We start from the raw sequence: 121997 nt of genomic DNA, 5'->3' as shown, positions 1-121997 counted from the left end.
AGCTATGTGGCAGTATCTCTCCACATGAGTATTTTGTTTTCTTAAAGGCCAATATCTTCATACAGGGGGTCAAAGGTATTTTATATTTGTTGTTGTTTTTTTACGTCCCTGTGGACGATGTCACAGGACAAGAATGAGACGAGGATATGTTCAAGTCCCTTATTGTGGTTTTCTTTTTATTTGAGGTCCTTTCAAGTCACTGGGTGTTATTAACATGTGACAGGCATGTTTACATATGAGGGCTATGGGGATTGATCAACCTCTTTTCACTCAATATATCATGCATAATAGTCTGACGACTGGAATATTTAGTGACTGTTTAAGAAGCAGGGTCTGCACCCTCAATACACATCTCTACCTTTGTTTTCTCTTGTAAATGTTTTTTTCTGCATCATTTTGTACATACAGTATGTTGAGTGTTCATGGTATGTTTGCATAGGGCAGTTGTGTATTTTCTGTCTAGCTAGCAAGTGGAATTCAGTAGTGGGGAGTGTAACAGGGTTATTCTTTTTTTGTTTTGTATTAACCCATCCACCACCACTCCTCCTTGGAGGACACATATCTTTTTTTTTTTTTTTTTTACAGCTTTTTACATATACATTTTAAATATACATTTTGCATACAGATTTTACATATATGGTACTTTTATATACAGCAATCACATAACAATAATACATTACTGAACATAAGATCCTTAATCCCGCCACTCTCAGCCCATCCCACCTATCACCATAGACCACCCTCGTGGTTTCCGTTTTTCAATTGTGCTGTGATGTTTTACATTCATTTTGAACCTTTCTAATCATATAGTATCCACAGATGAAAACCTTTCCTATAAGTATTATTATATTATTTATTGACTGTCACACCCTGATCTATTTCAACTGTCTTGTGATTGTCTCCACCCCCTCCAGGTGTTGCTTATTTTCCCTGGTGTATATATCCTTGTGTTTCCTGTCTCTCTGTGCCAGTTTGTCTTGTAAGTTTTTCAAGTCAACCAGCGTTTTTCCCGTACTCCTGCTTCTATTCTCTTTTGCTAGTCCTCCCAGTTTTTGACCCTTGCCTATTTTCTGGACTCCGTACCCGCCTGCCTGACCATTCTGCCTACCCTGACCTCGAGCCTGCCTGCCACTCTGTATCTCCTGGACTCTGAACTGGTTTTGACCTTTTTCCTGTCCACGACCATTTTCTTGCCTACTCCTTTTGGATTGTTTAATAAATATCAAGCCTCAAACCGTCTGCATCTGGGTCTTTCCTTGTGCCCTTATATTGACTAACTATTGCTTTCCAAATCACCCAACAGTGCTATTTGTAAGGTTCATTTTAAGTAAATGTTGTGATTTTTTTTCTCCCATTCCTGAACCTGTGACCAGACACAAGCTGCATAGGGGCAATACCAGAATAAATGATCTAAGCTGTGTTTGAATACTCATACTAACCGCACTAACTGTACTATTTGTGACATGAATTGAGTGTATAGTATGCTTATTGGTCATAGTATGGATATAGTTAGTATGCCTAAAGTTCCCAGATGTCGTACTAAATTCGGCAAAATATGAAGTATACACGCAGAGGACACTATTTCCATACTTTAGGGCCCATAATGCAATTATTCAGGAAATGGGTGTGGCTTCACATTGTTTTCAGATTTGAAGAAAATGGCGGAAAATATGCAGCCGAAGAACTTCGAGAGCGGATACAAATTCATCGCTTTAACTAATTATGACAAATGTTTAGCAATGTAATAAAGTAATTACTTTTCAAATAAGTTACTTTACACGTTATGTTGGCTGACAATTTGTTAGCTACGCTGTCCTTACAAACCACATAGCATATCATTACAGCAGTATGAACCGGTATGTTAGCTAGCTACCTAATGTTAGTTGGCTACTTATACATCAAACTTGCCAGTATATTAACTATAGGCTAAGTACCCAACGTTTATTGACTTGATTATTCCTGTCATGCTTAGCTAAATGGTATAGTCGTTGTGCGTTCTCAATGGACATTCGGGTGCTTTCGTAAATTCGCTCTGGCTATCTACTCCGATTTCAGAGCACTCTCGTCTGAGTGTACCAGAGCGCAGAATAATGAATTTACCCCGTTGAATATGGCCGGTGTAAGTAAACGGCGGCAAAAAAGTGTAATTAAATTGTTGCCAGCAGCACAGTTACAGTCAACAACTATCTGGATAACATAACTGCCTAACCAGCTCTGCTAGGGCGAGTAAAATTTTCAGAGTGGTCTCATATGTGTCTAGTAGCTAGCAAGCTAGCCAACGTTAGCTTGGGTGCTTGACTGCCGTTGTAAGGTCAGAACTCTCAAATCAATCCTACTCTTTGGCCCAAGCATCCAGTGTGCACTCGCTCTGAATTTACGAGCACACTCTGGCACTCCAGATTGAATTTAAGAACAACTAGTAATTTGTTATGCTAACTAGCTAGCAAATTGGTTGCATAGCAACATCAACTTCCCATAGACAGGTGAAGAGCTAGTACGCTCAACTGAAAGGATACTGTTTGTTTACAGTATACTAAAATTAACTGATAGTATATATTATGTAGTATATACAGTATGTTAGTATGAAATTCGAACACAGCTTTAGTGATTCTGTCTCTTCATAGTTAAATCTACAGAGCTGATTATCTACAGGTATCAGATATGAAGGTAAGACCCAGATGCAGACCACGTCGGATAACCAATAGTTTAATAATCCCAAAGGGGCAGGCAAATAGACAGGTCAAGACAGGCAGGGGTAAATAGTCCAGAGAAGTGAGGGAAAGGTACAGGACGGCAGGCAGGCTCAGGCAGAGGTCGGTAATCCAGAGGTTGGGCAAAGGTACAGGATGGCAGGCAGGGTCAGGGGCAAGCGGAGTGGTCAGGCAGGTGGGCTCAGAGACAGGACAGGCAAAACCAGGAGGACAAGATAGAGACTGGGGAAGAGCAGGCGCTGAGACAAAATGCTGGTAGGCTTGAACAAACAAGACGAACTGGCACACAGACAGAAAACACACTTATAAATACACAGGGGATAATGGGGAAGATGGGCGACACCTGGAGGGGGGTGGAGACAATCACAAAGACAGTTGAAACAGATCAGGGTGTGACAACAGGGTTATTATTGGTGATTCCCCTAGCCACTCTATTGTAAGCCAATGGGTTTATTGGTTTTCATTTTTAGCTTGCCTTCAACCAATCAACATGGAATCTTACTGGAGTAGCTTGATTACGAGGGGCGGTGTGTGAGTTAGAATCGTCCCAGTCAACAAGCGCCAAACCAGCGATAAGTTAACTGCTGCAAAGCACTGTACATCAAAAGCGCAGATCGGAATGTACAAGTTATATCAATTTGTTTATAAACATTTCTGGAATATTGTACATGAGATGTGGTGTTTTGTTTGTGAATATTTGTGGTACATTTGTTGAATATAATTTCAGCAAATGCTAGCTGGTTATTCACGGTGTCTGGGGGTGTTTTATGTATTTTGTACAGCGCGGGTGCAGAAAGTAGAATGATCTATGGAGGCTGCATTGCATGACGTACTATCCATGCTGTTTTTCTATCAGATAATAAATCTGTGCCTGGTGCTACATGCTGGAGTCCTTGTCGGTGATTGATTGTTTACAGTGCAAGAAGAGCACTGTTACACTTGAATATAGATAATATCCCCATAATCTAAAATAGACATAAACACGGCCTGGCCAATTTCCTTCCTGTTAACAAAAGTCAGACGTGCTTTGTTTCTGTAAAATAACTTCAACTTCTTCCCCAGCTCAGTGACATGTTTATTAAATGACAGTTTGTCATCAAGTCAGATACCAAGATATGTGTAGGAAGGAAGGAACTCAATTTCTGTACCATTAGTAATAACTAGTTATTACAAATTCATTTAAATCTGGCTTATGGAACCGAGAAAAAAAACATTGCATTTTGCTGTGTTTGCATTTAGCACAAACTTTAGATCCAATAGTGACTTCTGTATAGTAGGATATTTTTCATCCTGTTATCCCAATAGAAAATATCATAACACTATCACTACATAATAAGAGAGGGAAGGTAAGGCAAAGCTACAATCAATGGTTGGCTAGTCAATATGTCATCCAAATCAAGATGCAAGGTTTGTCCAATAACAAGTGTAAATTGTTTGATTTACAGCCTGAAGCTATACATAGCCTACGTGTTGTCATTGCTAAAACAACAATTCATACCATCATAAGACAGTAAAAATACATCATCCTTTTTTCAGAATATGAGTATTGAATATACAGTATGTTCAACTTGGATAAAAATGGAAATTCAGAATTTGATATTTCTGTTCAGTATTTCTTGTTTATTGAATTTATATCACTCCAAATGTGTAGCCTACATTCAACCATACTTTCTAGTTACATGCATATTATTGTTATTGCACCAATAAAACAATGAATTGCCTTCCAAAGTGGTCGTGAATATACATTTCTTTTGAGAGATGCAGTGAGGAAGAGGCCTGGCTATAAACACATAGATGCGTTATCACAACTCAATAACATTTAAAAAAAACAATTTTTTACAGAACTGTAACCAGAACAATTATTGACATATTTTTTTTTTTTTACTGTGTTGACAATAAACCACCCGGTGGGGAAAATATATATTTAAGAGTAACTGCATAAGAAGTAATATATTTGTGCTACCAATTGCACCCTATTCCCTTCATATTGCACTACTTTGGCTCTGGTCAAAAGTAGTGCACTCTAAAGGAAATGTGGTGTCATTTTGGACGTGTACAGGCATTTTCCTGCTCAGGAAGTGTGCTACAATTACTCTATTCTTGGAATATTTGTAAATCACTTTGCCAGACGAGGGCGATAGATACCAAGAAATTACGGGCCCATTTAACCTTGCAACAGTTTTGGCAGATTTTACCTTCTGATATAAGGAAGTCTCCCTGTTGTGTAAGATCATGTAACTAATGTCTCATATCAAAGATTTTATGTGTATTACACATTTTAAAAACTGCACTTCGAATCTGCTGGAGATTAAGTCCATATATGACAGGGTTTAAGACAGGTGGTATAACAAGGAATTGTACACCCATTGCGTTACGCATATTTAGTGTAATATTAACATCACTATTCCACCCTTGCAAAATGTCAAACAGGGTCACTGTGATGAAAATAACCATTGTTATTAAATGTGGCACACATGTCTGTGTGAACTTAATCCTTCCCTCAGCTGACTTTACACAAATCCTTACAATCTGACAGTAAGAAAAGGCAATGAAAAGTATCTGTAAAACATGAAGCACTATTATACAATAGCTCCAAATATGATTGATGGTAATGGGTAAACATGAATGCTTCAATATAGACGGATTGTCACAGAATATTTTATCAATGCGAGATCCACACAAAGGAATCCTGACGGTTAAAATAACTGTTATGAGTGCTATAAATAAAGGATAACACCAAGACAATAAGAGTAACTTTCTAACAGTTAAAGATGTCACAATGGTATGGTATAGTAATGGTCTGGATATTGCCACATACCTGTCGTAAGACATCACTGTTAGAGTAGAAACTTCACACATAATAGATGTGTATATTACATAGGCCTGAGTCAAACATCCACCATAAGATATCACCTGAACATCTGACTGAAGGTCCAGTAAGAACTTGGGGTAGAAACCAGTGGTTCCGTACAATCCATTGACGCATAGACTACACAGAAAGATATACATGGGCTCGTGGAGGCCTTTCACCTGAATAATTGTTATGATCAGAGTCAGATTCCCAGTGATGATGAGAAGGTATGTGATAAGAGACAAGATAAAATAGACTGATTTGTTGTTAAATGTCTCTTGTAAGCCACATAGATAAAAGAACTCAACTTGCGTTGAGTTCTCCATAGCTTTTGTTAATTTTCTTTCTTTGGTCAATACAGCAATTGTTAGTCCTTACAAGGCTTGAGTGTGTATTGGTGTGAATGAATGCATGTGAATTGTTGGATTCTGTGTAGGCTCAGACTAAAGAATAATTTTAAAATACATTCACATCCTCCCTCAAACTCTTACTCTTAAAAATTAAAGATCCCGATTATATCTGGAAATTAGACATCTGCGTGAAAGAAAGAAATTAGCTTTGGTCCATGAAATGTCTTCTTGCTTGACAGAGGGATACTGCTCCAATAACTTGTCCTGTTAGCCTCTAAATAGATCTTAGTGTATGCTCACATGGGATTGTAGTTTGTGTCAACATGTAACCACTCCATAGAGATGGATCTGTAATGAGTTTATAACAAGCAACTAATTTGGTTAAATTTACTCAGTCTATTTATGTATTAACCAATCCAAACGTCTGCCAGCAGAATATGATTTTTCACCCAAATACTGGAAACTGTAGAAAACCAGAACAGTCCAAGAACAGAACCATTTTTATTTGGTGAATTATAAAGACCGGGTACCTAAAATGAAATAAAACATTCTCAGTGTCAATACATTATAAACTTGATGCAATGTTTTAAATCATCTCTGGGATACAGAGAAATGATGTGTTACTGGTGTAGAGAGGAGTAGGCAGTCACAGGTTTAGAACTACAGAATTAATTTTAGCACCGTAGATCAAAGCGGCACGAAACCCAAAAGCTGTTGTGCTCAAAATATATCTTCATAAACAAAAAGGCACAGGGCGAACCCAAAGTGCAAAATAAAAAGTACTCAGGAAATAGTAGGAGAGCTTCCTCTCAGGAAAACAAGTACCATTTACAATGACCGACAAAGACAAATGGCAGAGGGAGTATATACAGTTGAAGTCGGAAGATTACATACACCTTAGGCAACTACATTTAAACTCAGTTTTTCACTATTCATGACATTTAATCCTAGTAAGAATTCCCTGTTTTTGGTGAGTTAGGATCACCACTTTATTTTAAGAATGTGAAATGTCAGAATAACAGTAGGGTCAGAAGTTTACATACACTCAATTAGTATTTGATAGCATTGCCTTTAAATTGTTTAACTTGGGTCAAACGTTTCAGGTAGCCTTCCACAAGCCTCCCACAATAAGTTGGGTGAATTTTGTTCTATTCCTCCTGACAGAGCTGGTGTAACTGAGTCAGGTTTGTAGGCCTTCTTGCTTGCACACGCTTTTTCAGTTCTGCCCACAGGGCTTTGTGATGGCCACTCCAATACCTTGACTTTGTTGTTCTTAAGCCATTTTGCCACAACTTTGGAAGTATGCTTGGGGTCATTGTCCATTTGGAAGACCCATTTGTGACCAAGCTTTAACTTCCTGACTGATGTTTTGAGATGTTGTTTCAATATATCCCCATCATTTACCTCCCTCATGATGCCATCTATTTTGGGAAGTGCACCAGTCCCTCCTGCAGCAAAGCACCCCCACAACATGATGCTGCTACCCCCGTGCTTCACGGTTGGGATGGTGTTCTTCGGCTTGCAAGGCTCCCCCTTTTTCCTCCAAACATAACGATGGTCATTATGGCCAAACAGTTCTATTTCTGTTTCATCAGACCAGAGGACATTTCTCCAAAAAGTATGATCTTTGTGTCCATGTGCAGTTGCAAACCGTAGTCTGGCTTTTTTATGGTGGTTTTGGAGCAGTGGCTTCTTCCTTGCTGAGCGGCCTTTCAGGTTATGTCGATATAGGACTCGTTTGACTGTGGATATAGATACTTTTGTACCTGTTTCCTCCAGCATCTTCACAAGGTTCTTTGCTGTTGTTCTGGGATTATTTGCACTTTTCGCACCAAAGTACGTTCCTCTCTAGGAGACTGAACGCGTCTCCTTCCTGAGCGGTATGACGGCTGCGTGGTCCCAGGGTGTTTATACTTGCGTACTATTGTTTGTACAGATGAACATGGTACCTTCAGGAATTTGGAAATTGCTCCAAAGGATGAACCAGACTTGTGGAGGTCTACAATTTCTTTTTACGAGGTCTTGGCTGATTTCATTTTATTTTCCTATGATGTCAAGCAAAGAGGCACTGAGTTTGAAGGTAGGCCTTGAAATACATCCACAGGTATACCTCCAATTGACTCAAATGGTGTCAATTAGCCTATCAGAAGCTTCTAAAGCCATGACATAATTTTCTGGAATATTCCAAGCTGTTTGAAGGCACAGTGAACTTAGTGTATGTAAACTTCTGACGCACTGGAATTGTGATACAGTGAAATAATCTGTAAACAATTGTTTGGAAAAATTACTTGTGTCATGCACAAAGTAGATGTCCTAACCGACTTGCCAAAACTATAGTTTGTTAACAAGAAATTTGTGGATTGGGTGACAAATTAGTTTTAATAACTCCAACCTAAGTGTATGTAAACTACCAACTTCAACTGGGTTCACAGGATGACAGAAAATACACAAGATCAGTTGGATAATAAAGAAGTCTGGAGTTAATCAGACATATGTTTCATGAGGTGAAGATTATTGCAGATGATTTTGAGCATTAGCGTTACATCTGTAAAGAATGTTGTCAATAGTTTCCTTGTTTTAGATGTCAGTACCAAATTCAGTGTGGTTAATCTTAAGGACATCCATGATAGCGACAACAAGTTTCAAGTTGATAAGCGACTATTTACAGTGGTTTAAATGGACACGTAAAATCTGATATTTGATTTGTCAATAACTCAGCCTATCCCTTAGTTTTTCTCAAACTAAGTATAGACATGGTGTCATTTGGTCCTGTATTTCTTTTGTTTTTAAGCATATTAGCATAGCCGCGGGAAGTAGGGGTACTGAGGGTGCTGCAGCGCCCCCTGAAAAGCAAAAATATATATATACAGTACCAGTCAAAGTACCAGTACCAGTACCAGTCAAACCTACTCATTCAAGGGTTTTTCTTTATTTTTACAATTTTCTACATTGTAGAATAATAGTGAAGACATCAAAACTATGGAATAACACATTTGGAATTATGTAGTAACCAAATCAAAATATATTTTATATTCTTCAAAGTAGTCACCCTTTTTCTTGATTACAGCTTTGCACACTCTTCCCATTCTCTCAACCAGCTTAATGAGGAATGCTTTTCCAACAGTCTTGAAGGAGTTCCTACATACAGTATGCTGAGCACTTGTTGGCTGCTTTTCCTCCACTCTGTGGTCTAACTCATCCCAAACCATCTCAATTAGGTTGAGGTCAGGTGATTGTGGAGGCCAGGTCATCTGATAGAGCACTCCATCACTCTACTTCTTTGTCAAATAGCCCTTACACAGCCTGGAGGTGTGTTGGGTAATTGTCCTGTTGAAAAACAAATTATAGTCCCAAAAAGTGCAAACCAGATGAGATGGCATACCGCTGCAGAATGCTGCGGCAGCCATGCTGGTTAAATGTGCTTTGAATTCTAAATAAATCACAGACCGTGTCACCAGCAAAGCACCCCCAACACCATCACACCTCCTCCCCCATGCTTCACAGTGGGAACCACATTTGGAGATTAAACGTTCACCTACTCTGCGTTTCACAGAGACACGGTGGTTGGAACCAAAAAGTTAATATTTGGACTCGTCAGACCAAAGGACAGATTTCCACCAGTCTAATGTCCATTGCTCGTGTTTCTTGGCCCAAGCAAGTCAAATCAAATGTTATTTGTCACATGTGCCTGAATACAACAGGTGTAGACCTTACAGTGAAATACTTATTACAAGCCCTTAACCAGCAATGCTTTAAGAAGTTTTAAGAAAAGAGTGTTGAGTAAAAAATTGTAAAAAACTGAAAATAAAAGTTAAAAATAATTAAACAGCAACAGTAAAATAACAATAGCGAGGCTATATACAGGGGGTACTGGTACAGAGTCAATGTGCGGGGCACCGGTTAGTCGAGGTAATTAAGTAATATGTACATGTAGGTAGATTTAAAGTGACAATGCACAGATAATAGAGAGTAGCAGCAGCGTAAAAGAGGGGTCTGGGTAGCCCTTTGATTAGCTTTTCAGGAGTCTTATGGCTTAGGGGTAAAAGCTGTGAAGAAGCCTTTTGGACCTGGACTTGGCACTCCGGTACCGCTTGCCGTGCGGTAGCAGAAAGAACAGTCTATGACTAGGGTGGCTGGAGTCTTTGACAATTCTTAGGGCCTTCCTCTGACACCGCCTGGTATAGAGGTCCTGGATGGCAGGAAGCTTGGCCCAAGTGATGTACTGGGCCGTACACACTACCTTTTGTAGTGCCTTGCGGTCGGAGGCCAGGCAGTGATGTAACCTGTCAAGATGCTCTCGATGGTGCAGCTGTAGAACCTTTTGAGGATCTGAGGACACATGCCAAATCTTTTCAGTCTCCTGAGGGGGAATAAGTTTTCTCATGCCCTCATCACGACTGTCTTGGTGTGCTTGGACCATCTTGCTTTGTTGGTGATGTGGACACCTAGGAACTTGAAGCTCTCAAACTACTCCACTACAGCCCCGTCGAGGAGAATGGGGGCATGCTCGGTCTTCCTTTTCTTGTAGTCCACAATCATCTCCTTTGTCTTGATCACATTGAGAGAGAGGTTGTTGTCCTGGCACCACACGGCCAGGACTCTGACCTCCTCCCTATAGGCTGTCTCGTCGTTGTCGGTGATCAGGCCTACTACCGTTGTGTCATCGGCAAACTTGATGATGGTGTTGGAGTCGTGCCTGTTGGAGTCGTGCAGTCATGAGTGAACAGGGAGTACAGGAGGGGACCCCGTGTTGAGGATCAGAGTGGCGGATGTGTTGTTACCTACCCTTACCACCTGGGGGCGGACCGTCAGGAAGTCCAGGATCCAGTTGCAGTGGGAGGTGATTAGTCCCAGGGTCCTTAGCTTAGTGATGAGCTTTGAGGGCACTATGGTGTTAAACGCTGAGCTGTAGTCAATGAATATCATTCTCACATAGGTGCTCCTTTTGTCCAGATGTGAAAGGGCAGTGTGGAGTGCTATAGAGATTACATCATCTGTGTATCTGTTAGGGCTGTATGCAAATTGGAGTGGGTCTAGGGTTTCTAGGATAATGGTGTTGATGTGAGCCATGACCAGTCTTTCAAAGCATTTCATGGCTATAGAAGTGCGTGCTACGGGTCGGTAGTCATTTAGGCAGGTCACCTTTGTGTTCTTGGGCACAGGAACCAGGTGTGTGTAATGATGATGAGACAAGTCCAAGTTTTTTTTATTTATCCGTTATTTTACCAGGTAAATTGACTGAGAACACATTCTCATTTACAGCAACAACCTGGGGAATAGTTACAGGGAAGAGGAGGGGTATGAATGAGCCAATCGTAAACTGGGGATTATTAGGTGACCGTGATGGTTTGAGGGCCAAATTGGGAATTTAGCCAGGACACCAGGGTTAACACCCCTACTCTTACGATAAGTGCCATGGGATCTTTAAATCACCTCAGAGAGTCAGGACACCCGTTTAACATCCCAGCACCTTACACAGGGCAGTGTCCCCAATCACTGCCCTGGGGCATTGGGATATGTTTTAGACCAGAGGAAAGAGTGCCTCCTACTGGCCCTCTAACACCACATCCAGCAGCATCTGGTCTCCCATCCAGGGACTGACCAGGACCAACCCTGCTTAGCTTCAGAAGCAAGCCAGCAGTGGTATGCAGGGTGTTATGCTGCTGGATTGGGTTGATGAGTGAAGGGCGTTTGCCAGCAGCTAGAAGGCCGGCAATGCCGAACGCATGAGCTGGACAGAAGGGGGAGTCAAAGCGAAGGCTGGTGTGAAATTATGCAAAAATGACATATTTGTACAGCAACTATAAGTAACAAAACACACAATTCAATATTACAAAAATAAATCCTGGGGGGACAAAATGGCGCCGTAAAGAGAATACTGTGTTTCAGCGAGCTCCCTTGGCATTTGTAAATGTCTCATTTTACATGAATCTTGTAGCTAGAAAAAGTGGTAGAATTTGCTAAATAAGGATCTTGACGGCTATTTCTCAAAAATGTCCGACAACATGCCCAGCAGAACTACTAAGAACTCGACCAAAACCACCATCCCTGTAGATGTGCAGGAGGAGCTAGCTAACGTTAGCGAAGCTAACACCACTGCGGATCCAGGCACAATGGGCCTGGTGATTCAAAGGATGACGGATAACATTACTATAGTGATCGATGTAAAGATAGGAACGGTCTTGGAAGCAATAGCAGGCCATTCAGCTGAACTACGGAGGGTTGTCAAGCGTGTGGATGAGGCGGAAGGAATAATTGCTACTGTGGAAACTTCAACTACATCAATGGACACTAAGACAAAGGCACTTGAGAAACAGGTGTGCGAAATGGCGGAGCACATTGATGACTTGGATAATCGAGGACGCAGATATAATATCCATGTTGTGGGAGTCCTGGAAAATTTTGAAGGGACACGTTCAGTAAAAAAATTTGAGGAATGGATCCCTGGCTACCTACAAATGGACACTAAGGCTGGTCGTGTGAAGCTGGACAGAGCCCAACGCTCTCAAGCACCGATACCCGGCCCCAACCAGCGCCCATGGCCAGTGGTTATAAAGTTCCACAACTTCACCGACAAGCAGCGCGTCATGGATGCGGCTAGAAGCATCGGTTCTGACGGTAGTCAAGGTCCAAGGGTCTCATTTTTCAATGATTATCCCACAGCGGTTGTATGAAGACACAAATCGTTTGATGAGGTGAAGGCTCGACTCAAGAGAATGAAGATGGGCTACGCACTGCTGTACCCAGCCACATTGAAGATTATGGTCAATGGATCGCCTAAAAAACTCTACACACCTGAAAAGGCTGCTGCGTTTATTGACTCTCTCGGGTAAATAACTTTAAGCTGCACCTCCGCAGCATTGGATAACTTTTTTATTTGAATCTGATCATGAAGCAGTGGTGTGAGTTCTCACGTGCTCCTGTTCAGTAATATGCGTACCTTTATTATTTTTCTTGCTAAAGTAACTGCCACTATAGCTCAGACTTAGATATGTGTGAATCTATATTGGTGCCCAGGCTTGGTTTTAGGTGGAAGAGCCTCAATCTTCTTCTATTCATTTTAATTTCCATATATATAAGGATGAGTCTACATTGGAGAGTTGGAATCCCCTGCACGTTAGCTAGTGGGAAAACGCCCTTTTGGATCTTTACATGTTTAATTTTCGGGTTTAGTATCGTTGGTTCAGGGTTCATATCGTTTGTTTATGCTCGGTGAGATTGTTGAGAGTTCAACACATGGGAAAAGGTACCACCCCATCTTTACAGTAGGATTCAGTCTGGATATTGGTTGGTCAAAGTGCAATGGCAGGTAACAGACTGCGTGTATGCACATGGAACATTAGAGGGAGCCATAACCCCATTAAAAGGAAGAAGGTACTGTCTTTTTTTTTTAAAGAAAATATTGATATTGCTCTGTTGCAAGAAACTCATTTGGATGATAAGGAGCATCTAAAGTTGCAACAAGGGGGGTTTGATCAAGTGTTTTTCTCAGCATTTACATCCAGAAGTAGAGCTGTAGCAATTCTTGTAAAAAAGAACCTACCACTTAACTAGAAAGTCGGGGCACCACGAAATAATGTTTATAGAGCTGTTATCTTCCGAATAAACTCTTAAAAACCTGGTAATCTTTTACATCAATAGCGGTCAATTCTTAATCATCACCTTATTCAGTCTCATCTGAAGTCGTAGAATCTTCACGAACCCTGGCTAACAAATTGAATCAGCAATACAAAATTTGGTTTAATTATTTATTTACTAAATACCTAAACAATCACGCAGAATTACACATACACAGGATGGGTCATACATTGATTACTAATTATGTCATAAAAGAAAACGTCACTAGTGGATTGAACAGATATGACGGCTGGTTACACAAAGAAAGGGGGTTGGGTTTTGAATGAAAGTGCGAGAAGACTGAGGAACAAAGGACATTGGTCTCTGATCGGACCTTGTAAAGCTATGCTATCGTAAATACAGAATCTTATGCATTCTAAATATTCGCCCATTTGGAAAAGGAAAATGCAAGGAATATTTACTCTGAGCCGTGGTTCAATAGGTTGGTCGTAGATGGAAGGCCGTGTTGTCCAACAGAGATCTTTCTGTCCTCTGAAGAATGTCTGGTAGAACGGGTGTGTTGTAGTAACGTCGTGTGTTTGGTAGAAGAGATACTTTGTCCGTCCCTTCCTAGCCCATGTTTACAGCTCCTGCTGCTCACTCAACGGCTAGGAGGTATCACTTCTTTAGTGAATAAGATTTCAAAGTTCATACCAAGTTGCCATACTTTATGCTCACGCTGAAGTTGGCTTAGTTCTGTAGTTTGATAATAGCCCTTTTAACGTATGGACCGTCGTCCTCACGTCCTCGGGAACACAAATCTTACATTTTGGTAAAGGGCTTATATAGTGGTGGAGAGAAGGGCGTGTTTCATAGTTTACAACCAATGTCTGTTCACATGGGCGGGGCCACTGAGTTGAGCCTAGTTCACTTATGAAAACCAATTCTCTCATTTAGAAGCTAAATTACATTTCATCTTTTCACAAATAGTTTCATATTTAAACATTTAAATTGCACAACTATTCCATGTGAATCTGATAACCAGAATGGGTAGACTTTCCACACAGTTTATGTCATCTTATCATCAGTAATAATGTCTCAGATGACAACTGATCTGATATCATATACTTTAAGTACCAATGCATATTTTCAACTGATTGGATTACCGAAATAGGGTTCTGGTCCCCACCCTTTTGATGTTTTCAGACTCTCTATGTTAACAAAGGGCTTTCCAAAAGTGACTCTGTATAGTAGAGAGAGAGAAAAGTGGAGGAAGGTATTAATGGGGGTCATAAACCTCACCAACAGGCCAACGTCATGACAGTACGCTTCTGTCTTCCACTTTCTGGAGGACTGAGTTTTGAAGTCAGTAGAATTAGAGTATGATAGCTAAGGAGATGGAGAAATCACAGGTGTCCGGACTACATCTTCAAACTAAGGGTAACCATGGCATCTGTGGTAGGGAAAAGCGTCTAACCATGATGTATACGGCGTGTAAGATAGTCTAGCTAGCAACATTTTCAGATATTACACGTTTCTAATTTTAACAGAAAGTGGTTCCATTTCAAGTGCATTGTTAGCTAGCTGGCTGACTAGCTAACATTACGTGAATTATCTTATTATTCGTATATCAGAGCCTTTTGCTTGGCTAGTTATAGCCTAATGTTAGCTAGCTAACATTGAACCTGGTTGTTTAGCTACCTGCAGATTCATGCAGGGTAGCAACGTCATGAGTTGGGATTATGGTTCATTGTTTACCTAGCTAGCTAGCAACATATCTTAACAAAAGACTCCACTATGCAAGTAACCATTTCAGGTGTGTTCGTAAATTCAATCTGACCATCTACTCCGATTTCAGAACACTCTCGTCTGAATGTGCCAGAGAGTAGAATAACTCAAGTCCAGGAACTCTAGTAATTTTTTTCATCCGACCTAGAATAGCTCGAAATCAAATGCAGAATGTATTATCTCCCAAGATAATTCTCTTCGGTTAGTCACAGCTGTGTATATCCCCCCTCAAGCCGATACCACGACAGCCCTCAAAGAACTTCACTGGACTTAGGTAGAAAACAACACCTTCACTGATCCTCAACACTGGGGCCCCACAATTGTGCATGCTCAGCCCCCTCCTGTACTCCCTGTTCACCCATGACTGCTTGGCCACACATGCCTTCATCTGAATCATCAAGTTTGGAGACGACACAACAGTGGTAGGCTTGATTACTAACAATGATGAGACAGCCTACAGGGACCTCTCACTCAACGTCAACAAAACAAAGAGGATGAAAGCTTCAAGTCCCTTGGCGTACACATCACTGACAAACTGATGTGTAGCCTCAGGAGGCTGAAGAAATTTGGCTTGGCACCCAAAAACCCTCACAAACTTTTACAGATGCAAAATTGAGAGCATCCTGTTTGGCTGTATCACTTCCGGGTACGGCAACTGCACCGCCCTCAACCGCAGGGCTCTCCAGAGTGTGGTGTGGTCTGCCCAACCCATCACCGGGGCAAACTATCTGCCCTCCAGGACACCCGATGTCACAGGAAGGCCAAAAAGATCATCAAGGACAACAACCACCAGTGTATCTTCGTCTATGCCGCTCTGACATTGCTCATCCATATATTTATATATTCTTAATTCCATTCCTTTACTTAGATTTGTGTGTATTGGGTATATATTGTGAAATTGTTAAATATTACTTGTTAGTGTACGTGACCAATACAATTTGATTTGATTTGAATTTATGAACGCTCAACACCCATTGAATGTGGCCGGTGTCAGTAAATGTCGGCAAAAAAGCGTAATTAAATTGTTGCCAGCAGCACAGTTAGTCACCAACGCTCTGGGTAACATGAAAACAGCCTATCCAGCTCTGCTAGGGTGAGTAAAATGGTCAGAGTGGGGTGTTCTCTCGTTTGTGTCTGGAAGTAGCTTACAAGCTAGTCAATGTTAGCCAGTTAGCTTGGGTGCTTGACTGCCGTTGTGAGGTCAGAACGCTAGGATCAACCCTAATCATCGGCCAGAGCGAAACGCTCTGAATTTACGAACGGACAATCAGACAACACAGTTGCAGTCACCAACGCTCTGGATAACATAAAAACAGCCTAACCAGCTCTGCTAGGGCGAGTAATGTTCAGTGAGCTGTTCTCTCATTTGTGTCTGGAAGTAGCCAGTTAGCTTGGGTGATTGACTGCTGTTGTTCGTACAGAACGCTCGAATCAACCCTTTAAGAGATGGGTCGGGCTTAAGCTTAAGAGGGTGTGAACGATGCTAAAAGGGTGTAGACAAAGAAGAGCTCTCCAACTGGTACCAAAACATTCAAAGACCATTTTCTCAAAAGTGAGGTTACAAGTTTATCAACTTTCAAAGCAGAATTACTTTCCCATTGTTCCTCAAATGCAGTGTATGATCTACCATGTTGTAGCTCTGTGTCTCTGCTTTTATCCAATGTAAAAAAACACAATTTCAAACTGAATCAAGGTGGTCGGTCACATTTATCCAGTATCTCCCCAAAAGGGATCCCCACAAATGCTCCAAAATGTTTTGTTTTTTTTGTATTATCCTGCGAGTGTTTATGCAACTTCCACTGCTTCAGAGTGATTGGAGCAACTACAGCAAACCTGGGACAAAATATCCCGGACGAGACCTCATTTTGTTACATTCTCCAAAAAACGAAATTCATTTACATTTACATTTACATTTAAGTCATTTAGCAGACGCTCTTATCCAGAGCGACTTACAAATTGGTGCATTCACCTTATGATATCCAGTGGAACAACCACTTTACAATAGTGCATCTAACTCTTTTAAGGGGGGGGGGGGGGGTTAGAAGGATTACTTTATCCTATCCTAGGTATTCCTTAAAGAGGTGGGGTTTCAGGTGTCTCCGGAAGGTGGTGATTGACTCCGCTGACCTGGCGTCGTGAGGGAGTTTGTTCCACCATTGGGGTGCCAGAGCAGCGAACAGTTTTGACTGGGCTGAGCGGGAACTGTACTTCCTCAGAGGTAGGGAGGCGAGCAGGCCAGAGGTGGATGAACGCAGTGCCCTTGTTTGGGTGTAGGGCCTGATCAGAGCCTGAAGGTACGGAGGTGCCGTTCCCCTCACAGCTCCGTAGGCAAGCACCATGGTCTTGTAACGGATGCGAGCTTCAACTGGAAGCCAGTGGAGAGAGCGGAGGAGCGGGGTGACGTGAGAGAACTTGGGAAAGTTGAACACCAGACGGGCTGCGGCGTTCTGGATGAGTTGTAGGGGTTTAATGCACAGGCAGGGAGCCCAGCCAACAGCGAGTTGCAGTAATCCAGACGGGAGATGACAAGTGCCTGGATTAGGACCTGCGCCGCTTCCTGCGTGAGGCAGGGTCGTACTCTGCGAATGTTGTAGAGCATGAACCTACAGGAACGGGTCACCGCCTTGATGTTAGTTGAGAACGACAGGGTGTTGTCCAGGATCACGCCAAGGTTCTTAGCACTCTGGGAGGAGGACAGCACTCAACATAAAAAAGGGACTAACAAATGAGTCACTGACAACCAAAATGAAACTAAGTGGGGTTTCGAAATAGGTTCTGAAAGGCATCCATGGGGGTGCCTACTGAGTCCTGGCCAATGAAACTTAAGTAGGGGCTAAATTAAGGTCGCCATTGGTGTTGGCTAATGGGGATCCTAATAAAATCTATCTAAACATACACCCACTATGGATGCCCACTAGATTTACCTGAGAAGACAAACTAAAAGAAAACCCACACCACCTTAGGTAAGAAAAGACACGAGAAAAGGCTTTGTTTAACCCCAGCTTAAAGGGATAGCTAAACATCGGTCTAGCTCTTCCAACATCTCTCACACCACTAGGAGCACTGGCTCTGCCAGCAGAGGTGAAACTAACGAGGCGACAGGTGCAACACATCCTGGCCAACAAGGACGACTCCAATCAGTGCACATCCACACCCAAAAAGAAACCAACCTTGAAATCAAAACCAAAGCCTGTAACAATTACCATGCTTACTTGCGTACCAATATCCAATAATTATTCGGGATACTAAAGTATTCTGTTTTTGAGTTGATGCATACAGACATATCCTGTTTATAATTACCCGAAACAAGATGTATCCCGGTTATGAGAAACCCAGATAAGATGCCTGGGATATATGGATCTAAGGTGTGATACTGTGGCATGTAAACATCTTATCCTGTTTACTGTTGTTTTTGCAGTCTGTGCAGGCTCAGTTAAGCATATCATGGGTGTTGTGTGATGTTTTCATCTGATTGTCAAATAAATCACTTCAAAAAGTAGGCTACCTGAGCAGTTCGATCCACCATAATAGTTGAGCCTACTATAATGTATTTACTATTTACTTCTGGCTACTTTCACCCATAATTTAGACATGTTTCTGGTTATAATTTCCGACGTTTGGTAGGTAGGCCATTTTTTCTGTCAACTACAGTTAAATACATGCAGCTTCTCTTCTTTACTAACTTTTTGCCCCAGAAGACTAAAGTAGTGCTCACCAGAATGTCTTACATCGATAGAATGAATGCATTAGTAATCTACATTGAACATAAATATATAACGTTTCTGGATATTGGCAGGAACTGGAATACGCTGTTGTACACGTCGATCCAGAGTATCCCAAACAGGTTCAATGTGTGACATGTTGGGTGAGTATGCAGGCCATGGACGAACTGGGACATTTTCAGCTTCCAGGAATTCTGTACAGATCCTTACAACATGGGGCTGTCCATTATCATGCTGAAACATGAGGTGATGGCACGGATGAATGGCAGGGCAATGGGCCTCAGGTCTTCATCATGGTAACTCTGTGCATTCAAATTGAGCTGATGTGAAATGGTCTGATGTGATTGGTCAAAAGACCAATTAGTCGAAGAAAATATCTGGGCTTCCTACTTGAACACAGCCATGTAGTCATCTTGTTACCCTGACCAATTAATGTGATTGGTCAAAAGACCAATTAGTCGAAGAAAAGATCTGGGCTTCCTGCTTGAACACAGCCATGTAGTCATCTTGTTACCCTGACCAAGTAATGTCCCACTGCAGTCAAAAAAGTCATTTTCCTGTATTTTATATATATTCCCACACTATGAGGTTGGAATAATACTGTTAAATTGTACAAATTATGATAAAGCACTTTTAGAATAAGAGCTGTTTGAAAGTGCTAGAGGCGTCATTACAGACACCCTGGTTCGAATCCAGGCTGTATCACAACCGGCTGTGATTGGGAGTCCCATAGAGGGGTGCACAATTGGCACAGCATCGTCCGGGTTTGGCCGGTGTAGGCCGTCATTGTAAATAAGAATTTGTTCTGAAGTGAAAATAGATGTTTATAGGCCTACTGTATATATCCTGTTCTTATATTTGACTTAAGAAGACATTTCCAGTTATGTGGATAATGGTTATCTTAGGCCTACTACTGATTCAAGTTAATTTCCACCTATTGTTGAAGCACTAACTTTAACATTGATCTTGTGTCTAATCCTCTGATTGATAAAAAGTAATGTTTGTCTTTGGGGAGAATTACTACAAACATCAAGCCACCATAAAACACTGCCTTCCTCTCTCATAGGCCTGAAAGTTCAGACATACAGTACATTTTTCCCATTGACATAACTGCACGATTGAGACAAAAAATGGCGAAGTTCCAAATTTATTTTTCAAGTTAGAATTCTATCCATACTCCCTTGATCAAAGCATCAGGCACATACACAATACTAAGCACTTCATATGTGACACAGTAAGGCCCAATCAATATAATGATCATAAACAAGCCTATCTAAGTTACAATTTAATTATGAACTTTTCCCAAAACAGTGGAATTAGCTTTCCTTTGTGCTCCTTACTGTTTGCACTAGAGACGTATGTACCACCTATGCTTCACTATTTTCTAATATGGCCACCAATTTTCAATCCTATTATATGGAGAGAGGCTGGCCAAAATAAGACAGGCTTGTAAAAACATACTAGGTCTGTACCCTAAAATAAGAATCGTCCTGATTGTTTCATTGTGCTATTGAATTAAGTGGCTATTTGCTTATAGTTGTAATCACTGACTGTACACATGGCAATGGACTTTCACTGTTGCTCAAAGACTATTAAACGTTTGCATCAGTTTGCATTGTATTTAACCTTTACATGTCTCTTGCCATATCATCTTCATATTCAGACCCAGTAACAGCACAAAGGCAGTAATTCAATCAATTTCAGACAAAGTAGAATCACACTGTGGTTCACTTAGAATGTTATGCTGTACCAGAGGTGTTCTCCATGTTTACACTGACACACCCCACAAACTTTTCCTCTCAGGGACATTATCATGGGATATTGGTGTGAAACAACACCTGTGCTTAAATTACAGTGTGAACATATCTTGAAGAATTAAGCAGAAACAGACTGGCCAGGCAGTTAGGGCAAATGCCAGATGGGCTGGACAATCTTTAGCTCAGTGGCCGGTCTAAAAAGTTTGTAAGCATAGAGATAAAGAACTCTTGTGGCCAAAAGCCACTAGAGTAGTAACTGGGTTGGACTTCCTATGGGTTAAGGAAGGATCACATCATTCCATAAAGGTCACCATGAGGGATCAGTCAATGAATCATACTTGTGGGCAAACTGCAGGTGGCAGTAAATCACCAACTTTATACCTGTTCAAACAACACTCTCCAGATGGCATTATGCAGCCTATCAGATTGTGTGCCAACTCATAGAAGTATTAGAAGAAGAAAATTGACAACTTCAAAATGGAGATGGCCTCAATGTCGCTGCCCGTACTCTCACAGACGCCGTATTGGGACAGATACACTGATGCGATGTCTATGTTTGTAACACTGACTGAGGTGTCTTTAGATTAAGTGTATTTAAGTGGGGAATTGGGCTGATCTTCCTCATTTTACATGAAGCTATTTAAAAAATGCATTGGAATTATTGTCAATTACATAAACAATAAATAATGCAATAATAGTTGTATTTATTTTAGGATGACTAAATGAATAAAATGTTTGATCAAGAAAATGCATACATCCCTTTTTTACAGGAAATGATTTGTTTATTTCACTTGCTAATTCACATTTCTTCAGAATATCTACTAGATCCGTCATGTCTAGAAGAATACTTTACTGCCCATTTGTGGAAACAGAACTTATTGCATCCTTACATCCTTTTCTCTTTCTCCAATCCCCCTGAAACACACATACATGCCCACTGACATGCTAAAGTAGAAGGACATCGGGTCAGCGACACAGCAGCATCCCTTATTTGACTTTCCTACAGTAAAATAGACTTAACAAAATGCATAATAATTCACAAAAATAAAATGCAATTCAAAGGAGAAACAAGCGATTAGGTTGATGATAAAAACATTCAGTTCTGGCGGCTCACATTCTGTCATAAGTTCTTGTGAGACTGGGATTCAAACCGGCAACGCTTGCCCTGCTGCTGTACCATCTAAAGTCATAATTGGTACCAGTTTACGTTCAGATTTTAGATGAGGAAAATCAAGAGAGTTAGGAAAGATTCTTGTTCTTATAATTTTTGTAATACATGTTCTGATCTCCTTGGTCCTAATACCATATATGATAGGGTGTACCAGTGGTGGGAAAAGAATGAACTGTACTGATATTAATACATTAACCTCCTTGCTGACTGTACTGTGCCTGTTGTAAACAACAGAAAAAAGGATTGCTGTAGAGAAGTTGATGAATGTGATCAAGTGGGGAGCACACGTATTAAAAGCCTTATTTCGTGACTCCTTTGAGACTTTCAAGCAAACAAGTAATATTTTGATGTATGAGAGCACAACTAACACAAAAGGTAAAACCACTAGACATGCTATCATACATATACCATACAGGTTACTCAGTGCACTTTCAACACAGGAGAGTTTAACAACTGCTAAGTTATCACAAAAAAGCTTATTGATGTTGTAGCTGCACACAGGGAGCCTAGAAGTGATAAATATTTGAAAAGCAAGCATAGTTATGGGAATAAAATATACCAATGCTACCAACATCTTCACTTTAGAAGGGGTCATAATGCTATGATATTGCAATGGCTTACAAATTGAGACATACCTGTCATATGCCATCACTGCTAGAATAACGTAAGCACACGATGCATATACACTGCTGAAAAAAACCTGCAATAAACAACCTTTGTGAGAGATCCCCTTTATGTCATTAACAAGATTGTCCATGATCTTCGGACAGACGGATAAACACCCAATCAGTCCATTCACCGCCAAGTTGAACAGAAATATGTACATGGGCTTGTGTAAGTGTGATTCTAAGTAGATGACAAGCATGAGACTGATGTTGGCAAATATTGTAATGAAGAAAAGCAAAAATGTTAAGAAAAAAGCTGCATAGTTGAGTGGGCCTGGAGGTCCGTACGCAGTGAAAAATACAGTGCTATGTAAGACAGTCTGGTTCATATTTCCTGAGTAAAAGACAATTATAATCAGAAGTTATCAGACATCATTTTACATATAATATAACATATAATATAATAAAATAAACGTTTCGAAAATGTGCAAATGTCAAAATAGTTACCATCAGGTTAGTACACTAGAGTTGGTGTGAGGGGTTGACAGAATGAATTTGATGAAGATGAGAACATTCTAAAATGAACAGTCTTCCAAGTAAGATGTTGGCTGGCATGATACATTTTAGACTTTTTTATACCTTCACCATATCATAATTGACATGAGTATTTTTAGTATTTTCCAAATTAAAGCAATGTCTTAGAGAGATGTCACCCAATGGCATTAATTAAGGATGTATTTGTATCACTTCATTTGAGCTCAGGGAGGTGTTTGTTTGACTGTATTCACATTATTTTGGTTCACTTAAATGGGCAATCTTGCTAATACATTTTCAAACTTTTAAAAGAATGATATACACCCATTGATTCTTGAAAAATATAACTTTTGAATGCCTCATGGGCTTAGTCAACTGTCTTACCCCATAAGAACCCAAAATATAAGCTTGTTTCATGCCATTGTTTATAAGCAATATAACTGAAAACAAACACTGTATAGCCCCAAAACATGGTTAAAAGTATGATTTTGATATCATGGATGGTCAGTCCTTGCTTCTATGAATTTGGACGATATATACCACCGCCAACAACAGGTTGACTTTATTAGGGGTCATGATGGTGTGGTACTGCAAGGGCTTACAAATAGAGTGAAACAGGTCACAGGCCATCACTGTTACAATCAGATATGAATAGACTCTACTGAAAGAGATTGGATTAAACAGCCAAGCTAGACATCTTGGATTCCCACGAGGAGGTATCTCATGATCTTTGGACAGACTGAAGAACTTTCAATTACAGCCAAGTGGAACAAAAACATGTAGACTTGTTTCAATGTAGATGACCATGAGAAACAGGTTAAGAGACAAAGTTTAGACATACATTGGGGCAAAAAAGTATTTAGTCAGCCACCAATTGTGCAAGTTGTCCCACTTAAAAAGATGAGAGAGGCCTGTAATTTTCATCATAGGTACACTTCAACTATGACAGACAAAATGAGAAAAGAAAATCCAGAAAATCACATTGTAGGATTTTTAATGAATTTATTTGCAAATTATGGTGGAAAATAAGTATTTGGTCAATAACAAAAGTTTATCTCAATAGTTTGTTATATACCCTTTGTTGGCAATGACAGAGGTCAAACGTTTTCTGTAAGTCTTCACAAGGTTTTCACACACTGTTGCTGGTATTTTGGCCCATTCCTCCATGCAGATCTCCTCTAGAGCAGTGATGTTTTGGGGCTGTTGCTGGGCAACACGGACTTTCAACTCCCTCCAAAGATTTTCTATGGGGTTGAGATCTGGAGACTGGCTAGGCCACTCCAGGACCTTGAAATGCTTCTTACCAAGCCACTCCTTCGTTGCCCGGGCGGTGTGTTTGGGATCATTGTCATACTGAAAGACCCAGCCACGCTTCATCTTCAATGCCCTTGCTGATGGAAGGAGGTTTTCACTCAAAATCTCACGATACATGGCCCCATTCATTCATTCCTTTACACGGATCAGTCGTCCTGGTCCCTTTGCAGAAAAACAGCCCCAAAGCATGATGTTTCCACCCCCATGCTTCACAGTAGGTATGGAGATTATTTGGATGCAACTCAGCATTCTTTGTCCTCCAAACACGACGAGTTGAGTTTTTACCAAAAAGTTATATTTTGGTTTCATCTGACCATACGACATTCTCCCAATCTTCTTCTGGATCATCCAAATGCTCTCTAGCAAACTTCAGACGGGCCTGGACATGTACTGGCTTAAGCAGGGGACACGTCTGGCACTGCAGGATTTTAGTCCCTGGCGGCGTAGTGTGTTACTGATGGTAGGCTTTGTTACTTTGGTCCCAGCTCTCTGCAGGTCATTCACTAGTTCCCCCCGTGTGGTTCTGGGATTTTTGCTCACCGTCCTTGTGATCATTTTGACCCCACGGGGTGAGATCTTGCGTGGAGCCCCAGATCGAGGGAGATTATCAGTGGTCTTGTATGTCTTCCATTTCCTAATAATTGCTCCCACAGTTGATTTCTTCAAACCAAGCTGCTTAGCTATTGCAGATTCAGTCTTCCCAGCCTGGTGCAGGTCTACAATTTTGTTTCTGGTGTCCTTTGACAGTTCTGGTCTTGGCCATAGTGGAGTTTGGAGTGTGACTGTTTGAGGTTGTGGACAGGTGTCTTTTATACTGATAACAAGTTCAAACAGGTGCCATTCATACAGGTAACGAGTGGAGGACAGAGGAGCCTCTTAAAGAAGAAGTTACAGGTCTGTGAGAGCCAGAAATCTTGCTTGTTTGTAGGTGACCAAATACTTATTTTCCACCATAATTTGCAAATAAATTCATTAAAAATCCTACAATGTGATTTTCTGGAATTTTTTTTCTCATTTTGTCTGTCATAGTTGAAGTGTACCTATGATGAAAATTACAGGCCTCTCTCATCTTTCTAAGTGGGAGAACTTGCACAATTGGTGGCTGACTTAATACTTTTTTGCCCCACTGTATGTGTGTCACACACGAGGTCTCCTGTGGTAGTCCCAACAGTTGTCTTATATACGGCTATACACAGACAAGTTATATTTGCATGATTTAACGTAATTAATTCATCTTTACCGTGTTTCATTTGTGTGACCGACCAATACGATTTCATAATGTGACAGACCAACACATCACGAGACTTCTCGTCTTGAATCTGAGATATCTTTAGTTTGTTCTCAAAACACGGTCGTTCGTTCTCAAAACAACATCTGGGCAAAATTGCAGCTACTGATTGGTGTGATTTGTACAGTCAACCACTTCCATGAACACAGAAATTGGTTATTAGAACAGAACATGAATAGAACACAGAAATTGTTTATTAGCACAAACATTACAATTCCCATTACACCTATCCCCACCCTCTCTATGTTCTCATGCCTGTCTTTACCCCTCCCTATTTTGACCAATATCAGTAGAGAGTCCTTTAGAGGGGTTGACATAGTACAGCAGGGCCAAGGGTGTGTCCATATTGTGTGCAGAACCAGAGTGACGTTTATACAAGCACCAGTTTTGTTTGATCTCAAAAATATTTCAGAGTGCAGTTTACAATTGAAATGTTTTTCATTAAATCAAATAAAATCATCCATCCATGCAAAAACTGTCTACTTCCAAAGTTCAGCTATCATCTGTTTCACTTCCTGGAACTTAACAATATCAAAATTGGACAGATGTAAGCTAAACTTTGCTGAGATCTGTGCATTTTGCGGACAGTGTTTAGAGTCCAAATACTAATTGGGAGTTTGGCTATTGGTAGGCCGTCATTGTAAATATGAATTTGCTCTTAATTGACGTGCCTAGTTAAATAAAGGTTAAATAAAATAAAAAAAGTTTTTAAAAAATGATCTAAACAAGGTGGCAAATTAACTGGAACAATGTTAACTTGAAAAACATGTTTTTGCACGGATGTGAGCTAATCTTTACATTTTGTAGAGAGAGTGGATATGATCTTGAACAATATTATTTTGCTACTGTTTAGGAAACTATCTCATTATAATTGTCTTATTGACGTGGTCTCATTAGGAATGTGACCTCCAGAGTGAGCAGTGTGTGTCTGAGGGGTTCACCTGTCAGTCACTCCACACATCTCACACGTTGCTATGGCAGTTCAGCAGTGGTTGAAAAAGTACCCAATAGTCATACTTGAGAAAAAATAAAGATACCTTAATAAAAAATTACTCAAGTCAAATTGAAAGTCACCCAGTAAAATACTACTTGAGAAAAAGTCTAAAAGTGTTTGGTTTTAAATATACTTAAGAATCAAAAGTAAATGTGATTGCTAAAATAAAAGTAAAAGTAGAAATAATTTCAAATTCTTATATTGAGCAAACCACACGGCACAATTTTCTTTTTTTCTTTTTTATTTACGGATAAACAGGGGCACACTCCAACACTCAGACATAATTTACAAAAGGAGCATTTGTGTTTAGTTACTCCGTCAGATCAGAGGCAGTAGGAATGACCAGGGATGTTCCCTTGATAAGTGTGCTAATTGGATAATTATCCTCTCCTGCTAAAATGTATTCAAACTGTAACGAGTAAGATACAATTTCTTGAGTAATTATGCCAAAAATACAATGTATTTGTACAGTCAAAAGAAGCAAAAAGAAGCAGCAACACACATTATTAATTATTTCCCCAAAAAATAACAATCAGGTTATGTTTTTAGGTCAAAGCCTCAACACCTTTTTACAAGCCTGCCTGATTTTAGCCATTCTAATGCCATACATAATAGGATTGAAAAGTGGTGGACATATTAGAAAATAAACTAATAAAATAGTGCGAAGTATAGGTGGAAGATGTGCAGTTTCATATCTGCCTTGTAGAATCACAAATAACCAGCCAAAGGAGAAGTTCAGCATAGAGGCTATATGTGGCGTACAGGTATTAAATGCTTTCTGTTTCGTCTCTTTAGAAGACTTCAAACATATTCGTAGAATTCTTACATATGAGTATATGGTAGGAAGTATAGTACAAGAAAAAGAGAGCACAGTGGCAACAAGACCCCATATGTTATTCAGCGTAGTATTTGAACAGGCAAGCTTGACTACTGAGTAGTTGTCACAATACAGTCTGTCTAGAACGTTATCACAAAATTGCAGTCGCAAACTCAGGGAGATAATGATGGCGATGAGGAAAAAAGAATACAACCAGGACAGCAGAATTAAGCTACAAACTCTTTCAGGTGTCATAATATTATTATACTGTAGAGGATAACAAATACAAATGTACCTGTCATAGGACATAACTGATAAATTACAAAATTCTGTTAAACCGTATGTGTACAACACATAAATCTGGAGATAACAATATAGAAGGGAAATATCATGTGTGTCAGACAGCAAGTAAAACATGAGAGCAGGAAACAAACCAGTGCTCCCATACAACTGATTAACAAACAAAGCACATATAAACAGATACATGGGTTCATGAAGGCTTCTTTCAATGCAGATAACTCCAATAAGCAAAGCATTGGCAAGAATGATGACAAAATATATTACAGTTACTAGAGCAAAGTAGAAATACTTCAATTGTCCGATATCACCGTATGCAGCAAGCCTAAAGACCTTAAAGGGAGTAGAGTTTTCCATGGTCCTGGTAGATGGTAAAGGTGTGCTGTCAAATTTTGATGAAGAGTAGATAATCCTCTATAGTACAGTAGCTTAAATATAAATTGAAACAATGAAATCACAAAGACCAGACAACCTAAATGGATCATTCATTGACCTGTTCTTCTTACAGTGATAGATTTTCCCACATCTGTACTCACCAATATAGATGGTTTTTCATTCTCCTGATAACATAATTCATAGCCTAAATCAAACAATATTATACTTTGTATCCTGCACTCATATTATTGATTACATCTAAAGTATGCTAAGTCCTACATTTATACCTACCATTTCTAATCCATGTTGAACTGCTTAAACTCAGCTCCTCACTTGATTATTATACTTGTGAGAAGAAAAAAAAGTACGTCATGGTGTGATATGCAAATAAGCACCAATACCTGGGGAAAATGTGATATTTTCAGAGTCAAGGAAACCATATTGAGAAAAACAAACAGATACAATTTTGTAGCACAGGCCCTCCAAGGGGTTCAAACCTTTCTTAAATTCTATAGAAATACAACAATTCATAGAGAATAGTAGATTAAACATGGCATGTCCAGCCAATGTGAAATGGCTAGCTGGTTGGCGTTGCATTTGGGAGAATATATACAGGGGGTACTGGTATAGAGTCAATGTGCGGGGGCACCGGTTAGTCGAGGTAATTGAGGTAAAATGTACATGTAGGTAGAGTTACATTGACTATGTATAGATAATAAACAGAGAGTAGCAGCAGCTTAAAAGAGGGGTCTGGGTAGCCCTTTGATAAGCTGTTCAGGAGTATTATGGCTTGTGGGGTAGAAGCAGTGAAGAAGCCTTTTGGACCTAGACTTGGCGCTCCGGTACCACTTGCTGTGCGGTAGCAGAGAGAAAAAGTCTATGACTAGGTTGGCTGGAGTCTTTGACAATTTGTAGGGCCTTCCTCTGACACCGCCTGGTATAGAGGTCCTGGATGGCAGGAAGCTTGGCCCAAGTGATGTACTGGGCCGTACGCAGTACCCTCTGTAGTGCCTTGCGGTCGGAGGCCGAGCAGTTGCCATACCAGGCAGTGATGCAACCAGTCGGGATGCTCTCGATGGTGCAGCTGTAGAACCTTTTGAGGATCTGAGGACACATGCCAAATCTTTTCAGTCTTCTGAGGGGGAATAGGTTTTGTCGTGCCCTCTTCACGAGTGTCTTGGTGTGCTTGGACCATGATACTTGTTGGTGATGTGGACACCAAGGTACTTGAAGCTCTCAACCTTCTCCACTACACCCCCGTCGATGAGAATGGGGGCATGCTCGGTCCTCCTTTTCATGTAGTCCACAATCATCTCCATTGTCTTGATCACGTTGAGTGAGAGGTTGTTGTCCTAGCACCACACGGCCAGGTCTCTGACCTCCTCCCTATAGGCTGCCTCATCGTTGTCGGTGATCAGGCCTACTACCGTCATCGGCAAACTTGATGATGGTGTTGGAGTCGTGCCTGGCCATGCAGTCATGAGTGAACAGGGAGTACAGGAACGGACTGAGCAAGCACCCCTGAGGGGCCCCCGTGTTGAGGATCAGAGTGGCGGATGTGTTGTTACCTACCCTTACCACCTGGGGGCGGCCCGTCAGGAAGATCCAGTTGCAGAAGGAGGTCTTTAGTCCCAGGGTCCTTAGCTTAGTGATGAGCTTTGAGGGCACTATGGTGTTGAACGTTGAGCTGTAGTCAATGAACAGCATTCTCACATAGGTGTTCCTTTTGTCCAGATGGGAAAGGGCAGTGTGGAGTGCAATAGAGATTACATCATCTGTGTATCTGTTAGGGTGGTATAAAAATTGGAGTGGGTCTAGGGTTTCTAGGATAATAGTGTTGATGTGAGCCGTGACCAGCCTTTCAAAGCATTTCATGGCTACAGACGTGAGTGCTACGGGTCGGTAGTCATTTAGGCAGGTTAGCTTAGTGTTCTTGGGCACAGTGACTATGGTGGTCTGCTTGAGATATGTTGGTATTACAGACTCAGACAGGGAGAGGTTGAAAATGTCAGTGAAGACACTTGCCAGTTGGTCAGCGCATGCTCGGAGTACACGTCCTGGTAATTCGTCTGGACCTACGGCCCTGTGAATGTGGACCTGTTTAACATCGGCTGTGGAGAGCATGATCACATAGTCGTCCGGAACAGCTGTTGCTCTCATGCATGTTTCAGTGTTACTTGCCTCAAAGCGAGCATAGAAGTAGTTTAGCTGGTCTGGTAGGCTCGTGTCACTGGGCAGCTCTCGGCTGTGCTTCCCTTTGTAGTCTGAGTAATAGTTTGCAAGCCCTGCCACATCCGACGAACGTCTGAACCAGCGTAGTACGATTCGATCTTAATCCTGTATTGACGCTTTGCCTGTTTGATGGTTCGTCGGAGGCCATAGCGGGATTTCTTATAAGCTTCCGGGTTAGAGTCCCGCTCCTTGAAAGCTGCAGCTCTACCCTTTAGCTCAGTGCGGATGTTGCCTGTAATCCATGGCTTCTGGTTGGGGTATGTACGTACAGTCACTGTGGGGACAACGTCATCGATGCATTTATTGATGAAGCCAGTGACTGATGTGGTGTACTCCTCAATGCCACCGGAAGAATCCCGGAACATATATTCTCTGCTAGCAAAATTGTCCTGTAGCTTAGCATCTGCTTCATCTGACCATTTTTTTATTGACCGAGTCACTGGTGCTTCCTGCTTTAATTTTTGCTTGTAAGCAGGAATCAGGAGGATATAATTATGGTCAGATTTGCCAAATGGAGGGCAAGGGAGAGCTTTATACACATCTCTGTGTGTGGAGTAAAGGTGGTCTAGAGTTTTTTCCCCTGTGTTTGCACACTTAACATGCTGGTAGAGATTTGGTAAAACAGATTTAAGTTTCCCTGCATTAAAGTCCCCGGCCACTAGAAGTGGCAGCATCGGTCTGTGGTGGTATGTAGACAGCTACGAAAAATACAAATGAAAACTCTCTAGGTAGATAGTGTGGTCTACAGCTTATCATGAGATATTCTACCTCAGGCAAACAAAACCTTGAAACTTCCTTAGATATTGTGCACCAGCTGTTGTTTACAAATATACATAGACCACCACCCCTTGTCTTACTAGAGGCTGCTGTTCTATCCTGCCGATACAGTGTAAAACCCGCCAGCTGTATGTTCTTCATGTCGTCGTTCAGCCACGACTCGGTGAAACATAAGATATTACAGTTTTTAATGTCCTGTTGGTAGTTTAATCTTGCTCTGTTACGTCCGTTGTTGGAAGGAGACCAAGGTGCAGCGTGTTAGGCGAACATCTTACTTTTATTTAAAATGAACACTAAAAACCAACTAAATACAAAACGAATGTTAAGTTCTGCAGGCTATACAGCAACTAACAAAATCAAGATCCCACAAACTAAGGTGGAAAACAGGCTGCCTAAGTATGATCCCCAATCAGAGACAACGATAGACAGCTGCCTCTGATTGGGAACCATACCCGGCCAACAAAGAAATAGAACACATAGATTGCCCACCCTAGTCACACCCTGACCAAACAAAAATAGAGAATAAAAAGGATCTCTAAGGTCAGGGCATGACAGTACCCCCCCCAAAGGTGCGGACTCCGGCCGCTAAACCTGACTCTATAGAGGAGGGTCCGGGTGGGCATCTAGCCTCGGTGGCGGCTCCAGTGCGGGACGTAGACCCCGCTCCGCTCGCGGATCCGCCACCTTTGGTGGCAACTCTGGTGCGGGGATCGACGCTGGAGGAACCGGACCGTGGATCGTCGCCGGAGGCTCCGGACCGTGGATCTTCGCCGATGCTCCGGACCGTGGATCGTCGACCGGAGGCTCCGGACCGTGGATCGTCGCCGGAGGAACCGGACCATGGATCGTCGCCGCAGGAACCGGACCGTGGATCATCGCCGGGGACACAGGACTGGGAACCCTCGCTGAAGGCTCTGGACTGGGAACCCTCGCAGGAGGCTCTGGACTGCGAACCGTCGCTGGAGGCTCCGGACAGCGGACCGCCTCTGGAGGCTCCGGACTGCGGACCGTCGCTAGAGGCTCCGGACTGCGGACCGTCTCAGGAGGTTCCGGACTGCGGACCGTCTCAGGAGGTTCCGGACTGCGGACCGTCTCAGGAGGTTCCGGACTGCGGACCGTCTCAGGAGGTTCCGGACTGCGGACCGTCTCAGGAGGTTCCGGACTGCGGACCGTTTCAGGAGGTTCCGGACTGCGAAACGTCGCCGGAAGCTCCGGACTGGGAACTGTCGCCGGAAGCTCCGGACTGGAAACTGTCGCCGGAAGCTCTGGACTGGGAACTGCTCTGGACTGGGAACTGTCGCCGGAAGCTCTGGACTGGGGACTGTCGCCGGAAGCTCTGGACTGGTGACTGTCGCCGGAAGCTCTGGACTGGGGACTGTCGCCGGAAGTTCTGGACTGGGGGGGCGCACTGGAGGCCTGATGCGTGGGGCCAGTACAGGTGGCACCGGGCTGGTGACACGCACCTCAGGGCGAGTGCGGGGAGGAGGCACAGGACGTACTGGACTGTGAAGGTGCGCTGGGGACACAGTGAGTAGAGCAGGCGCAGGATATACTGGACCATGGAGACGCATTGGAGGTCTGGAGCGTTGAGCTGGCACAACGCGTCCTGGCTGGATGCTCACTTTAGCCCGGCAAGTGCGGGGCGCTGGCCCAGGACGCACTGGGCTGTGAAGGCGCACTGGCGACACAGTGCGTAGAGCCGGTGCAGGATATCCTGGACCGAGGAGGCATACTGGAGACCAGGAGTGCTGAGCCGGCACAACCCGTCCTGGCTGGGTGCTCACTTTCGCACAGCAAGTGCGAGGAGCTGGCACAGAACGTACCGGGCTGTGGATGCGCACTGGAGACACATTGCATATCTCCGCAAAACATGGTGCCTGACTGGTCCCACGCTCCTCACTTGATCCAGACACCAAACCATCCACTCTACCTCATCACTCCCCTCAACTATCTCACAATACTCCTCGCTCAGTCTATCCCAATACTCCTCTTCGCTCTCAAACTCGCCCCTCGGCTTCGCCGACCAACCCGTGTGCACCCCCCCCAAAACATTTTGGGGTCTGCCTCACGGGCTTCCGTCGTGGTCGTGAACTTCGGAGTCGCCGTTGGTCCTCCTTCGCTGCCTCCGCCTGCTTCCATGGCAGGGTCTTGTCCCCTGCCATAACCTCCTCCCATGTCCATGATGTCCTCCACTCACTTTTCTCCCGGGCCCAGGATCCCTGCTCCTCCTGGCCACGCTGCTTGGTCCTTTGGTGGTGGGATCTTCTGTTACGTCCGTTGTTGGAATGAGACCAAGGTGCAGCATGGTAGGCAAACATCTTACTTTTATTTAAAATGAACACCAAAAACCAACAAAATACAAAACGAACGTAAAGTTCTGCAGGCTATACAGCAACTAACAAAATCAAGATCCCACAAACTAAGGTGGAAAACAGGCTGCCTAAGTATGATCCCCAATCAGAGACAACGATAGACAGCTGCCTCTGATTGGGAACCATACCTGGCCAACAAAGAAATAGAACACAAAGATTGTCCACCCTAATCACAGGGCGTGACATGCTCATAGGTCATCGATTTTGTTTTCCAATGATTGCACGTTGTCCAATAGGAGGAATGGTAGTAGGGGTTTACTCGCTCGCCTACAAATTCTCAGAAGGCAACCTGTTCCCCCCTTTTTCTCAGAAAGCAAAAGATGGTGATTTGGGCCTGTTCCCGGGAAAGCAGTATATCCTTCACGTCGGACTCGTCGGACTCGTTAAAGGAAAAAGTTTCTTCCAACTCATGGTGAGTAATCGCTGTTCTGATGTCCAGAAGTTATTTTCGGTCATTAGAGCCAATAGCAGGAACGGTATGTACAAAATAAGTTTTTAAAAAAGTTCAAAACTACGCAAAAAAAATGAACAAAATATCACAGTTGGTTAGGAGCACTTAAAATGTCAGCCATCCTCTCCGGCATCTCTTCTTCTTTTTGGTGTCCTTTAGTAATGGTTTCTTTGCAGCAACTCAACCATGAAGGCCTGATTCTCGCAGTCTCCTCTGAACAGTTGATGTTGAAATGTGTCTGTTACTTGAACTCCGTGAAGCATTTATTTGGGCTGCAATTTCTGAGGCTGGTAACTCTAATGAACTTATCTTCTGCAGTAGCGGTAACTCTTGGTCTTCCTTTCCAGTGGCGGTCCTCATGAGAGCCAGTTTCATCATAGCGCTTGATGGTTTTTGCCACAGCACTTGTATAAACTTTCAAAGTTCTTGAAATGTTTCGGATTGACTGACCTTCATATCTTAAACTAATGATGGACTGCCGTTTCTCTTCGCTTATTTGAGCTGTTCTTGCCATAATATGGACTTGGTCTTTTACCAAATAAGGTAATCTTCTGTATACCACCCCTACCTTGTCACAACACAACTGATTGGCTCAAACGCATTAAGAAGGAAAGACATTTCACAAATTAACTTTTAACAAGGCACACCTGTTAATTGAAATGCATTCCAGGTGACTACCTCATGAATCTGGTTGAGAGAATGCCAAGTGTGTGCAAAGCTGTCATCAAAGCAAAGGGTGGCTACTTTGAAGAATCTCAAACATAAAATATATTTTGATTTGTTTAACACTTCTTTGGATACTACATGATTCCCTATGTATTATTTCATAGTTTTGATGTCTTCACAATTATTCTACAATGTAGAAAATAGTAAAAATAAAGAAAAACCCTGGAAGGATTAGGTGTGTCCAAACTTTTGACTGGAACTGTATTTTTAAGAATTAAGCTTTATCAGACCGGCCCAGTAATTAGGGCAAATGCCAGATGGGTCATTCCTTTAGCTCAGTGGCCAGTCTAAAAAGTTTGCAAGCGTAGAGATAGATAGACGACTCGCATGGCCAAAAGTCACTAGAGTAGTAACGGGGTGGGACTTCATATGGGTTAAGGAAGGATCACATAATTCCATGAAGGTCACAATGAGGGATCAGCCAATGAATTATACTTGTGAACAAACATTCCATAACTGCAGATGGCAGTAAATCGCCAACATTGGCTTCATACCTGTTCTAACAACACTCTCCAGGTGGCAGTATGCACCCTTCCAGTATGTTTGAAAACTCATAGAAGTAGTAGAAGAAAATTGACTACTTCAAAATGGAGATGGCCTCAATGGAGCTTCCAGTGATCTTACAGACTCCGAATAGAGACCCACAGTGGAGGTGTCATAATACCCATAAAACCTAGCCGTCAAACAGAGAAATGGTTCCAATTGTTTAAAAAAATCCCCTATGGAACCATTTCCCTATTTGCCTGCTAGGTTTCATGGGTATTATGTGGTACTCTATTGGGACAGACTGAGGTGTCTTTAGATTAAGTGTAGCTGAGTGGGGAATTGGACTGATCTTCCTCATTGTGCATGAAGCTCTTTCAAAAATGCATTGGAATTATTTTCATTGGCAAGAAAAAATGCAACTGTTTGATCAAGAAAATGGATTCATCCTTTTTATTTTACAGGAAAATGTGTGTTTTTCACTTGCTAATTCACATTTCTTCAAAATATCTGCTAGATCCATCATGTCTAGAAGAGTACTTTATTGCGCATTTGTGGAAACATCCTTTTACTCTGTCCCCAACCCCCCTGAAACACACGTACATGTCTTGTTCTTCTAGCAGCATCCCTGATTTGACTTTACTACAGTAAAATACATTTAAAGGAAATGCAGAAGAATTCACAGAAATAGAATGTAATACCAAGGAGAAACAAGAGATTAGGTTGATGATCAAAACAAATCAAAATTACAACCAGGTTGTGTTTTAGGGTAACGGCCTAGTACCTTTTTATAAGCCTGCCTGATATTAACCATCCTAATGCCATACATAATAGGATTGAAAAGTGGTGAACATATTAGAAAATAAACTAATAAAATTGTGCGAAGTATAGGTGGAAGATGAGCAGTTTCATATCTGCCTTGTAGAATCACAAATAAACAGCCAAAGGAGAAGTTCAGCAAAGAGGCTATATGTGGTGTACAGGTGTTAAATGCTTTCTGTTTCGTCTCTTTAGAAGACTTTAAACATATTTGTAGAATTCTTACATATGAGTATATGGTAGGAAGTATAGTACAAGAAAAAGAGAGAGCAGTGACAACAAGACCCCATATGTTATTCAGCATAGTATTTGAACAGGCAAGCTTGACTACTGAGTAGTTGTCACAATACACTCTGTCTAGAACGTTACCACAAAATTGCAGTCGCAAACTCAGGGAGATAATGATGGCGTTAATGAAAAAATAATACACTTGGGGCAGTAGAATTAAGCCACAAATGGTTTTAGGTGTCATAATATTGTTATACTGTAGAGGATAACAAATAGACATGTACCTGTCATAGGACATAACTGCTAAATTACTATATTCTGTTAAACCATATGTGTACAACACATAAATCTGGAGATAACAATAAAGAAGGGAAATATCATGTGTGTCAGAGAGTAAGTAAAACATGAGAGCAGGAAACAAACCAGTGCTCCCATACAACTGATTAACAAACAAAGCACATAGAAACAGATACATGGGTTCATGAAGGCTTCTTTCAATGCAGATAACTCCAATAAGCAAAGCATTGGCAAGAATGATGACATAATATATTACAGTCACTATAGTAAAGTAGAAATACTTCAATTGTCCGATATCACCGTATGCAGCAAGCCTGAAGACCTCGTAGTGAGTAGAGTTTTCCATGGTCCTGGTAGATGTTAAAGATGTGCTGTCAATGTTTGAAGAAGAGGAGCAAATCCTCTATAGTACTGTAACTTCAATATAAGTTAAAACAATGAAATCACAAAGACCAGACAACCTAAATTGATAACCTTGACCTGTTCATGTTACAGTGATACATTTTCTCATAGTTGTACTCACCAATATAGACGGCTTTTCATTCTCCGGATAACATAATTCATAGCCTAAATCAAACAATATTATACTTTCTATCCTGCACTCATTATATATTGCATTAAAATGCTAAATACATTTATAAAATTGATGTACTGTTTAGACTGACCATTTCTAATCCATGATGAACTCCTGAAACTCAGCTCCTCACTTGATACTTGTGGGGTGAAAAAATTAAGTGCCTGCCTTGGAGTGATAGTCCCCAATACCTGGGGGAAATTTTATATTCTTGGTCAAGGAAACCATATAGAGAAAAACAGATACCATTTTGTAACACAGGCCCTCCATGGGGCCGGTAGCCTAGAGATTTAGAGCTTTGGGCCAGTAACGGAAAGGTTGCTGGTTTTAATCCCTAAACCAGTTAGGTGAAAAATCTGTTGATGTGCCCTTCAGTTTAATTGCTCACTCTGGATAGGAGCGTCTGCTAAATGACTTAAATGTAAATGTTCAAAACCTTTCTTAAATTGTCTAGAAATACAGTAATTCATAAAGAATAGTAGATTAAACAAGGCATGTCTAGCCGATGTGAAATGGCTAGCTAGTTTGCATTTCACACTTGCGTTCAATCGGAGACGTTACCCTCTCTGAGACCAAGGGTAGTTGTTTCCCTTGCTTTGCAAGGGCTGTGGCTTTTGTTAAAACAATGTAGCCTGGTACTCTACACTGTAGAAGTATGTGACATAATTTTCACACTTTAGTCATTTAGCAATCAGGATTAAATGCTCAAGGGAACATCGACAGAATTCTCACCTAGTTGGCTCAGGGATTCAAACCAGCAACCTTTTGGTTACTGGCCCGATGCTCTTGACCGCTAGGCTACCTACCACCCCATCACCAATGGACTGGGCAGACTACACTCTCTAACATTTTAGCAGGAGTTTGTTTTCCATGTATTGTGCACCATGTACAATAAATAAATAGTTCCGTGAAACCAATCCAAGTCTCTGACAAAGGGTTGGTTTCCCGGACCCAGAGTCTACTCCTGAACTAAACCACACTGTCAATGGAGATTCTCCATTGAGAATATATTTTATTCTAGGACGAGTCTTAATCTGGGTCCTGTTTTCCAGCCCTTAGTCTTGTTCCCAACTGCTGTTGGGAGCCAGGTCCTCGGGGCATGGAGCAGTTTGGCATTGCTGGAACTTAGGGTGCATGGAGGTTCATAGGGGAGAGTAGGTCTGACAGGTAGGCTGGTCCGATGACATTTAGAGCCTAGTAAACAAGGAGAATTTAAAACAAATTTCTTTGAGGGACAGGTAGCCAATGGAGATCAGCAAGTGAATAAAAGGTATGACAATATTTCACAAATTAGCAAATGTTTTACATGTCTGATTTTCCCCATCCTCACCCCCATTCATGATTACACTGAACTAAGTACACAAAACAAAAATATAAATGCAACATGTAAAGTGTTGGTCCTATGTTTCATTAGCTGAAATGAAAGATCCCAGAAAATGTCCATACGCAGAAAAAGCTTATTTCTCTAAAAATGTTGGACAAATGTGTTTACATCCCTGTTAGTAAGCATTTCTCCTTTGCCAAGATAACCCATCCATCTGACAGATGTGGCAAGAAGCTGATTATACAACATGCTCATTACACAGGTGCACCTTATGCTGGGGACAAGAAAAGGCCACTCAAAAATGTGAAGTTTTGTCACACAATGCAATGCCACAGATGTCTCATGTTTTGGGCCCGGCTCTCTAGTGGGATGGCCTATGCCCTCCCAGGCACACCCATGGCTACTCCCCTGCCCAGTCATGTGAAATCCATAGATTAGGGTCTAATCATCAAATCAAATCAAGTTTATTTTATATAGCCCTTCGTACATCAGCTAATATCTCGAAGTGCTGTACAGAAACCCAGCCTAAAACCCCAAACAGCAAGCAATGCAGGTGTAGAAGCACGGTGGCTAGGAAAAACTCCCTAGAAAGGCCAAAACCTAGGAAGAAACCAAGAGAGGAACCAGGCTATGAGGGGTGGCCAGTCCTCTTCTGGCTGTGCCGGGTGGAGATTATAACAGAACATGGCCAAGATGTTCAAATGTTCATAAATGACCAGCATGGTCAAATAATAATCAGAAGTAAATGTCAGTTGGCTTTTCATAGCCGATCATTAAGAGTATCTCTACCGCTCCTGCGGTCTCTAGAGAGTTGAAAACAGCAGGTCTGGGACAGGTAGCACGTCCGGTGGACAGGTCAGGGTTCCATAGCCGCAGGCAGAACAGTTGAAACTGGAACAGCAGCAAGGCCAGGTGGACTGGGGACAGCAAGGAGACATCATGCCCGGTAGTCCTGACGCATGGTCCTAGGGCTCAGGTCCTCCGAGAGAGAGAAAGAAAGAGAGAAGGAGAGAATTAGAGAGAGCATACTTAAATTCACACAGGACACCGGATAAGACAGGAGAAGTACTCCAGATAACCAACCTACCCTAGCCCCCCGACACAAACTACTGCAGCATAAATACTGGAGGCTGAGACAGGAGGGGTCAGGAGACACTGTGGCCCCATCCGATGATACCCCCGGACAGGGCCAAACAGGAAGGATATAACCCCACCCACTTTGCCAAAGCACAGCCCCCGCACCACTAGAGGGATATCTTCAACCACCAACTTACAATCCTGAGACAAGGCTGAGTATAGCCCACAGAGATCTCCACCACAGCACAAACCAAGGGGGGGCGCCAACCCAGACAGGAAGATCACGTCAGTAACTCAACCCACTCAAGTGACGCACCCCTCCTAGGGACGGCATGAAAGAGCACCAGTAAGCCAGTGACTCAGCCCCTGTAATAGGGTTAGAGGCAGAGAATCCCAGTGGAGAGAGGGGAACCGGCCAGGCAGAGACAGCAAGGGCGGTTCGTTGCTCCAGATCCTTTCCGTTCACCTTCACACTCCTGGGCCAGACTACACTCAATCATATGACCTACTGAAGAGATAAGTCTTCAGTAAAGACTTAAAGGTTGAGACCGAGTCTGCGTCTCTCACATGGGTAGGCAGACCATTCCATAAAAATGGAGATCTATAGGAGAAAGCCCTGCCTCCAGCTGTTTGCTTAGAAATTCTAGGGACAATTAGGAGGCCTGCGTCTTGTGACCGTAGCGTACATGTAGGTATGTACGGCAGGACCAACTCTGAAAGATAGGTAGGAGCAAGCCCATGTAACGCTTTATAGGTTAACAGTAAAACCTTGAAATCAGTCCTTGCCTTAACAGGAAGCCAGTGTAGGGAAGCTAGCACTGGAGTAATATGATCAAATTTCTTGGTTCTAGTCAGGATTCTAGCAGCCGTATTTAGCACTAACTGAAGTTTATTTAGTGCTTTATCCGGGTAGCCGGAAAGTATAGCATTGCAGTAGTCTAACCTAGAAGTAACAAAAGAATGGATTAATTTTCTGCATCATTTTTGGACAGAAAGTTTCAGATTTTTGCAATGTTACGTAGATGGAAAAAAGCTGTCCTTGAAACAGTCTTGATATGTTCGTCAAAAGAGAGATCAGGGTCCAGAGTAACGCCGAGGTCCTTCACAGTTTTATTTGAGACGACTTTACAACCATCAAGATTAATTGTCAGATTTAACAGAAGATCTCTTTGTTTCTTGGGACCTAGAACAAGCATCTCTGTTTTGTCCGTGTTTAAAAGTAGAAAGTTTTCAGCCATCCACTTCCTTATGTCTGAAACACAGGCTTCTAGCGAGGGCAATTTTGGGGATTCACCATGTTTCATTGAAATGTACAGCTGTGTGTCATCCGCATAGCAGTGAAAGTTAACATTATGTTTTCGAATGACAACCCCAAGAGGTAAAATATATAGTGAAAACAATAGTGGTCCTAAAACGGAACCTTGAGGAACACCGAAATGTACAGTTGATTTGTCAGGACAAACCATTCACAAAAACAAACTGATATCTTTCCGACAGATAAGATCTACACCAGGCCAGAACTTGTCCGTGTAGACCAATTTGGGTTTCCAGTCTCTCCAAAAGAATGTGGTGATCGATGGTATCAAAGGCAGCACTAAGGTCTAGTAGCATGAGGACAGATGCAGAGCCTCGGTCTGACGCCATTAAAAGGTCATTTACCACCTTCACAAGTGCAGTTTCAGTGCTATGATGGGGACTAATGAATTGATTTCAATTGACTGATGTCCTTATCTGAACTGCAACTCAGTAAAATCTTTGAAATTATTGCATGTTGCGTTTATATTTTTGTTCAGCTTACGTATTAACCCAGCAAACAGGGGATGTCTTAAGGACATTTGGAAATGTTCTCATTAGGTCCCTTTTAGGTAGTGTTTCCCAAAGTTGGTCCTTTGCACGTTTAGTTTTTTGCCCTAACACTCCATAGCAGTTTCAAATAATCAAAGCTTGATGATGAATTAGTTCATTATTTGAATCAACTGTGTAGTGCTAGGGCAAAAACCAAAATGTGCACCCCTTGGGGTCCACAGGACCACGTTTGGGAAACATTGCTTTAAGGGTTTGAGCGAGACGTTATCCCACTGACATTCTGAGAAAATCTTAGGAACTTTAAAACATGACGTTAACCTCGGGACGGTAAGAGGACGTTCAGTACAGATCCCGGTTTGGACGCAGTATAATGCTATAATAATTTATTTTTAAGTCCATTAGGGAACATTATGAAAAGGTTCCTATTTGTGTCTGACATGACGTTATCCGTGGGACATTCAATGACCACAAGGAGACGTTTCATGATGGTCAATGGGACGCCATATGATGGTCCCAAGGGAACGTTTTTTTGGGGACCTTTATCTAGTTCCCTGTAAGTTACCAGGATGTCACTGAGGACCATATCATGACCTTTTTAGGACGTTCTCAGGACTTTAATTTTAGTAGTCATTAGGATGCCCTGTGATGATCTCAAGGGAATATTCTCTGGGGGGGCTTTTGTGTAGTTCCCTGGAAGTCACCAGGACGTCTCAGAGGATCATGTCAGGACCTTTTTAGGATGTTCTCAGGACTTTAATATTACTAGTCAGTAGGACGTCGCGTGATAGACCCAAGGGAATGTCTCTGGGGGACTATTGTCTAGTTCCCTTTAAGTTACCAGAACGTCACTGAGGACCATATCATTATTGTTTTAGGACGTTCTCAAGACTTTCATTTTACTAGTCATTAGGACGTTGCGGGATGGTCTCAAGGGAACGTCCCTGCAAACAAAAATTAGTCTTTAGAACGTCCCCAGAACGTCACAAAATGGTCGTCTAAAGAGGTCAGGATGTTGTGTCATGGTCCCCTGGAGGTTTTTGTCACAAGATGGTCCCAGGTGTCCCAAGGTAACTAAATAATTAAATGGTATGGAGGTTTTAAGGTAAGTGGTACGCTGTTCAGCTAAAAAAATCTTTATTCAGCGACAATATGATCACATTTGACATGATCACTTCGAACTGAAATTTCATTATTTCATACCTGGGATATCAAACTCACAACCTTTGGATTTGGGGGTATATAGATCATTTTTTTGCTGCACCACAATATGTAGAATTTCTGAAGTCCCATACATGTTCATTACCTATAATACATCTCTGCACTTAACAAAATAGTGCCATCTGCACTGTTATTTTAGTTATCAGTTAATCTGACTATTCTCTCATCATTGAGTTCATTTACTTATTTCAGCTATTTGAGTTTGGGTTTTCACTATAGTTGTCTGTTTTAATCGTACTCCTGAATCACTATGATAAGTATAATAGTTTTTCTTGAATGTATTTTTAACAGACCTGATATTTACTTTGAAGTGCAAAGTGTAGGAATACAAGTGAAATCAGTCATTGACATAGACAAGGTGGCATAGCATGAAGATCGGAATGTTGTGAGTTCAAATCCCAGGTGAGGACATGTTTGAATAATAATTACTGTATAAATGAACATGCACAATGTAATCATGTATGTCAAATATGTGAGTTGAAAACAGTGTATGGTAAAAGCACTGTGTATGGGGGGGATGCCCCTAACATTGTCAAAAGACAAAGGGCTGTGACTGGACCAGTGGTTTACAAATCAGGGACTTGATGGGCTTGGCAACAATAACAAGTGATGTGTAATGAAACTAGGATATACATGCCCTTCGTAAACATGGATAAAGTTTCTTTGCTACTATCAAGTGAACTCTGACTATCGAACCAAGGCCTTCAGAGGGAACAAAAATCTTTCAATAGCCTACGTTGAATCAAACTTTAAAAATCTAGAAATTAACAGACAACATAGCATCACTAAATGCGCTGAAATCCGAAGGGGATGGCCAGCAGAGATAGGTGGGATGGGATGAGGGAAACCGAAATCTGGAATCTGGAGATGAGTGAGAGTGAAGTTGCTGAGTGAGTGGTAAAGTGACGGCAAAAATATAAAAATGAAGAAAGACACTAAAAAGGAAGGTTGTTGGTTGGGAGCGAAGGGTGCTGGATCGGTGGCTGTGAGGTTGCTGGTTCAGTTCCTCGAGTTAGCTGGCAGGGGGATCTGTCGATGTGCCCCTGAGCTGGGCGCTTGACCGTGGTCGCTCTGGATGGGAGCATCTGCTAGATGACTTAAATGTAATGCAAATGTGGAGCAGCTTCTCTGCAGGTGGATTGTATATTTTAAAAGTCAATAAAAATACGGAAAATGAAAACACCTGCTGCTGCAGCAGCCGTCGCCAATGTCACATTTACATTACATTTAGCAGACGCTCTTATCCAGAGCGACTTACAAATTGGAAAGTTCATACATATTCATCCTGGTCCCCCCGTGGGAATTGAACCCACAACCCTGGCGTTGCAAGCGCCATGCTCTACCAACTGAGCCACACGGGACCTCACACTACTGTCACACTACTGCAACAACGAGCGTGGTAAGATTACAGCTTGCTATCGCCGGTTAACGCTTGATCTGATTGAATCTAGGCCTTCATTTCACCCCATTGTTGAAGCACTGACTTTAACATTGATCTTGTGTCTAATCCTCTCACTGATAAACAGGCATTTTCATATCTGTTGATGGTCCTTTAGGTGCCTTTTGGCAAACTCCAAGCGGGCTATCATGTGCCTTTTACTGAGTAGCTTTCGTCTGGCCGCTCTACAATAAAGGCCTGATTGGTGGAGTGCTGCAGAGATGGTTGTCCTTCTGGAAGGTTCTCCCATCTCCACAGAGGAACTCTGGAGCTCTGCGGAGTGACCATCGGGTTCTTGGTCACCTCCCTGACCAAGGCCCTTCTCCCCCGATTGCTTAGTTTGGCCAGGTGGCCAGCTCTAGGAAGAGTCTTGGTGGTTCCAAACTTCTTCCATTTAGGAATAATGGAGGCCACTGATGTTGGGGACCTTCAATGCTTCAGAAATGTTTTGGGTACCCTTCCCCAGATCTGTGCCTCGACACAATCCTGTCTCAGAGCTTTATGGACAATTCCTTCAACCTCATGACTTGGTTTTTGCTCCGACATGCACTGCCAACTGTGGGACCTTATATAGACCGGTGCAGTTGTGTAAAGTACTTAAGTAGTATTTTAAAGTATTTTTACTCAAGTAGTTTTTGGGGGGTATCTATGCTTTACTTTTTATATTTTTGACAACTTCTGCATTTACTCCACTACATTCCTAAAGCAAATAATGTACTTCTTACTCCATATATTTTCCCTGACACCCAAAAGTACTCATTACATTTTGAATGCTTAACAGGACAGGAAAATGGTCCAATACACACACTTATCAAGAGAACATCCCTGCTCATCCCAATTGCCTCTAATTTGGTAGACTTACTAAACACAAATGCTTCATGTGTAAATTATGTCTGAGTGTTGTAGTGTGCCGTTGACTATCCATAAATTTTTAAAACAAAAAAGGTTTGCCAAATATTAAGAATTTGAAATGATTTATACTTTTACTTTTGATACTTAAGTATATTTAAAATCAAATACTTTTAGTATTTTACTCAAGTAGTATTTTACTGGGTGACTTTCACTTTAATTTGAGTCATTTTCTGTTAAGGTATCTTTACCTTTACTCAAGTATGACAATTGGGTACTTTTTCCACCACTGGACAGGTGTGTGCCTTTCCAAATCATTTCCAAGTCATGTCCAATCAATAGACTCCAATCAAGTTGTAGAAACATCTCAAGGATGATCAATGGAAACAGGATGCACATGTGCTCAATTTCGAGTCTCATAGCAAAGGGATTGAATACTTTAAAAAAATGTTTATACATTTGCAAAAATGTCTAAAAAACGTTTTTTTCCATTATGGGGTATTGTGTGTAGATTGATTAGGGAAAAAACATTTAATCGATTTTAGAATAAGGCTGTAACCTAACAAAATGTGGAAAAAGTCAAGGGGTATGAATACTTTCCAAATGCACTGTATATAAAGTTGGCTATATACAGTTATTTTGAGTTTGTTTGGTCAAGGTAACAAGATGACTCCATGAAGCCAAACACCTGAATCTCAGTCATTGACAACAAATAAGAGGGGCAAAGTTATTCCACACGACATCCATGAAAAATTATTCTGACAAAGGCCATTGACTGCTAGAACATCATTATTTTAATATTTAGATAAAATAAAGCACCAAGATTTTAATTGTGAGCGAGAGTTGCACATTTTCCTTCCTAATGTCTATGAAAAATTACAAATGAAAATTGTCAATATAGCTTTATAGATCAACAAGAAAGATATGTTGATACACACAAGCGCATCACCACAATACATTTAGATTAGGGCAGCAACTTTCCGGTTGAACATCTGTACAACTCTATTCCGAACCCGAGTGAGTTTCATCCCGTATATGATAGGGTTCACCAGAGGAGGCACAACTAGGAACTCCACCGCCATGATATTCCTCAGGGCCAGCAGGCTGGTGTTGCTGCCGTAGCGAGCGTACATCACATCGAAGGTGAGGGATATGGTGAAGTTAGTCAGGGTGATCAGATGAGGCAGACAGGTCTGCATGAACTTCTTTCTCTGCACACGGGAATGCAAAGACGCTTTGATGATGTTCATGTAGGATATCAGGATGAGTATCATTTGAGAAACATGAGAAAACGTGAGAATGAAGCCGTAGAGGTTGTTCAGAGTGGTGTCAACGCATGAGAGCTTCACGACGGCCCAGTTTGAGCAGTAGAGTTTATCGATGTCGACGCCACAGAGGGGTAATTTAGCTGTTAGTCCCATCCCAATGCTACTTTCTAGCCATGAGAAAAGCCACGTAAGAAGAAGCAGTGTCCACACTTTTCGAGTAGTCATGATAGAGTGGTATTGTAACGGCTTACAGATGGCAACATACCTGTCATATGCCATCACTGTCAAGCTGGTGAATTCACAGAAAGCATAGGAGTAGATTACCAATATCTGGGTCATGCACCCAGAGTATGAAATCACATGAGAGTCAAATAAAAGGTCATAAAGTATCTTTGGGTAGAAAGCTGAAGCGCCATAGATACCATTAATACACAGATTACAGAGAAATAAATACATAGGGTCATGCAACATTTTCTCCAGAAAAATGGTAACGATCAGTATCAGATTCACAAAAATGGTGAAGATGTATAGGATGAGAGTAAATGAGAAGTAGATGTGTTTGTTTGTCTGTGTCACATTCAGTCCATGCAGCACAAACACTATCTCCTGGGAGGAGTTGAAATCCATTGTCATTGACAGCAGGCACACATGGCTGGTGTACACAGGACCTGAGAATGTTCAGTTTATCCAAGTTTTGTTGGTTGGTCTATTTAAAAACAATTTGATTACATTTTAACAGTAACTGCCACCCATACAGCAGTCTGTCAGCCTCTCAACGATGATAGCTCTCCTTCAAACAATGGTGTTGGTATTCAGATCTCAAACAAGTCAACCCAAAACCACCCAGCTTCAGCAGCCACCTACATTACAATGCAGTGAGCACACAGACCAGTATTCAACCCGTATCACATTCTAGTGAGCATGAAGCATTATATATATTTTTTTTTATGATCTTCACAGATCTTCACTTAATTTAACTCAAAGTTAGAGAGAAATCCTAAACAATATTAAACTGAATTAGTTAGATCATTAATCGAAACAAAGTAAGTATTTTCAAAGTCTTCAAAGTAGGTTCTCCTTAAAGATGATCATTCGTATGGTTTGTGTATTTGTATGGTCTCTGTATCTCTGTACTGAGGGCCAGAGCAGAACACCTCCACCTGAGCAGACCAGATCATACCTACAGTAGGTATGACACTTCTCCACTCTCCGCACCACAACCTTTATGGGGCAGTATCTGAGTATCTCAACTGCCATAGCAACGTGTGAGATGTATGGAGTGATAGACAGGTGAACCCCTCAGACACACACTGCTCACTCTGGAGGTTACCTTCCTAATGAGACCATGTCTATAGGACTGACTATGAGATGAGGTATGCGATAGAATAGGATGTTGTTTATGTAGCAAGGTAATATTGTTGAAGTTCATATTCACGCTTTCCATAAAATGCAAAGATCTCAGCAAAGTTTAGCTCACTTCTGTGCAATTTTTATATTTTCAAGTTAATGTTCAAGTTTTTTGGGCTATATTTTGAACAGACCTTGTTAGAGCATGGCCAAATTCCTATTTAGTAATTGGACCACAAGGGTTAATTTTTCTTTGTCTCTAAAGGCTTTCCACAAAATGCACAGATTTCAGCAAAGTTTAGCTCACACCTGTGCACATTTTTTGCACCACTGCTCAGCTCCAGGAAGTGAATCAGAGAAGGGCTAGACTAGTAGTAGCCAGTTTTTGCATGAATTAATGATAAAAATGTATGTAATGAAAAACATTTCAATTGCAAAATTCACTGTAAAATATTGTCAGAGCGTATAAAAATTGTTCTTTGTACAAAGTACTATAACCTTCATAAAGTTCATATTGAAGTGGTCCGTATCATCTATCTACCCCCAGCGGACTGCTTACGTCTTGATTGACACAACCCATCCAGCCAGGGACATCATGCTCCCCAAAATGTTGAGGTGGTACCGATTAGCAAAATGTATATCTTTGAATGTACCTACAAGTGTCACGGGATGATAACGCTGATGTGCCAACTTCTGTCTGTACCGTTTAAGCTACAAACTAATATGACCCCACTATGGAAAGATGAGACTCTCACTAGTTCTCCGTTTTGCTCACAAGTGTCACAGACTCGTCTGAATGTAACCCATACATATTAATGAAAGTATGGAGGTAGTTTTGTGCCAATAACACATATATTTCCTGAGCTTTCTTATATCTCCTAGATATAGGACAGACACTTCAAAACCTTATTCCTTGTGATTTATTTTTTTACTGTATTTTTTGCCATTCATGAATGTTATTCATTGTGTTTCTTTGGGCTAAAGTAATAAAGGCCAAATTCAATATTTTATGAAATTATTTGTCAATATGTTTTTATTAATATACCTAAAGGGGTCCTAAAATTCAAAATCAAATATGATATGACCATCTTAAAACATTTTCATATCTTCGCTTACTTTTATTTTTTTTAAATTCTCCCCAATTTCGTGGTATCCAATTGGTAGTTACAGCCTTGTACCAACGCTGCAACTCCCGTACGGACTCGGAAGAGGCGAAGGTCGAGAGCCGTGCATCCTCCAAAACACAACCAAGCCAAGCCGCACTGCTTCTTGACACAATGTGTCAGAGGAGACCCCGTACACCTGGTGACCATGTCAGCATGCATTGCGCCCGGCCCGCCACAGGAGTCGCAAGTGCACGATGGGACAAGAACATCCCTGCCGGCCAAACCCTCCCCTAACCTGGACAACGCTGGGCCAATTGTGCGCCACACCATGGGTCTCCCGGTCGCGGCCAGCTGGACTCAAACCAGGATCTCTAGTGGCACAGCTAGCACTGCCTTAGACCACTGTGCCACTCGGGAGGCCCAGACTTTTATAGTTTTAAGATCCGACATCTGTAGTACACAGGCCTGACTTATATCGGGTTAGGGATACTTGCAACTTGACAGAAGGCCACTTGTTTTAGTCTTGCTGAACATTTCTGTCATTACAAAGACAACTCCTTTGGGGTTTCAGTGGTTCAAAATGGGTAACATTCTGCCACCCTATTTATATGGTTATATCTTCAAGGGAAGGTAAACAATGGTATGTAATATTGTGTGTTTGAGATATAACAAAGTGTATACCACATAAAAACCCAAAGACATTGGGAGGCTAAGTAGACGACTTGAATGCCTGTCCATTATCCTCATGTCTTAGGGTATAGCATGTAGAAGCTGGTCAATTGAGCAAGAAAACATGTTTACTGAATTTGTCTGTCAGTCTTCAGAGAACAGGTCATTAGTCCACTGTATCTCTCAATTCCCTTGAAAACAATTTACCAACACCTACCTGTGAGACCAGAGAGGCTGAAACAACCACAGAGGTAGCCCTTGGTCGCCGTCTCTTGTCTCTCGTTACACCAATTGAAGGGTTAGTCCCAGGGAGGTGCAGAGTGTCATTAGGCTTAATGGCCTCCCTTCAGATTGGTCTGGTGTGAATGATGCAACAATGAAAGAAACTATAAACACACATTTTTGACCTGTGACCTGAGAGTGAAAATAATGATATGGTCAAGAATATGTAAACTTATGTTAGATCAAGCCCCGAGAAGCTATCTGCTAAGAGAATAGAACATAGAGACATTTTCAATCAATGTGTTGAAGTGTGGCTTGAACTGTGTGTCGTTAAAAAGCTTTCGTGTCAGAACTGGCCAGATACCTTTCTTGAGATAAGGCATCTAGTTTCTCCAGGGTCACTGTGAGATGTGTTTGACCCAAATAATCCTGTGAGGGTCATGTTGTATTTATAATACACATTGGTCAATGTATTCCATCCATCCTGTAAAAAGTATGGAAAAAAAGTTGTAGGGTGCCATTTGGGACACAACCCTTCCGTCATCCCCTCTGGGAGGGTAGGCTCTGAAAGTGTACTGTAGGCCTAGAAAGAAGGAGAAGAAAAAGGATAACAATTTGAGGAAAAAAGGAGCCACGACACTGATCGGCAAAGCGCATCTGGTAACAGATGCCGTATCTGCCAATTAAAAAACAGTGATGTAGTTGGACGTGATCCAACACATTTTCACAAAAGTATCCTTACCAGAAGTCCACTGGCACGTTCTGATAATCAAAGTAACTGGATCACGTGTGGAAATGGGTCTGGATAAATAGCTCACAGTTTAAAGTGACTAGTTCCTGACATTGTGTTAGTGTGTTGAGAAGGGAAGTGCAGGCAACACCTTGAAAAATAAAGAATAATAATACATTTAATAATGACCTATTTCTTTCTCCAGCCTTGTTTACAAACACACTGCTAGGGCCTAATAACCATATATTACATATTATGAGGCTACATGGACATGAACGTTTTAGATACATTTTGATAATCAGCTACTTTGTCACATTCTTATCCCATCACTTTCGAGTTAAGCAAAAGTTTGTGAGTATGGTCCCACTGGTTTTAACTGGAGTGTACACCCATTTAAGTTAGACGGGCTGGATTGGATGATTTTGCCTCGGTTTTCCTCGCCCTCATTAAGAAATGTGAGATTTGTGTCTTGGAAGCGTGCTTAGATGTGGGTGTTTCTTGAATGTGTCTTGTACATGCAAAACAGTAACCCAGTTATGGTATAGTCCCTCACCTGTCCAGATCATTTGAAAACAAGTCTAACCAGCTCTGCTAGGGCGAGTAAAATGGTCAGTGAGGTCTGTAACACCAGTTAATGTAATACATTTTCCAACGGTTGATGTAATAAACAATTTTTCTATTTGTAATAACTTTTTAGATTTTTTATGTAATAAAACTGGTTAATGTAATAACTTCCCGAACGGTTAACTTTTTCCGCTAAATGTAATAAGTTATAACATTAACCGGTGAGTAACGACTTTTTTGATGAATAATGTAATTAATCAAAAACCAATCATGTGACAACATACCAAAACCAATGTTACCCAGCTAGCAATGAGGAATTGGCCCAGAAGTGGCTGATCGAATCGGCCCGGAATTGGGTGTCGGACTCAGCACGGAATCAGAATGAATGACTGCCCAGAATTGTCCCAAGTACATCGGGCCATTTCCGTGTACCGGAATTCAGCCGACATCTTACCAGAATCCCCCCAGAAGCGACTCGATGCTAATGTAAATAAAATGTATACAAAATTACCCAATTTAGTAATTTTAAATATTACTATTATACATTTTATGCATAGAAATTATACCTATCCACCCCCAAAAAAAATTGTGTCGGAGGAAACACCTGGTGACCGTGTCAGCGTGCATGCGCCTGGCCCGCCACAAGTGTCGCTACAGCGCGATGGGACAAGGACATCCCGGCCGGCCAAACCCTCCCCTAACTCAGACGACGCTGGGCCAATTGTGCGTCTCCTCATGCGTCTCCCGGTCGCTGCCAGCACGGGTATTGAACTAGCATCTGTAGCAGTGTCTTAGACCGCTGCGCCACTCGGGAGGCTCCATCCACAAAGTTTTTAATGCTTATCAATTGCCTTGCAAAGTATCAAAATACTACTTAAACAGGAATCTTAAAATAATTTAATTTAAATGTTCATTGTATTTTTTGATCACAGAAACAATGAGCAAATATGGAAAAATAAAAAGTTATATAAAGCAGCCCATGTAATCATCTGCCAGAGAGTAGCTCCAATCGGCCCGAGCCCCAAGTAATACATTTGGGCCAGATAACTCACACTGGAATCGGCCCGAGCTCAATCCCCGCATCCTAGCCATAAGTAATACTGCCTAAGGCAGCCCAGACTCGGGTCACATGACGTCGGCGGAGTGCCTCGACTCGCAGCTGGAATCAGCCCAGCTGGGTATGTACTACTTCCCTCAATTTGATGCACATACCACCACCCACTGTCAATTACAACAAACTCATGCACATCATACAGTAATACTCACACTCACACAACCAATTGTATATTTTGAGGAATTTAACTTTTTTTTTTTTTTTCACATTGAAAATGTTATTAGGTTTTGTAGATCTGTAGGAAAAACAAATCTAGTTTAATCCCTTTTATTTTAAGGCAGCAAAATGGGGAGAGGGGGGGGGGGTTCAAGGGGGTGACCTTCTATAGGCACTGTACTTTTGGATTACCCAAATTCAGTAACTTATTCTTGAATTACTTTCCTCAATGCAGCCGTTTTTATCTCAATATCAAATCATTTCTGGGTAACAATTAAGTACCTTACTGTGATTGTTTTCAATTAAAATGGTTTTAAAAAATTGCTTCTCAGCAAAGTGCAATTTCTCAAGCAGTAATGTTGCTAGGACTGTCTGGGAGTGGTCTGAATTAGGAGGGGAAAACATGCTCTTATTTGCAGAGAGGTTTGGAACTCTTTTAACCAATTTAGCTCCTGGTGATGTCACAAGACAGGCCAAAACGCCATCCCACCAAAACAGGCTGAAATTTCAGGCGGTCTTTTCAAACAGCTCTTACACTAAAAGGGCAAAATCATAATTTTCACAATATTATTCCAACCTCAGTGTGGAAATATATAAAACACAGGAAAATCATGTTTTTGACTGCACTAGGCCTTTAAAGACAACCTCTGGAATTTTTTAAACCTCCCGCTTTGGGCTGGATGTGTCAATGTGCACTTCATACATGCATAATCTATGAGCAGAATTACCGCCTTACCTTAATTAGCCATGAAATCCATAGTTTGAAAGTTACTATTTTACTGGAAGCTGTGCTGCGCCATTATCCCGACATTTTCCCCCACATGGCCCAGCCACCTATCAATTCTGGTTCTAGCTAAGGAGCTTCAGCCCCTCGCCATTTGAGTGAAAGACAGCAAGATGCACACACAGCAGAGCAAGAGAGAGCAATGATGTGGTACACATATCTGCACATACAGTATTTGACATAGTACGCAATTTCTGGTGACCACTTTTGGCTCGTGAGGGCTACTTTCAAAACTACTGGCTAAAAAGTATACAAAAGTATCGAATAATCTCTTTAAATGGCATTAAAAGAAGACAAAAAGTATCCAAACGCATTTGGTGTGTCATCATAGTGGTCTCTGACTTGTGTTCAGAATTGCTCAAGTGATAAACTTAACTTTAAATGCTGAATTGAATGTCATTGAGAAAACAGAAAGCTGTTGTGTATTTCTCGCAAACGACACCATTCTGTATAAATCTGGCTCTTCTTTGGACACTGTGCTAACAAACCTCCAAACGAGCTTCAACGCCATACAACACTCCTTCCGTGGCCTCCCAACTGCTTTTAAATGCTAGTAAAACTAAGTGCATGCTCTTCAACCAATTGCTGCACGCACCCTCCCGCCTGACTAGCATCACTACTCTGGACGGTTCTGACCTAGAATATGTGGACAACTACAAATACCTAGGTGTCTGGTAAGACTGTAAAGTCTCCTTCCAGACTCACGTTAAGCACCTCCAATCCAAAATTAAATCTAGAATCAGCTTCCTATTTCGCAACAAAGCCTCCTTCACTCATGCTGCCAAACATACCCACGTAAAACTGACTATCCTACCGATCCTTGACTTCGGCGATGTCATTTACAAAATAGCCTCCAACACTCTACTCAGCAAACTGGATGTAGTCTATCACAGTGCCATCCTTTTTATCACCAAAGCCCCATATACTACCCGCCACTGCGACCTGTATGCTCTCGTTGGCTGGCCCTCACTAAATATTCATCGCCAAACCAACTGTCTCCAGGTCATCTATAAGTCTTTGCTAGGTAAAGCCCCGCCTTATCTCAGCTCACTGGTCACCATAGCAGCACCCACCCATAGCACGCGCTCCAGCAGGTATATTTCACTGGTCACCCCCAAAGCCAACACTTCCTTTGGCCGCCTTTCCTTCCAGTTCTCTGCTGCCAATGACTGGAACGAATTGCAAAAATCACTGAAGCTGGAGTCTTATATCTCCCTCTTTAACTTTAAGCAGCTTACCGATCACTGTACCTGTACACAGCCAATCTGTAAATAGCACACCCAACTACCTCGTCCCAATATTATTACTTACCCTCGTGCACACCAGTATCTCTACTTGCACATCATCATCTGCACATCTACCATTCCTGTGTTAATGCTAAATTGTAATTATTTCTTCACTATGGCCTATTTATTGCCTACCTCCCTACATTTTCACACACTGTACATAGATTTTTTTCTATTGTGTTATTGACTGTATATTTGTTTATGTGTAACTCTGTGTTGTTGTTTTTGTCGCACTGCTTTGCTTTATCTTGGCCAGGTCGCAGTTGTAAATGAGAACTTGTTCTCAACTGGCCTACCTGGTTAAATAAAGGTGGAAAAAATATATAATAAAATACTTTCTGAATTTAAAGTAATCTTTCTCAAAAGTATGTGTAATCTGATTACAATATTTTTGCTGGTAATGTAACTTATTCAAGTTGTTTTATTTATCAGATTACAGTTACTCCCCAACCCTGCTCACAAGGACACATCGAATTGTACACACATGCACAGACAGACGCCAAAGTAATTTTATACTCATACATATAGTAGACACTCACAAGTACATTGAAATGCACACACACACAGGTAATACTTTACTTGATTATAGATTGGCATTCATAAAACCTTTATGAAACTATTCATGACATCAATTTTCTAAATAAAAATCAGAACGTAACACAGAATAGAACCGATAACATAATATATTGAACGGTAATAACTTTTCTACTTATGTCATCCGGTGGTTATTACGTTATCAGGAGACTAGCAAATGTTTATGAATAACTTCAACCGATCATGTATTAACTTACCAAAATCAATATTTTTATTTATTATTTCCCTTATTTTGATGGACATGGAATACAGTGATCCCTCGCCACTTCGCGGTTCACTTATCGCGGATTCGCTATTTCGCGGATTTTCATAATGCATTTTTTTTTTTTTTTTGGTGGATTGTGCTCTGCATTCTGATTCGCTAAAAACTCACTCCCGCTTCTTGTATCAAAACATGCTACGAATTGTGCTATCATTTTGTCGTCTCGTGCAGTTATGTGTACGTACATAAAACAGCTTGGCAAATTTACATTAAGTTGGCCAAATTATCTTGTAATTTCGAACATCTCCTAAACCCATAATGTCGACGAAATGGCCTACACGTGAGTCACTGTATTTGTATACATGTAATAGTTGCTAATTGTAAAAAAAGAAAAAGTTTTCTATTTCGCGGATTTCACTTATCGCGGGTCATTTTCGGAACGTAACCCCCGCGATAAACGAGGGATTACTGTAGTCCCAAAATTGCAAAGCACGTCAGGCAGGCTCAAGCAAACGCTCAAATATTGGAAAGATTTCAAATACTATTTTAACCCAGATCTGGATGACGCAGACCTAAACCTAGTGAGTAACACCACCCAGCTCAATCCCACCAGATATTTCTACTATAAAATAACTTGATAATAATAGTAATACTGTAATGAAAACAGAACTTTTGTTTTGAAGATTACATGTGATTGATGTTGTATTAAATAGAGCCCGCACACACACAGCTCCACGAGGTACCTTCATTCACAAACAAACAACGTTTTGATCCTGACAGGATCTTCATCGGGTATTAATGTGGTATGAAGGTTATTATGAATGATACTGCAATATTCATGAAGGGGTTATGAATGGTTTTATGAAGGCAGGAGCCTTTACGTCTAGAGAGGGAGAGTAACAGTTCCTTAATGTTTTGGCTGTATAATACATTCAATGGCTACATTAAGGATCTGGCAGTCTCTCCCTCTCCCAGATCATAAACTAAGACCCACTGGCTGGCTGAAGAGACAAATTCAGACGCGAATAAACAGATAAAACTATTAAAATACAGTCTCCGAATTGACCTTTAAAATATTATTTAGCAATTATTATGCATTAATTCAGTGTTTCATTGTAATACATGACTTGTATTTGATAATTAGCATACTATTTCATACGATATACAGGCAAACTGTAAATGGCAGCAGTAAGTGAAATCTGTCAGTGTGTGTGTCGTTCTCCATTTTCTCAGCAGCAGCTGAGAAAACATTCACACCAGCAGAACCAGAACTTAAGGAAATTAAGTCGGTTAATTTCACACATTTAGCAGCGTATACCTCAATAGCCTATTTTTGAGTCTAACTTTTTTGGCACCATCTTTCAGTTTTTTACAATCCAAGATCTGGGCTGACTGATGACAGAGTCAGAGTGGGTCTCTATGCTGATACATTTTTGAGAGACATCAGCTCAGCCATTCAGAAAACCGGACCATCTTGATCAGGTAAGTGCAAAAATCGTCCATTTGCCAGAATTACCAGATGGCCAAGCCACCCCTGCATAAAGGTGTTACGCCTCAATCACACTGACCGCGTCATTGCATTTTGGTACACCAGAAGTACATTAAATATCCAATGGAACACTGCATTGCCTTTCAGAGTTGCGTTGCAGTGTGGTCAAACTGTATGCGTAGACAGAAATGGTAGTCGGTGAATGTTGAACTTTTGTTGCACACATATCCAGATGATGCTGCGGTGTGAAGGCTGTAGGTGTGATCAAGGCATTAAGAATGCATTATGTATACCCCCTTTGGTGTTGCCAAAACACACATACAGACTCAACATGTATTATAAAACGCACAGATGCACACACACAGGAGACAGGCACGTGACAAAATTTCACATACTCAAGCAACATTTTAATTTCAAAATAAAAGTATATTGTATAATGGTAACATGTTTGGGTTGTCACCGTATCCAACCCTATGACACACCAAACACAGAACAGGGCCAGCCTTGTCCTTGCAGCAGATTAAGGGCAAAGTGCCTTTATTCATGGCCACCAAGGCAGTAGGGGACAGAACCGGAAAAGTGATGTAGGTGTAATTAAACTTGTCTGAGACCTAAATATTTGTGTAAGCTCCCTGAGCTAATGCCTACACTTAAGTTTAGCAGGGTAACGCAGTCTTGTGGCCTGCAGGAGACCTAGGTTAGACACTGGTGCTATCCCATTGGTGCTGTGACATGGATAGGTATCTATGAGGTGAAATGGGTGGTGGAGTGTAACGAAGGTGGTTCTGTAAACCATGCTTTTGTATTTAGAAATCTTTTTTGACACTTAGAGGTTAAAGTGGCAAGCCTGTAACTGGGAGGTTGCCGGTTTGAATCCCAGGGCTAACAGGAGAAATCTGGCACGTATGAGCCAGAGTTTTTGTTGTTATCGACTAGGTTCCAATCTGTGTCACTTGTTACTTTGCTGAACTATGGTGCTGCATGTAGCCTAGAGGTTAGAGGGTCGGACCAACAACCGGAGGGTTGCTGGTTTGAATCCTTGGACTAAATGGAAAAATCTGGTGGATGTGAACCGGCAAATGGAGAGCTGTTGGTATTTTATCCTAGATGCCATCTCCTGCTGTTATGTCCTTGAGCAGGGCACAACCACAAAACAGTTCCAAGGTGTAATCTGTTTTTATCTCGGGGGAGCTAACGCAAGTCTTCTGGTCTCACACAAGGTAAAATCAACATGCCAGTGTGGTTCACCAAATGACCAAACAGCCTCTGTGACACTTCTAAACCCATCTGAGGACAGACTAGATTTAACCCAGGTCTCTCTAAAAACAGTCTAGCACAAGGTCCCAAGCAAGGTTACTCATCATGATACACATCCTGTTGTGTGTATGGTGTCAGGAGTTAAGTACTGTGATAGAAAAAATACAAGTTCCAGCTCAACAATGGCTAAGGCCAGCATTCAGCCGCATTGTAGCGCATTTGACATTAAAGGATTGAGCCAATATCTGCAGCGTTTACTTTGAATGTTATCTTTGCAACAAGGGTAACATTGCCTTTAAAATGGTGCATAGACGAAAAGGGGTGATCGGATTGAATCCTGGCCTATTTCGGCAAAGTTCCATTCCACTGATGTCATGAATGGCTGAGCTACAGCTGTGTTTGAGACAAGAGTCCGGATGGTTAGAGCAACAACCAACGTCTTGCTCTATGACTCTCACAACCTACATAAGAGTCGTTTGAAGCAGTGGTGGAAAAATAACCCAATTGTCATACTTGAGTAAAAGTAAAGATACCTTAATAGAAAATGACTCAAGTAAAAGTCACCCAGTAAAATACTAGTTGAGTAAAAGTATTTGGTTTTAAATATACTTAAGTATCAATAATTTCAAATTCCTTACATAAAGCAAACCAGATGGCATCATTTTATTTTATTTTACAGATAGCGAGGGGCATGCTCCAACACTCAGACATCATTTACAAACAAAGCATGTGTTTAGTGAGAATGACAGATCAGGGTCAGTAGGGATGTTCTTTTGATAAGTGTGTGAATTAGGCAATTTCTGTCCTGCTAAGCATTCAAAATGTAACGAGTACATTTGGGTGTCAGGGAAAATGTATGAAGTAAAAAGTACATCATTTTCTTTAGGAATGTAGTAAAGCAAAAGTTGTCAAAAATATAAATAGTAAAGTACAGATACCCCTAAAAACTATTTAAGTAGTACTTTCAAGTATTTTTTACTTAAGTACTTTACACCACTGGTTAGAAGGTAAAGGATCATTCTACATAGAAGATCATAGGAAACCCCGGACACAATGTCTATAATAAGCTCAGATAGTTGATGTCGCAAACTCCAGAGTTGACACCGTCACTAATCAAACAATCTCAGTACTTACAGCATTCATATCAATTAAATGTATCAGGTTGATACTTTAATTGACATTTGTCAATAAACTCATGAAAGCAACTGTTGAATTTTGTTGTGTCCTACTTGTAACCTTGGTGGTCCCCCCTAAAATAATAATTGTAAAACACTTCATTGTGAGGGTAAATAGAGTGCATTCGGAAAGTATTCAGATCCCTTTACTTTTTCTAGATTTTTCTATGTTACAGACTAAAATGGATTTAAGAAAAATTATCCTCCGCAACACACAATAATGACAAAGCGAAAAACAGGTTGAGAAATGTTTTGCAAATGTACAAAATATTTTTAAAAAGTATTTACATAAGTATTCAGACCCTTTGCTATGAAACTCGAAATTGGTGCATCCTGTTTCCATTGGTCATCCTTGAGATGTTTATACAACTTGATTGGAGTCCACCTGTGGTAAATTCAATTGAGTGGACATGATTTGGAAAGACACATACCGATCTATATAAGGTCACAGTTGACAGTGCATGTCAGAGCAAAAACCATGCCATGAGGTCGAAGGAATTTTCCGTAGAGCCCCAAGACATGATTGTGTCATGGCACAGATCTGGGAAAGGTTACCAAAAAATGTCTGCAGCATTGAAGGTCCCCAAGAACACAGTGGCCTCCATCATTCTTAAAAATGGAAGAAGTTTGGAACTACCAAGACTCTTCCTAGAGCTGGCCGCCCAGCCAAATTAAGCAATCGGGGGACCAGGGCCTTGGTCAGAGAGGTGACCAAGAACCCGATGGTTGACCCCGACAGAGCTCCAGAGTTCCTCTGTGGAGACGGGAGAACCTTCCAGAAGGACAACCATCTCTGCAGCACTCCACCAATCAGGCCTTTATGGTAGAGTGGCCCGACAGAAGCCACTCCTCAGTTAAAGACATGACAGCCTGCTTGGAGTCTGCCAAAAGGCACCTAAAGACTCTCAGACCATGAGAAACAAGATTCTCTGGTCTGATGAAACCAAGATTTGAACTCTTTGGCCTAAATGTCAAGCATCACATCTGGAGGAAACTGGCACCATCCCTAGGGTGAAGCATGGTGGTGACAGCATCATGCTGTGGAGAGTTTTTACAGCGTCAGGGACTGGGAGACTAATCAGGATTGAGGCAAAGATGAACGAAGCAAAGTACAGAGAGATCCTTGATGAAAACCTGCTCCAGAGTTTTCAGGACATCAGACTGGGGCGAATATTCACCAGGACAACGACCCTAGGCACACAGCAAAGACCAAGCAGGAGTGGCTTCGGGACAAGTCTCTGAATGTCCTCGAGTGGCCCAGCCAGAGCCTGGACTTGAACATCTCTGGAAAGACCTAAAAATAGCTGTGCAGCAACGCTCCCCATCGAACCTGACAGAGCTTGAGAGCATCTGCAGAGAAGAATGAGAGAAACTCCCCAAATACAGGTGTGCCAAGCTTGTAGAGTCATACGCAGGAAGACTCAAGGCTGTAATTGCTGCCAAAGGTGCTTCAACAAAGTACTGAGTAAAGGGTCAGAATACCTATGTAAATGTGATATTTCTGTGGTTTTTTTTGTATTATAAATTAGCAAACATTTTGAAAAACCTGTTTTTGGTTTGACATGCTGATTTTTGCTGTTGTCTCGGGATTGATAGGGTTAACCAGTGTTACACACCTTCAAATGGGGGGGGGGGTAGATACATAAAACAGTAAATATGTATGAAAATACCCTAAAATAAAAGGTGACAGTCTGTACTGTCGCCTCATATGAAACATTTGATCTCAAATCCAAATGCTGGAGTACAGATCCCAATTAAACGTTGTAGCTTCACTGTCCAAATAAATACGTAGGGGAGTGTACATCTATAAATACACACCTCCATAGAATGACACATTAGAACTTCAATATGATCCAATTAATTTCTAAATAGATTCTAATATAATAGGATCTCTGTGCACGTGTCTGTCTGGGAAAGTGAAGGGTGAAGTGAGCACTCATACAGTCCCCCTTGTGGATTTAAAAGGAACGGACTGGTGTAATAAATATGGTGAAAACACCTTGCAGACTCGTTAACAAAAATCAAATGGTTTTAAATGCATGAGGGGGAGAGCACACTTCTGGAGAAGTGTAGAGAATCAGAAGATGTTCTACACCACACACTTGTCATTCTGTTACCACCAAGTGAAGATGAGTTTGTACAGGAAGCCATCATTGGTCTTGAACAGAAAGCCTCTGTCTGAGCTGTGAGGCTCGTATCTCACTTTGTATCCCCTGGCCTCTACATCCATCTTGATGCAGTCCAACAGGTCAATGGCAGTCGGAGGGGCCTGTAGCGCACACAAACACACACAATGAGAGAAACATAAACCGCACAACTCAAGGTTACTTGCGTAACCCATGTTCTCTGCCTAACCCTGGTTCTCTGAGAATATGAGTGTGAATGATGTCTCACTATGGGATTCACTGGATAGGCGGATCGCTACGGGAGAACCAATCACACAACGTCTGTCGGAGACAGATAGGTTGAATGGCGAATGAGGTGTCCCTCCCTCTTTATAAGGCGCCACTCTCCCCACACTGATCAATCTCAAGCATGCCTCTTCTTCACTGCACTCATGCGAGCAGGGAAATGCAGTGAGACATCGCACCAATATTCTCAGAGAACCCGGGGTTACGCAATTAATCTTGAGTTAGCTTTCAAATACTTGATTCAATGTTTCACTATGGGATATGCCCAACTCCCGTATCACGGTGCGACATGATCAACCCTCAGGCTCCGACACTGAGGGCAGTATGCGCCAAAGAAAGGTGTAGTGACATCCAGTCGGTAAAACCTCAAATGTATGTGGGGTGGCCTGTATAACAGCCTCCACTATCCAATGGGATAGCCACTTCTCAAAAACACACCACTAGTTCCATACAGTGTAGAAGAGACACCGGCACTCTGGATAGTCTCATTGACTCGGAGTGGAAAGCTTGTCGCATTCAGATTCATCCGCTCATGGGCCAGGCCCAGAGGGCAATGGTTCCTGGGGCAGGGTGGAAAACTTGTTTGCTTGGGCCAAAAGATCCCTGGGTAATGGTAGCTGCCAGAGCTGGTTGTAAAGCAGGAGAGTGATCTCTGGCAACCAGAGCTTCCCTGGCTGTTGAGAGGCTCTAAGATGAGTGATAAGGCTTGTTCCATCACTCTGCTTACCAGAGAGAAAAAAACAAGATATCACCCTTGCAGTAAAGCAGTGTCTGATCTGTCTTGGCTCTACTCTGAGGAGGAAGGTTAACAACAGCAAAAGTATCCTCAGCCGCTCGCTCCAGTAAAAGGAGGCAAAGCAGGCAGTGGTCCAACTGCGTGAACCAAGGGCAGGGTAAAAAAAAAAAGGGATGAGGAGAAAGCCTGAGCGTTGTGGACTTGGGAGTACCAGATAGCTGTCTGGGGCTCTGTCGCCTGATAAGGGTGCTGTTCCCCCCTTTCTCTTTTCTTAACATTTAAAAAAAAAGTATAAGTAATTAAATACTGTAGACTGTCCTCTAGCTCAATAGACAGGGTTCTCCATCAATTGAGCCGAGCTGCCGATGGCTTGACAAAAAATCCCAAAAAGTGAGTTTCGTAGTAAGTCAAGAAAGCCTGATCCCCTGGGAACCCAAACATATGAAACTCCAGTAATGAACTGTGCGAGAGCGACAGGAATCCACCAAAAGAATGGGAAAGTGTTGTCAGGTTTCATTCCCTTCCTCGCTCACCTAAAGTGGTGGCACCCCCTGGTGGAGTTCCGAGGAGGTGCACTCATGAATGTTCGCTTGCGCACAAGAGACAGTTTCGAGGCAAAATGCTGCAGGGCATGGGAAGACGACCATGATAAATGCCAACTGGCAATCTGTCATCATGCTCCATTTGTCTGATGAGACCAGAGGGAGAGCGGACAACCTGGCAGGAAACCTGAAAAGGCGCAAAGGGGAGAGTATAGGGGAGGAGGGCGCTTGGGAGTAAAGTGCAGATCCTCCATTTTCCCATCGGAGCAAGACCACGAAAGTGTGCTGCTGCAAAGGAAACACACTACCGGTCAAAAGATTTAGAACACCTACTCATTCCAGGGTTTCTTTATTTTTACTATTTTTCTACATTGCAGAATAATAATGATGACATCAAAACTATGAAATAACACGTATGGAATCATGTAGTAACCAAAAAAAGTGTTAAACAAATTCAGATTCTTCAAATTAGCCACCCTTTGCATTCTCTCAACCAGCTTCATGAGGTAGTCACCTGGAATGCATTTCAATTAACAGGTGTGCCTTGTTAAAGTTACATTTGTGAGAATTTCTTTCCTTCCAGTTGTGTTGTGACATGGTAGGGGGTATACAGAAGATAGCCCTATTTGGTAAAAGACCAAGTCCATATTATGGCAAGAACTGCTCAAATAAGCAAAGAGAAACGACAGTCCATTATTACTTTAAGACATGAAGGTCAGTCAATCCGGAAAATATCATCAAGCGCTATGATGAAACTGGCTCTCATGAGGACGCCACAGGATTGGAAGACCCAGAGAGTTACCTCTGCTGCAGAGGAGAAGTTCATTAGAGATACCAGCCTCAGAAACTGAAGCCCAAATAAATGCTTCACAGAGTTCAAGTAACAGTTTTACAATTGGCTCATTCATCCCCCTCCTCTCCCCTGTAACTATTCCCCAGGTCGTTGCTGCAAATGAGAACGTGTTCTCAGTCAACTTACCTGGTAAAATAACGGTAAAATAAAAAATAAAATAAAAAAATAAAAACAGACATCTCAACATCAACTGTTCAGAGGAGACTGTGAATCAGGTCTTCTTGGTCAAATTGCTGCAAAGAAACCACTACTAAAGGACACCAATAAGACGACTTGCTTGGGCCAAGAAACACGAGCAATGGACATTAGCTCAGTGGAAATCTGTCCTTTGGTCTGGAATCCAAATTGGAGATTTCTGGTCCCAACCGCCGTGTCTTTGTGAGACGAGGAGTGGGTGAACGGATGATCTCCGCATTTGTATTTCCCACCGTAAAGCATGGTGGAGGTGGTGTTATGGTATGGGGGTGCAGTCCAGGTGACACGGTCTGTGATTTATTTAGAATTCAAAGCACACTTAAACAGCAGACTACCACAGCAATCTCTACAGCGATACGCCATCCCATCTGGTTTGGGCATTGTGGGACTATCATTTGTTTTTCAAAGGGAAATGACCCAACACACCTCCAGGCTGTGTAAGGGCTATTTTACCTAGATTTAGAGTGATGGAGTGCTGCATCAGATGACCTAGCCTCCACAATCCCCCGAGCTCAACCAAATTGAGATGTTGTGGGATGAGTCAGACCGCAGAGTGAAGGAAAAGCAGCCAACAAGTGCTCAGCATATGTGGGAACTCCTTCAAGACTGTTAGAAAAGCATTCCAGGTGACTACCTCATGAAGCTGGTTGAGAAAATGCCAAGAGCATGCAAAGCTGTCATCAAGGCAAAGGGTGGCTAACATTTTTAACATGTTATTGCGGGTGTATCGATATGAAGCTCCAGACTAACAGTCCTTGTGCTAACATTTCTTCCAGAGGCAGTTTGGAACTTGGTAGTGAGTGTTGCAACCGAGGACAGACTATTTTTATGTGCTACAGCACTCGGCGGTTCCGTTCTGTGAGCTTGTGTGTCCTACCACTTCATGGCTGAGCGGTTGTTGCACTTAGAAGTTTCCACTTCACAACTTACAGTTGACCCGGGCAGCTCTAGCAGGGCAGACATTTTACAAACTAACGATGCCATGTTGAAAGTCACTGAGCTCTTCAGTAAGGCCATTCTACAGCCAATGTTTGTCTATGGAGATTGCATGGCTGTGTGCCTAATTTTATACACCTGTCAGCAATGGGTGTGGCTGAAATAGCCGAGTTCACTAATTTGAAGGGGTTTCCACATACGTCTGTATATATAGCGTAGTTCACTAAGGCGTTTTACCATGCCATTTTTGTTGTTGTTGTTCTAGTCTATTTAACTGAGTGTCTGCCATAGCCAGTTGCTATTGCATTGGTGTCTATGATCTACTTAGTTCATTGAACAAGATTTTTTTATTTTTTATTGTGGGGTCTCTCACTTCCTCTTCAGTCTCTGGACCTGTATCTCAGCCCCTTTTATGTGTCCCAACATTTCTTTCTACAAAAAAAGTTAATATTTTGCTAGATGCATTAATTAATTAAGGCTACATGAGTGTAGACCCAATGACAATCTGAATCCATAACCTCGCCACAAATGGGGTCGGGGTTGTGTGGAGCTGAAGCTCATCCTCGTCTGGTGGATTTGCAGTGAAGGGGGGGTGACAGAGGCACAATTGAGCCTCCTCCTCAAACACGCCGTAGTCAGCGTTTTGCAGTGCTCACAGTACTTGGGGTCGTCGAGTGCTGCCTGAGCATGTTCCCTTCCAAGCAGTTGAAGCACAAAAAAGTGATAATCCTTTCTCGCAATTATGGAACCGTAAGCGCAAGAACGTGGTGGTTCCAGTGATTAGCTTGTTAGAAGCCTTGCGGCTAATGGCTAGTTAACACAGTATGAACGCTATAGCCACGAGGCTAGTAAGGCATTAGCTAGCTAGCAGCTACCTTGCGTGGCTAAGGTGCGCTTTAGCTAGCACAGTGCTAGCCAAAGGGAACCGCATGGGCGCGGTTTTTGACTTCAGGCTGATAAGTCTCCCACGACCGTAGAGCCACAAGGCTAAAGCGTCTGTATAAGCTAATTAGCACAAACAAGTGAACGTAGGTTAAAATAAACGAGAAGGGAGCTAGTAACACTGCCGCTGTGCACGTATGAATGCTAGTGTGGTTAGCTTGCTTTCCAGCGAGCTAACCAAGTTAGCTTATGTATTGCAGCGTGGGCTAACCAGGTCTCGGTAGCTAGCCGTGTAACACGTTGTGTGACTGGTTCTTCCGTAGTGATCCTCCTATCCAGCAAATCCCATCGTGAGACATCAAAACGAGTATTTGAAAGAGAAACCCCAGCAACATTTAAAGAGGAACTGTCACGAAAAAAACAACTTTCCAGTTTAAAGTGCCTTTGTGGCATCAGTAGTAGTCATACACATAAACTAAGTACAGTTACACACCTTCCACGGTCCGAACCGCACCACTTCCTGTTCCTCCAGGTTGTTGACGGCATGGTCATAGCGACCCAGGTCCTCCTCGGTCCTCAGAACACAAACGATGACAGCAGAGTGACGGGCAGCGATGGCTTCTGCTCGGGCCACTCTCACCAACACCTGGTAGTCATATAACAGTGACCATAAATAATATCTCATATTTATTGATATCAGTTATTTGACAGGGACGATGTAGAGGCAGTTTTTGTATTTTTTTTTAAGGAGTGGGTCAGTCCCACTCCATTCACATTTGTTGCGTTTACTGGACAGGATAGATAGAGTAGATGGGCGCAGAGAGTGCTAGAGCACTGGGTCGGATTCGAACTCATGCTCGCCGCAGTAGTTCAATACATGTAATCCAGAGACAGCGGATTAGGCTGCTGGATCACCCCAGGCGTTAGGTATTGTTATTATATCAGGGCCATTGTACCTCCAGGTTCTCCAGATAGTTGGGGACCCTGGAGATGAACTGCTGCCTCCCCACTGTTTCTCCAAACAGCTGGGCTGATTCCTGCAGCTGCTTCACTAGGGTTCTGACGTCATAGTGGAGCGCCTCCTGGTAAACCTGTTACACACAACCACACGTAGGACTCTCATATTATGAAGTTTCGTAACTACTGGGGGCAAAAGATCTCAGGGATGATGACAATGCATGATGGGCTACCTCATTGGTTCAGGGTTCCAACATATGGGCTAGTGTGTGTGTTTGTCACAAACCTCCAGAACACTCTCTGTGGGCAGGCGCTGGGTGCGTAGGAACTGAAGAATGGCTCCGAAGTGCGTCCCGTCGCGGTCGATGAAGTAGCGTCCCTTGGCGTCGGTGGGCAGTTTGGGTTGCTGACCACTACTGAACATGAAGGCCAGCTGGGAGTCAGGGTGTTTACGCAGCGTAGACAGAGATGTGGTGAACACATGACCACCCACATTCAGCTGCACTACAGAACAACTCTGGGGACAGGGAGACTGCTAAGGTTAGGTACAGGGACCGTTAGGGTTAGAAACTGTTAGGGAACGGGCTAGGAACGGAGTATGGTCAAGGTCCACTTCACCTATTCTGTGTACTATCACTACACATCAATGAAGCACAAATAAACATTCAATTCATTCTTTCAAATAAACCATTTAAAAAATATTTATAATTATGTAATGAAAGGTAGGGACACCGCCTACATAACAATGTGGCAATCAGTCAGCAGTTCCATTTCTAAGCTATTTGTCTCAAGAAGTGGACTGACTCAGTGTGCGATAAGGAATCGTCCTGCTACACGGTAGATAAATACTGTAGTCTCAAGGATGTGCCTACCTGCCTGGTCAGCAGAGCAGCAACACCCTTCACACTTGTCAGTATGAGAGCCAAGAACTTTTAGTTCTTAGAGTAGAAGTGCTACTCTAGGAACAGGTCCCACGTATAATCATATTAATTATGATATAAAATGCAAAACTGTTCCTGGAGCAGCACTCCTACTTTGAAACGCTTCGTGAATACTGGCCCAGATTTGCGTGAGATCGTAACAGTGTAGAATACACATTTGTCACCATAAGGCTAACTATTTTAGAACAAACTCGTAAATCGGTGACAAAGCAGACTATTCTAGAGAGAACATTTTGGCTACTTTATAGCGTCTCAGGCTGAAGGTAATCGAAAAGCTGAAGAAGTTAACAAATAAGCAACTTCCTCCAAACATTCCAGTTGCTTGTACTGAATAACTAGTTCACAATGAACACTTTTTCCTTACCTGTAGCCCCGGAGAAGAATGTTTGCCCGGCGATCTGGAGTCTGGAAGACTCATTTTCTTTCCCGACTGTTGTGGGAAATGATTTGGATGATGTCAACAAGTCTCCCTAGAACAAGCTCAAGGAACAGCAAGTGAGGGGATTCGATTAAGATGGCCCGGTTCACCATGTGAGAGGAGTTTGTAGCGGGTGAAAAGTGATTGCATTTTGTAACGAGGCTGCCTCCGGGGCATGAGCCGGGTTTCCCGGCGTAATGATATTTATTTAACTAGGCAAGTCAGTTAAGAACAAATTCTTATTTACAATGACGGCCTACCAAAAGGCAAAAAGCCCCCTGCGGGACGGGGGCAGGGATTAAATATACATTTTGGACAAAACACACAGAGAGAGAGAGAGACAACACAACATAAAGATAGATCTAAAACAACATAGCATGGCAGCAACACATGACATGGTAGCAACACAAAACATGGTACAAACATTATTGGGCACAGACAACAGCACAAGGGGCATGATGTCAAGCACGTGTGTTAATGATGTAGGATCGGGTGGTATGATTACTGTTCAATTTGAGAAGCACGCTCATTCCTCTGCCTGGTTATGTCTCGGGCCATAGCCCGGTAATCGAACAACCTAAGTTGCGCGGAGATGTTTCTGTGGGCGTGGTCAAATACGGAGTTTCAGGCGTCACTATTTCTATGGTCTCTGCATCTCCAGGCAAGACTCCGGGCGGGTGTGCGTGACGGTTTGTACTGAATTACATGTTTTCCCCCAACGGTGCGCAGTTCTTCAGGGAAAGTACACTGAACACAAATATAAACGGAACATGTTAAGCGTTGATCCCATTTTTCATAGCACATTTTATTGGTCACACATATTTTTAACATGTTATTGCGGGTGTATCGATATGTTTGTGTTCCTAGCTCCAACAGTGCAGTAGTATCTAACAATTCACACATCTCAAAGTAAAATAAAGAATTAAGAAATATACAGATATCAAGACAATCAATGTCGGAGTGGTATTGACTAGGGTACAGTATAAACATGAAATGAGTAAAACAGTATGTAAATATTAAAGTGACCAGTGTTCCCATGACTATGTACATAGGGTTGAATAACCAGGTGGTAGCCAGCTAATGACAGTGACTAAGTTCAGGGCAGGGTACTGGGTGGAGGCCGGCTATTTAACAGTCTGGTCGCCTTGATTGAAAAACAGCTCCTCAGTCCCAGCTTTGATGCACCCGAACAGACCATGGCTCGGCTGGTTGATTTTTGGCCTTCCTGTAACATCAGGTCCTGTAGGGCAGGCAATGTGCCACCGGTGATGCATTGGGCAGACCGCACCACGCTCTGAAAAGCACTGCAGTTGCCAGTACCAGGAGGTGATACAGCCCGACAGGATGCTCTCAATAGTGCATCTGCAAACGTTTGAGGGTCTTAGGGGCCAAGCCACATTTCTTCAGCCTCCTGAGATTGAAAAGGCACCATTGTGCCTTCACCACACGGTCTGTGTGGGTGGACCATTTCAAATTGTCAGTGGTGTAACGCCATTGCAAACCAAAATCATGATCCCATACATTTCACACACAAAGATTACCTCTCAAATTTGTTGACAGTCGTTAGTGAGCATTTCTCCTTTGCCAAGTTAATCCACCCACCTGACAGGTGTAGCATATCAATCTAAATTAAACAGCATGAACCTTGTGCTGGGAACAATAAAAGGCCACAAATGCGCAGTTGTCACCACACAATGCCACAGATGTTGCAAATTGAAGGCACATGCAATTGGCATGCTGACTGCAGGACCATCCACAAGAACTGTTGCCAGAGAATTGAATGTTAGTTTCTTTCCCATAAACATTGGAGGTGGCTTTAGAGAATTTGGCAGTACATCCAACTGGCCTCACAACAGCAGACCATGTATATGGCATCAGTGGGCAGAGCTGGGTGGGTCATCAGCGAAATGGGACACACCTGGGTTCAGGTCACAGGGATAAATACACCTGTCCCCCATACACCGAGGAGACTCCATGTAAAACACTGTTGGATGTTGGTTGTGGCTTGTTCTTTCGTTTCGGCACCTCAACACCATATATGCACATATCCACTCACTTACATTGTTACTTGTTTATAGTAACAGTAGGCATAAACCACAATGAAAAAATTGCATTTTATCAATGGCAATTTGAATGCAGATATCGTGATGAGATGCCGAGGCCATTTTTTAAAAAAGGTATCCGTTTCCCAGTCGTGAAATCCATAAATTAGGGCATACTGAATGCATTTCAATTGACCGATTTCCTCGTATGAACTGTAACTCAAGTCAAATCTTTGAAACTGTTGCAGCTTTGTTCAGTATAAAATATGCTACTAGCAACAAGTAAATAACCGCAACACGAGTGTGGAAAGGCCAGTATATTATTTGATATCGGGGTAAATTACCAGAAGAGTGTTCCGTTGTCCTTCAGATAGGGGATAGCTACGTGTTGAATGTCCTATAGCTCATCAAGGAATTACTTTGCATGACAGCGAGTTTTAGAACAAGCCCCGTTTAGTTTTAAGTCCTTTGTTGGTATTGACAGTTATGAAGGGTTGTTTTTTTTTGTATTGCGGTAGCGTTTCCTTACCCATCTACCCAGACTCCTTGCCATTCTCCCAATTCCAAAAGTACCATAAACCAACCAATTATTAACTAATTTATTAATTGCCATGTTTGGGAAGAGGAATATTTCACAAGTTGAGACCAACAAAAAGGTGCATTTTCCAGGTTTTATTTTTGTACAGAAAATGTAGGGTCCTGCTTCCATCTATGAACAATGGTTGACACCTGGAAGAAAAACAGAATAACAGACATTAGGATACCAGACCTAAACCTGCCTGAATCACAGTTTATGAATTACACACAGTAGCTTAACTACATGCTCAACGTAGTCTAGAAATATTTAATCAGGCACCAGTATATTGTCAGACTCAAATGGCACCCCATTCCCAATACAGTGTATTGCTTTTGAACAGATCCCTATGGGTCCCGGTCAAAAGTTAGCACAATATAAAAGGTAATAGGGTACCATTTGGTATGCAGATATTTGATAAAGTCAGGAAGCCCTTCTCAGACAAATGCCTCGATGTCTTCAACTGAAGAGACGCGCTGCTCTGGGGAACTGAACCTAGAGACACAGAACGTAACCCTGACCCAGCGACCCCAGACAGGCAGTGTCCCGTTCCGACTCGTCATCGTATCATCACTGAAGGGAAGAGTAAACTAACACTAAACTAATAGTCGCCCTGAAAGTAAACAAAGTGTATCACACCCTGAGATACACTTTCGTGCAGCATTTTAAATGACACTCATGGGGAGTCCTTTCACTACCACAAGCCTCCTCAACAATTACTACATTATCAATCTAGTTTCCCCCCACAATGCAAATTGAGTCACAACTGAAGCAACCTGGTTAAATTTGAGTCCCGAGGCAAAACCAGCTGAGAACCACTAATTTATAGTACAGTACATTTCTACTATGCGGTGGCTGGGTTAGTGTTAGGGTATAGTACCTGTCTATGCGGTGGGTACAGGAGTCTGTGGCATGGCTGCTGGGGCCTCTGGCTTGGCCCCCTTCTGCTCAGACACAGGGGTGGAGGGGATAGTCTCGTCTTTGGGCTCCACAATGCTCACATGGTCTGGCAGAGGCTTCTTGGGACCGATCTTACCACTGGGGTCCCATGGTAACATGATCTTCACCTTGATGCCCAGCACACCTGACAGACAAAAAACACATCAGTGCTCACAGACCCTCTACCCAACGGTTATTCTGCGTACCTAGACGTAGAACAGTGAAACGTATACAGTGCCTTCGGAAAGTATTTAGCCCCCTTGACATTACAGCCTTATTTAAAAATATATTTTTTATGCTCATCTACAAACAATACCCCATAATGACAAAGCGAAAAAACATTACATTTATATAAGTATTCAGACCATTTGCTATGAGACTCAAAATTGAGGTTAGGTGCATCCGGTTTCCATTGATCATCATTGAGATGTTTCTACAACTTGATTTGAATCCACCTGTGGTAAATTCAATTGATTGGACATGATTTGGGAAGGCCCACACCTGTTCATATGAGGTCGCACAGTTGACAGTGCAAAAACCAAGCCATGAGGTCAAAGGAATTGTCTGTAGAGCACCGAGAAAGTATTGTATCGAGGCACAGATCTGGGGAAGGGTACCAAAACATTTCTGCAGCATTGAAGGTTCCCAAGAACACAGGGAAGAATGGGAGAAACTCCCCAAATACAGGCGTGCCAAGCATGTAGCGTCATACCCAATAAGACTTGAGGCTGTAATCGCTGCCAAAAGGTGCTTTAACAAAGCACTGAGTAAAGGGTCTGAATACTTATGTAAATATATATATTTTTTTGTTTTTACTTGTAATAAATTAGATTTTTTTATTATTACTGTTTTCGCTTTGTCATCATTATGGGGTATTGTGTGTAGATTGAAGGGGGAAAAAAACACTAATCAATTTTAGAATAAGGCTGTAACGTAACAAAATGTGGGAAAAGTCAAGGGGTCTGAACACTTTCTGAAGGCACTGTGGAATAGAGTATGAGGGTTAGCACATGTGTGCTATAGCAAGTAAGAGGTTGATCATAATGACTAGACTAATATGACTGCCCTTCTCAGACAAATGCCTCGATGTCTTCAACTGAAGAGACACGCTGCTCTGGGGAACTGAACCCAGAGACACAGAACGTGACCCTGACCCAGCGACCCCAGAGACTGACCGTGACCCATTCTGACTCGTCATCGTATCATCACCGAAGGAAAACATTTCACCTTTAAAAAGCCACAGACCAACAATTCTACTGTTGATGAGACTCACCTTGACAGATCAGAATAATCTAGGGGTAGGGTATAGGGGTTGATTTGGTATTCACTTTGTCTAACCATTAGTAGTGTCTAGGGGTAGAGTAGTAGTGTAGTGTCTAGGGGTTGATTTGGTACTTACCCTGTCGGAGCAGGACGTGGCGTACAGCGGTGTCTACGTAGTAGTTGACTGGGTCTCCACTGTGGATCATCAGGCCATCAACAAACTTCATGGACTTGGCCCTCTGACCCCTCAGCTTCCCAGAAACCACCACTTCACAACCCTTAGAGCCACTCTCCATGATGAACCTCAGCACACCATAGCAAGCTCTGGGAGGGGGGGATAGAGGGAGAGGTAGAAGAGATGGTGAAGAGTGCGCAGAAAAGAGTGTGGGGAGAGCGAGAGGAAGAGAGGCGAGGGGGCGAAGACGAAAGGTGGAGCGAAAATGGAGGGTGGGGGGGGTTTGGGATAGGAGAAAGAAAATGGGTTTAATACACGTCAACTTATACAGGACTATGAGATCACATCTGACATTATGAGCCATTTTCCTGGCCCTTCTAAGACAAATTCCTTGATGTCTTCAACTGAAGAGACCTGCTTCTCTGGGGAACTGAAACCAGACACACAGAACGTGACACCAACCCAGTGTACCCAGAGACAGACCAGACTGTCCCATTCCGACTCGTCATCGTATCATCACTGAAGGGAGACATTCTACTGTATGTCATGAGAAAGGAAGTTTAAGAAGGTGGACTGTAACAGGGGCATGTTCTGCTCAATAGATTCCTAGAGACACTGATCGTAGCATGCTAAGCTAACAGTAGTTTTCTGGCAACTTTCTCCTGAACAGATCTAGACCCCGCTTACCTTCCCAAACCCTAGCCTGTACCATTAAGAGTGAAACCTGCACCATTGCAGGTTAATGCATAACGGACCTTAGATCAGTGTCTAGGTGCAACAGGTCGGAGGTCAGCGGCCAGGGTTAGGCTTACCTACGTACAGCCAGACCTCCCAGCAACTTGTAGCGCAGAGATTCAGCCTGAGCAATGGCACAAAGACCACGGGTTGCAACCTTCTCAGCGTACAGCTAGAGAGGGAGAGAGTGGAGGTTAACATTCTACAAATACAGAGAGGCTACACCGCTTGGTGCAGGTGCTGCAATGTGAGCCGCGGAACCACCACAGCAGAGAAGTGTAGCCTCGCAACTCACATTCTTAATTGTGGTAGAAACCGTCTCTAGAACGCCGACAACTTCATGCATCCCTGACTACCTTTATCTTAGCCAACTAGCTACCGGACTACCTAACAAGAAACCATATGAATCCACACATTTCCTGTACTGGATTCAGTCCTTCTCAGACAAATGCCTCGATGTCTTCAATTGAAGAGACATGCTGCTCTGGGGAACTGAACCCAGAGACACAGAACGTGACCCTGTTCTAGTGACCGCAGAGACTGACTGTGTCCCGTTCCGACTCGTCATCGTATCATCACTGAAGGAAAGTCGTTTCTGGTTAACAGCCTAGCGCAAAGAAAGCTAGAGCTTTTCCAGTCACAGATTCTACCTTCAGACACACTTGAGGTTAGTTGTTTTACATTCATTAACAGACTTCAAATCTTCCCTATGTAAAAATCTGTGGAATTCATACTTGTTTTCATTTAAACGTCACACGACCATATTCTTCTATCCTCCACACTGCCCTTAGAAGCCAAACCTCTTCTGAACCACAGTTCTCAGCTCCCTGATATTGTGGTTAGGGAGTTTGTCTAATGAGTACATGTATGCAACTGTAGTGTGTCTAGTGTATGCGTGTCCATTTGTTTACCTCCACGTTGCCCTCAGGGAAGCCAAACCTCTTTTGAACAACAGCGGTCAGCTCCCGGATGCGACGGCCCTTCTCTCCCAGAACATTCTGGGTCCTGAAACAACAATGGCACTCTATTACTAAACGTGCTCTATGCAATCAGTTAGTCATCTTGTTTTCCTGAAAGTTCCAGCTGTATTGAACAGGTTCTCATATTTAAAACTCAAGATTATCCATTTGATTCAAATCAATTTCAGCGCTCTGGGGCAGGTTTTCATCAAGGATCTCTAATTTGCCCCATCCATCTTTCCCTCAATCCTGACTAGTCTCCCAGTCCCTGCCTCTGAAAAATATCCCCACAGCATGATTCTGCCACCACACTTCACCGTAGGGATGGTGCTAGGTTTCCTCCAGACGACACTTGGCATTGAGGCAGAAGAGTTGACTCTGGGTGTCATCAGACCAGAGAATCTTGTTTCTCATGGTCTAAGTGCCTTTCAGCAAACTCCAAGCAGGTTGTCATGTGCCTTTTACTGAGAAGTGGCTGAAGTGGCTAAGTTGGCTAACAAAGACCAAGCTTCTTGTTAACAGCATCCATGCTACCTAATATTTATTTTGTGCTTCCTGCAAACAGCGTGAGCCTGGTTGTCTGTCCTAGTAGGAAATGTTCGCATGTGATCAATAGCATTTACCTAGCATCCGCTATGAGAATTCCTTAGTACTTAAGTAATACTCTTAAGTGACGATGAGGCCTTTTGCGCCTGGAGAAAAAAAGTTGTACTTTGTACCAACAATACACCTGTTTAAGACAGTATAACCCCCTAGCTACCAACATACCGGTAACGTTACCTTGTGGCCAGGATGATGATCTCGGTCCTGGTCGGGGTTACACGCACCTCCACACCGGAGTACCCATCCTCCGCAAGCTCCCGCGTCAGAAACTCGTTCAGCTCGGCTTTGAAGATTCCGTCCGCGACGAACTAACCAGGCACAGAAATTCAGTATATTGTTAGCTAGGTTGCAGGGAACATGCTTGTAGTCACAGTCGCTAGCGAACCTGCAACTGTTGGTGACATCACTGGCCAGCAAGTTACTATTACAGAGTATTACGGAGTACTATGACTCTAACTGGATAGTGACAATATTACAATTAAGTAGCCTGCCACCTATGTAACGTTAACATTAGCCAACTGGACACCGATCACCAATCTACATACACACCACTGACAATCAGACTCGCAATTAAATGTTTTGAATGGTGTTATTATGGCTATACTTAATCGCTAGTACGGTATAAAAGGCACCCCGTTGCACGTTCTCTAGCGAAGTGAGGATTCGTTGTACCGGTAGGTAACATCTTTGTCAATCCTCTTTAGACTAGAGGACGAGGACACCGATCAATACCACAATCAACTCCGTACTCATGCTGCTAACACATGGCATCCCAATTTGCTACAAATGCATCAGTTACGAAGACCATTTTGGTAAAAAACGTGAACTAACCTTCCTCTTCTTTGAGATTTGCACCGCCATTTTACCGGAGGCCGCTGACAGGAAAGAAATTGTTAAGGAGCCGGAAGTATATTTATACCCATAATTGCGAGTTCCGTCGACGCTTGATGACGATGGTGCTGGGCGCTTTCAACAACCAAAAAAATACTGGAAGCTAGTTAATTTCTTTGGAAATGGCAGCACATCTCAAAAAGCGAGTTTACGAGGAATTCTCCAAAGTTGTTCAGGTCGGTAGACGCATGGTTACTAAAAAACCCGAAATATTCACATTTTAATTGTCGTTGTTCTTACAATACTAGCAAGCCAGCTAGCTAACGTTAGACTCAGACTGTGTGAGTGTTTCGTAGCTAGCTAACCAACTGTTAACGTATTGCATCCCGCAATAACATCCGAATTGTTGATAACATCGTGAATCCTATTTCATTAAATTTAGGTAGATAGAGATATTATATAGGACTCGTAGAAACGTTGCTGACTAGCTACGTTGGGTTACAATGATCTGAACAAATGGCCAGTGGTAGCTACTTTTAGTTAGCTAGCTGGTGTACATTTGCAATAGTGTTCTAGCCTAAGTACCAGTCTGTTTGTGTTATGATTATGCAAATCATGAAAAGGACAGCAATAGAGTAGGCAAGAGTACAAAGGGATCTGGTACCTGGCTAGCTTTGTCTAAATCCTTGCTATAGTTCGATCCCTACAGCTTTAGATATGCCGTTTGGGTGTCCAGATCCATATCACATCACATAATTAAAAGGTAATCCATTGTCTCTGTTGATCAACAGCTTCCCCAAGAGGAGGCTCCAGCCAAGAAGCTCCGTCTGACCAAGCCAAGTAAGTCTGCAGCGCTGCATATTGACCTGTGTAAGGCCTCCAACCCCACTGATGCCTTGCAGTACCTGCTGCACTTCGCCCGCAGCTCCGTGGAGGCAGAGAGTGTGGAAGGGGTTGTGCGCATACTGCTGGAACACTACTACAAGGTATGATGGCCCTGGCTTTAATCTTTCCATCCTCACATCTCTTCTTCCATCTTCTCCTTCGTCCTCTCTCTTCTCTTTCTATCCTTCATCATTCTCCCATCTCTCCTCCTGGAACACTATTACAAGGTAAAGCAGCCCTCCTCTCCCTAGCTGCTCTTAGCAATGCGGGTGTATTTACATACACTAGCGTTGCTTTCAATTGTATTGGGTTGCACACAAACAGTCCGCGGAAAGCCAGAAGTTTAATAGTATTACATTTGTGCCGATGTACTCTCTGCTTACCTCATGTCCAAAGAAAAGTCCTGCACGTGCTCCATATGTGGGCAAAAAATGAATGACTTTTATTTTGACATGAGGTAAGCAGAGAAGAAGTGGGTCTACAACAGACCAGTTTGGAAATTCTGTTTAATAATCCGATCCTTTAGATATTTTGTCACACATTCCACCCGTCAAAATGACCAACCTTCCTGCCCACCAGCACAATAAGTTGAAATGGAATTGTATTTAACTTCTGGCTTCCCGAGGACTGTTTTTGTGCAACCTAATACAACGGAAAGGAGTGTATGTAAATACACCTGCGTTGCTAAGAGCAGCTATCCTCGCCCCTCCTTCCATGGTCCCTCCTTTCTCCCCTCCTACATCTATCCTTTCTGCCTTGTCTTCTTCCATCCCTTCTTTCCCTCACCTTGCTCCTGTGTCTTGCTGTAGAAGAGTGATGACTGTTTGTGTATCTATGTCTCTGTAGGAGCAGGATAACTCTGTGCGGCTGAAGATTGCCTCTCTGATCGGCCTGCTTAGTAAGACCCAGAACTTCAACCCTGAGAGTATCCTAGATGACACCCTCAACACATTCAACACAGAGAGTAAGTTACAATCTGATTCACACACTTAGTACATCATTACACACTCTTTCCCATATCTTCTCTGACCTAGTCCATGTCTGTATTTGTGTTTTCTTCTCTCTGTGTGTGTCCAGAGTCCCATCAGGTCCTGGCTCAGCTGCTGGACACTCTGCTGGTCATCGGCACCCATCTCCCAGAAAGCCTTATTGTTAGACACAGACTCATAGAGGTGGCCTACAAGGTAACACGCATACAGTCGTGGTCTGCAAGTTTTTTCAGCAATCTCTCTCGTCCTCTTTCTCATCCCGCTCTCTCTCATCGATCTCTCTCATCCCCCTCTTTCATCTTATCCCTCTCATTTCTCTCTCAGCACCTGTCAGACACATATTTCGGTGTGAGGAATAAATGCCTACAACTCCTGGGTTGCCTGGGAAATGTGGACACGCCACTAAATAAAGATGGACAGGGATTGGTTCCAGCTGTTATTGGGGGCAGTGCTCCAGGTGTGTATATTTATTTGCGTTAACCAGGGTAGTTGAGTCAACAACAATAAAAACATTTACTACATGAAATGTTTATTTACTTAATTTAATTCAACCAGTTCAACCAGACACCCCCTCATTACATCACCATGTCTGAGAGATGTGTGTGGGATGTGCAGCAGCAGTGTGCTATCAGTGACTACTTTCCACTCTCCCTTCCTCCTCCTTCCAGGGGTGTCTGGTGGAGTGTGTGTGAGAGACGCGCAGAGCCTCATCAGTGACTACTTTGCAGACCAGGACCCAAGGGTGCGCACGGCGGCCATCAAAGCCATGGTATGACCTTACTTCCTCCTGTTATGTCCCAATATACATCCCAGCATGCTCACTTAGAATGCATGCCCAAAACAATGCTTCAGTCTATTGAGTGGATATTGAGAGGCCTCTCGATAGTCTGCACTGCTCTGAAAATACAGGACAGGTGAAAGTTAGCTGGATGCCTACTCCAAGCATATAGGACGCCTCTCTAGACTATTGGCATGTGTACAGGCTAGATAGATTATAGATTGACTGATTGATTATTCAATGTTCTGCTCTTCCTTTCAGCTGCAACTGCATGAAAGGGGACTGAAGATTCAACAGACCATTTATGATCAGGTAAAGTGTGTATGCTTGTGCATGCGTGTGTTTCTTTCCCAGCCGCTAGGTCCTTTTGTGTGAGCGTTTCTCTTTAATTGTGTGTGTGTCTAGGCCTGTCAGCTGCTGTGTGATGACTATGAGCAGGTTCGTTCGGCTGCCGTTCAGATGGTGTGGGTCCTGAGTCAGCTCTATCCAGAGAGGTAAGACATAGACGTGCACACACACACACACACACACTGGCTGTGTTCAAGATCACCAAGTCCATGATTCATTGTGGGTAAATTGTGCCTGCCAGACTGATCTACAAATAATAATGAGTGGTTATTTATGATGCAAGTTGATTTGTAGATCATCAGTCAGCAGTCGGCTGCAATGTCAAACAAGCCCAACACTGAACACACACACTCACTGACTGGGGGGGTGAAAACTGCTGTGTGATTGATGAATAAAGGTGGCATCTGTCCAATCAGCATTGTGCCGATTCCGTCGTCCAATGAGCAAGTCCGTCTGGTCGACGACTCGTTTGGGAAGATTAGTCACATGGTCTCTGATGGATCCTGGGTGGTCAGGGTGCAGGCCGCCAAAACACTGGTGAGTACACACACACAACTGTATATTTTGACATCTTACTTTTCAGATAGTCATGGTTCTCCTTTCCTCCCCCTCCACTCGTTCCTCTCTTCCTCAGGGTAACATGTTGCAGGTCAGTCCTCACTTCCTAGAGCAGACTCTGGACAAGAAGCTGATGTCAGACCTCAGGGTACGTACACTGTGTGTGTGTGTAAAATGTCTCTTCAGAGGAAGCATACAGCATTTTATTTGTAAGGTACGGCTCATGAGCAGGTCAATGAGCTCTATGTAATCTAGATGTAATGTAATACAGTACATATACTACCTTTCAAAAGTTTGGGGTCACTTTGAAATGTTGGTGTTTTTGAAAGAAAAGCACATTTTTTGTCCCTTAAAATAACATAAAATTATTCAGAAATACAGTGTAGACATAGTTAATGTTGTAAATGACTATTGTAGCTAAAAACGGCAGATTTTTTAAAATGGAATATCTACATAGACATAGCCCATTATCAGCAACCATCACTTCTGTGTTCCAATGGCACGTTGTGTTAGCTAATCCAAGTTTATAATTTTAAAAGTCTAATTACATCTAGATTACATAGAGCTCATTGACCTGCTCATGAGCCGTACCTTACAAATAAATGATAAAACCCTTTTGCAATTATGTTAGCGCAGCTGAAAACTGTTGTGCTGATGAAAGAAGCAATAAAACTGGCCTTTAGACTGGTTGAGTATCTGGAGCATCAGCATTTGTGGGTTCGATTACAGGCTCAAAATGGCCAGAAACAAATAACTTTCTTCCGAAACTCATCAGTCTATTCTTGTTCTGAGAAATGAAGGCTATTCCATGCGAGAAATTTCCAAGAAACTGAAGATCTCGTACAACGCTGTGTACTACTCCCTTCACAGAACAGTGCAAACTGGCTCTAACCAGAATAGAAAGAGGAGTGGGAGGCCCCGGTGCACAACTGAGCAAGAGGACAAGTACATTAGTGTGTCTAGTTTGAGAAATGGACGCCTCACAAGTCCTCAACTGGCAGCTTCATTAAATAGTACCCGCAAAACACCAGTCTCAATGTCAACAGTGAAGAGGCGACTCTGGGATGCTGGGCTTCTAGGCAGAGTTCCTCTGTCCAGTGGAAACATGTCTGTCTTTTCAGCTGTTTTACCCAGTAAAGTCGTATTGTTCGTTTTTACTCAGGTTCTAAATAAACCATCAGACAACTAGGGAAGCTCAAACCAAGTTTGTTCACCCACTGGGTCAAACAGCTAAAAAGACATACATGTTTCCACCAGCATTTATACCCCCCTTTAGGCAGTCTCCTCCTTTTCTCTAAACACTACATGTTTGTTGCTAGGCAGGAAGTTAAGTGATATAGGTAATAAACTATTCCTTCTCCCTTCATGTGACCTGACCTCGGCCCACATTTCTCACTAATCCACAGCTATCCACCCTTATCAGTGACCGCAACCATGTGATTGCCCTTTCCCTTACTCAGTAATATTCCAAGCCCCTAGCTCATATCCAACCTCTGTTGAGCCCACCATATGCATTCCTCCTACATATAACCATTCACTTCTGGTGTAGCAAGTATTTCAAATTACAACCCAACAATATATTAATAATAATGTTATCTATATCTCAGAGGAAACGTACTGCTCATGAGCGGGCCAAGGAGCTCTATACGTCAGGTGAGTTCTCCTCTGGGAGGAAATGGGCTGATGATGCTCCCAAGGAAAAGGTGGACACCTCAGCTGTCAACCTGATCGCCTCGGGGGCATGTGGAGCCTTCGTACACGGACTGGAGGACGAGATGTACGGTAAGGGTGTGTGTGTGTCGGTAAGTGTGTTTGGGGTTGTGTGTGTGTGTGTGTGTTATGTTTTGTTTGTTTCTGTGAAGGCTGTGGAGGCTCAGAGAGAGTGTGTGTTTGTGTGCGCATGGGTTTTGTGTGTGTGTAAATTATAATGTTCCTGTGTGTGTTTTATCTGTAGAGGTGCGTATTGCTGCTGTGGATGCACTCTCTGCTCTTGCCCAATCATCTGCCAGCTTTGCCGAGAAGTGCCTGGACTTCCTGGTTGACATGTTTAATGATGAGATTGAGGAAGTCAGGCTGCAGTCCATCCACGTCCTGAGACAGATCTCTACTAACATCACCCTGAGAGAAGACCAGCTGGATACTGTACTGGCTGTACTAGAGGTAACACACACCAACACACATATGGAGACGCATACACACACATGCACGTGCCAACACACACGCATGCATGCACACACACACACACACACACACTTACAAGGTGAAAGAAGAACATTTCTAAATGTTAGAATATAGAGTGCCAGTCAAAAGTTTGGACACACCTACTCATTCCAGGGGTTTTCTTTATTTTTACTATTTTCTACATTGTAGAAAAGTAGTGAAGACATCAAAACTATGAAATAACACATGGAATCATGTAGTAACCAAAAAAGTGTTAATAAATCGTAATAGATTTTAGATTCTTCAATGTATTCACCCTTTGTCTTGACAGCTTTGCACACTCTTGGCATTCGCTCAACCAGCTGAGGGAGTCACCTGGAATGCATTTCAATTAGCAAGTGTGCCTTGTTAATTTGTGGAATTTCTTTCCTTCTTAATGCTTTGAGCCAATCGGTTATGTTGTGACAAGGTAGGGGTGCTATACAGAAGATAGCCTTATTTGGTAAAGAACAGCTCAAATAAGCAAAGAGAAACGACAGTCCATCATTACTTTAAGACATGAAGGTCGGTCAATCTGGAAAATTTCAAGAACTTTGAACGTTTCTTGAAGTGCAGTCGCAAAAACCAAACCATCTCAATTGGGTTGAGGTCAGGTGATTGTGGAGGCCAGGTCATCTGATGCAGCACTCCATCACTCTCCTTCTTGGTCAAATAGCCTTTACACAGCCTGGAGGTGTGTTGGGTCATTGTCCTGTTGAAAAACAAATGATAGGCCCACAAAGCGCAAACCAGATGGGATGGCGTATCGTTGCAGAATGCTGTGGTAGCCATGCTGGTTAAGTGTGCCTTGAATTCTAAATAAATCACTGACAGTGTCACCAGCAAAGCACCCCAACACCATCATACCTCCTCCTCCATGCTTCACGGTGGGAACCACACATGTAGAGATCATCTGTTCACCTACTCTACGTCTGACAAAGACATGGCGGTTGGAACCCAAAATCTCAAATTTGGACTCATCAGACTAAAGGACAGATCGCCACCGGTCTAATGTCTATTGCTCGTGTTTCTTGGCCCACGCAAGTCTCTTCTTCTTATTGGTGTCCTTTTGTAGTGACTTCTTTGCAGCAACTCGACCATGAAGGCCTGATTCACACAGTCTCCTCTGAACAGTTGATTTTGAGATGTGTCTGTTACTTGAACTCTGTGAGGCATTTATTTGGGCTTCAGTTTCTGAGGCTGGTAACTAATGAACTTATCCTCTGCAGCAGAGGTAACTGGGTCTTCCATTTCTGTGGTAGTCCTTATGAGAGCCAGTTTCATCATAGCGCCTGATGGTTTTTGTGACTGCACTTGAAGAAACTTTAAAAGTTCTTGAAATTTTCCGAATTGACTGACCTTCATGTACTGTCATTTCTCTTTCCTTATTTGAGCTGTTCTTTCCATAATATGGACTTGGTCTTTTACCAAATAGGTCTATCGTCTGTATACCACCCCTACCTTGTCACAACACAACTGATTGGCTCAAACGCATTAAGAAGGAAAGAAATTCCACAAATTAACTTTAAACAAGGCACACCTGTTAATTGAAATGCATTCCAGGTGACTACCTCATGAATCTAGTTGAGAGAATGCCAAGAGTGTGCAAAGCTGTCATCAGGGCAAAGGGTGGCTACTTTTTAAGAATCTCAAATATAAAATATATTTATATTTGTTTAACACTTTGTTTGGTTACTACATGATTCCATATGTGTTATTTCATAGTTTTGATGTCTTCACCATTACTCTACAATGTAGAAAATAGTAAAAAATAAAGAAAAACCCTGGAATGAGTAGGTGTGTCCAAACTTTTTGACTGGTCCTGTATCATTTTTTTTTTTTAAGAATAAAAATAATAACTGAAATGTGTAACTTGTGTAGGACTCGTCTCGTGACATCAGAGAGGCGCTACATGAGTTGCTGTGTTTCACCAATGTGTCGACTAAAGAGTGTATCCAACTGGCCCTGCTGGAGCTGCTGAAAAACCTCACCAAGTACCCCACCGACCGCAACTCTGTCTGGAAGTAAGCTTCTGTCTGTGTGTATCACTTTGCAAGTGATTCAATAAAAAGGCTTTTAAAACTCAACACACTCTTTCTCTTCATCTCTCTCTCTAGGTGTCTAAAGTTTCTAGGTTGTCGTCATCCTACGCTGGTGTTACCGCTGGTTCCAGAGCTGCTCAGTACTCACCCCTACTTCCACACCCCTGAACCAGACATGGATGACCCTGCCTGTATCCTACACACACACACACACACACACCTATACCTACCTCTGTGTTGTGTGTTCCTGACCTAGCGTAACAGATATTGCAGTGTTGGTGCTGGTGTTCAACGCAGCTCAGTCTTGTCCCACCATGACAGCTCTGTTCTCAGACCACACCTTTAGACACTACACTTACCTACGGGACAGCCTCTCTCACCTAGTACCTCCTCTCAGGGTAAGACACACACACACACACACACACACACACACCCCTTTCACCAATCTATGTCGAGACCCACTGTGTCATAATTAAGCAAAATGGCCCGAGGGGGTGTGCTATATGGCCAATATACCAAGAGATGTTTATGCACGACGCAACATGGAGTGCCTGGATACAGCCCTTAGCTGTGGTATATTGGCAATATACCACAAACCCCTGAGGTGCCTTATTGCTATTAAAAACTGGTTACCAACCTAATTAGAGCAGTAAAAAGACATGTTTTGTCTTACCCGTGGTATACGGTCTGATAGAACACGGCTGTCAGCCAATCAGCATTCAAGGCTTGAACCATCCTCTCTCTCTCTCTCTGTGTGTGTGTGTGTAGTTACCAGGGAGGACGCAGGCCCCAGGTGTGAGTGGTATAGAAGGTTCCGGCAGTGTGGAGTCTGCTCAACTGTTCCTCCAACAGAGTCTGAGCAGAATTAGCACTATACACAACCTACAGGACCCCGGGGCTCAGGACCTGCTCAACTTTACTATCAGGTACATACATACACACTAATACTATCAATACATAAAAAATTTAAGCTAATATTTTGTGTGTGTGTGTATCCTCTCAGAGACCTACAGAGACTGGGGGAGCTACAGACAGAGCTGGCAGGAGCTGCTGACTTCTCTGCCACCTACCTCCGCTGCCAACTACTGCTCACCAAGGTGTGTTTCTGCATCTGGATAGACCGGTGTCTGTCTGCATTACATTTGACCAGAATGCCCAAATCGTATTGCCTTTCCTCATCTCCTTGTCTCCTCTCCTTGTGTCCTTCCCACAGGCCTTGCAGGAGAAGTTGTGGACTATGGCCGTCCCCCTCTGCCTTAAACACAACGCCATGGCAACTGCTGCTGCCAAACAGGTACACACACACAAACTATTGTGCTTTTTTAAATAGTATTTTTCACTTTATTTAGACACTTGAAATGGGGGGATACAGGTTGAAGGAGGGATTGAACCCCGATCTCCGGTGGGAAGAGGAGCATATACACGAGGAGCATATACACTGAGCGTACAAAGCATTAGGAACACCTTCCTAATATTGAGTTGCATACCTTCAGAACAGCCTCAATTCATTGGGGCCTGGACTCTACAAGGTGTTGAAAGCATTCCACAGGGGTGCTGACACAAACCGGTGAACCTGGCACCTACTAACATACCCCGTTCAAAGGCACTTACATACTTTTGTCTTGCCCATTCACCTTCTGAATGGCACACAATCACAATCCATGTCTCAATTGTCTCAAGACTTAAAAATCCTTCTTTAACCTGTCTCCTCCCCTTCATCTACACTGATTGAAGTGGATATAACAAGTGACATCAATAAGGGTCACCTGGTCAGTCTATGTCATGGAAAGAGCAATGTTTTGTACACTCAGTGTATGTGTCTTCAGCCAGTGGCGTTACCCCTAGACATTAATGTGATGTGCAGAGTTGTGTGTATATAATGTAATGTTGTGTGTGTGTGTTTTTGTAGATGTTGGAGGAGACGTATAAACTGGAGTTCCTATATAGTGGTCTGGAGAACAGACAGGTGGCCACCATACACCACGTCAGACTACAGGCTAAGGCCTTACAGCTAGTCCTGACTGCCCGTACCAGACGAGGGTTAGTACACACACAAACACCCCCACCGTCCATGTCTGTAACTGTCAAGCAGCTCAACCCCTTTCATCTCTCTGCAGAGTTGAACCTCTCATCAGTGTCTGTGAGAAGTTCCTTCAGGAGGTGGAATCCTTTCAGAGGTATATTATCTTTTTTTTTTTTACCATTTAATCTGCCTATTTAATCTGTTTTATTTAATCAACTTTTGACATCTTTGAAAACACAAGACAGACTATTTGTCCTATAAAAGACAAACAGAAACTGATGCATCTGTAATGAATTGGTGAACTGAATTTTTGTTTTAATTTATCGCCACAAGGTGGCAACATTGACCTTGCAGAAAGCACACCCTTTTCTTTTGGTATTCTGATGAATCCTGACCTCTATGCCTCCAGGCTGTTTGTGGTGGAGCTGCCCCACCTCCAGGAAAGTTTTGTGGGGAAGCTGTTGGACTTGAGTCCCAAGCTGTCGGCCTGCAAGCCTGGAGAACTAGTCAAGATCCTTCAGACCACATTGAGACAGAGTGGCTTCTTAAACCTTCAATTACCTAAACAGGTACACAGAGAGAGACACACACACACACACACACACACACACACAGGTATTTGACCCAGGTGTGGTTTGTATTGGCTGGCAGGTCCAGCGTGCGTCAGCGACCATCATCGAGCCGACAGGAGAGTCTGACAACCCGCTGCGTTTCACATCTGGCCTGGTGGTGGCGCTAGACATCGATGCTACGCTGGAGCACGTGCAAGACCCCCACAACACTGTCAAAGTACAGGTACACACCCTGTTATATAAAGTCTCTGGTACACACACCCCTTGGCTGTGTTACGATTCTCCAACCTTCTCCCAAAGCGTACACTCGCCCTTACCTGGAATATAGTGGAAACTCCCTCAAGCTGTGCTTGCACCAATCCAATGTAAATGCATAAGGTGGATACACCTGCACATCTCTGGGTGAAGGGTAGAGAATCAGAATGAAGCCTTTGTCCAGGACCCTAGCGGTATGTATATAAGCTAGAGGTCGACCGATTATGATTCTTCAACGCCGATACCGATTATTGGAGAACCAAAAAATGCCGATACCGATTAATCGGTCGATTTTTTATTTTTTATTTATTTATTTGTAATAATGACAATTACAACAATACTGAATGAACACTTATTTTAACTTAATATAATACACCAATAAAATCAATTTAGCCTCAAATAAATAATGAAACCTGTTCAATTTGGTTTAAATAATGCAAAAACAAAGTGTTGGAGAAGAAAGTAAAAGTGCAATATGTGCCATGTAAGAAAGCTAACGTTTAAGTTCCTTGCTCAGAACATGAGAACATATGAAAGCTGGTGGTTCCTTTTAACATGAGTCTTCAATATTCCCAGGTAAGAAGTTTTAGGTTGTAGTTATTATAGGAATTATAGGACTATTTCTCTATACCATTTGTATTTCATTAACCTTTAAGAACATCCAATAGTCATAGGCACTTTAGTATTGCCAGTGTAACAGTATAGCTTCCGTCCCTCTCCTCGCTCCTACCTGGGCTCGAACCAGGAACACAACGACAACAGCCACCGTTGAAGCAGCGTTACCCATGCAGAGCAAGGGGAACAACTACTCCAAGTCTCAGAGCGAGTGACGTTTGAAACTATTAGCGCGCACCCCGCTAACTAGCTAGCCATTTCACATCGGTTACACCAGCCTAATTTCGGGAGTTGATAGGCTTGAAGCACAGCGAAGAGCTTCTGGCAAAACGCACGAAAGTGCTGTTTGAATGAATGCTTACGAGCCTGCTGCTGCCTACCACCGCTCAGTCAGACTGCTCTATCAAATCATAGACTTAGTTATAACATAATAACACACAGAAATACGAGCCTTAGGTCATTAATATGGTCGAATCCGGAAACTATCATCTCGAAAACAAGACGTTTATTCTTTCAGTGAAATACAAAAAAACGTTCCGTATTTTATCTAACGGGTGGCATCCATAAGTCTAAATATTCCTGTTACATTGCACAACCTTCAATGTTATGTCATAATTACGTAAAATTCTGGCAAATTAGGCGGCCCAAACCGTTGCATATACACTGACTGCGTGCAATGAATGCAAGAGAAGTGATACAATTTCACCTGGTTAATATTGCCTGCTAACCTGGATTTATTTTATCTAAATATGCAGGTTTAAAAATATATACTTCTGTGTATTGATTTTAAGAAAGGCATTGATGTTTATGGTTAGGTACACATTGGAGCAACGATACGCACCGCATCGATTATATGCAACGCAGGACACGCTAGATAAACTAGTAATATCATCAACCATGTGTAGTTAACTAGTGATTTTGATTGATTGATTGTTTTTTATAAGTTAAGTTTAATGCTGGCTAGCAACTTACCTTGGCTTCTACTGCATTCGCGTAACAGGCAGGCTCCTCGTGGAGTGCAATGTAATCAGGTGGTTAGAGCGTTGGACTAGTTAACTGTAAGGTTGCAAGATTGAATCCCCCGAGCTGACAAGGTAAAAATCTGTCGTTCTGCCCCTGAACGAGGGAGTTAACCCACCGTTCCTAGGCCGTCATTGAAAATAAGAATGTGTTCTTAACTGACTTGCCTAGTTAAATAAAGATTAAATAAAGGTGTAAAAAAAAAGAAAAAAAAGATTTCCGATTGTTATGAAAACTTGAAATCGGCCCTAATTAATCGGCCGACCTCTAATATAAGCTGTGCCCTCTCTCCTGCTGATGGATGAAGTGTTGGTCAAAGTTGTAATAGTTTGCTTTGTCTTTTACACACACACACACACACATTTTATCTCTCTCTCCAGGTGCTGTATCCAGACGGCCAGTCTCATGTGATTCAGCCTAAACCTGGAGACTTCAGGAGTCCTGGACCACACCGCCACCGCCTCATCACACAGGTCTACTTGTCTCACTCCGCATGGACTGGTGAGGACACACACTACCGGTCTCACAGCACATGGACTAGTGGGGGCACACCCACATTCCAGCTGTCTTACTCTGCATGGACACAAACTCACCCCCGGCCCCTTTCTCTGTCTCTTTCAGAGGCGTGTCAGATCGAGGTGAGGCTGCTGCTGGCCTACAGCTCATCTCGTCTCTGTAAGGCGGTGTGGAGTGACAGCAGCACTGAAGGCCTCCAGCCAGCAGAGGGTGCCACTGAGGGAACCATTTCTTTCGGCAAACCTGTCAAGGTCTTCATCATGCCTAAACCTGCCCGCCGCTGACACCAAACACCTCTAAGCATCCATCTCGCTTTCTCCCTCTCCCACCCCTAACCCTCTAGTCCTCAGCCATTGGAGCAGACCTCAAAGCTGGCCGTTCCTTACTGGGTATATGTTTATATTGTTAGTGTGTGCCACTCCTGGCTGACTGCTCAACTAGAATGAGGTTGTGTCCCAAATAGCACCCTATTCCCTATATAGTGCACTACTTTTGACCACTAAAGGAAAAGGGGTGCCATTTGGGATTCATCCTGAGACTCAGCCAGAGTATCACTGAGGTCACCTGTCTGATCTGTGTGTTGCTATTCCTAGTTGCTATAGTTAAGGACCATTTTTTTTCTTTGAATGACAATAAATGAAACCAGATGACAAAAACAAGCCTTTATTCACAGCAAGTCATTTCAGCTCTTCATTACGGTGTTCTGAATGTTTCACTTCGCTAATTCACCCCAGGGTTGTGTTCATCAGGTACCAAACAGAATAAAACAGGGAGGGACTACATGGACTTGTCCATTGCAAAACGTTTTGCTACAGTGTGCTGTAATGAATATGACCCTGTTGAATTGCACCAGGCTTTCAGACTTCTCCTACTGGCCACCTGTGGTATGATGTCATCAGCAGGTAGAGTGGAAGATGCCACCCACCTTGGCTCCCTGGCCAACCAGGTTGTTGTATTCTGTGATGGCCTTCTCTGTCTGCAGAACTATCAGCTCCACTCCTCTCTGTATCACGAAGTCCACAGTTGAGGACGGGACCTTTTAGAGAGAGAGCGCAGAGTTCAACATTGCAGCCATCTTTAAAGGAAAACTCTACCCAAAAATGATATTTTTGTATTTGTTTCATTAGTCCATTGTTAGCATAGTCCCAAAATGTTTTGCATGTCAGTAATCAAGTTTTCAAGATGTAACTTTCAAAATACAGAAATCAATTTGCATCATATGATTCTGGGTTTTGCATCATACGGGGATGATTTCTGTGTTTTGAAAGTTACATATCTTTAAACCCTGATTATTGACAAGCAAAACATTTTGGGACTGTCAACAATGGACTAATGAAATTGTTTTTGGGTGGAGTTCTCCTTTAAAAGGCAAGTCAAGACTGACTGATCTACAAATCACCTTGCATCATAAATAACTACTCAATATTATTTGTAGATCAGTCATTCACAATTTACCCATGGTACATAAGTTTTGATGCTCTCGAACAAGGCCAGAGAGAGAAATCAGGGGAATTGTGGGAAAGTGTACATGTGTAGGAGTTGGTAAAAGTATGTTTGTCGGGGCTAGGGAAAGTGAAGGATAGGGTAAACAGAGCGGAAGCGAGAGGTTTTACTCCGCCCAAAATAAGCCCACGAAGTGAGGAATTTTTGTATGGAGGTTAGTGTCGAATTTGATAAACAAAAAATGTGACTGTTCTTATTTTATTGAAAATAAGTTTCGTAATAGGTTGTTACGAATGCAGTGTAATAAGTGGCACTTCCTTGGCACTTCGGCAACATTTCGGGCAACCCAAAAACGACTTTATATCGGAGTTGTGCCTATTGTCATAAAGAGAGGACTCATCATGGATATCATCTATTTCAGCATGGACATTGCCATTGAAGGCTTCCAACATTTTAAAGTAGTCAACTGGGTGGGGATTCCTATGAGTTGGAAAAATCAGCCAATGAAGGAAAATAAAATGTACTACTTTAAAATGGAGCCTATTGCTGTCACAGACGCTATAATGGCAGAGATACAAAGATGAGTCCTCTATATATCGCGATGGCCCATTGTTCACAAGCTTTTCTGCCCTCTCATTGGCTCGAATAGTCCCACCTGATCTCACCTCCCGCCTGCCTTCCATCTTTAAGGACATTTATTACCATTGTTAGAGTGCACTAATATCTTGTCAATATAATAAACAATCTTTGGGGTGAATGTGTAGGTCTTGGGAAATTATCATGTAAACGAGTAGGGGAAGAGCGTGTGTATGGGGCTAGGGGGATACCTGCAGCGCCTCACTCATGCCCCGCCCGATGACCAAAGTCGCCACTCCCTTCTGAAGCACCTCCTCTAGATCTGCAGGCTGCACTCCAGGGTGATGCTACACACATAGTCAGTCACATCATTATCATCATACAAGGTGCCATTTGAGACGCAGTCCATGTCTTATTATCTTAACTTACATCCGTCCCAGTCTCTCTCCAGTCCCATGCGCGGCTACCCCCGGGCCACACCTTACAGTCCTTATAGGAAGACGAGCAGCCCTTCACCTTCATGTGTCCCCAGGACAGGGAAGCGATCTCTGGCGACGACATAGGTCAGATGTTGTGTCTCGGCTGATGCAGGCACGTTTGGAAACAAACGCAGCGTTTTCAACTAAACACAAGGCAAACGCAGCGTTTCATTGGAAATTAATGTAATTCTGGTGTGCCAAAATGCAATGACGCAGTCGGTGGGATCGAAGTAAAGGTGGGCCAGGAACCGGAGGGTTGCTGGCATCGGTATCCTAGATACTATCTTGCCCTTGAGCAACCCCTTAATGGCTAATCGGGCGGCCCTGCTCAAACCTCTCCGATCTGTGTGTTGGTGTCTCAAGAGGGGTTGTCAACTTGAGATCAATGCTCCAAGGAATATGGATACACAAAGTATTATTGTAAAACATAAGCATATCTAGTGAGAAACATACCTAAAGTTGAATCCCTATTAACTATTATTAGATCATATTTCTGTCAACGTGACCATGTAAACAAACACTGGGGAACTGTAGCAGGTTCACGCAAACAAGTTCTGAAACCGAACGATCATTCATGAACCGAAACTGAATTGACGAAAGTGTCGCTGAAATGTCATTTTGCTATCATTTACTACTCACTTGTCTTGGTTTTAAAACTTTATTAATTTTATGTCCGTCAGTCGTGAATGCTTATTGTCCTTACCAGTTCGTTCCCTGTGCTACTTTCGTAAAGGGGTGTGTTCCAGATCGTTAGGTTAAGTAGCTGATACTGCAGCGTTGTGGAACGTTGCAGATAGATATTCAATGAGCTGATGTGATTACTTTTTCTACATACCAGAGAATTATATTTGTTCTATATCATACATTTCTATCTGAACGTTAGACAACGTTGTCGCTCCTGCTGAACGTGGCGATGACAAAATGTGGACTGGCTACGGTTAATTGTAACTGAACGTTTGAAGTAATGGCTGTTTGTCCCACCGAGTTCATCCAATAACCACTTACTTTATTTATAAAATGTATTTCTACATGGACTTTTAAGTTGTGTGTGTGTGTGTGAGAGAATCACTCCCGTTCCCCCAAAAGGCTATTATACTGCCTTTAGGTTCCCATTCCTCCTGTAACGTCACAAATGTCAGCCAATGTGTAAACTGTCGAAAGGGGAACAATGATGCTGCAAAGGTATTTGATAATAACAAAACAAAAGAGATGATATGTTTATCCACAAAAACATATGCATCACAAGCTGGCTTCCGGAACCAGAAAGCGTATTTGTGGACTAAAAAGGACTTCTCCATTCTGCATGCTCCACATGTAAAAATAACAGTTCTGGGTCTTTCAATAAATAATGGGGCCAATGTGTGACATTGGGATCAACATTTCAAAATGTTTTGAAACTCAAATAAACATGATTTTCATGCAGTGCCAAGTGTATTTAGAGTATTAAAAGTGAATATACAGTTGAAGTCAGAAGTTTACAATTACTCAACCTAAAACTTGTTTTTCAACAACTCCACAAATGTCTTGTTAAAAAACTATAGTTTTGGCAAGTCGGTTAGGATATCTACTTTGTACATGACACAGGATTTTCCCAAACAATTGTTTATAGACACAGTGAAATAATCTATCACAATTCCAGTGGGTCAGAAGTTTACATACACTAAGTTGACTGTGCCTTTAAACAGCTTGGAAAATTCCAGAAAATTATGTCATGGCGTTAGAAGCTTCTGATAGGCTAATTGACATCATTTGAGTCAATTGGAGGTGTACCTGTGGATGTATTTCAAGGCCTACCTTCAAACTCAGTGCCTCTTTGCTTGACATCATGGGAAAATCAAAAGAAATCAGCCAAGACCTCAGAAAAAAAATTGTAGACCTCCACAAGTCTGGCTCATCCCTGGGCGCAATTAACAATCGCCTGAAGGTACCACGTTCATCTGTGCAAACAATAGTACGCAAGTATAAACACCATGGGACCACGCAGCCGTCATAACACTCAGGAAGGAGATGCGTTCTGTCTCCTAGAGATGAGCGTACTTTGGTGCGAAAAGTGCAAATCAATCAATCCCAGAACAACAGCAAAGGACCTTGTGAAGATGCTGGCGGAAACGGGTACAAAAGTATCTATATCCAGAGTAAAACGATTCTTATATCGACGTAACCTGAAAGGCCGCCCAGCAAGGAAGAAGCCACTGCTCCAAAACCGCAATAAAAAAGCCAGACTACTTTTTGGAGAAATGTCCTCTGGTCTGATGAAACAAAAATAGAACTGTTTGGCCATAATGACCATCGTTATGTTTGGAGGAAAAAGGGGGAGGCTTGCAAGTCAAAGAACACCATCCTAGCTTAAGGACACCAAAGTCAAGGTATTGGAGTGGCCATCACAAAGCCCTGACCTCAATCCTATAGAAAATTAGTGGGCAGAACTGAAAAAGCGTGTGCGAGCAAGGAGGCCTACAAACCTGACTCAGTTACACCAGCTCTGTCAGGAGGAATGGGCCAAAATTCACCCAACTTATTGTGCGAAGCTTGTGGAAGGCTACCCGAAACATTTGACCCAAGTTAAACGAATTTAAAGGCAATGCTACCAAATACTAATTGAGTGGATGTAAACTTCTGACCCACTTTGAATGTGATGAAATAAATAAAAGCTGATATAAATCACTACTATTATTCTGACATTTCACATTCTTAAAATAAAGTGGTGATCCTAACTGACATAAAACAGGGCATTTTTACTGAGATTAAATGCATTTGGCTATGGTGTATGTAAACTTCTGACTTCAACTGTATGTAAATTTGCCCCTAACTCCACCTAAACAACATAGGCCTAGGACTATACATTCTTTAAAATCAGGGTAAATAAAGACATTGGCAAGTCAGTTACTTTTTCCAAAGCATTTCATTGTAATTTTCAAGGACCTCCATGTTATACAACTGTACATATAGGGCCTAATATATAACCCCTCCCCCCAAAAAGCATGCAAAAAGTAGCTCATTGCCACTAAGAATAATGCATTATTTAGGACTTACCAATCCATTGATATTTTGAATATCACTACATTCAAAAATGTGGAGATTGCCTGACTAAATAGATTGGATGCATGCATGGTGATTTTACTGTAGCCTATGTGGCTGACCCAGGGACACATAAATCCAAGAATAGGGGTAGCATTAATCTCACCATCGCTGTTTTTAATAATGAGAAAGTAGGCTACTTCAAGCTCCTTGTATTGCTTAAAATTGCAGGTGTAACATGGTAAACAAAATGTATTTGACATGTTTCATTACCAGATCATATTACATAGCCACTAACTTTGGGTGTTGCGCAATAATCCATCCAACACAATTTCACACAGTAGACAGTGTACAATCCCAGGCACAGAAACATGAACTCATTACTTTAAGGCTTTCTCTGTTAAATGAGAAGGTGACCCGGCAGTAAATCAAGCAAACAGACGATCAACATCAAGTCGCTAGGAATATCGCTAGCGTAACTAATGAGACTCCAAAATATTCTTGACATTCCTCCTGAACACCTTTTTTCCAGCACTTGGGTAGTTGTTGCATCGCATGCGCTATCACAACAGCTGTTCGTCACTTGACTGTCATTCGGGAAATTCCTTCCTGGATCAGATGTGAAATTTATTGTCAATCAGTGTTGCTTCCTAAGTGGACAGTTTGATTTCACAGAAGTGTGATTGACTTGGAGTTACATTGTGTTGTTTAAGTGTTCCCTTTATTTCTTTTGAGCAGTGTATTTTATGTCACATGATTTTGGACAAATCCATCAAGGCACCAACCAAGATAAAGGGTTAAACATAGGTTTTAAATCAACTCGTGAATTTGGTTGAATATAGCCATGAACCCTGCTTATATCTTTAAAAAAATGGCAGATTATTATCAATGACATATCAACAGCCGTTACAAGTTGTCCAGTGTAAGAAATCCTCAGTGGTTCTCTAGTTTATAGAAAGACCCTTCTGCAGGACAGTATGCCGCCACCACACACACCCTGGGCAGTATGGCTTTCAGTAGAAGATACCCAGAAACGGCTTGTCCCATTCAAATCCCTGATCTCGTCAGAGAAACTTCCTGGGATTTTTGGCTAGTACCACTACCGTTAGTTAATACAACGCTGTCCCATTGGCATTACACCCAAGTCATAGACCGTTTTCTCTGCTACCGCATGGCAAGCAGATCCGGAGCGCCAACTCTAGGACCAAAAGGCTCCTCAACAGCTTCTACCCCCAAGCCATTAGACAATTTATAAAAATCGCCACCGGACAATTTACATTGACCCCCCTCCAACTTGCTGTTTGTTACCTATGCATAGTCACTTCACCCCCACCTACATGTACAGAATACCTCAACTAGCCTGTACACATGCACACTGACTCGGTACCGGTGCCCCCTGTATATAGGCTCATTATTTTTATTGTGTTACTTTTTATTTTAGCCTACTTGGTAAATATTTTCTTCATCTTGAACTGCAATGTTGGTTAAGGGCTTGTACAGTTGAAGTCGGAAGTTTACAAACACTTAGGTCGAAGTCATTAAAACTCGTTTTTCAACCACTCCACAAATTTCTTGTTAACAAACTATAGTTTTGGCAAGTCGGTTAGGACATCTACATTGTGCATGACACAAGTAATTTTTCAAACAATTATTTACAGACAGATTATTTCACTGTACCACAATTCCAGTGGGTCAGAAGTTTACATACACTAAGTTGACTGTGCCTTTAAACAGCTTGGAAAATTGAAGAAAATGATGTCAATACTTTAGAAGCTTCTGATAGGCTAATTGACATCATTTGAGTCAATTGGAGGTGTACCTGTGGATGTATTTCAAGGCCTACCTTCAAACTCAGTGCCTCTTTGCTTGACATCATGGGGAAATCTAAAGAAATAAGCCAAGACCTCAGAAAACAGTTGTAGACCTCCACAAGTCTGGTTCATCCTTGGACGCATGAAGGTACCACGTTCATCTGTACAAACAATAGTACGCAAGTTTAAACACTACGGGACCACGCAGCCATCATACCACTCATGAAGGAGACGTGTTCTGTCTCCTAGAGATGAACGTACTTTGGTGCGAAATGTGCAAATCAATCCCAGAACAACAGCAAAGGACCTTCTGAAGATGCTGGAGGAAACAGGTACAAACGTATCCATATACACAGTAAAACGATTCTTATATCGACGTAACCTGAAAGGCCGCTCTGCAAGGAAGAAGCCACTACTCCAAAACCGCAATTAAAAAGCTAGACTACTTTTTGGAGAAATGTCCTCTGGTCTGATGAAACAAAAATAGAACTGGTTGGCCAGAATGACCATTGTTATGTTTGGAGGAAAAAAGGGGAGGCTTGCAAGCCGAAGAACACTATCCCCCAAAAATGAAATTGTAGATCTATAACTATGTAAACTTTTCATTTCAGTTAATTTGAAGCACGGGGGTGGCAGCACCATGTTGTGGGGGTGCTTTGCTGCAGGAGGGACTGGTGCACTTCACAAAATAGATGGCATCATGAGGGAGGAAAATTACGTGGATATATTGAAGCAACATCTCAAGACATCAGTCAGGAAGTTAAAGCTTGGTCGCAAATGGGTCTTCCAAATGAACAATGACCCCAAGCATACTCCCAAAGTTGTGGCAAAATGGTTTAAGGACAACAAAGTCAAGGTATTGGAGTGGCCATCACAAAGCCCTGACCTCAAACCTATAGAAAATGTGTAGGCAGAACTGAAAAAGCTTGTGCGAGCAAGGAGGCCTACAAACCTAACCAGCTCTGTCAGGAGGAATGGGCCAAAATTCACCCAACTTATTGTGCGAAGCTTGTGGAAGGCTACCTGAAACGTTTGACCCAATTAAACAATTTAAAGGCAATGCTACCAAATACTAATTGAGTGGATGTAAACTTCTGACCCACTGAGAATGTGTTGAAAGAAATAAAAGCTGAAATCATTGTCTACTATTATTCTGACATTTCACATACTTAAAATAAAGTGGTGATCCTAACTGACCTAAGACAGGGAATTTTTACTAGGATTAAATGTCAGGAATCGTGAAAAAATGAGTTTAAATGTATTTGGCTAAGGTGCATGTAAACTTCCGACTTCAACTGTAAGTCAGCATTTCATGGTAAAGTCTACACTTGTTGTATTCGGCACGTGGCAAATAAAGAATGATTTGAATACAACTCTGTCCCATTGACATCAAGACATCTCTGGTTCACCTTAGTCTGAGTTGTTTAGATAAAGGCTTGTTGGATCTCTGGGTCTTAGAACCTCTGGTTTCTAGTGTCCCACAACCCACTGGGGCTGTTCCTTCACAGCAACGATCAGATAATTCGCTGTCGGACCGCCCCCTCATCACTCCGCCTTCCGCCTGTCATTGCACTGTTGCCTGGCAACAGAGCAGAGAATTCTGGCGGGAAACAGAACATTATGAATTTCAGTTTGGAATTTCATTTCCCATCATTCCAATTCTGCTTCCTCTCCCCATCCTCCCTCCTCATCCTTTCAGACTCACCTGTCATTTCAGTGGCACTGGTCTGGCTTTGGCATGAGTCTGGGGAAGCTGGGCTGAGGGCTGGGGCCTTGCTACTAGCCTCCCCAGTGGCAGGGTTAGCATTAGCAATATGGCTAACTTTAGCAATAGGGTTATCATTAGCTTTAGCATCAAGGCTAGCATTTGCATTGGTGGTTTTGTCACTAGCATTGAAGGTAGCTGCGGTGCTCCTCTTTCCATCCGTGACATCAGTCTTCACCAAACATAGCATCTGAAGCAGTCCCATGGCGTCAAAGTCCTCCCCCTCACACATCCCCCTCCTCCTCAACAACTCCAACACCTACAACACAGAGCTATACAGTTACACACAGAAACAGGTTTTGCAGTGCCTTCAAATCCTCCAAAAGTTACACAGCTGCACCATTTAGAGCATATTGACTGGCTGCATCACTGCTTGGTATGGCAACTGCACTGGGGCCAAGCTCCCTGCCATCCAGGACCTCTATATCAGGCGGTGTGAAAGGAAGGCCCGGAAAATTGTTAAAGTCTCCAGCCACCCAAATCATAGACTGTTCTCTGCTTCCACGCAGCAGTACTGGAGCAACCAGTCTGACACCAACAGGCTCCTGAACAGCTTTTATCCCCAGGCCATAAGACTGCTAAGTAGCTAACAAAATGGCTACACAGACGTTCTATTTTTGCACTAACTCTATGCACCCTACACACTCTCAAGACACACAATTAATTTGCTCTCTCACACACATTCTTACTGACTCTACACACACTCACATAACAATCATATGCACTGCTGCTACTCTTTATCCTGATGCCTAGTCACCTTACCCCTATACATATCTACCCCTACCACACTAGTATCCCTGAACATTGTAAATATGGTGTTGGCACTGACCTTGGAACTGACCTTGTATATAGCTTACTTACTTATTTCTAGTGTGTTTTTGTTCTCCATGACTATTTTCTATAGTACTACTGATATTCATTATTGCATTGTTGGGAAAGATCAAGCAAGATAGGCATTTCACTGTACTTGTGCATGTAACAATAAAAACGTAACTCCACCTACAACACAGCACTATACACACACCTTCATGTACTTGTAGGACTTGAGCTCGCTGAGGTTTTCTTCCAGGAAGAGGAAGTAGAGCGTCAGGTCATCCCATTGGCCCTGCGGGAGGGGCAGAACACTGATGGTGGGCAGTGATTGGTAGGACTTCAGGAAATGGGTGTGTGATTGAAAGAAGGGGCGCAGAGCGGAGTATATCACCACGGGAACCAGCATGGCGTACACCAGCAGGTTAACAAAGCTGAAATCACAATCCAGTAAACTTTATTTAAAAAGGGAACAACAAAAATGACTGGCTAAAAGATAAAAAGGGGGTGTAAAAACCTTAGCAAAGTGAATACTCCCACAGCGACCAGTTTGCACTGTAATTGGTCGGGGATTGAGGTGTCATTGACCAGGAGTCCGGTGCGCAGGGAACAGCCGAACTGTGGGGAGGATCACAATGTAGAACCAATAAGTTAGCCAGATAACTCACAGCACAAGATCAATAAGTTAGGGTCAGTTATGACTAGACCCACTTGGTCAGGGTTAGTTACCTGGTCAGTGAGGGAGGCGAGGCGGAGGTAGTAGCCCAGGTAGACACAGGCCAGAAGCAAGGTGAGCAGGTTGAGGCCTCGACACAGCAGGTAGCGCCACAACACCACAACACTCCTCCTCTTGGTCAGCAGATACTGCTCCACCACCGGGTACATGAAACAGCCCTCAGTAGGGTCGAACGCAACACTGGAGGGAGAGACAGAGAGAGTTAGCAGTGGTGGAGGACAGACCCATAGTAATGGCTGGAATGGATGAATGGAACAGTATCAAACACTTCAAACTTTCTCCATGTGTTTGACTACGTTCCATTAAATTTCATTCCAGCCATTCAGTCTGTTTCTTCTGTTCGGTGCCTAATGAATACAGCCTAGTTAGCCTACCTGTCTGTGTGTTCCCCAGCAGTGGCCATGCGTTTAGCCAGAGTGACAGCACGGTTGTAGCAGCGGTCGAGCTCTTCTATGATGAAGCTAAGGTCTGACTGAAGCAGAGGAGAGGCAGAGAAACGCCAGAACACCGCTGGACTATACATAATTACTGCTACCAACAGCAGGATATAGGGGAAAAACTGAGAGAGCGGGGGAAGGGAGAGAGAAAGGAGGGTGGACAAAGGGCGAGAGGAAGGAGAAGAGGAGAAAGGTTAAGTGTTAGTTCCCTGTGTGTGTCCTTGTGTAGCCATGAGTGTATGTCTGTGTTTGTGTTACCTTGTGTAGCCATAAGGGTAGTGTGTGAGTGTGTAGGGCTGCCCAGCAGTAGGAGTCTACATACATGGCCTGACGCCAGGAAAAGTTAGCTGGAGGGAAACAGCTGATCTGAACACCTGGGAGACAGACAGAAAACACACACACTGAATAATCACTAAATGATACCATCATAATTGATAATTTAGTGATTAATTAATACACACAAGTAGCCTCCCCCACACCCGTGACCTACTCACCCACAGAGACCTCCTGGGCGAAGGCTAGAGAAATAAGGAGGAGAGGGAGTCCCACCGCCACGCAGGTCACCATCTTGTCCATGGCTAGCTCAGTGCGCACGGCGCGGTACCTTGCCTGACCCGGCTCCTTCAGGAGGAAATCGCTGAACACATACTCTGTAGCGACGTGGGCAATAGCCATCTCTGGCTCTGTTGTCTACTTAGCAGAGATCGACCCACTTACTTTTCTAAACTAGTTTACCCTCGTCCCTCGCGAGCTCGAAATGACAACACTGCAGTTGAAACTGAAAGACGCACAATTGAAATGTTGACAACAGCTAGCTAAGCCACCGGTAAAATTAATGTAACTAGTGTGGCACGTGTAGAGTACGCTTGACCCAACTACATAAATCAAGCCATGCTGTGAATTTACCTAGCTAAACAAACTTTCTGGTTGAAATTAGCTACCTGTGCTGTAACAAAGCAACTGCTGTGAACCAATTTAAATGCTAGAGTTGTATATCCTTTCTGGGAGGGGGTAGGGCCGTCGCGTAGATTGTGTATATAAGATGCCCCAAAGATTCCGGATATAAGGTATACTTAAATGCAACGCTTAGCCCCGCCCCCCAAAATGTCCCAGTATGCCTTGCCTTGTGGATTGAATTGTAGAGTTTACCACCCATGACTGTATTTGTTAGTGATTGAGAGATACTTGTTGAATTCGTTCATTTCTTCTACTGTGGTCTTAAACAAGTGAGTTCCGGGGTGAGTTAGTTTACAGGTAACATAAGGCTTGTACCTCGGTTAAAGAAAAGTGGGAGGAAACTACCGAGCCATTTACACTGGAACAACCATTTTTGTGGTGCAAAAATTCAATGATTGGATTAGTTTAGAAAAAATATACATATTTTTGTGTAGCATAACATTTAATCAATCACTCAGTGTACATGCAAAACAGATATTATTATTATTTTTAAATCAACCTGCAGTATAGCATGCTGGGAAAAAAGTTAATATATCATATATTTGTAGTTGTAGTTGTAATTGGTGTGACTTCTCATTTAGTTTTGAGACCATACCACAAACATTTAGGTAATAATGACTTTTCATTGACTTTGAGTGGAACTTACTACAGGTATTTTTTTTTTTTAATGCCTTGGAGTTTATAGTGTAGTCCCTTGCTTTCTTTATTATTTCCTTTTTTCCCAAATGTCTTTCACTGTGTCACCTGAATCACTCGCAAAAGTCAACAGGACACTGCAGTTGCACTGACTTAAACGTAATAAACTGTTCCATCCTCTCTGCATGCACTGTAGCTACTGTACATGTTATTGTGTCTGGCGGGAGCTGTGCTCTTACCTGAGGCCTGGGGGAGAGAGCGTGAGGGGTCCTGAGAATACAAAACATGCTCTTTCCATAACATAGACTGACCATGTGAAAGCTATGATCCCTTATTCATGTCACTTGTTAAATCCACTTCAGTCAGGTGATAGGAAGGAGACAGTGCCATTCAGAGGGTAAATGGGCAAGACAAATAATGTACAGTTGAAGTCAGAAGTTTACATACACCTTAGTCAAATACATTTAAACTCAGTTTTTCACAATTCCTTACATTTAATCCATGTTAAAATTCCCTGTCTTAGGTCAGTTAGGATCACCACTTTATTTTAAGAATGTGAAATGTCAATAATAGTAGAGAGAATTATTTATTTCAGATTTTATTTCTCTCATCACATTCTCAGTGGGCCAGAAGTTTACATCCACTCAATTAGTATTTGGTAGCATTGCCTTTAAATTCGTTTAACTTGGGTCAAATCTTGTTTAGAGTAGACTTGGCCCATTCCTCCTGACAGAGCTGGTGTAATGGAGTTGGGTTTGTAGGCCTCCTTGCTCGCACACGCTTTCTCAGTTCTGCCCACAGATTTTCTATAGGATTGAGGTCAGGGCTTTGTGATGGCTACTCCAATAGCGTGACTTTGTTGTCCTTAAGCCATTTTTCCACAACTTTGGGAGTATGCTTGGGGTCATTGTTCATTTGGAAGACCCATTTGCAACCAAGCGTTAACTTCCTGACTGATGTCTTGAGATCAGTCAGGAAGTGTGCACCAGTCCCTCCTGTAACAAAGCACCCCCACAACATCATGCTGCCACCCCCATGCTTCATGGTTGGGATTGTGTTCTTCGGCTTGCAAGCCTCCCCCTTTATCCTCCAAACATAACGATGGTCATTATGGCCAAACAGTTCTATTTTTGTTTCATCAGACCAGAGGATATTTCTCCAAAAAGTCAGATCTTTGTCCCTGTGTGCAGTTGCAAACCGTAGTCTGGCTTTTTTATGGCGGTTTTGGAGCAGTGGCTTCTTCCTTGCTGAGCGGCCTTTCAGGTTATGTTGATATAGGTTTCATTTTACTTTGGATATAGATACTTTTGTACCTGTTTCCTCCAATATCTTCACAAGGTCCTTTGCTGTTGTTCTGGGATTGATTTGCACTTTTCGCACCAAAGTACGTTAATCTCTAGGAGACAGAACACATCTCCTTCCTGAGCAGTATGGCGGCTGCGTGGTCCCATGGTGTTTATACTCACGTACTATTGTTTGCAGAGATGAACGTGGTACCTTCAGGCGATTGTTAATTGCTCCCAAGGATGAGCCAGACTTGTGGTCTACAATTTTATTTTCTGAGGTCTTGGCTGATTTCTTTTGATTTTCCCATGATGTCAAGCAAAGAGGCAGTGAGTTTGAAGGTAGGCCTTGAAATACATCCACGGGTACACCTCCAATTGACTCAAATTATGTCAATTAGCCTATCAGAAGCTTCTAAAGCCATGACATAATTTTCTGGAATTTTCCAAGCTGTTTAAAGGCACAGTCAACTTAGTGTATGTAAACTTCTGACCCACTGGAATTGTGATACAGTGAATTATAAGTGAAATAATCTGTCTGTAAACAATTGTTGGAAAAATTACATGTGTCATGCACAAGGTAGATATCCTAACAGACTTGCCAAAACTGTCGTTTGTTAACAAGACATTTGTGGAGTGGTTGAAAAACAAGTTTTAATGACTACAATCTAAGTGTATGTAAACTTCCGATGTCAATCGTAAGTGCCTTTTAACAGGTATGGTAGTAGGTAGGGGTGTGCCGAGTAGTTGGACAAAATGAATATTGTAACGGATACGGGCAATTTCCTGGATACGATTATGATCCGAGTATTTTTTGTAATTATCCGTGATCGGGGAAAAAACTTTATTTTCGGGGGCAAACAAGCATCTATCTCATGTCAGTCAGTCACAGAGTTTCTAAACCATAATGTACTGTCTTTTAGTCAGTCATGTAGAGGTTCTACGTGGTCTAAATAACTAAACTGGCTAGCTTGCTTGTGTGTATGTAAAGAGAAGGGCGGGCTGTACATTGATCCTGCTGCTATGATTGGATTCAATGAAACTGTATTGTTCTGTTCACCCACTTCATTATTTCACTCGATCACTTTTCCTCATGTTTTCAGTCTGATCATTTAGATTGCTGCTGCCTGCTACTATGTTAAATCACATGGTTAGGACGTTTGCTTTCAAGCTATCAATGTGCATAATATCTAACAAGCGGGGCAAGGGTAGGGAAAAATATGAAACGCATTCTGATTTGGGTGCCCGCTACAATTGAGGACACAGACACACACCTCCTAAACTGCTCCTAATCTGCAGTAAAAATGTGCAGGGAGGTATTTTGCCAACATCTATACTGAACAAAATATAAACGCAACATGCAATAATTTCAACAATTTTACTGAGTTACAGTTCATATAAGGAAATCAGTCAGTTGAAATGAATTCATTAGACCCTAATCTCTGGACCCATGGCTGCGCCTAGGAGGGCATAGGCTGATCCACTAGGCGGGCCCAGCCAAGCGGAATGAGTTTATCCACACAAAAGGGTTTTATTACAGACAGAAATACTCCTCAACTTCATCAACTGGTCTCAGATAATCCGGCCAAATTCTCTAAAATGACATTGGAGGCGGCTTATGGTAGAGAAATTAACATTAAATTATCTGGTAACAGCTCTGGGGTACATTCCTGCAGTCAGCATGCCAATTGCACGCTCACTCAAAACTTGAGACACATTGTGTGACAAAACTGAACATTTTCAAGTAGCCTTTTATTGTCCCCAGCACAAGGTGCACCTGTGTAATGATCATGCTGTTTAATCAGCTTCTTGATATGCCGCACCTGTCAGGTGGATGGATTATTTTGGCAAAGGAGATGTAGACAGGGATGTAAACAACTTTGTGCACAACATTTGAGAGAAATAATTGAGGCTGTTCTGTGGGAAAAAGGGGGTGGTGCAACTCAATATTAGGAAGGTCAAATCAAATCGTATTAGTCACATGCGCCGAATACAACAGGTGTAGTAGACCTTACAGTGAAATGCTTACTTACAAACCCCTAACCAACAATGCACTTAAAATATATATATATGAATAAGAAATAAAAGTAACAAGTAATTAAAGAGCAGCAGTAAAATAACAATAGCGAGACTATACACAGGGGGGTACCGGTACAGAGTCAATGTGCGGGGGCACCGGTCAGTTGAGGTAATATGTACATGTAGGTACAGTTATCAAAGTGACTATGCATAGATGATAACAGAGAGTAGCAGCGGTGTAAAAGGGATGGGGGGGGGGCAATGTAAATAGTCTGGGTAGCCATTTTGTGCTCCAAATGTTTGGTATACTCAGTGTATATTATATATGCCACTTGGCTGACGCTTTTATCCAAAGCAACTTACAGTCATGTGTGCATACATTTTACATAAAGGTGGTCCTACGAATCGAACCCACTATCCTGGCGTTGCAAGCACCATGCTCTTAGCCTGACGATTCACACTAAATTTTTCTGCTGCTCTGTCGTTCGCTGCATACTATTTAGTCTGAGACTGCCATCATTGAAGTTGTGCGTGGTGACTAGGGGCGTTGTACAAAACAAAGTCATCAGCGATTGGATCGTCTCTAACCAATCAGAGTATCAAAGCCAAGGACACATTTTCAAACCTGCGTGTTACCAGAGATACTGGATATAGTGTCAAGACGCTTGTGTCTCTGCCCTAACAATAGGATTCGTTGTCCACAGAGTGGACCGGCGGGCTGTCAAGCTCCCGCCTATTCCTTTCTTTGGATTGGTGGATACATCTCGCTATTTGAATACTTTTATAAATATTCGATGAGGGGTACTGACGTCAAACAACTGTATTCAATGGAAAGTGAGATGCTATGCTAGCCTCGTGAATATGCATAGACGTCTCGAATATCAACAGGGACAACACTGAAATAAAATATTTTTTATCAAAAGTTGCCGGGATGTCACGTGCATCACACTTATATCAGTACACTCGTAACAACCTAAGCATTACAAAACTTATATTAGATCAAATAAGCCTCGCGTATCAAAATAGCTATTCATTTTTATCTTAACTAAAAGTCTGCAAAACAAAGGAGTTGATTGTTGACTTCAGAAAGCAGAGGAGGGAACATGCCCCATCCACATCAATGGGACTGCAGTAGAGAGAGACAGCAGTTTTGAGTTCCTCAGCGTCCACATCACAGAGGACTTGTCAAGGACCAACAACATCACCACTCTTGTCAAGAGGGCACAACAGCGTCTCTACTTCCTAGTGGCTGAAGAAATTCGGAATGCCGTCCCGGGTCCTCTCCAAATACTACGGCTGCACCATCGAGTGTCCTGACCGGTTGCATCACGGCCTGGTATGGGAATTGCTCCGTTCATGACCGCAAGGCCCTCCAGCAGGCGGTGAAGACGGTCCAGTACATCACAGGGACCATGCTCCCACCCATCCAGGACATCTACTTGTACATCTATGGTACCTGTTCTCTCCCTAACCATCAGGCAGACGGTATCGGAGCATGAGGTCTGATACCAGCAGGCTCAGAGACAGTTTCTAGCTACTAAAATGTTTTATTGAACTGGACTGACCAGCTGCTCTGATTCTCCACACCTTAGCACACATGCTCTCACTCATACACACAGACATACACACATATACATTCAGGCTACACACATATCACAACTGCTTCTACCAGACCCTTAGCCTCAGTTTATAGATTGCCCCCCTTCCCCAATACACGTGTAAATATTGAACTGTAAATTGTGCCTTCCAGTATTACACGTATGCTAAAATATGTAATCTATTCTACTGAGCAATTTACTTTATTTTCATATTCTAGTTAGCGGTGGTGCGCGCTAATAGCGTTTCAATCGGTTACGTCACTCGCTTTGAGACCTTGAAGTAGTGGTACCCATCGCTCCACAAAGGCCGCGGCCCTTACAGAGCAAGGGCCGCGGCCTTTGACCACTACTTCAAATGTACTTCAACCGCTGAAAACCCTCCCACTTGTTGGCCAACAGATTTTCTCCAGATTTTCTCCTTCCTCCTGGTACCCATCGCTCCACAAAGGCCGCGGCCCTTACAGAGCAAGGGGAACCACTACTTCAAGGTCTCAAAGCGAGTGACGTAACCGATTGAAACGCTATTAGCGCGCACCACCGCTAACTAGCTAGCCATTTCACATCCGTTACACTTAGCTTTTATTATTTCTTATTGTTGTTGCATTGTCGAGAAAATGACCTCCAAGTAAGCATTTGGTTGGACGATGTATACCATGCGTATCCCGTACGACAAAAAAAACATGAAACTTTAAACTAAATTTGACACTCTCTCATTGCCCCCCATACAAAAACTATTCGCTTGCTTAATAATTATTGATCTGCTTAACCTGGAGAGATTTTGGGCAGAGTATAAACCCACTCGCTTCGCCTTTTCCTCTCTGGTTTTACCCACATGTGTTCTGGCTCTGGCCCAACCAATAGGTTTCTGGACCAATCAGACGGCGCCAAATGTGTTCGCATTCGGTGAAGAGTAGGGGGGATGCTCAGATCCAGTTTTATTACGAGGAAGAAACTAACATCCAAAGGGAGTGGTGTAGCGTTTGGCGGAGCAAGGAGTCTGGGTAGCCAGGCAACCATGCTCAACCTACAAACTGAGCAATAGAAGCCCCTCCCCCTCATCTCTCAGACCCCTCTCATAATTAATAATTTTTCAATAATGCATTTTTATTTTTACATTTTATTTGACCTTTATGGTTACATTTGTTGTATCCCAAATAGAGCTGGAATGATAAACCGTAAATTACCGAAAACGAGATTGCTTTGCTCTTATACCGAAGCGATTTGACTAATGTTCCTGTAGATTGTTCTAAAACCATTATTTGGTCAAAAGTAATAGCTTATGCATTATGTTGATTACTGCTATGAAAGTCTGCTCTGTGAGCGAGCTCCCTCTCCCAACTGTGCTCAGGGAGGAGGGAGAGGCATTCTGATAAGCACAAGCATACGACAGTTGTCAAAATGCAACTGCGGGAAAAATACAATTTTCAAAGCAACTACTGTTGTACTAGTTAGTTACAGCGAGGAGAGTCACAAGCTGTCAATATATCATTTATTTATCATCTGTCAATATTGAGTTCATCGCACCACTTTACTAGTATGCCTAATGCTACATCTTGTAACAAGATAATATTTATAGTTAGCAATATAGCTAAGTGTTTAGAGTTCCCACTTCCTCAGAAAGGGCCCCATTACAACTTAGAAAATTACAAATGTTTTAAGCACGCCTTTCCTATGCACTTCTCAGTAGTTGGTATTTAGACTTACCTTATGAAGGTGCACAATGGGCTTTGCAGGCGTGGTTCCCTTGTGCGCGCTGAATAAATGTACTTCAACCGCTGAAAACCCTCCCACTTGTTGGCCAACAGATTTTCTCGTCAAGTTTTCATTCAATAGGGGTTTCAGTACATTTACCTTAAGTCATTCCATTAAATACGGTGTACCTTTTAGTTAGAATTTTGTCGACAGACTCAATAGAATATATCGAGAGAACGGGTTCAGAATATTAGACATCAATTAAAGAAAGACATCTAAATATATGCATATTCGTCTTCGTTTCAGCACCAATTGGTAAATTAAAAAAATACTCTGATCTTGTAAATTATTTAGGGTTAGAAAATTATTTATGAATCATAAAAAACAGGGTTGGAGAGCCTTTATGCACAAAAATGGTGGTTTGATTAATTCTGAAAATTGCCACATTCAGTTCTTCAACCCATGGTAATGTTGGAAGATTACTGTACACACAGCCAGGGCAACTAAGGAGTGGCTCCGTAAGAAGCATCTCAAGGAGGGAGCTGAAAGTCCGTATTGCCCAGCGACAGCCCCGAAACCTGAAGGATCTGGAGAAGGTCTGTATGGAGGAGTGGGCCAAAATCCCTGCTGCAGTGTGTGCAAACCTGTTCAAGAACTACAGGAAACGTATGATCTCTGTAATTGCAAACAAAGGTTTCTGTACCAAATATTAAGTTCTGCTTTTCTGATGTATCAAATACTTATGTCATGCAATAAAATGCAAATGAATTACTTAAAAATCATACAATGTGATTTTCTGGATTTTTGTTTTACATTCCGTCTCTCACAGTTGAAGTGTACCTATGATAAAACATTACAGACCTCTACATGCTTTGTAAGTAGGAAAACCTGCAAAATCGGCAGTGTATCAAATACTTGTTCTCCCCACTGTATAATTATAATAGGGAGAAGAGTGTACGATAGTAGGCTATATTGGCCCGGTTCCACAATGGGGCTTAGCCCCCTCAGTTCAAACTTTAGCACCCTCAGTTGTAGTTTTATGTCCCTAGCGCTGTGTCAGCACAATGGTGCGCTGCGGTGTGTGTAAGGGGGCTGTGAAAAGCCCCTGGGCAGTAAGGTATGTTTCCATAAGAAGCAGGAAACGCGTGCATACAACACAGAAGTAAGACTCAAGACTGCAGGGGTGACGGACCGTGGCTTTAAGGTTACAGCCAACATGGTGCACAAAATCCTAATTCTTCTCGATCCTCCTAACAAATTACTCCAGGCAAAAGCAAAAGATCTTTACACTGGATTCAAAGTTGTCCGCATTCCATTGGAGTGCGTTGAGAAGCTGAAGCGTGACAGCGAGCTCGAAGCCATTTGGGCACAGTGCAGTCCCAATGGCACTGACGCACCACCACCAGCTCCAAGCAAATACGACGTTATGTACGTACACATTTCCAGAAATACGTGGTGGACAGTACAGTAGGCCAGCAGGACAGAGAAGAGACTGGGTGTAAAAGACTGTTCTTCGGCACGTTGGATGTTGTCATAGTGAAATGTCGGAACGATTTAGCGAACGCAACAGTCAACTGGTGGAGGCCCTATTTGCACTTGACCCAGAGATCCATAACTTTTTAGATGTGAAAAAGGTGAAGGCACTGCTGGATCTAAGCTAAACAGAATTGGTGGAAGCTGTTTAGTGTCACTACAGTTTTTGCACTGTGGCTCCAATGAGGACAAATGGACCCCTCTTGATATCCTGCAATGAATTTCTGGGCCTCTCTCCGCTATCCTGACTGTGCTTACTGCACTGGAATATGGACTGACTTTTGGGGAGTCCACAGCTACGTTCAAGAACAAATTTTCCACTTTGACAAACGTGTTCAGTCAGCACAGAAGAACCCGAGGAAAACTCAACTAATCCATCTGGCATTTGAGGGGGATCTTACAATAAGATTTCTGGAAGAATGGAAGAATCGATTACTCAGGCCTATCCACAGAGCATCAAAGAAGCTGCAACTCTTTTGAAAAGGTACGATTGAAAATGTCTAGCTGGTTGGTTTTTATCAAACACATTTGAGAGTGCCCATCCCTGCAAGTTAGGTTCTGCATAATGGCACAGCATTTCATCAACTTTACTGTGAAAAAATATGTTTATATGTTTAAGATTTGTCTCCAGCGATTATAATGTCAAATATTTGTTGTCATTTACAATTCACTTATCAAGTTGGATTTCATCTTTATTTAACTAGGCAAGTCAGTTAATTAAGACCAATTTCTTATTTACAATGACTGCCTACCGGGTAACAGCGGGTTACCTGAATGAATGATTTTTACCTTGTTAGCTCGAGGATTCGATCCAGCAACCTTTCGGTTGTTGGCTTAACGCTCTAACCACTAGGCTACCCCATTTATCTAGCTCTTACCAATAGCTCCAATCAATAGCTCTTATTAAGTTATAAATTACAGTGCATGGAGAATGGTGTTATTTCTAACAGAAAAAATGGAACCGCTAGGTTCGCAAGACCTTATTCATGGTTTCCTTGCGCGTGAAGGTGGTGGAATTATTAGGGAATTAAGTAAAGGTCAGAATACAGTATATCTGTAGACACACCTCAACCACACCTTCATTTATTCGATCTCATGCTTAAGTTCAAGGTCAGAATATGCATAGTGAGAAAAGTGCATTAAAAAGGAAATTATGTTCCATTCACGCGGTTAACTCAGGGCGGAATCGGGTCCATGGTCAATAATAGTTTATATCCTAGGCCAATATGCACAAAGATAATCATTCTGATCATTCATGCACATCAAAATATCAATCATGCATTCCCTGGATATGTTCGATGAAATAGCTTACTTTTTGACTCATAGGCTACCATCTCAGTTGTCTTACTTGGCACTGGGAAAAGATTGTTTGGAGCCCTGCGGCTAATGTAAAGTAACTGTCAGAATTCAATGATAAATTGGCCCACATGGAATACTAAAGGCATAGAAACTGTAAATGACTTGGTAATAAGAAATAAAATTACTTCCATGACAGAATTAAAAAGCAATTTTGGACTGACCAATGTAGACATTTTCAAATTGATGCAACTTCGATCTGAAATCTATTGGAAATTAGAGCAATGTTAAGGGAATCCTATTTGAATCAGAAAATGATACTCATATGATAGGTAAGCTATACAAACCCTTGCAGAGAGCCTACCCAATTGACAGTCTCTTAAAAAAGTATATAAACTATTGGAACCAAGATTTAAAAATAACTGATATTGGCACAAGATGGAGGGAGTGTTGGAACATAACTAATGAAATTAGTTAACGAAAATATATGCATAATCCAGTATAAACTAATGTATAGAATTTATTATACAAGAGACAACATTCAAACATGTTACAGCACAACTACATAGTCATGTCTTATGTGTAAAGCTAACAACAGTCATGTCTTAAGTATAAAACTAACAATGACTCAATTATTAATGCATAGCCGCTGGAAGGATTGATAAATCAAAATTAAAATAATAAATGTTTTAATGTAAAATGTAGAATACCAAATTAGTGCACTAGGCCTTTATTACTCATGTATGAGCAGAGAAAAATACTCCTTAGCAGAGAAGGGAGCAAAATACCCCCCTAAAATATTATATTTTTTTGGGTGGAGGGGGCACACCTACTTCCCGCAGCTATGCCCCTATCAGATTATGTTTTGCTTTCACTTTTTCAGGCTGGGGCAAAGGGGGGTAACTCTGTAGCCCTTGTCAGGCAAGCCCTCATCTGGCTCATCGTGATTTACTTGATGACTTTGAACTGTTTGTCTCTCGTAGAAAATATGTTAACAGAGAAGATTACAAAACTGTTCCAGAGTTCCACCAGTTCAACTCTTTGGGGTCGGGGATCTCGTTGTCGCCATATTTTATTTAGTTGATTAGCCAAACATGGTTGTTGGAGGCGCATAACGAACAGAACCGCAAGCGTGTGGAGGTGGCTGGAGAAATTGGACGTGGGAAAAAATGGCGGAAGCGGATGATGAAGTGGATTCTGAATCTAATAGCGGTAGAATCAAGGACAATTGGAATATTGTCCAAAAGAAAGGAAAAAGGAGCAAAGTAGAGTACAGAGTAGAGAATGTCACTTCGTATCTTGTAGGAGTACGGTTTGTAAATGAGGAGCAGCTGAACGAATTACCAATCTTGAGGAATCCATTTGAGATATCCAAACTGGTGGAGAGAGTGCTGGGAAGAGTGAAGGCTGTGATGATCATTAGAGGCTGGTTTGTTTAGATTTTTTCTTCTGAGGAACAGAAGAAACGTGTGTTGCGTCTCACCCGATTTGATAAGTTTGAAGTGTCCTGTGTGTCTCTTAGGAACAGGGCACATCTCAAGGGGGTTATATCTGGCATATCGTAAGTATATGTTGAAGAGATAAAAAAAATATTCCAGGAGTAATTGATGCACGTCCGATGAATCGTAGGTGAATGAAGAATCGTAGATGAATGAAGAATCGTAGGTGAATGAAGAAAAGTGAGTTTATCTGTTATTTTGTTTGTTGATATGGAGTCTCTCCCTACTCAAGTGTAGTTAGGGTATATTAACTACAGTCAGAGCATTTATCCCAAGAGCAATGCAGTGGGGTCTTTGTAAAGCGTTTGGTCATGTAGCAAGTGTTTGCCGAAAGGAGAAGCAGAGATGTCCAAGTTGTTGAAAGGATCATATTACACGGGAGCCCAACATTTTTTAAAGGTTAAGAAGGTGGACTTTGGGACTTTTATAGTTATGGTAATTAATGGCACTGCCAAGGTGGAGAGAAGGTCCATGAAGATATAAATCATAGTGATTGCGGCGGTTCCTGGGGCTGAAAGATTTCTCAGCGAAAGAGTTATGCAATATTGGCACAAGCCGTACCACCCTCTCAGGTCCTAGAGCCTGATAAGGGAGATATGGAGAACTAAAAGAAGGAAGAAGTGGGAGTTTTGTTTGTTTTGGCAATGTACTCTTTTTAATACGATGGATTAAATTATGTTTCACTATTACGTATGGATACAAATATATATATATAAATAAAAATGTCGGTTTCAAACTGTCCAGTTGGTGGCGACAATACACCTTTTTGGGTTGTTGTCCGCCATAAAACCCACAGAAGAAGAAGGAGGCGCATGACACTGACAGCCTTCTCTTGTCAGGAAAGCTTGAAATCCAGCTCCAACAGCTAAAAAGACAGACGTCAGACGTCGATCGCCTCATTCACTGGACAGGAGTTTGTCGTCTAACGTTAGTGGGTAATGTATCAGATTAGTTGGCTTTTGATTGACAAAATGTCTCAAGTTTATGTTTGTTTTCATGATAGCTAGCGACACACCAAGAGTAAAGTACACACAACTTACTAACTAATTTGCTTGCTTGCTATCCAAGCAGAGGAGCTAGATGTTATTGCTTGATATCTCATGAGATACAGTACTGTTTTGTCGTTACAAACCTAGCTAGGTAGTTACAGTAATGGTAATGTTTGCCTTTGCCTGCCAGCCTCCTTATGCAAAATTATCGTAACGAGCTATGCTAGCTAGCTAAATAGTTAACTGTTAAGATTCTCAACTATTGCTTCTTTGAATTTAGCTATTGATAATTAATTAGTATCATTGAACCTTTGCAAGCGAGGTCAAAATGTATGTATTTTCTTGTCTTCTTGACAGACATGGAGGAAGACAATCAAGATGCCTTTGACAGAGCCAGGCTGCAGGTGATCAAAGACGGCTATGAGAAGGCCTTTGAGTGCATTAACAGGGGCTTGACCGAGGATGAAGCTGGCCACAAGGCCCAGGCCCTGGCCCAGTACAGACAGGGACGCCAGCACCTCCTCAGGGCCATCAGTGTGCCCTCACAGGGGCACGAGTGTGTGGGGTGCTCCTGGGAGTCAGCCCGCCAGATGCAGCACAAGATGCAGGAGACTCTGAACAACATCACCACTCGATTGGCGGTCCTAGAGACCAGCCCAGACCCTGAGCTCCCACCACCTCTAGATGCCTCTAATGGAATCCGTGGGACAGCATCTAACTCTAACCTTTACCCCAAACTGGAGAAGGAGAAACCAGAGCGGCCATCTCCACCCAAACTACTAATGACTAACTGCCAGGCTGGAGCTGTGGGAGGCATTGTGTCTCCCTCCCTGCCTATTTCTCCCACTAGACAGTCTGTGGTGCCTGGCGAGCTGCCCCCAGCCTACTCCTCCCAGGCGGCTGATGGCCACCTGACTATCTCCTACGGGACAGAATCTGGAGAGATGTCGCTGGTAGGAGAGGAGTTTTACAGCCACATGTCCCCCTCTCCTCAGAGCCTGGGGGAGGATGGAGAGGAACTCTTCTTCCTGTCTCACGGGGTACAGATATTCTTTGTCACACCTGACGGCCAGGTCAGCGCTCCCTCCTACCCAGGTTACCTGCGGATGGTCAAGTTCACCAGCCAGCAGTCAGAGAGAGTGCCCAACCGCCCCCCAGCCTTCCTGCAGGTAAGAGGGATGGGGGGGTGATGAATTCTAGTCACTGTCTACGTGTTGCCTTTTACAGTGCCCTTAATATAGTGTCAACACTTATTGTATTCAGTGTATGATGAAATCACAGGGTTTTTGGAATCTGTTTCCTTGACCTCTCTATCTGTTGTGCACTCTAACACAATTTCATCATCAATGGTTTGCTCTGCCTCTGCTCATAAACCCCCTCGTGTGTGTGTGTGTGTGTGTGTGTGTGTGTGTGTGTGTGTGTGTGTGTGTGGTGTTTAGAATAGGGTTGGGCTCCTGTGTGTGTGGGATAGGCTATCAGAAGCACTGCAGCCAGATAATGATCTGTGTCCTGCATCATGTGATTAGTGACTCAGTGGCCCTAATCCCAGGCAGGAGTTCTCTATGATGTCATGGTGGGAAAACCCCAGTGGCCATCGGGTCAGGTTCAGAGATCTGTGTTACAGCATAGAGACAGACTGTCGTTCCATATAAACTCCCTATACTGTCCTGTGTGATTGGCTGTACTGTTGATGGGTTATACTGTTCATGTATTCCAGGTGTGTGATTGGCTGTACCCTCTGATGGCCACTGACTCCCCCGTCCTGCTGTGTAACACAGGGGTGTTCATGTTCCCGGACATGATGGCGTCCGCCCCGGGGTCCTACGTGGGCGTTGTGCTGTCCTCTGAACTGCCTGGAGAAGACAGACAACTGTTCCAGGACCTGCTGTCCCAGATGACAGACCTCAGGGTGCAGGTGAGCTGCTGAGGCTGTGTCTCAAATGTCATTCTATTCCCTATATAGTGCACTACATTTGACCAGGGCCCATAGGGTCCTGCTTTCTGACTGGCCCATATGAAGGTGTCTAGGGGTCGGCTGAATGGCCCAAGGAATGGTAATAGAAAAATAAACGCATCTCTCTGGCAGATGTTTTTGTCAATTTCAGGTGTATTTGAGTCATTGAAAGATGTTAAAGGTACCAAAGCAATGCCACACCACCACACCATGACAAGTGTCCTTGTGCAGAAGGTTATGGACCCTGGATTAAAATAATGACAGGGTTGCCTACATCCATTCTTAATCAGCAGTTCAGATTCAGGAAGAGTGACAGTTTCCAAGCTTTGTTCTTTGTTTTCTTACATCCCTGCCAATGATCCCAGTGGAATGTAAGGTTAAAATTAGGGATTTGGCCCAAAATGGAACGCTATTTCCTTCATAGTGTCCTACCGTTGACCAGAGCCTGGTCAAAATAGTGCACAACATACAGAATAGTGTGCCATTTAGTACAGTACTAGATAAACATAAGCTATTCTGCTCTCTCTAGCCTCAATAATGACTCTGATTGGTCCATATTTCTGGTGTTTTTCCAGAACTACTGATGATGTAAATGCTGCTCTATTCTGGTGTGAAAATGTCTGCTTGCTGCTGTAAGGCGCTCTACTTCACCTGCGGGTCTTGGGCCAGAACTCTATGGAACCTGGTCCAAAGTAGTGCTCTATGTAGGACATAGGGTGCCATTTGGCATACAACACTAAAGGCTCTCCTGTACTGCTTGCTCCCTGAATACACCTCAGCAGTTAGGAAATTTAGAACAACAGGCAGATGAAGAGCATTAATGTGTGCTAATGCTCTTATCTGGCTAGAACACAACACAGCCGCCGTAGTCATTACAGTAATGGAGTCAGACTGTGGTTTTTGTCTCCGAGCAACAGTATTCAGCCAGGCTCTAACTGAGGGCATGTTGTTGATAAACTACCTGTCACATGGACAGCTGCTTCTGCGATGGAATCCAATAAGCAAGTAGGCTTTTCATGATCACATATTGAATATATGTAGATTTAGGAGGTTGTGTCTTGTCGAGAATAGCAATGATGGTTTTAGAACATTACCCTGTCTGTTTTCCTCAAGCAAGGGGACATCTGATACGTGTCTGGTCACCATGTCTTTGTTTAGAGGAGAATGAGACGTTGTGATGGGGATAGAGGGAGAGGAGGCACCCTAGGGTAGCAGTAGGCTACGCTAGGGGGTTACTAGGGGGTTACTAGGAGCGTTAGGGTAAGGCACTTGAGGTTACCAGGAGGTTACTACGAGGCAGGGTCTGCTAGGCTCCAGCTAGGCTAACCAGTCCTGTAACAGCGGTAAGTTACAGAAAACCGAGAGGACCGTGACAACGAAGCAGAGTTAATCAAACTTTGTTCTTCTGCCAATGCTGTACATATGCACCAGCAGGTGTCATAAAACCACTGTTGCAAAACACCATATTAATACAAGTCCTGCTGCTGCAGGCTCCAAATGAGGCAGCAGACAGCATCAACCTGAGCCAGAAGGTGTCCATCGCTCCCCTCAAGGAAGAAGAGGCCCCAGCAGCAGGAGAGAAGGAGGAGAAGAACCTGCCAGAGTGGAGTGAGAAGGTGGCCAGCGGCATCCTCACAGGTCAGACCCAGGGCCCTAACCCCTACAACCCTAACCCGAGGCTGTAGGGGTTAGGGTTAAAGTTGTATACTGTGTATCACTCACTCACACCTACTGTGTATTTTCCATCCAGGGGCATCGTGGCTGAGCTGGGGCCTGGTGAAGGGGGCTGAGTTCACTGGCATAGCCATCCACAAGGGGGCGTCGAAACTGCGGGAGCACATCACCCCCGAGGACAAGCCAGCCCATGTCAGCCCCTCCGTCTCCAAGGGATTGCATGTAGCCAAACAGGCCACTGGGGGCGCTGTCCGCGTCAGCCAGTTCCTGGGTGAGAAGCAGCTGAGTGTCTGACTGATTGCTTCAGGTGTTGGAAGGAGTTGACTGTCTGATTGGATGTGGATGGGTGTATTGTGTGTGCTGTTGTGTTAGTAGTGGATGTTGTATTATGACAGGGTGTGTGTTGTTTGTAGTGGACGGTGTGTGTATGGTGGCAGGGTGTGTGGGTAAGGAGCTGGCTCCCCATGTGAAGAAACATGGAAGCAAGTTGGTCCCGGAGTCCATGAAGAAAGACAAAGATGGACGATCCAACATCGATGGAGCCATGGTGGTGGCTGCCAGCGGAGTTCAAGGTACACATAGTTACTGTTGTGGTTGTTATAGTCACTAGGCTAGTGATTGTATAGGACAAGACAGAACAACACGAACGTTGGCCGTGCGCAGTAGATCACCTGCTGGCTGTCAACAAACGGTGGAGATTCAACATAGAATGTAGAATCGACGAGAAATGAATAGATAATGACTGCCGATGTTTGGTGGTCAGAGGTGATGGGACGTCCACCTGCTACGCATGGCCGACGTTCTTATTGGTCTGTCTTGTCCTTAAGGACGGTTCACATGGATGATGTACCCCCTATACTACCAAGTGTCTAGTCATTGTTGTGGTTCCTGTGTTTCTACCTGAAGGCTTCGCTACCATGTGGACTGGCTTGGAAGTAGCAGCAAAGAACATCACCGTCTCCGTTGCCTCAGAAACCGTCAACACTGTCAAGCATAAGTAGGTCTTTCTCTGTACACTTCAACCAACATGTGTTGTCTGTGCTCTTCTCAATCAACATGGGTGCATCTCAAATGGCACCCGATGAGCCTGTGCCCTGGTCAAAAGTAGTGCACTATATAGGGAATAGGGTGCCATTTGAGATGCAGTCATGTCAAAATAAATAAAAATGTTGTATTGTCACACACCGGATAGGTGCAGTGAAATGTGTTATTTTTACAGGGTCAGCCATAGTAGTACGGCACCCCTGGAGTAAATTAGGGTTAAGTGCCTTGCTCAAGGACATATCGACAGAATTTTTCACCTTCTCAGGTTGGGCCTTTTGGTTACTGGCCCAACGCTCTTACCACTAGGCTACCTGCCAAATGTGTTCTGTGCTTGGCTCATTCACCATGTGTGATTGGTAGTACTACTTGCTTGACTGTTTACATTTGCTCCTGTCCACCCAGCTCTGACGTGTATGTCTGTTACTTTGCTTTCTAGACCAGGTTTTGCTAAACACTCGTGTTTTATAAGCAAAAACAAGCAAGCACTTACAGTACATTTCCCTCTTCCACTTATTTTTCAGATTTAGGGGTCTACAAAACATCTTAGACCCACCTAATGACAAGAAGACATGTATTCTCTCTTGAATGAACCCTCCCTAATAGTAACGAGCAGCATGGCCAAGGCTTAGCCTCTGTTTCTGGATGGTCTGAATGTACAGCTGTTAGATTCACCTCTACTCTCTAAACAGGCTACTCTTCTATCCTACTGGGCTATGCACCCGTAATTCATCATGAAGCTTTCTCTGGTTTCTAACTAACCAATTCTTTTTCCTGACTTCATTGAAAATAATATAACTATTTCTAATTCATAATCATCGTATGAATTGATGCACTTATTGCATTTATGTGTGTTATATGTGCAATCACCAGCCCCACAATATAATCAGTTGTATATTTACAGATGACTGAATAGTCAGACAACTTGAATAATTCTGTTGAATTCATGCTCTGCATGGGTGGTGGCTTTATTCCTACTTGCATGTTGTTGCTGTCTTTGCTGTTCCCTATAATTGCCCTCACCCCAACCCTCCCTGTGTCACCCCCTCAGCCTTCCCCCTCTCACTAGTTGGTTGTGTGTGATTGATTATAAGGTATGGGGTGGCAGCCGGCCAGGCCACAGACCATGCTGTGAACTCAGCCATTAACATGGGCGTCACCGCCTTCAACATTGACAACCTGGGTATCAAAGCTGCGGTGAAGAAGACTGGCAAACAGACGGCTGTGGCCATTCTGCAGGACTACCAGCTACAGGACCCTACCACTAACCAGAAACAAGTGGAGAAACGGGACAAATAGGCCCCATCCAGGAATAAGTTTTACGTCCCAAATGGCTCCCTATTCCCTAAATAGTCACTACTTTGGACCAGAGCAAAATATAGAGAATAGGGTGTGTTTTGGGACACAGTCAACCCCTAGCCCCATGACACTTACTTCTAGCACTGGTGTAGATATGAGAGGACTGGATAGGTGTGAGCAAAACGGCAAAACTTCTACTTGCCTAGTCTGTCATAGGGAAAGGCTGAGGTACTACCATATTGATTAAACGTGTCCGTTTTCTTTCAGATCTACCCTAGTGCCTAGAGGGTAGAGGCTAGGTTTGTGTCCCAAATGGCACCCTATTCCCAATGTATAGTGCACAAAGGGGATGAGGTGCTATTTGGGATGCACCCATGTCCTCCTCTCTTTCCTTTAGAGCCTTAATTAACACACAATTTGTATTCTTCTATAAAGAAATCTATATGTAAATTATTTACAATAAATATTTTATATTTGCATACTAGTTGACTAATAGCCTATAGATATCTTACCAGGGTTTGATACAACTGTTAAGCACTTGAGTCTTCATAATGAATGGTATGACATTATAATGTCATTAATATAATAATAACTAAGATGAACATTGTGTAGGTAGGCTGATTTATTATTGCTAAATTATTTGTGTGCAAGACACTGGAATAGAATAAGTCACGTATGTGATACAAATATAAACTGATAACAAACCTACTGCTGTTGACCTATTGTAGTAATACTGTAGTAACAGTAGTAGTATTACTGCAGTAGTACTGTAGTAACACTGTCCACATTTCAGTATATCTGGAGGCGAAGGTGTATCTGAGGTGAGGTTGCACAATTCCGGTAACAGGATTTCTGGAAAACCTGGGAATTTTGAAGAAGTTACTGGAAATATGCATCCCTTATCTGAAAGTCTGGGGGGGACCCAGCAGCATGCTAACTATGTGCTATAAGAATACATGTTTGGGTTCATTTAATCAATGAAATAATGTTCATATGTGAAACAAGATGAATCCAAGCATGCACAGGAATACATGTAGGTTGTATAGCTGTTGAGGGTACTGGATAAGATTGAACAAGGTATACTCTTGTCATATGACTTTGTAATGCAGAGGAAAGAATCAATCCAAACGTAGAAGCAGTGGAGTGTTGGAACTGGTTTGAGAATGATCCATGGCTTGCTTAGTATGCCTTAATAACCAGTTACTACATGCTCTATGCTACTCTAACCAAGCAAGCCCACGCTACTTTCATCTTGGTTGTACTTGTTAAAGCTGTGATATTAATTTTCTATGAAAGGATACTTTTTTTTTTTCATGTGATGTAAAGAATGGGATATATTTTTTTAACTGACATCTGGAAGAAATGTTTATGGCAAAATTACAGCTATAAATACATCAACTGTTTTGGCACAATCTGTACGTATGTGGGAAGTTTTGGAGTGTGTGTTTAAGATTAGTGTCGCTGTACATGTTATGTTCTCAACATACTGTATTTAACTTGTAATGCTGTCTACCATTCATGATTGACCTTGGGCTGATGTTGATTCAATATGAATTGTCTTCAGTAATATTTCCCCTTCAGGGGGCAGACTGTCTTTCTGGTGTGAATTTGAAATATCATGCAGGCATTGAATACACATCAGCATTTTCACAATAATTTTCAAAATAATGGCTCTGTGCTTCTGTGGCCCTATGTGATCAAAAAGTCACATGGTCCGACGATAAACCAAACATCTGATATGTCATAAAAAGCTATTGAAGAATGAGTTGTATATCATTAGTTTCCTTGGTTTGGATAGAGCATGTCTGTCTGTCTACTACATAATGGAGCATTTTCACGTAAACTCCACTCAAATTACCTGGCAATCAAATCAAGGTAGTGAAATAGGATCATTTTCAAATGTTTTGATTTATCCTGAATGCAAAGGAGCTCATTTGAATTAGTTGAATCACATTCAATCAAAGTAAGTTTTCTTTTAATTGTTTATGCAATTTCAAATGGAAGCATACATGTTTGTTTTATTAACAAGGAATAATGAGTAGAAAGCCGAGGTCACGAGGCCACTGTTATTATTAGGCTGTATTACTCCTCAATCACAATACCATATCACTGTACTATTATTTGAAGTTTAAGACCTAGTATATGTTGTTCATGATGGACATTTGAGTTGCGTGTATTTGTCAATTTGTGATCAAGACAGACAGGGCGAGTTGGAGCTCTGAAAGCCACCCTGTATCTTCTGATGGGTTCTTGATAAAGAGCAGAGCGAATTTCCTTCTGCTCAAAATAAAATTATAGGCTACATATGTCACACACCATCGGTCCATCACTTATCACTGAGAAGGTCCATAGATGGTGTAATCTCATATTTGAGCTTCTCACCGAAACATACAAGTCAGAATTCATTCTTCAAATGAGACAGAGTTCAATATTTTTTGATTCACAGAATTTAAAGGCCCAGTGCAGCCAAAAATATAAATGCAACATGTAAAGTGTTGGTCCCATGTTTCATGAGCTGAAATAAAAGATCCCAGCATTTTTCTATACTCACAAAAAGTTTATTTCTCTCACATTTTGTACACACATTTGTTTACATCCCTGTTAGTGAACATTTCTCTTTTGCCAAGATAATCCATCCACCTAACAGGTCTGGCATATCAAGAAGCTGATTAAACAGCATGATCATTACACAGGTGCATGAGTGCTGGGGATAATAAAAGGCCACTCTAAAATGTGCAGTTTTGTCACACAACACAATGCCACAGATGTCTCAAGTTTTGAGGGAGCAGGCCTCCTGAGTGGCGCAGCGGTTTAATGCACTGCATTGCAGTGCTAGAGGTGTCACTACAGACCCAGGTTCGATCCCAGGCTGTGTGACAGCCGGCCGCTACCGGG

General features: G+C 42.5%; 11 protein-coding genes and 4 non-coding genes across 22 annotated transcripts; 2 read left to right on the top strand and 13 right to left on the bottom strand.

Annotated features, from left to right (window-relative positions):
• Positions 1-4949: 4949 nt before the first annotated feature.
• LOC139548685 (olfactory receptor 1D2-like) lies at positions 4950-5888 on the bottom strand. Its single transcript, XM_071358427.1, has one exon. The coding sequence runs from the start codon at positions 5886-5888 to the stop codon at positions 4950-4952; it is 939 nt and encodes a 312-aa protein (XP_071214528.1).
• A 15993-nt stretch (positions 5889-21881) lies between these two features.
• On the bottom strand, positions 21882-22901 carry LOC139549852 (olfactory receptor 52K2-like). Its single transcript, XM_071360591.1, has one exon. The coding sequence runs from the start codon at positions 22899-22901 to the stop codon at positions 21882-21884; it is 1020 nt and encodes a 339-aa protein (XP_071216692.1).
• Positions 22902-27192: 4291 nt separating this feature from the next.
• Positions 27193-28113, bottom strand: LOC139549851 (olfactory receptor 11A1-like). The gene has a single exon (XM_071360590.1). The coding sequence runs from the start codon at positions 28111-28113 to the stop codon at positions 27193-27195; it is 921 nt and encodes a 306-aa protein (XP_071216691.1).
• A 3624-nt stretch (positions 28114-31737) lies between these two features.
• LOC139549850 (olfactory receptor 11A1-like) lies at positions 31738-36881 on the bottom strand. The gene is made up of 3 exons (XM_071360589.1): positions 35957-36881; positions 32604-32692; positions 31738-32194 (listed from the first exon to the last, which is right to left on the bottom strand). Exons 1-3 carry the CDS (start codon positions 36860-36862, stop codon positions 31738-31740), a joined length of 1452 nt encoding a protein of 483 aa, XP_071216690.1. The 5' UTR covers positions 36863-36881.
• Positions 36882-45761: 8880 nt separating this feature from the next.
• LOC139549849 (olfactory receptor 8I2-like) lies at positions 45762-46703 on the bottom strand. Its single transcript, XM_071360588.1, has one exon. It carries the CDS (start codon positions 46701-46703, stop codon positions 45762-45764), a length of 942 nt encoding a protein of 313 aa, XP_071216689.1.
• An 11526-nt stretch (positions 46704-58229) lies between these two features.
• On the bottom strand, positions 58230-67724 carry kctd14 (potassium channel tetramerization domain containing 14). Of its 3 annotated transcripts, none has more exons than XM_071358851.1 (5): positions 67583-67724; positions 66564-66794; positions 66277-66411; positions 65814-65966; positions 58230-61034 (listed from the first exon to the last, which is right to left on the bottom strand). In XM_071358851.1, the coding sequence occupies exons 1-5, from the start codon at positions 67634-67636 to the stop codon at positions 60879-60881; spliced, it is 729 nt and encodes a 242-aa protein (XP_071214952.1). In that variant the 5' UTR covers positions 67637-67724; the 3' UTR covers positions 58230-60878. The 3 variants fall into 3 exon arrangements, with proteins under 3 accessions (XP_071214952.1, XP_071214953.1, XP_071214951.1); XM_071358852.1 differs by having other exon boundaries at positions 66564-66710; positions 67583-67718; XM_071358850.1 differs by having other exon boundaries at positions 66564-66809; positions 67583-67717.
• Positions 67725-70335: 2611 nt separating this feature from the next.
• Positions 70336-75904, bottom strand: LOC139548903 (small ribosomal subunit protein uS3). Its single transcript, XM_071358846.1, has 7 exons — positions 75758-75904; positions 75104-75234; positions 74276-74369; positions 73442-73536; positions 72591-72778; positions 71133-71336; positions 70336-70407 (listed from the first exon to the last, which is right to left on the bottom strand). The coding sequence occupies exons 1-6, from the start codon at positions 75785-75787 to the stop codon at positions 71137-71139; spliced, it is 738 nt and encodes a 245-aa protein (XP_071214947.1). The 5' UTR covers positions 75788-75904; the 3' UTR covers positions 70336-70407; positions 71133-71136.
• On the bottom strand, positions 70685-70831 carry LOC139549854 (small nucleolar RNA SNORD15). The gene has a single exon (XR_011669945.1). It is a non-coding gene; the product is annotated as a small nucleolar RNA SNORD15 (small nucleolar RNA).
• Positions 72257-72405, bottom strand: LOC139549853 (small nucleolar RNA SNORD15). Its single transcript, XR_011669944.1, has one exon. It is a non-coding gene; the product is annotated as a small nucleolar RNA SNORD15 (small nucleolar RNA).
• Positions 73003-73154, bottom strand: LOC139549856 (small nucleolar RNA SNORD15). Its single transcript, XR_011669947.1, has one exon. It is a non-coding gene; the product is annotated as a small nucleolar RNA SNORD15 (small nucleolar RNA).
• LOC139549855 (small nucleolar RNA SNORD15) lies at positions 73800-73948 on the bottom strand. Its single transcript, XR_011669946.1, has one exon. It is a non-coding gene; the product is annotated as a small nucleolar RNA SNORD15 (small nucleolar RNA).
• ints4 (integrator complex subunit 4) lies at positions 75850-89216 on the top strand. The gene is made up of 24 exons (XM_071358843.1): positions 75850-75993; positions 76549-76743; positions 77489-77606; positions 77720-77826; positions 77956-78088; positions 78300-78400; positions 78671-78721; positions 78815-78903; positions 79174-79294; positions 79392-79463; positions 80923-81097; positions 81270-81475; positions 83396-83538; positions 83632-83747; positions 83821-83954; positions 84325-84482; positions 84560-84653; positions 84770-84850; positions 85466-85596; positions 85674-85733; positions 85989-86148; positions 86231-86374; positions 88422-88542; positions 88663-89216. Exons 1-24 carry the CDS (start codon positions 75940-75942, stop codon positions 88839-88841), a joined length of 2943 nt encoding a protein of 980 aa, XP_071214944.1. The 5' UTR covers positions 75850-75939; the 3' UTR covers positions 88842-89216.
• Positions 89205-91981, bottom strand: aamdc (adipogenesis associated, Mth938 domain containing). Of its 3 annotated transcripts, none has more exons than XM_071358848.1 (4): positions 91759-91981; positions 91006-91158; positions 90828-90923; positions 89205-89593 (listed from the first exon to the last, which is right to left on the bottom strand). In XM_071358848.1, exons 2-4 carry the CDS (start codon positions 91135-91137, stop codon positions 89453-89455), a joined length of 369 nt encoding a protein of 122 aa, XP_071214949.1. In that variant the 5' UTR covers positions 91138-91158; positions 91759-91981; the 3' UTR covers positions 89205-89452. The 3 variants fall into 3 exon arrangements, with proteins under 3 accessions (XP_071214949.1, XP_071214948.1, XP_071214950.1); XM_071358847.1 differs by having other exon boundaries at positions 91006-91198; positions 91759-91875; XM_071358849.1 differs by having other exon boundaries at positions 91695-91790.
• A 1961-nt stretch (positions 91982-93942) lies between these two features.
• Positions 93943-100439, bottom strand: LOC139548902 (pannexin-1-like). Its single transcript, XM_071358845.1, has 8 exons — positions 100127-100439; positions 99891-100006; positions 99570-99754; positions 99189-99375; positions 98977-99077; positions 98674-98893; positions 97590-97908; positions 93943-97484 (listed from the first exon to the last, which is right to left on the bottom strand). Exons 1-8 carry the CDS (start codon positions 100305-100307, stop codon positions 97399-97401), a joined length of 1395 nt encoding a protein of 464 aa, XP_071214946.1. The 5' UTR covers positions 100308-100439; the 3' UTR covers positions 93943-97398.
• A 12417-nt stretch (positions 100440-112856) lies between these two features.
• On the top strand, positions 112857-120867 carry LOC139548900 (spartin-like). 4 transcript variants are annotated; one of them, XM_071358842.1, is made up of 8 exons: positions 112857-113080; positions 113492-114303; positions 114852-115049; positions 116579-116726; positions 116839-117033; positions 117176-117334; positions 117669-117759; positions 118328-119040. In XM_071358842.1, the coding sequence occupies exons 2-8, from the start codon at positions 113494-113496 to the stop codon at positions 118389-118391; spliced, it is 1665 nt and encodes a 554-aa protein (XP_071214943.1). In that variant the 5' UTR covers positions 112857-113080; positions 113492-113493; the 3' UTR covers positions 118392-119040. The 4 variants fall into 4 exon arrangements, with proteins under 4 accessions (XP_071214943.1, XP_071214942.1, XP_071214941.1 ...); XM_071358841.1 differs by having other exon boundaries at positions 112863-113072; positions 118898-120867; XM_071358840.1 differs by having other exon boundaries at positions 112863-113076; positions 118898-120867.
• Positions 120868-121997: the final 1130 nt, after the last annotated feature.

Source organism: Salvelinus alpinus, chromosome 22, assembly GCF_045679555.1.
Source record: "Salvelinus alpinus chromosome 22, SLU_Salpinus.1, whole genome shotgun sequence".
Lineage (NCBI taxonomy): Eukaryota > Metazoa > Chordata > Actinopteri > Salmoniformes > Salmonidae > Salvelinus > Salvelinus alpinus.
This window is presented reverse-complemented; position numbering and strand designations above follow the sequence as displayed.

Coding starts and splice junctions, on each gene's coding strand:
- LOC139549851 (XM_071360590.1), bottom strand. CDS start 28,113: ATGGAAAACTCTACTCCCTTTAAGGTCTTTAGGCTTGCTGCATACGGT.
- ints4 (XM_071358843.1), top strand. CDS start 75,940: ATGGCAGCACATCTCAAAAAGCGAGTTTACGAGGAATTCTCCAAAGTT. Junction 78,904..79,173: donor AGTCAGCTCTATCCAGAGAG/GTAAGACATAGA, acceptor CTGTCCAATCAG/CATTGTGCCGATTCCGTCGT. Junction 88,543..88,662: donor GTCTCACTCCGCATGGACTG/GTGAGGACACAC, acceptor TGTCTCTTTCAG/AGGCGTGTCAGATCGAGGTG.
- kctd14 (XM_071358850.1), bottom strand. CDS start 67,636: ATGAGTCTTCCAGACTCCAGATCGCCGGGCAAACATTCTTCTCCGGGG. Junction 66,810..67,582: donor ATTCTTCTCCGGGGCTACAG/GTAAGGAAAAAG, acceptor TAACCTTAGCAG/TCTCCCTGTCCCCAGAGTTG. Junction 61,035..65,813: donor TGCGGTTCGGACCGTGGAAG/GTGTGTAACTGT, acceptor TGTGCGCTACAG/GCCCCTCCGACTGCCATTGA.
- LOC139548903 (XM_071358846.1), bottom strand. CDS start 75,787: ATGGCGGTGCAAATCTCAAAGAAGAGGAAG. Junction 75,235..75,757: donor AAATCTCAAAGAAGAGGAAG/GTTAGTTCACGT, acceptor GTGCCTGGTTAG/TTCGTCGCGGACGGAATCTT. Junction 73,537..74,275: donor TCCCTGAGGGCAACGTGGAG/GTAAACAAATGG, acceptor CTCCCTCTCTAG/CTGTACGCTGAGAAGGTTGC.
- LOC139548900 (XM_071358841.1), top strand. CDS start 113,494: ATGGAGGAAGACAATCAAGATGCCTTTGACAGAGCCAGGCTGCAGGTG. Junction 115,050..116,578: donor TGACAGACCTCAGGGTGCAG/GTGAGCTGCTGA, acceptor CTGCTGCTGCAG/GCTCCAAATGAGGCAGCAGA. Junction 117,760..118,897: donor GTCAACACTGTCAAGCATAA/GTAGGTCTTTCT, acceptor ATTGATTATAAG/GTATGGGGTGGCAGCCGGCC.
- LOC139548685 (XM_071358427.1), bottom strand. CDS start 5,888: ATGGAGAACTCAACGCAAGTTGAGTTCTTTTATCTATGTGGCTTACAA.
- LOC139549849 (XM_071360588.1), bottom strand. CDS start 46,703: ATGACAATGGATTTCAACTCCTCCCAGGAGATAGTGTTTGTGCTGCAT.
- LOC139548902 (XM_071358845.1), bottom strand. CDS start 100,307: ATGGCTATTGCCCACGTCGCTACAGAGTATGTGTTCAGCGATTTCCTC. Junction 100,007..100,126: donor CGCCCAGGAGGTCTCTGTGG/GTGAGTAGGTCA, acceptor TCTGTCTCCCAG/GTGTTCAGATCAGCTGTTTC. Junction 97,485..97,589: donor CAGTGCCACTGAAATGACAG/GTGAGTCTGAAA, acceptor GTTTCCCGCCAG/AATTCTCTGCTCTGTTGCCA.
- aamdc (XM_071358848.1), bottom strand. CDS start 91,137: ATGTCGTCGCCAGAGATCGCTTCCCTGTCCTGGGGACACATGAAGGTG. Junction 90,924..91,005: donor GGAGAGAGACTGGGACGGAT/GTAAGTTAAGAT, acceptor CTATGTGTGTAG/CATCACCCTGGAGTGCAGCC. Junction 89,594..90,827: donor GCATGAGTGAGGCGCTGCAG/GTATCCCCCTAG, acceptor TCTCTCTAAAAG/GTCCCGTCCTCAACTGTGGA.
- LOC139549852 (XM_071360591.1), bottom strand. CDS start 22,901: ATGAACCAGACTGTCTTACATAGCACTGTATTTTTCACTGCGTACGGA.
- LOC139549850 (XM_071360589.1), bottom strand. CDS start 36,862: ATGGAAAACTCTACTCACTACGAGGTCTTCAGGCTTGCTGCATACGGT. Junction 32,693..35,956: donor TCAGGCAGGCTTATAAAAAG/GTACTAGGCCGT, acceptor TCCATGGTCCAG/TATATCCTGCGCCTGCTCTA. Junction 32,195..32,603: donor CTCCCCGCACTCGCCCTGAG/GTGCGTGTCACC, acceptor GACGGTCCGCAG/TCCGGAACCTCCTGAGACGG.